General features: G+C 33.7%; 6 protein-coding genes and 2 long non-coding RNA genes across 8 annotated transcripts; 4 read left to right on the top strand and 4 right to left on the bottom strand.

Annotated features, from left to right (window-relative positions):
- Nucleotides 1-17539: 17539 nt before the first annotated feature.
- LOC133195214 (serine/threonine-protein kinase Nek4-like) lies at nucleotides 17540-23691 on the top strand. The gene is made up of 10 exons (XM_061331072.1): nucleotides 17540-17695; nucleotides 19551-19844; nucleotides 20353-20453; nucleotides 20633-20726; nucleotides 20920-21027; nucleotides 21805-21985; nucleotides 22408-22476; nucleotides 22577-22637; nucleotides 23188-23284; nucleotides 23521-23691. The coding sequence occupies exons 1-10, from the start codon at nucleotides 17564-17566 to the stop codon at nucleotides 23689-23691; spliced, it is 1308 nt and encodes a 435-aa protein (XP_061187056.1). The 5' UTR covers nucleotides 17540-17563.
- A 4412-nt stretch (nucleotides 23692-28103) lies between these two features.
- Nucleotides 28104-37353, top strand: LOC133195213 (serine/threonine-protein kinase Nek1-like). The gene is made up of 12 exons (XM_061331071.1): nucleotides 28104-28202; nucleotides 29298-29570; nucleotides 29699-29799; nucleotides 30163-30265; nucleotides 30355-30462; nucleotides 30684-30957; nucleotides 32266-32334; nucleotides 33580-33675; nucleotides 35821-35853; nucleotides 36001-36055; nucleotides 36278-36378; nucleotides 37153-37353. The coding sequence occupies exons 1-12, from the start codon at nucleotides 28104-28106 to the stop codon at nucleotides 37251-37253; spliced, it is 1413 nt and encodes a 470-aa protein (XP_061187055.1). The 3' UTR covers nucleotides 37254-37353.
- A 4495-nt stretch (nucleotides 37354-41848) lies between these two features.
- On the bottom strand, nucleotides 41849-54254 carry LOC133194743 (uncharacterized). The gene is made up of 14 exons (XM_061330648.1): nucleotides 54087-54254; nucleotides 53246-53506; nucleotides 52692-52792; nucleotides 52226-52322; nucleotides 51809-51916; nucleotides 51510-51644; nucleotides 50490-51113; nucleotides 50338-50389; nucleotides 49213-49292; nucleotides 48155-48249; nucleotides 47888-47955; nucleotides 43833-43890; nucleotides 43388-43472; nucleotides 41849-42857 (listed from the first exon to the last, which is right to left on the bottom strand). The coding sequence occupies exons 1-14, from the start codon at nucleotides 54180-54182 to the stop codon at nucleotides 42756-42758; spliced, it is 1962 nt and encodes a 653-aa protein (XP_061186632.1). The 5' UTR covers nucleotides 54183-54254; the 3' UTR covers nucleotides 41849-42755.
- A 145-nt stretch (nucleotides 54255-54399) lies between these two features.
- LOC133194742 (uncharacterized) lies at nucleotides 54400-61763 on the top strand. Its single transcript, XR_009722170.1, has 3 exons — nucleotides 54400-54563; nucleotides 60705-60784; nucleotides 61295-61763. It is a non-coding gene; the product is annotated as an uncharacterized LOC133194742 (long non-coding RNA).
- Nucleotides 61764-72848: 11085 nt separating this feature from the next.
- Nucleotides 72849-86511, top strand: LOC133194740 (uncharacterized). Its single transcript, XM_061330647.1, has 16 exons — nucleotides 72849-72987; nucleotides 74717-74746; nucleotides 74879-74908; nucleotides 75043-75072; nucleotides 76452-76511; nucleotides 77269-77328; nucleotides 77481-77546; nucleotides 77823-77876; nucleotides 78336-78383; nucleotides 79540-79581; nucleotides 79740-79775; nucleotides 82472-82510; nucleotides 82697-82726; nucleotides 83434-83559; nucleotides 85920-86099; nucleotides 86353-86511. Exons 1-16 carry the CDS (start codon nucleotides 72982-72984, stop codon nucleotides 86401-86403), a joined length of 888 nt encoding a protein of 295 aa, XP_061186631.1. The 5' UTR covers nucleotides 72849-72981; the 3' UTR covers nucleotides 86404-86511.
- A 1625-nt stretch (nucleotides 86512-88136) lies between these two features.
- On the bottom strand, nucleotides 88137-102824 carry LOC133195839 (uncharacterized). The gene is made up of 15 exons (XM_061331792.1): nucleotides 102640-102824; nucleotides 98609-98666; nucleotides 98345-98438; nucleotides 97693-97795; nucleotides 97506-97588; nucleotides 97287-97381; nucleotides 97125-97148; nucleotides 96072-96126; nucleotides 95746-95843; nucleotides 95540-95569; nucleotides 94107-94213; nucleotides 93843-93908; nucleotides 92565-92611; nucleotides 91950-92101; nucleotides 88137-88564 (listed from the first exon to the last, which is right to left on the bottom strand). The coding sequence occupies exons 2-15, from the start codon at nucleotides 98616-98618 to the stop codon at nucleotides 88347-88349; spliced, it is 1182 nt and encodes a 393-aa protein (XP_061187776.1). The 5' UTR covers nucleotides 98619-98666; nucleotides 102640-102824; the 3' UTR covers nucleotides 88137-88346.
- A 1965-nt stretch (nucleotides 102825-104789) lies between these two features.
- On the bottom strand, nucleotides 104790-110403 carry LOC133195837 (coadhesin-like). Its single transcript, XM_061331791.1, has 2 exons — nucleotides 110150-110403; nucleotides 104790-105109 (listed from the first exon to the last, which is right to left on the bottom strand). The coding sequence occupies exons 1-2, from the start codon at nucleotides 110373-110375 to the stop codon at nucleotides 104853-104855; spliced, it is 483 nt and encodes a 160-aa protein (XP_061187775.1). The 5' UTR covers nucleotides 110376-110403; the 3' UTR covers nucleotides 104790-104852.
- A 1352-nt stretch (nucleotides 110404-111755) lies between these two features.
- Nucleotides 111756-112660, bottom strand: LOC133195838 (uncharacterized). The gene is made up of 3 exons (XR_009722246.1): nucleotides 112572-112660; nucleotides 112193-112239; nucleotides 111756-112039 (listed from the first exon to the last, which is right to left on the bottom strand). It is a non-coding gene; the product is annotated as an uncharacterized LOC133195838 (long non-coding RNA).
- Nucleotides 112661-124430: the final 11770 nt, after the last annotated feature.

The following is a 124430-nucleotide window of genomic DNA, read 5'->3' as shown; positions in this document are numbered from 1 at the left end:
TTCCCGTGCTAATAGCCCCGATTCTCCCTCTATTTGTCCCGCCCCGCACGTGATTTTTTTTAACCGCGCCTATCGATGAACCAGTAGATTTATGTAGAAATAAAGTGTTTTTACAATTTGTAATTTTATCTCGGACAAAGACATTGGAAATGTAAATATATATAAATCAAGTTTAGTATACAATAATGTCTTAGCTTAGTATGAATGATTTTGGTATATTGGTATATCGCTTACCAAAAGAAAAGTATGATGGCAGATTTTTAACTTTTGCTGCCAATTTTTTTTTTTCGGAATGAATTGATTGAGATGACTTACCTGACCTCTATATTTAGTAAATTCCATTGTTTTACAGCATCGGGTACGAAGGAATTTCTAAAGAATTCTTTGAACATTATAATCTTCTTTATTACGAGTATCGTATGTGAATGCATGTTCACGCTTACTGGGGACAATTTATTGTAAATATTCATTACTCTTTCCGTGTGAATTTTGAACATAGTTGTCATTTTTTGCAATATATCACCTGGTTTTTAATGTTTCCCAACCAGTTTGCCAATGATGAAGTCCAGTAGAATCAGAATGATTCTTAACAAAGTAATTTTGTAGATGCCTCATCACAAGATATGAAAATTTACGAATTCCAATTTTTGTAAATTTTTAGTTAAATAAAATACATTTATTTATTTTGAAAAACGACCAACTCATGATTTAGCATTTTAAAAGACGTCGTACCAAACAAAAAAACACACAAGCCAAAAATAGCAGCTACATGTGCCAAAAGTAGCTTATACAACAACCATACTAGCATAGTTATCAGAAAACTTAAGATTGCATCAAAATGTGAGTTTTATGTAACATTATAAAAATAGTCAATCAATAGCTATTAGAATATAACTATTTAATAAATATACATTATTATAACAGTAACTTGATCCGAAGAGTCGTATCACGTCGAGTTGACAGGCGCGGATCATCAGATCAAACGAGACGCGAAGCGTCGAGTTTGATCTGATGATCCGCGCCTGTCAACGAGACGTGATACGGCTCTTCGGATCAAGTTACTGTTATAACGATAAATTTATTATATACCCTCCCTTACAACTAGCAAAATATAGTTTTAAAAAAACTTTTGAGATCAATTATATAAGATTTTTCCATTAAACAAAGCATTTTTCAAGGAACTTTTTGATGCGCATGAAAAATAACGTCATGTTTCTGTGTACTACGTCATCAGTTTCAGAGAGGGGTGATATGGATTCAGAAAACCACAGTGTGGTGATCCGGAAAGTCGGATCACACCGTCACGTGATTGTACGAAATCTAAAGTAAAATTGAGTGATACAGACTTGGGTATATAATATATCAGTTTTGAACATATATACATATATATAAATGTGAGTAGGTCTAATAAAATACATTAAGCAGGTATATTTAAAGTAGATAATAACTGTTTTGCTCTTCAAATGTGTTCAATTAACAAGAAACTCTACTGTATAAAAACATTTCAAACATTTACAATTTCATCTTAATCAAATATACTGATATTCCTGAATATTTAATTGACGTATGTTGCCTCATTTATGTAGACCAACATTTTCTCGATTCGTACTTTTAATACTAACAGCGAGAAAGGTTAACTGGGTTTCAAAAGTTTAAAGCTATGTTCCAATCAATAATCTTGAATTTTCAATTTACGTGTATTTGCGCCAACTAGCATCTGAAAGGTTCATAGAGTTCCGTATCATTATTCTGAAATAAAATCATGGTGTATTTTTTGTTAAATAGTGCCTATAAATGATGAAATAGTTCATAACCGCAAAAGCCTATATATATGAATATACACCAAGGGATGCCATTTATTGGAATCTCTTCCAATAACTTTTTTATATTGCATGTCAAACTTCTGATCCAATTGCATAATATTTTTCTTTATCTGTATTGTATATTTCATCATTGGTATTATATGATTAGCTCAATTGAATCAAAAGGTTTAAGTAAGCTTTCCTGATTGTCTTTTGTCCACCGTCTGTCTGTCCGTGTGTTAAACCTTTCACATTTCATTTTATTTCATAATCAGGAAAAGGAAAAAACGGGTTTGGATCATTTAAAAACCTTCTCTAGACCTATTGGCCAGAAAACTTTAAACTTTACCTGAAAGCTTTCAGTTTAAATTCAGGCTAGTTCACTACACACAATGGGGAATCATTTTACATGGAAATATTAAATACATGTATGTATCAAAATCTAAGTCATTTTGATATACAATTATCCTCAGATAAGGCAGATTCAAGTTTTAAATGGGAACATATAGCAAAAAATCTTTTTATAATATTCTCAAGAACAACAAGGCCGTGATAAGCAATAGAAATATGCAAGCATCCTAAAAGTGCAGTATTTTGTTCAAATCTTGACCCCAATAGGTAGATTGGCTCATATTAGGGAACAAAGTTTTACACCGGAATATTTTAATTTTTTCATGAAGAACAGCACGATCATGATTAGTCATATTAACATGCAAACATTCTCAAATATGCAGATTCCAGTTTGTTTAAATTGTGGCCCCGGGTTTAAAATTGAAATACCAGGAGGCATAAGTTTTACTTGAGAAAATATAGGGAACATATTTAAAAATATTTTCAAGAGCAGCAAGACAACTCATCATTTTATAACGGATTCAGATTTATTCAAACCATGGCATTGCGGTGTGGATGGGGTCACAATAAAGAATAAAATAATTGCACGGAATATGTGAGCAAAAAAAAAAAAAAAAAAAAGAAAAGAAAAAAAGGAAAAAAAACCCAACAAACAAATAAAGTTGGTAACTCAAAAAAAAAATAGTTGCTCAAATCATGGCTTATTGGATGCATGTATTCAAATTTCGACGAAGAAAGCTGTAGGATTTTTTTCTTCAAAAAATCAAGAGCAGCAAGGATATCCCATATTGATATGTTAGCATTCCCATTTCCCACGTCGTGTGGATTCAAGGTTGTTCAAACTATGGCCACTGGTGTTAGGATGATGCTCAGGTCAGGGAAATGCCCATATAAAAGAAAAACTCTTCAAATCTTCTCCAGAACAGGAAATTTAAGTAAGTCATATTGATATTAAGAATCCCTAGGTAGTGTGAAATCAAGTCTAGTTACATCATAACTTCTTATGATACAATATGTATACAACATAAATGGCCAATTAAAATAACAGAAGCGGAAAATCATTCAACTCCAATAGAAATTACACAAAACAGAGGACAAATGTAGAATACCTTTGGAAAATATTGATATTCCAACGGTTTTCATAGGTAGTGATTACAATTTATATTAACTGAACACAAATAATATGATGTACTATTGTGCTTTAATACAATAACAAGATGATATCGAGGACTTGTCAATCCCTATTTCAGTTACCATGCCTATACTGAGAGTAATATTGTCCTGCAAATCCCAAGGAAAGAGAGAAAATCTCCCAGTCCCTACTATTCTTCAACGCCAGTGACAAAAGAAATTCAGGAACCCCCCCCCCCCCCTCTTAATTATATTTACAAAAAGTCTTTCACAAAAAAAAAAAAATGATAAGTTATCTGACAATATTCTGATGTAATATATTTTTATATTTTAAATCAGTCTTTCAACAATACCTTTGTTTTTTAAAAAAAATTAAATCCATAAAAAAAACCGTCGCATTCAAAATTTGTCGTTGACTCCCGAAAATTGTTGGCCGTGTCCCAATTATGAGAAACTGAAAAATGACTTTTTGACAAAAGTAAAACTGTCAAGTATTCATTTTTCCATATATATATATATATATATATATATATATATATATATATATATATATATATATATATATAAGATATAGATAGATAGATCTAGATTGAATCACAGTTTTTTCCCCCACTCAGTCCTATAAGTGCGCAACAAATTGATGACTTTAAGGATATTATTAGTTTCTATTTCTGATAAAGGAAAAAAAACTTCAATCGATTTGTGGTGCTTTAAAAAAGTTAACTCTTTTCCAATTTCTCACATAAGCGGATATCCGTCTGAGATTCCCTGAAAAATAAAAAGATAAATACTTCAGGTACATGCACTTGATTTCATGAATCTAACTGTAAACTGAAATCAGATGACTATATGGAATAATAATGACATCATTTTCTTTTAAAAATGATTGCTTACGAAGGGGTATTATTAATAATGATTGCAATATTTGTTCTCCAGCATCTGCCTCTAGGATGGGTTCATTTAAAATCCTTGTATGGCTAACAAGATATTTCACAAGGTAGTGCTTCCTCAATTCAGTAGATGAATTATCAATCGTTACTAGATTAATCGAGCTGTTTTAACCCAATGATAATCATCTGTAACAAAGTTCAGAATCATCAACCGAAGCGTGAATGACCGTATATGTACACAGATGTGTTTTGCAAGTTTGGTCATGCAATGTCGGGCTAAGCAGTCATTTAGCAAACGATATATCATATATATCCGAATTAAAAAAAACACTTTTATTTCAGGATTGGTCAACAATTAACATAAAGAATTTGGGAATTAATCTGGTAGTCCGTCTGACAACATATCCAGAAAATAGAAGTAACTTTTACAATCAAAGAACACTAAGTCTATACAGTTAGAACATTAGCAAAATCATCCTCAGGAAAGTGTCATTCTTCACCATTCTTCACTCTCTCTTCCAACAACCAATATCAATGACAAGAAGCACCTGGTGACCAATTAAGAAGACATATAATAAAAACAAAATCTCATCTACATGACATGGCCAATAATATACAAAAACATCATTTAGCTTTTATTTAAATATATAAAAGGGATTCTATTACATACACACATTAGAAACAACATTCTTTAAGACCCCAAAACTCATATACATGTATGTAGTCAATATCAAAATTCAAAGACCACTTATCGCTCTCATATGACATATATATGTATGGTTAACCCCCAACAAAATGATATTGTAAACATTATATGTTAACTTTAGAGAGTGCAGTTATATGAAGTTGAATGATACTAATAATTCTTAGAATTAGCGAATGAATGCTTACTTACAGTCATATCTATTTATAAACACACGTTCTCTGAGACGCCTCAATCATCAGACATAAATAAAGGTTTTCAGATTAAACCAAATTGTCATCAAATTTCATAAAAAGGACTCTATAGCTTTGTAAGCGTGGCTGGGTAATAATAATACACCAAGAATTGGATAGTAAGAAAGATAATCGGAAAACAAGCCCAAACAATCAATCTTAACAGATTTACTGCTTTTCGAAAAAGGAGTTTTTTGCCAGCTTTCGTATCTACTCTAGGAGAGAGAAATAAATTGACTTATAATTCTGAAAGGATTAGTAAAGGAATAATCAAATGAAATGAAAATGTTACATATTAATCTCTCAAAATTCAAAGGTGTACACGTTTTTTCCTCTGAAACAAAATTAATCTTCTCTTGACAACTTTTTGATGTCTAAAACACTTATAGTCAAGGAAATCTAAATTACTTATAATTTCACATTTAGAAATTAAATCCTTTAAACAATTCAATTATTTTTCTTACAAAAAAGTAATGAATAGACCTATAAAAATTAAATGGAACGAGATGCCTTTCTTTGCAGTTTTTTTTTTAGTCCCATGACATATGAAATCGTCTTAAAATTTCAAATTTCTGTGAGGGTCACATAGCACAAAGACGTGATTGTTCTTATATGTACAATAACATGTAAGGAAGGCTTGAAGACTGACCCCAGTCATTAATTTCTAGAAAGTATACTGGTCAGCGTTTATCTAAAGAAATCTAGTACATGTTTATATATTGATAAATACCGTAATGATGCTCCTATAAAAATCAAAATTCCAAATGCAGAGATTGTTTTGGAAAGAAACGTGGTCCCTATGGTTGCTTTTTTGTAAGAAATAAATTTTTAAAAAAGAGTTTCAAATGCAGTTTTAGTCGATAAGGCAATAAATATCACTTGAACACTTGGTGACTGAATTTCTACTAAAAAGATGTAATTTTCTTGCTAGTCAATGCATTATGACGTCATGAATTGCGTCATTATCCACATATCCCGAATATTTCTTCAAAAATGGCCAAAATATGATGCTATTTTTCAATATTTCGTATACAGCACAACCTCCGATCCAAAATGTGCAAATATATTACGAAAGAACTGCTTATTAAGATTATAAAATATATTTTAATTTTTGGATCAAGGGGTGTGCTCATATTTTAATTCTTTGTTGAAGGTTCTCAAATTCACCTGTTTTCTGCAAAATTCAAGAACATCGCAATTTCACACAACCTGTTTTCGAGTACCTGGACTCTTTAGAGGAAACTTTTATATACAAACTGAAAGCGCCAAGTCTCTACTTTATATTGATGTTGAGAAAGGGACATAGTGTGTTAGTGGATAAATTGGTTTATCTATAGGGCCATTTTATGCATAAAGTGAACCTAGCTCTTTAATATCTATTTCAAGTAAAAAAAATTTCCTCGATAGTTCGTTTCCGTTTCCATAATGAAATAGGTTAAGGCAGCGATCAGTGATCTATCTCAAGAAACCTATAAACAATACAAATCTGTGAACAGAACATAAAAACACGGACCTCTGGAAATTCCAAAGGTGTGATCAGATGTCTAGGGAAAAAAAAGCATCCTCTGTCGACCGGTCATACCCGCCGTGGGCCCTATTGATCAGGTAGACGGAATAATCCATCATCAAATTTAGTATAAAAGGAAAGGCCTTACAATTGGTATAAAATACATGTATGTCAGTCAAAGTACGCCCCATTGATAGGTTGTATTTGCTAACAAAGTCATTATAACTACCGTAGAATCTACAAAATACTGACTTTATACGAGGTTGTTGAAATCCCTGTAACATCAACTGATTTATCTGTAGCCTGCCTCGTTTAAAAATTGATCGTACTCAAGGCATACTTTTGAGTATGGAATAAGTTGGAGACATAAACATCATACGCAGGTGATAGTGGAATATTACTACATAAATAAGGTGAAAAAGCTGAAATCATCTCATTTGTCATAAATCATGCATTATTTAAACACAGTTGAATCGTCTTACTAACAGGCTGTCATATCTTTTCTATTAATCGCAGACTCTCAGACCGATTTCTCTTTATACAAGAATGCTTTGGTTCAGGTCATAAATGAAGAACAAATTTCCAAATTCATTTGATGGCCTTACAAAGTAATTACTCAACAGGAAGTTGTTTTTTTTTTTGTCAGTACAATGCAATTTTTCTGGCATAATATTTTTACTAGTATGTATATCATGAAAGTAAAAACAAACGTGTCCCATCTTATACAGTTCATGAAACCTTTTTTTCTTATATGCCCAAACTGATTCTATACCATAGAGAAGTAATCTCTCTTATTTTGTATGACATTTTTAAGTATTGCATAATTGTTAGATGTTTGATATGTATGGTGGCATGTTTATGCCATTCACATAATTTTTTGTCAACATAAGATATCGCGTCAAGTCAAGATGGCTTTCTCGTCATGTCAAGATAACTTGCTGGTTTTGTCGAGATACACCAACTTCTATCTCGTGCAGGCAAGATAAGCTATCATATAGCTATCTTACCATAACGAGATAATTTATTATGCATCATGAATAAAATTGTTGCGTTAACAAATAATGTCTCTTCATAATTGCAGTGTGTAACTGTATATATATATATATATATATATATATATATATATATATATATATATATATATATATATATATATATATATATATATATATATATATATATATATATATATATATATATATATATATGACGTGTTACAGGTGCCTCAGTCATTTTCCAATGAAATACGCTGATCTCTTCTATCAAATTGATACTCTTAAGTATTGCAAGCATAATTTCAAAGGAATTCAGTTTGAACCAATGTATGTTCAAACCTTGTCTATGTTTTCAGTAAAATAGAATACAAGTGCGTGTAAACCAAACTAATGAGTTTTTACTTAATTACATATATTATCTGCAATTATTAATTCAATAGATTTGCTTTTCAATTAAATTAATGATTTTCTATTCTTAATTAGAGATCAATACTTGGCTATGATATAAATGAGTCCCCTATACATTAATTGTTTCACTTATGCCATGTCAATAACTCAGAAAAGACCGATTATCATAATAGTAATTTTGAACTAGATGCTGTCATAAGACAGTAATACTACCCGCGACGTAAGGATCAACTCCTTACTCCATGACTCTAGAGCAGACGTTCTAACCACTGCTCGATGCTCCACACAGGTGACTAGAACGGGGTAAAATAATCGGAAATGAAAATGGTTAGGGGCCTATAGGTGGAAAAGGGTCAAAGATCATTGGAATGCCACAATTATACAATGAGGCAAGTTCCTGGGGTCATTCCTCTCGTTCTATGGAACCGGAAACAATAAAATAGCTTTCATTAGAGCAAAAGCCCCTAAGTCATCTTTGTATTATTTCATTTCATTTCATTTTATTCAGGTACAAATATCACAGAATGTCATGATTACACACATTTAAAACATTACAGATTAGCCTACTAATAGAAAAAAAACCCAAACCAACAGACATTATCTCAGCACTATGCTACTTAATAAAGATCTAATTGAGCATATACATGTATATATATTAGTTACATGACATACAGATGATAGGTATTACCTAAGGATAGCCCATAAAAGCTTTTTTTAAAATCTTATTTCCAGTGGGGTCCTTAAATTACAAATATGTTAGTAACAAAAAAATTACATTAATATTAATAATGGAATTTAGGCAGGGTACTTGAATGAATATAGCATAATGCTTTGAAAAATGACATGTTTCTCATTACACATTTACCTTAAAAATTATCACAATAATGCTTATAAAACTAAAATAAAATTAAATAGAAATAAAATGATATATACATGTATTAAAAACATGGTTTAATCTTAATTGTTTAACTCTATCTTCCACTCTTAACATATTCAGAGAGTCTAAACACACTAAATAGGATATATGGGGTCATGACCCCCCAGAGGTCATTCCCAACCCCTAAAACTTCAAATGATCATATACACTGTATCTTGAAAATGGTTGAAAACTCTTCCCTTAACCATATATAATATTGTCCCTCGAGTCATTATGCATTTTAAATGGTATAAAGGTTATGACCCTTGAAGTCATCCTCACCCTGAAACTGGAAATGATCACAATATGACCTGCGTCAAAAGTGTGTTAGTGATAATCTGCTTGACATTTTATTCAGGAATCCCTTGGGTCAGTCCACCCTCCTAGAATTAGAAGATGAAAATCATTCAGAGACCATTATACTTTGTGTACATGTACATTTTTGTATTATTCACAGTTTATTTTATACCAAAACAAGTTATAAATAATCTGTATAAATAAACGAGCCTGGGGCTGGGAAGCTGGAAAAGGGGAAGGGGTTATGTCTGCATGGTCTTAAATGTTGAAAACTCCTAAAATTTGTGAATATTAACCCGGCCGTTTCCCACTTGTCATCATTATTTACTAATCTTCTCACAACATACATGTGTCTTTATTAAATCAATAGATCATAGACTTTTTTGGTCATATGCCTAGCTCTCCCTTGAATCAGGAATGGTGATATAAATATTTTAAGAATGATTAAGAATTAAAACAGGTCTTGCACAATCTCTTAAAATTGATTAAGCTCTGCAGTTGAATTAGCTATACTGGTATAGCTTGGTTTTGCTATTCAAAACACTTGATTTAGCTATTTAATCATACTTTTTTTTAATGTACATTTTTATCAATATTTTTTTACCTTGACCTTTCCTTTGACTTGACCTCACTTTTCTTAAATTTGTGTCAAAATTCATAAATGGGAATATACACTTCTCCAGAACCACTGGGCCAATTTCAAACAAACTTGCCATAAAGCATAATTGGGTAAAGGGGGTTCAAGTTTGTTCAAATGAAGGGCCACGCCCTTTTCCAAGGGGAGATAATAAGGAATTGGTGAAAATTTGGTGTCATCTTTTAAAAATCTTCTTCTCAAGAACCATTGGGCCAGAAAAGTTGAAACTTTTGTGAAACCTTTGTTACATAGTGTAGATTAAAATTTGTTCAAATCATGACCCCTGGGGGTAGGGTGGGGCCACAATGGGGGTCCAAGTTTTACATAGGAATATATAGGAAAATTCTTTAAAAATCTTCCTCTCAAGAACAACAAAGCCACAATTAGTCATATTGATATGGAATCATCCCCAGGTAGTGTAGATTCAAATTTGTTCAAATCATGACCCCCTGGGGGTAGGGTGGGGCCACAATAAGGGGTCAGTTTTACATAGGAATACATAGGAAAATTCTTTAAAAATCTTCTTCTCAAGAACAACAAAGCCACTTAGTCATATTGATATGGAATCATCCTTAGGTAGTGTAGATTCAATTTGTTCAAATCATTACCCCTGGGGTAGGGTGGGGCCACAATGGGGGATCAAAGTTTTACATAGGAATATATAGAAAAAATTTTTTAAATATCTTCCTCTCAAGAACAACAAAGCCACAATTAGTCATATTGATATGGAATCATCCCCAGGTAGTGTAGATTCAAATTTGTTCAAATCATGACCCCCTGGGGGTAGGGTGGGGCCACAATAAGGGGTCAAAGTTTTACATAGGAATACATAGGAAAATTCTTTAAAAATCTTCTTCTCAAGAACAACAAAGCCACTTAGTCATATTGATATGGAATCATCCTTAGGTAGTGTAGATTCAATTTGTTCAAATCATTACCCCTGGGGTAGGGTGGGGCCATAATGGGGGATCAAAGTTTTACATAGGAATATATAGAAAAAATTCTTTAAATATCTTCTTCTCAAGAACAACAAAGCTGCAATTAGTCATATTGATATGGAATCATCCTCAGGTAGTGTAGATTCAAATTTGTTCAAATCATGACCCCTGGGAGTAGGGTGGGGCTACAATGGGGAATCAAAGTTTTACATAGGAATATATAGGAAAAATCTTTAAAAATCTTTTCAAGAACAGGAAAGCCATGATTAATCATATTGATATGGAAGCATCCCCAAGTATTGTAGATTCAAGTTTGTTGAAGGCATCCTCCAGTAGTAGGTTGGGGCCATAATGGGGGATCAATAAGTTTTATGAAAGGAATTATATAGGAAATAAATCTTCTCAAGAAAAACAAAGCCATGATTAGTCATTTTGATATGGAAGTATCCTCAGGTAGTGTACAAACAAGTTTGTTCAAATCATGGACCCCCCCCCCCCCCCCAGGGTAGGGTTTCAAAGATATTTAAAATTCCATTTTAAAGAACAGCAAAACCATGATTGGTTATATGAATAAAGCAGCATCCTCAGAAGGTTTATATTCAATTTCATTCAAAACATGGCACCTGGGGGTAGGGTATGCCTAGAACAGGCAATCAAAGCTTTATATTTGAATATGTAGGAGAAGAAATCTGCTGATGAAGAACAGCAGAGCTATATTGACTCGGTGAGTGTTGTGGCCAATGGGCCTCTTGTGTAAAATGTAGGAGGAGTTCTGGGAACCAGGGTCTTTTTGTATAAAAAACGTCTTTTTTTTTACCCCCATTTGACCCCCAGGGTGAAAATGAAAATTCCGCAACCTTACTGCACATCTACATGACACCACCAACCATCTGTCAAAAGATGATTAGGCTACTGTGTAAAATGTAAGAGGAGTTCAGGGAACCAGGGGCTTTTTGCATAAAAAACGTCATTTTTCGACCCCCATTTGACCCCAAGGGTGAAAATGAAAATTCCGAAACCTTACTGCACATCTACATGACACCACCAACCATCTGTCAAAAGATGATTAGGCTACTGTGTAAAATGTAAGAGGAGTTCAGGGAACCAGGGGCTTTTTGCATAAAAAACGTCATTTTTTGACCCCCATTTGACCCCAAGGGTGAAAATGAAAATTCCGAAACCTTACTGCACATCTACATGACACCACCAACCAACTCCCAAAAGATGATTAGGCTACTATGTAAAATGTAAGAGGAGTTCAGGGAACCAGGGGCTTTATGCATAAAAAACGTCATTTTTCGACCCCCATTTGACCCCAAGGGTGAAAATGAAAATTCCGAAACCTTACTGCACATCTACATGACACCACCAACCAACTCCCAAAAGATGATTAGGCTACTGTGTAAAATGTAAGAGGAGTTCAGGGAACCAGGGGCTTTTTGCATAAAAAACATCATTTTTCGACCCCCATTTGACCCCCAGGGTGAAAATGAAAATTCCGAAACCTTACTGCACATCTACATGACACCACCAACCATCTCCCAAAAGATGATTAGGCTACTCTGTAAAATGTAAGAGTAGTTTGAGAAAGAAAAGTGTGACAGACGGACGGACGGACGGACGGACGGATGGACGGACGGACGGACGGACAGACATGAGTAACAACAATATACCCGAACTTTCTTTAGAAAGTGCGGGTATAATTAGGTAAATGGGTTATTTTGTTTCATATTTTAAGAAAAATATGTATGGAACGGTTTATAAGAAAATCTTTATCTCTAAAAATTATGTTCCTCTAGTAATTAAATCGATTCAATAACAGTGACGAATTTGAAGAATAATTTCAATAAAAGAGATCAGCATAATTTCACTGGAAAATGACTGAGACACCCATAACACGTCATCTGTAAATACATACGAGGGTTGTCCGTAAAGTTCGTGGACAAGCTAAGATTTAAATAAAATTTGTGTCAAAGATATTTATTATTAGCATATTTATAATCCTTTACTATATTTGAATTACAAAATGTAAAATTTTATTCAATTTCAAATGTATAATTACAATTATGACTTCATTATTAGACTTGGGATGGTGACCCGGAGCACGGCAAACTTTTAAATAAAAAGTTATTTAACAACTTAAGGTATGTCACTCGTGAAATTAGTTATATCAAGGATTTTTTGATAAATATATTTTAGATAAGTACTCATATAGCATGACTCAAAATCGTAAAGAAAATTGGGGGTCAGTGTGCATCTTACTGAGCAACGGTACAATTAACTTGACCTTTTTGCACTTAAATTTGTAACTCTTAGGTTAATCACTTTTATTATGTTAATCTTTATCATATTTTATCAGATGTAATCACGGCAATAAATATAATCTTATTTTACGTAAAATAGTTTGAATAATATTTATCATTGAACAAATCATGCAAATTAATGCGCATAAATTATTGTGTGATCTTTTTACACTTTAAAAGTATCTTATTTGGAGTATAAAAAATCTAAATAGGCAATAAAATAATTTCTTGTATCAAACTTTTTATTACTTTAGTGGTGATCGGTTGGGGGTATCGTGTAGTTTAAAATAATGAAAGTAAAAGTTGGGGTCAGTGATGTAAATTTTGAGATATTGGTCAAAATATGCGATTTTCAGGCAAAAAACAGTGTAAATTTTATCTTGACTTCTTTAATATATCTTCTTTTCTTGGCAAAGTCTGTTGATGAATGTGTCAAATTTGTTCTAAAAATATAAATTGAAACCTATATTTAATATCCCTAGCATATGTTAACGGAAAATATTCTCTGAGTAAAAGTATGTGGGTTTAAAGTTCCAAAATATTAAATTCAACAAATGTGTAGATTTTCTTCTAAATATCCTTCCATCACAAGAAATAGTCCCTCATAAATCTTGTTTCTTTATGAAATTGTGAGCAGTTTTTAAATTGAATGTTGTATAATTTGCGTTGTTTAATTCAAATATGTTATAAAAATTGAGTTATAATAAATAGTATTGAAGTTAGAGGTTCTGACTGTACTTTTCTTAAAAGCTGACGAGTGACATACCTTAATACATTTCATCTGTATTTTGTAAAATTACGCGAAAATTTGGATGACTTTCGCATTATGACGTTGACACAAGTTTTAGCATCAAATCTGCAAAATTTGAATGTTCAAAGTTTCGAAATGGCAGAGAAATCGAGGTTAAAATCTATCAAGACAAGATCGTCGTTGTTCAAAAAAGGGACGTTTTCGGAAAAGGTGGAGCATAGAGCAGTGATAAAAGTCTGTGTAGACATCGGAAAAACACCAACAGAGACCCTTAAATTCCTTAAACAGTCGGGAAAACATAGCAAAGTAGGCCGTTCTTTAGCGTTTAAGTGTCACAAACTATTTTCGGACGGAAGATATAGTTTATAGGATGACCTGCGAGAAGGAAGACCATCTTTCCGAGATTGCAGACTGTAAAAAATGAAGCTTAATTGTGACGTGATTAACAATGATCGGCGACTAATAGTTCTATTTCCATACATAAAGTCGTTTTTACGCGGACTGAGGTATTATGATTTTTAAGATCTTAGTCAGGAAGTGTTAAATATTATTTCACGTATGAAACCAGAACAGTTTGTGCACATTTTTGATGACTGGTTAAAGCGACATAAGAAATGCATTGGGTTAAACGTTGACTACGTTGAGAAAAGTTAAATGTTTTTTTAACTTTTGACGTCGGGTAACGTCATGGATTTTCATTTTAGTGCTCCGGGTATGAATGTGTGTCTTTTTGTATCTGATAAAAATATAGCTATTTGTGCTTTGTTTGTGATGAAAACTTGTATATTAATGAAATGAAACATGAATTTAATGAAAATAATAGTTTCATATATTTTATCAATGTTTGTCAGTAATTATCAAGGTTGTCCACGAACTTTACGGACAACCCTCGTACATACGTGTATGAGTATACAGTTATCGTGACGGCAATGAAGAGGCAGTACTTGTCAACGCAACAATTTTAGTCATGATACAAGATAAATTATCTCGCCAGGTCGAGGAAGGTATCACAACAAAATATGATAGCTTATTTTGACTAGACGAGATAGAAGTTTTTGTATCTCGACAAAACCAGCAAGTTATCTTGACTTGACGAGATAGTTTACTTGGCTCGACGCGATATCTTATGTTAACAAAAATTATCTGGAGGGCATAAATATGCCACCATAGATATGTTTTATTTTGTATTTATTTTTACATGGTTTGTATGATAAGTCTGCTATTTTTTAACTAAATCTAATGACCTTTTCTATTCCTCTGATGAGTGTTCTATCTTATCACTGACAAAGAAGTCATGTTTATCAGATAACATTTCTTCTGAACAAGGAATCCTATTTAATCATTCTCAGGACAGTAATAACGATAATTGGAAAAGCTCTATCAAAAGTCCCAAAGTGGATTTTCCTTCTTTCATGTGAAAAAGTTTCTTTCTCTACTATTTAATACGTTTAAAAATGATCAAATTAAGACCGATCGTGAAGAAAACATCTGATATGACACATTGTGCACTAAATGTCAAAAAGCTTACCGAAATGTGGATTTTGAAAAACATGTAATCGACTCTTAAATTTGCGGTCATGGTGACTTATAATTTAAAGCAAATGCTTTGATTAAACAGACAAATCTATAGATAAAGAAAGTCCCTGCTTGTTAATTTCATTCAATGTTTTGTCTTTCAGGTTCCAAAGAAACACTTATCTACATGTAACGTAGTAAGTATGATGAACATCAGAACTCATAATTTTAACTTAAGAGCCTGAAGTTTTAGTTTTATTCATTTTGACTTCTGAAAAAATGAATCTATACTCTACAAGAATCAACGTGTGTACTTTTATTCAAGTTGATTTTTGTGTTCCAGAAAATGCAATCTTATTCTCTTCACAAAAACACCATCAGTATTACTGATACAAAAGGTTTCTTAATTCGTCAGAGTCAATTATACATATTCTGGAGAAGTGAGCATAAAAAATATTCGTATTGTTTGTAAAATAATGTCTCCTATTACACTGAACCCTAAATAAAAAATTAACAGAAATTTCTTAGCTTTACATTGAACCCTGAATCAAACAAACGAAAAATTGAAAATTGTAAGTCTCAGCTTTACAATGAACCCTGAATCATACTTAACGGAAAAAATGGAAATTTATAAGTATTAGCTTTACACTGAACCCTGAATCAAACTTAAACAAAAAATTGAAATTTGTAAGTCTTAGCTTTACAATGAACCCTGAATCATACTTAAAGGAAAAATGGAAATTTGTAAATCTTAGCTTTTCCAATGAACCCTGAATCAAACTTAAACAAAAAATTGAAATTTGTAAGTCTTAGCTTTACAATGAACCCTGAATCATACTTAAAGGAAAAATGGAAATTTGTAAATCTTAGCTTTTCCAATGAACCTTGAATCATACTTAAACGAAAAATTGAAAATTGTAAGTCTTTGCTTTACGATGAACCTTGAATAATACTTAAACGGAAAAAAAATGAAATTTATAAGTCTGTCTTTATTTTTACTTCCCTGTCCAAGGGGATAAAATTCGAAGTATCTAGCATTCAAATCTTTCTAACATTGATTGATACATGAACAAGGAGGTTACGTTATTCAAATGTATAGTCAAAATGCTGTTTGTTTTAAATAGTCTTTTACAATGGAAAACAATGTTGGTAATAAAAGGTCAATAAGCCACAACTCTTACAGAGACACTGTCCAACGAAAGAAAACGCAAGATAACAGAAACTTGTTAAACATCTTACGCTTGTCAGAGCTTGTCACCGGACAATACGGACTTGGTTATTTACTTAACGAGACAATTTTTGGCACCTCATATGCCTTAGTTTATTCCTGCTGTTCTACCTAAAAATAGAAGTATGCTTTAAGAATATTGATTTCTGTCATGTAGTTTTATTTCTTTAGCAAACTTATTCAGGAAATGTCTAGAATGCATCATGTTGTGTGCTCTGTAATGTGTATTATATTTACAGCGTATTAGAAATTGGCATGATAGCAGAAACTGTTAAGGACAGACGATACGTTCCTCAATAATATATGAATTTTTCCAAGATTTTGTCATTGAAGTATTGCTACTTTAACATGTTTACTCGCAAAAAAATTGAGGTACCTTACTAGGCATTTGTGCACGATACCAGAGGATATTGTTTCCTATATAATCCTTTTGGGAAAAACTTAATATGCCAATATCACTCTTTTAAGTGTTTCGATTACTCTAAAGACAATAAGAAACCTGCTAAGAAATCAAAAGATAATTAAAATTAATTTTAAATATTTTTCATACATTACGAAGATTTGCAAAACAAATATTTGAGGAACGTATTGTCTGACCTTAATTTGAGAAAGAAAAACACATATTAAAAAGACATCATCAATCTTTTCATTAAGAACAAATACATTTTCATCTGTTGATCAAGGAGTTATCATACGAACTAAATCAATATGTTTTATGCCTTGTCATAGATAAAATTATATACTAATCAGAATTAATAGAATTTGCTTCTCTTTTCTAAACACGGAAGTTTAATATATTGGAACTGTGCCATTCTCGTACATAGAAAAGGTATTATCCGAAACACATGCGCAGTGCAAACCCATTCTCAGGTGGAATTTACTTTGTTTACTATATCTAATACTATAAGGAGACAAAGTTACTCCGTAAAATCAGAGTTCCTTAAATGTTTGATGCAGTATGGATAAAGAGGAGGGTAAAGCATACGGGGATTATAAGTTGGAGCAGCTGATAGGGAGGGGGACCTATGGATACGTGTATAAAGCCAGAAAGATTTTGAAAGAGGGCACCTCGACCACCACAATGCTCTCGGTAGGTTCCAAAAACTTGAGATCACTAAGTTTTAATATAGCTTAATGTCTGCTGTATATGAAAGCGTCAGCCTTTGAAACGGTTCTATTGCTATGTTAATAAATATCAATAAATGAATTGGAATAGTATTGGTGCTTCTGGGAAAGAATCATTGAAAATCTTTAAATCTCAAAGACAATGCTAAAAATAAAGTGGACTTTAAACATTTTTGTTTACAACGTCGTTTTAATTTTTCTATACAGTTGTATTATTACTAAAAGCACAAGCTACCACATGTCAGTGGTAAACACATAACTATTTCAGTCGGTAGTTCATGAAGTTCTAATTATCTGGCCATTGTTTTCCTTTTTTTTAAGTAGATATTACGGACATTAAGATTACAAAATTCAAGAACAAAATCTAAATAGCGCGATGAAATCATATTTTAACTAGATGTTAAAACTTTAGACTATGTGCTTTATTAAATTGCATCTGTCCTTTAAAAGTTCTTACCTCATGGAATCTTATCATTTAAATTCTTCCGGGATTATTTATTAAGCGTTTACGCAATGGTGCTTTTCATCTTAACATTTTAATCGCAAAATGAAGTAAAAATCAGTCATGTATGAGAAATAAACAGTATTTTTTGCACGTCGATATTGAAAATGAATGATGCAGTTTGTAAAAGAAAAACATGTATGTTCTATAGTTAAATGCATTAATGTATATTTACAATCCGAGGCATTGTGATGAAGATTTTATTGATTGTCAGGCATTAATATATCAATATCATTAAGAATGATTAAAAAAATTAAAAGAAAAATAAAATTCAAGACTTCCTCTGGGGTAGATTTTTTTTCTTTTGATTGCTGAAGCTTTTTAAATGCCTGCAATATACCTTAAGGGGCTGATAAATACAGATTTCACTAACCTGTACCCTTTAGTAACCAGCTTTTTCTTAAACTTTTACATGTCTCTGTGCTCCTTTAGGGACATTTTTGAAGAAAAAAAAGAGGGTAAATGAATGAAGATTAAACAATTTTACCATGATTACTCTAGTTGTGTACTTTTTGGGGGATATATGGAAGGTATTTCATTCTCCTAGTCTAAGGAGAAATATTCAAAGAATTATCCACTTTTCTAAAACTGTGACATGATATTAAGTCTCCTCCAAAGAAAAAAATTGTATCATCTGTCCTTAATTTTGTTTCTATTGTTCTTTCCGTGTATAAGTAAGATAACAACACATAAAATATAAAACAAGGTATATCTATTAAGTGAAACACTAATTGAAAATGAAAGTGTTTTATAAACATTTAATGCTGCTGATATTATTTATTTATTTTCAACTTTGAAAAAAAAATGATATAAAGATATACCAACTGTAGTCTGTCATTTGTAAGATTGACGGCAGACTGCCAAACTTTTCATGCATCTGCCTTCTTTATTTCGAAATAAATTATAAATATTTTTTCAGAGGACTTTATCAATTGATCAAATAGGCTTCCACTTAAGCTCCACTGAATACAGTAGAACTAAAAAAAATATTGATGACTCATTGGAATTCTATAGGGAAGACAATTTTCAAATTTTTTTTCTTCTGCACATGAGATGAATATTATATATAGAACTTGCTGCTTTTTGGATTCATTAGAAGGATGGATTGTCATTTTATAAAAAGTTCTGAAGTATGATTTGTTAAATGTATCTTTTATCAATTAAAAAAAAATGTTTCAGTGATTTTCTTAATAAATTGTAAAAATCCTCAAGTTGACCTAATCTGATAAGTATTACTAAGTATTTAATTAATTATATGTATTTTTGTTTATTATTTATTTATTTATCTCTATATATTTTTATTTATTTATTATTTGAGGATGAGACTTTCGCTGTAAAGCTGATTCACATCAAAGGCTCTAGTGATACAAGTAGACACTGGGAACTAGTAGAAAGGGAGGTAGAGGTTTTACAAAAGGCCGAGGAAAAGAAACACCCCAATATCGTATCCTTCAAGGATTACTTCAAACAAAACAGAATCCCCTGTGTTGTAATGGAATATTGTGGTGGTGGGACCTTGTATCAGAAAATAAGGGACCTAAAGAAGAAAGAAAAAGTAATCACGGAGGACGAATTTATATCTATACTGCAACAGATAGCCTTAGGTGTAGAGGTAAAAAGAATTTATACTGCAGCAGATAGTCTTAAGTGTAGAGGTAAAACTGATTTATATATATATATATTGCAACAAATAGCCTTAGGTGTAGAGGTAAGACTAATTTATATCTTTACTGCAACAGATAGCCTTAGGTGTAGAGGTAAAAAGAATTTATATCTATACTGCAACAAATAGCCTTAGGTGTAGAGGTAGAAAGAATTTATATATATACTGCAACAAATAGCCTTAGGTGTGGAGGTAAAAAGAATTTATATCTATACTGCAACAGATAGCTTTAGGTGTAGATGTAAAAAGATTTTATATATATACTGCAACAGATAGCCTTGGATGTAGAGGAAAGAGGAATTTATGTCTCAACAGATAGATCTAGGTGTATAAGTAAAACCAAACTTATTGACAAGGGAGATAAGATTTAAAAGTGTTTTAGACCTTAAATGTCATCCATTTAACTGAAGTACCTTAGTGTACTGCAAAATTTTCACACAGTTTTCATATATTTAAGGTTCTTCACGACCTAAATATTATACATCGTGATTTGAAAACAAAAAACATCATGTTGACTGAAGACGGCACTTGTAAAATAGCAGATTTTGGAGTTGCCAAGTAAGAATTTTATCTCTGCTTGTTTTAAAATCAATAAACTACTACCTAGTCCTGCTTTTTATGAAGAGTGTACCTTGTACATGTAAATCCCCCACCTAAACAGTGCAAATCCAATGCAGATTTCATTTTATTAAATTTTGTCAATGCAATTACATTTTTATTTTTGATTGCATATCAAGAATGATTGAAATCGCGGGGATTAACACAAAAGGAATTGGAACACCGTACTACATGTGTCCTGAAATAATACAAGGAAAGTCGTATGATCAAAAGGTAAAAGTTCTCAATTGTTGCGTTTGGTTTTGCACCAGCTTCCTATGGTATCATTTTCTGAGAGCTGTCCCGCTAAAGGGTGAAGCATTTTAAGATTTTACATTCACTTAATACTTCTGTTAAAAGGTAAAACTTATCACATGAAAACATTTTATTTTTCACCAAGTTTTAAAATACTTTTCGATGCCTCCAGGCAGATATATGGAGTCTGGGATGTACTTGCTATGAAATTGCCACAGGTTCATACGCCTTTGATGGGAAATCTGTCCAAGAGATCAACGCCGTGGTAAAGTCTGGAAAGGTATAGCACGACAGACTGTTTTAAGGCAATAATCTGGGATGATCAAGTGTATTACACCGTTTTGGAGACAATTGTTTGGGATGATAAAGCATGTTAGACCGTTTTTGAGACAATTGTTTGGGATGATAAAGCATGTTAGACCGTTTTTGAGACAATTGTTTGGGATGATAAAACATATAAGACCGTTTTTGCGATAATTGTTTGGGATGATAGAGCATGTTAGACCGTTTTTGAGACAAGTGTCTGGGAAGGAAGAGTTTTCTATCGTCAACTTCCCTTACTTACGTAGCAATATACTCTTATCACCTGCGTATGGGGTTTATGTCTCCCAGTTGATTCGATACCTCAGAGCATGCTTTACGTACCTACAATATCTAAAACGAGGCAAGCTATTGACTACATGTATTTGATGAAACAGGGATATCAACAGTCTCGTTTAAAGTCGTCATTTTGCAAGTTCTATGGTCGATAAATGACCTTGTCAGCAAATACAATTTATCATTAAGTTGAATGCCGACTGACGTTTTTCATACTAATTGTTAGGCCATTATTTACACAGTGAATTGTCTGCGTTTTTTTCCTGTTTGTCCGATATGACAAAAAGCACAAGGCGGGTGTGACCGGTCGACAGGAATGCTTACTTCCCCATGGCACTTGATCCCACCTCTGATGCTTTTCGAAGTCTATGTTTGCTCTGCTCCTGATTTGTATTGTTTCAATGGACTTTTGAGCTTGATTACTATCCATTATCTCCATATTCCATTTCTGTATATTCAGATACCAGAAACAACGAAAATCCAGTACAGTGACGAAATAAAGAACCTTATTGTACAGATGCTGAGTCATGACAGTGCAGCTCGTCCTACTATCAAAAGTATTCTCCACTTTATAAAAGACTACAAAGAGAAAGGGACAAAGCCTAAGAAAAAGAAAAACAAGAAGTCAAAGCGCCAAACAGGTAAGTACTAGACAGCATGAAAAAAATCTGGCTATTTAATGTACCTATAAAATTTGAATATTTATTTCAGAGTCATGGTAGAAGAAATACCAGGATGTTTTGCATATATTGACAAAATATGTTTTTAGAAAAAAATTCAAGCAGCATATACTGTCAAATAACTTATTTTTGTTGGTTCAATTTTTTGTGGATTGAGGAAGTAATTATTGTTTCGTGAGGATTTGATTTCGTGTAGAATTCTTATATGTTTGAATTTTAACTTCGTGGTGGATATGAATTCGTGGATCTCTTCATACCACGAAAACGACAAAAATTACACCCCTCCCGCGAAAATGAGTGATTTTATAGCATGTTGTGAGAAGATAAAAGAATGATTTCAATACAATATCTTATAACAATAAAAATAAAGATTTCTTCTTCAGAAGAAACAGACCATTTGCCATTAAAAGACTCAGGTGTAGAGGTGTCCAGTTCACTAGCATCCCGTCTCGGTAAAATATGCGTTAAAATATATTTCAAATTTTTAAAATTATACTTGCTTGATATATGAAGAAGTATTGTAAATAAGACATTGTTTCGCTCTGTTTTTAGATCCAAGAAAGGCCTCTGAAAGTAAGGAGTTTCTCGAAAAAGAATCTGCTAAATTACAGGCGTAAGTGTGACCATTTACATCTATTTTTTCTGCCCTTGACAAAAATAACTTTGATGATTTTTACATTATAAATTTATTTCAGTAAAAAAAATAACCCCAGGCAATTCTTTAAAAGCCTCAGGCAATTCAATAACAGCTCCAGACAATTCAATTTTATAATGACCCTGTGGAATTCTATGATAGCCCCTGCAATTCTATAATAGCCCCAGACAATTCTATAATAGTCCAAGGCAATTCTTTAATTAAGAGCCCCGACATTTTTAGAACGACATGACTGGGAAGAAAATTGAAATAATATACACAGATAACGCCACCGTATCTTGACACAACCAAAACATTGTGATTTTTTTCTTTTTTAATGTAATAAAATATGATATGTGAAGTAAATTTAGTTAGTTTGAAGATGCTAGTACATACACGTATCAACTGTTTACCGCCCGGCCTTCTTTGAGCAGAGTTGAAGATTTGATGCAGAAGAATAATCCAAATAACAAGCATTTTTATTTCAAATCTGGGTTGAGTTTACACTATTGGCATTGTGTATTTCTAGGACTCTAGTGATGGAAATCAGAAGTCACAAAGCTGCTGATATTGTTTCCTACATTAAGAGTCTACAGAAAAAAGAAACACCGGAGAAAGATTTCAGGGTATATTTGTCAAACGTTTGTCATTCTTTCATTTTTCCACAGTTGTAATTGTTCCGTTCCTTGTATTCATTATTCTGTATTTGAATTAAATCAAAATTCAGTTTCTTTTATAATCATGATTTTGTATGCGAAAAAAAATTTCTAAATTTATATCTGATGTATATGTAATTTATTTGTATATTGTAAGAATGGTCATGCTTCTTTATGAAATAATTTTGTTGTTTGTTTTTCTGAAGGAAAAAGTCATGAAACACATGGACAAAGACCTGTTTTATAAACTGTATCCTCTGATGCAAGCTATGAAGTGTATTGAGGACGGGCGTAGGGATCTACAAGAATTTAGATCATCAGGGGAATATTCAAGGGGTACCACAATACCGATCTCTACAGAGGATTTATCCGACTAAGAACTGGTCTAAATCACCTCTCTGGGCCAGTAACCTGACTATGAGAAGACTGTCAAAGAATCGACTTCACCTCCATGGGCCAGTACCCTGACAACAATTTACTATATTTATCTATTGTATTACTATGTGTCTTTCAAATTGTGATTTACTTTGATATTTTTTACATAAAACTCTGATTTACTTTTTTCTAAAACCTTTTCGAAGTTTCCAGTCAAAGATTATTTTGCAAACTTCTTAGCAAGATGGAAAAAAATATTCGAGAATACAAATACACTGTAATTATTACTTGTTAACAGTTGTTATAAGAAAAACAAAATGAGATTGACTATTGGAATACATAAAAATAACATTTTCAATGCCATAGTAATAAGAACCTTTATTATTTTAAACTATGATTTGCCTGAGTCACTGAAGTATTTTTTGTAAGGAGATGTTATTCACATACATCACCGCTATATTTATCTTTGGAATTTAACGATCATTTTTTTTTATACTGAGTATACATGAACATGTAACCACTCATATATTAATATTGCATTTCTTGTGATATATACCTCATAGAACTTTGTTTTAGACTGCATTATAAACATGTAAATTTGGTAAGAAAATTGTGCAATAGTATCTTTTATTAGAATATGATTTTACCAATGCTTCTTATCAATTTATTATTTCTGAAGAACTAGATGTTTTATTCAATACTCAGTCATGCATATAGGTGAGCAAGCTGTGATAACATAATTTTACTTGATTCAATTACAGTATGACCTAATAAAGCGTAAATGCTTAATTATCATATCTACTTTTAGTCTTACATGCACATAGTAGTCTTTTATTTTTCTTTTTGAAGGGAATTCTTCGTTGAATGTGATTTGATTATACAATAGACAAAAATGCTAAAGCATCACCATTGGAAATTAACTTTTCCATTTTTAAAAATAGTTTTAGACGTATCTTATATATAAATATACAGGGTGTGTCAACAAACATGTCCCAACTTTTTATGTCTATAGTTTTGCACAATAATAAAATATTTTCAAAATTATAACTGTATTTTATAGCACATTTTCCAGCAATGTAATTGTGATATAAACAATATAAAATAACGTCATATATTTTTTTGCTATTGAAGTTTAATTACATCATCAAAAATCAGGTTATCAGGATTTTTTCTCCAAAAATGGATCTATGGATGTTTTTGAACTAAACAATACAAACAGAAAAATCTCCAAAATCACCAATACTAGTACATAAGATTTTGAAAAAAGAAGTACTCATATGAAAACCATCTTTCTAGGAAACAGATTTTCAAATGATGTCAAAATATATGCCATACAGGACTTAAGAGACAAAATGAAGATGCTGACTAAAAAACATTGCAGTTTTTTCGAACACATAAAAAATGACGTTAAATTGAAAACTGCTGCTGATTTTCAAACTTTATAAATGCCTATTTAAAAAAATATAATTGATTTAGCATTACTTCAACTTTTATATTGATAAAATTGTTTGGTTATGTGGTTTTCATATTTGTAAAAAATTTCTTGCATTAATACTTTCTAACTTTATATTGAAACCACAAAGTCGGGACATGTTTGCTGAAACACCCTGTATTACAATGATTAAAAGTAAGATTTCAAATGCCCAAATTGGTAAATAAATAAACAACTGAATTGTAAGCATTTCATAGAAATACATGAAAATCGTACTCACGCGTTTTAAAAAGAGGAATAACTTTCCATTTTTTGTTTTGAATTTTCTTTTATATCAGCACTCATTAAAAACTCAGAAAAAAATTCATGACTGGATATGCAGCGTTTGACCATAGAAGAGCGTGGTAGGACAGCTGGTATGATGTCTGTATGGTGTTCTTTTGGAGATGTTTGCTTAAAAATAAAACGTTTTCAAAGACTGTTGTTTATTGAAAAGTACTTTGACTAGATTAAGGAATGTAAAAATGTCTTCCATAGATGACCACGACATTTAATAAAAACCACACGACTATACAAAACTGTACTGTAAAACAGTAGAAACCGGAAGTGTGATGGAGCGGCATGGATGTAAAAGCACTAAGTGACTTCTAGGTGACATATTAGACGTTTGAGAGATGGGGTCACCATCGTTTTTGCAACTTCTCTTACCACCAGCGGTAACCGACAATTTTATTTGAGCGCACAAAAGGTGTGGACTGTGCAATTGGCTTAGTTTGCGCGCAAGAGAGCCGTTTGAGGGTGTTGTGTTGAAAAAAAGACATCGGCAAATTCGACTGTAGAAAGCATGATGGCAATTTAAACAATTAATTGTGTCGATGAGGCCGATGTCGTATTTGCAGATGAATGATTAGAAATTTTGTCTAGAGTATATCCGTATGCTATCGTTGTCTGCGATTCCTCTGTTGTGGCATTATTTATGATTTTGATTTGTTTTTCGTTACCATTCCTTACAGTGATTAAAAAGAAAAAAAACCCTGATGCATGGGTACGTGTACATATTAATTAGGTAAGATGCTTAAGTTAACAAGTGATCTTTTCATTATTGTCATGCTAGCTATATTTTTTCCTACACAAATCATGAACTAAAGAGAAATAAAATTACTTACATTTTTACTTATGAACCTTGACCGAGTCTTCGCTTCCGTACAGAAGTTAAGGAGAATGAGAAATGAGTATAAATTATTATGTTTTAATCATTGTTGTTATCTTTCGTAGATATCAAGTCTAAAATTCACTTATCGCCAGTGGATTAATAAAACTGCTGTGATAACAACTTCAGGGATATGATCGCTGCTATAAAGATTCATATATTATAAAGTGCTTATTCCATCCCTATAACCTACATTACATTTGGCATGTCAAAATCACGAAAATGAGTAAACCAAGTTTTGCTTTTGATAGACTAGTATTTTGAGAACGTAAACTTAAGTCAAGGATATGTTTTAAACTATAGTTTTCCCTCAATGACACTAGATTCAACGATGTCAGAGTTTTAAAAAAAACTTCGCAAATTTAACACTCTTTGATTACACATTTAGAATAGTTTTCATTGAAATGAATATTGATATAAATATATATTCTTCTCTTGTAAACTAAACTTGTTTTGGTTTGCAGAAGTTTAAAATAGTTTGTTAATCGTAATATACCATTTATCAAATTTAATTTACATTTTCAATATTCTTGTTTATTAATGCTTCTTTGAAAAATCATTAATAATGCATGCACATTTTCTTCAGCAATTTTGAATGAGTGTAGCTTAAAGACCTATTTGGGAACAAGTAGTGCCTTATTTAACAGGTCGAGGAAACTATTTTCCGTGACGTCAGAATAAATTTACATGCTAAATGAGGCACCCAACGTGACTGGCAAACCGACCAATCAGCTAAATGAGTTGCATTATGGGTTACTACAAAATATACTACATGTAGGTTTCGAAAAGGCCAGTTTTTGAAATCGCTCTCGGAAAGACATGATGCATTTTTGCAAGCATTTTACACACTTAATATAATATGTACATCATTATCTACTAGTTCCACGCTCACATTTACATAAACATGTTTTACAACGGTAAAATTTGGGTTTTCTCCACTCCATTGTATAAGTCCGTTTGTTGACAATAGCCTGGCAGTTTTTCCCGTGCTGTACTATCAGTCAGTTTGAATTTCACGTGACTATTCCCTGGTCCAAAACAAATCGACTCTGAAGTGTACTCACGTATTGTCATTGTTTACCACGTCTACAACTTCGATATATATGCTACTCAATACACGTTCCATGATCAATGTACATGAGAATTAAAATACTGTACAGCAATAGATTTATGTTTTTTATAACTGCATTAACTTTTAATTTCAGTATAGTAAACAAATAACAAAGTAAGAACGAATAACACCAGTAGCATGGCAAATTTACGAATATCAAGTTATAAAAATTGGGTTCTTGTTTACTTGCGAAGACTTTGTGAGCGGTATTTCAACATTCTATTTAACTTGGAAAATTGACTTTGTTTGTTGATGTGAGCATGGAAAATCTTAATTAGTACCTATTCTTCGTGTTTTTCACAAAAACATTAAAAATAATTATTAGTTGACTTTCCCGCAGTCATTTGAAATCGCGTCCTAAATTTGCCTGACCCACGTGTTTGTAGTAAAAAATAAACATGTAGTAGACCATCGTGCTTTTCGGCTCATTCATTGGATTGGACGATTGCTCGCTGTAAGCACCTCTGTGCGCAATGACAACAATATCCATATATGGTAGATTCCTCGACCTGTTTAAAGAACCAGTCTATCAAGTTCGTTTCAAATCAACTTATTGATCGACACGGATATGGGGTATGGATTGCTGCCAAACAGGTGTAAAACGAGATTTTATTGTGAACAACAGCATTTATAGACGAAAACAACTGCTTTTGCAAATAAAATGTCGTCCTTAGACGATTATGATGTTCTTCAGGAAATAGGAAAAGGGACCTACGGTAAAGTTTACAAAGCTCGACTTAAAAGAGGAGATCGAAATGAGGCAAGTAATAAGCTATAACTGTATAATTTGTAAAGGACGTAAAGAAGCCGCCATTAACAGTTGTATATCTATGTAAACCGGAAGTTGTGTACAAATTCCCTTCAGATAAAAATAGAAAAAAAGTTTGTAAAGAGGCATTTTAAAAAAACCCACATGTGCCAATATTGACTTTTTTTTAAATTACAAAATCATTAATGTTCTTTTTAAATTATGCAGGTAAAAATAGCACAATAGTGGCCTCCGAAATTAACACTCGTAAATTAATTGTTGTCTTTATACTTTTTGATGGCGAATGTTCCAAATACCAGTGTAAAATATATGGATGTATTGGTGCATTATGTTTAATGATTCATTTGAAGATTTAAAGTTCTTTTCAGCAATCGTTTTGAGTTAGAGTTAGTCTCTCTTTTCTTATGGTATATATAATCAATGGTGAAAAATTGAATTCTTGTGTAAAGCTTGTAATAAAACACATTAATTATTATACTTTGATCATATCAATAATATTGAAGATGGTAACAGCTTGCTCTACATAGAAGATTGACATAAGTTAAGTGGAAATTTTAGTCATTGTAATTTAAATGAAATTTTTGAGATAAAAATTCTAAAACACACCGTAAAAGATAACAACAGAGTGAAGAATTTCCTCAAAATATTTGAATATTCATTCATTTCACTTGAATAAACGTTGGCTAATTTCTATGATTTTCCTTTTTTAATTGTAAATCAGTTTTTCGCAAACTCTACGTTCGTTATAATGAACTTATTTTTAAATACAACCTTTCGTTGGGTCGCGTCTGACATTTTTCATACCATTATTTCTATACTAAATTTAACTACGGAATACTCCGCCGTCTACCTCATCAATGCATGCATAGGGTGAGCTCACGGCTGGTGTGTCCAGTCGACAGGGGATGTTTACTCCTGCAAGGCACCTGACTCCACCTCTTGTGTTTCCAGGGGTCCGTGTTTTTGCCCTGTCCACGATTCGTTTTGTTAACAGGATTTATTAGATTATTTTCACCTTTTACTTATGTTTATTTCTTATCGAGCAACTTACATAAAATAACGAAAATTACTAATTATGCATTACAGATTTTTGCTATAAAGAAAATAGACTTCATCAAGGCAAATTCCAAAGAGCTGGAACAACTTAGGAGAGAAGAAGACATTTTAAAACTGTTATGTGACCAAAAGCATGAAAATATAGTACGATATATAGCATCTTTCAGTGTAGGCAGTGTTCTATATATAGTAACGGAGTATTGCTCAGGAGGTTCCTTATTCCATTACCTTTGTGAACGGAAAACTGGTCTGGAGGAGTACGAGTTTAAAATATACCTCGAACAGATATTAAATGGAGTAAAGGTATGCAGTCTTTCTGTGCTTGTATATTATTTTTGAGAAGAAACATGAATTAATTTTATTATTAAGTAAATGTAACGCCAAGACCAAATAGAACTCGCAAAGTAAGCTTTCTGGCACATCATTTTCAGTACCTTCATTCTAAAAAAATCACTCACCGAGATTTGAAAACAAAGAACATTCTTCTTACGTCAGATAGCAAGATAAAAATAGCAGACTTTGGAGTAGCCAAGTAAGTATATGACAGTCACAGAAACAACATACTCAGTATACTAGAAGTTTTACATTATTTAGAAAGAATTTAATTTGTTTTATCTGCAGATGTAGCTACGTAGAAAATTCCGCCTTGTCGAAGTAAATTACAAATAATTTATATCTAATATTGTGGTAATATTAATCAAACAGAAATTCTAGCACAAATATTCATATAGTAATGTGTGCGACAGAATATCTGCGCCATTCAACCGAAATTACTTTCATGTAATGTTCACTACAACTCCTTTGAGGATCTAATATTCCAACAATCACTAAAGTTACACAACATGGAACTGCTCTGCATTGAAAATGAGAAATATATTTCTTTTCATATTTTTAGAATAGTTGATACATGCAGCAAAGCTGCAAACACTGTCATGGTGGGGACACCACATTACATTGCTCCAGAGATGATGGGTGGAAAAGGTACATATGATGAAAAGGTACATGACTCATTTTATCCTCAGTATTTTATTGACAAAATAAATTAACATGTTAACTTTCAATTATCAAATGTATAAAATTACTGTAGATTGATATATGGGCCATCGGTTGCGACTGTTATGAAATGGGTACTTCAAATTACGCCTTTGACGGCAAAACTGCACAGGAACTGAAAGAAGCTGTGAGCAGAAATAAGGTAAGAAAAATCTTTTTGACATTTAAAGTTTTTGTTGATAACTTTGCTTCTGCGAAAGAATAAAAATTTTTTTTAAAAATTACGGAGAGTACGCATCAACAACATCAGCATCAACATTTACTCACAAATTAAAAACATATGCATACATTTACAGAATATACTTACTGCGTTTCCTTACTGATGGGAGTTTTTATGTATAATTCCAGTCTGATTTCTTACAGTTACCTAATATCAACAGTCTTCGATTTTGCGAAAACATTCAGAAAATGATAATTAGATTGCTTGCTCCGAATCCCTGTGATCGACCAGATGCTGAATTCCTGTTTAATGAAGTATCACGTCATCACTGCCAGAACATAGAACAACCATACAAACACCATAAAGAGACTCAAGTGTTTTGTCATTCTACAGCAATACCAGGACATGATGGAAAGAAAGTGTTTTTGAGTAGCCAAAGTTCTAATATATCAACAATTCCGCGAGGTATAAAAAATAGCTCTCAGATGCATGTTTAAGCATTTGCATTCATTTGCTTCCAATATATTAAGTCCTTCAATATTTTTTATTTAAATACAGTTTATATTCATTATATGAAATTATATTTTCAACATGACTCGCTTTTAGTCTTTTATTTTATACAATTTGATATCTTCTTCAGTAATTTGCAAATCTTCTTCAATTATACATTTTCTATTGCAGGGTGCAAATTCACATAAGAATAACACTTTCAAAAATAGCTAGATTGTGTGTTTCTTAATTAATATTTTGAATAGTCTAATATTAATAGTCTTACGGTTCTGTTTTATTTTCTTAATTTTCTACCAATTAGCAAAATTATTTATACCTTTGTGCAGCTAGACGCTTGTACAATATATATTGATGTTTTTAACCCTTTTGTTGTTTGCAAGGAGAAGGCAAAGAACCATCACAAAATACAGATTCTTTTGATGAAAAACAGAAAGGAGAAATGGTTTCTATTGAAGGTAGTTGTCTGTCCTTTGTTGCATCATTTGCAATTTGAATTAGAAATGACTGTTTCGAGCCCTCCAAATGCTTGATTTCAATCAAGTAATATTGGATTTTTTTTCTTCTCTCTCTCTCTAAATATATATTATATATATTGAATTCTAAATATTTAATTTGTTGGTTGTAGATAAAAACAAGTTGAAAATTGTAGCATAGTCTTTCCCTTTCATAAACAGATTCATAACAAGTGTTTTCTCATTCTGTACAATACCAGGGTATTAGTTTTTGAGTAGTCAAAGTTCTAATACCGGTATATCAACAAAATACCAAAGTATAAAAAAAAAAGTGTCACATGCATGTTTAAGCATTCAGTACTCGTATTCATTCATTTTGCTTCCAATACGTTAAGTCCTTTTATATTTTTGATATTACAGTCTATATTCATGATATGCAATTATATTTTAACATGACTTGCTTTTAATCATTTAGTTTTATACAAATTGATATTTTTTCAGTAATTTGCAAATCGTCTTCAGTAATATATGCATTTCTTATTGCAGGATACAAATTCACAAAAAAATAACACTTTCAAAAAATAGCTTGGTCTTGTTTCTTAATTAAAATCTTGAATAGTATTATAGTCTTACTATTTAACTTACAAAATACTCAGTCTACATATTTGATAAGATTCTCTTCACTTATACTTCTGTTTAATTTTCCTTATTTTCTCCTAATTGGCAATATTATTAAAATCATAGATACCTTTGTGCAGCTAGATGCTTTTGCATTACATGTGTATTGATTTTTTAAAACCCTTTTGTTGTTCGCAAGGAGAAGGCAAAGAACCAACACAAAATACAGATTCTTTTGATGAAAAACAGAAAGGAGAAATGATTTCTATTGAAGGTAGTTGTCTGTCGTTTGTTGCATCATTTGCAGTTTGAATTAGAAATGACTGTTTCGAGCCTTCCAAATACTTGAATTCATCAAAATTATATCGGATTTGTTCTTATTTCTTTGCTCTCTCTCTCTCTCTCTCTCTCTCTATATATATATATATATATATAATAGAGAGAGAGAAAGATAGAGAGAGTAAAATTGTAAATAGAGAGTTTGTTGTAGATAAAAAAGTCGAAAATTGTTGCTTAGTCTTTTCCTTTCATGAACAGACTCGTAACAAGTCTTTTCTCATTCTACAGCAATTCCAGGGTTTTAGTTTTTGAGTAGTTAAAGATATAATATATCAACAAAATACCAAAGTATAAAAAATTACTGTCATATGCATGTTTAAGCATTCAGTATGCATTCATTTTGCTACCTATATATTAAGTCCTTCAGTATTTTTGATATAACAGTCCATATTCATTAAATGCAATTATATTTTTAACATGACTTGCTTTTAGTCATTTAGTTGTGCAAACTGGTATTTTTTTTAAAGTAATTTGCAAATCGTCTTCAGTAAAATATGCATTTCTTATTGCAGGATACAAATTCACAAAAGAATAATACTTTCAAAAAATAGTTTGGTTGCTTGTTTTTTAAATGTTGAATAGTATAATAGTACGATTTAACTTACCAAATGATAGGTCTAGATAATAGATAAGATTCCTTTTACTAATACTTCTGTTTAATTTTCTTTATTTTCTCCTGATTAGTAATATTATTAAAATTATAGATACCTTTGCGCAGCTAGACGCTTTTACAATATATATTGATTTTTTAACCCTTTTGTTGTTTGTAAGAAGAAGGCAAAGAACCATCACAAAATACAGATTCTTTTGATGATAAACAGAAAGGAGAAATGGTTTCTATGGAAGATAGTTGTCTGTCGTTTGTTGCAACATTTGCAGTTTGAATGAGGAATAACTTTTTTGAACCTTCAAATATACTTGATTCGATCAAAATTAGAATGGATTTTTGTTTCATTCCTTTGCGCTCTCCGACTTTTTTTAAAATTCTAAATATTTAATTTGTTGGTTGTAGATAAAAACAAGTTGAAAATTGCGGCGTAGTCTTTTGCTTTGAACTGTAATTATAGAACCACATTTCTAATGAACAGGAGCCCTATTGTTATCACCATGTCAGTTTGTTAACAGAACAACTTTTAAACCAATAACTTTCTCAACACTAAGTTTAAAGTATGATTATTAGGTCCTATGCCATCAGCGTCAATATCGCCAAAAGGTGGAGAGCAAAACACGGATTCCTTTGATCAACTTAACAGAATGTCATCTTCTTCCCTCGAAGGTTTGATTTATTTATGTTGTCCAATCTTGAAAGCAATTAATGGTTTTAATAAATTACTCAGTAATGAGTCGCTGACTATCGGCATATAACTGGTATTGTCTGTTTTATTGAGTCACTAAAATGACCTCTGCTATCCGATTTTGTCTGTCGTCGTTCATCGTGCGTCGTGCGTAAACATTTGAATATTTTCAGCATCTTCTCTGAAACCGCTGAAACAATTTCAATTTCAACCAATTTTGGCTTATAACAACTATGGGTAATGGGGAACAAAAATTATGAATTTCATGTACCCTGACACCCCCCCCCCCGGGCCGGAGGGGTTGTGTGAAAAACACGAATACTAATGCAATCTTTAAAAATCTTTTTCTTTACTCTGGGACATCTAGCGGTCAAACTGTTGGCATAATTGTAACAAGCATTGAGCCTTCTCCCAACATTGTGAAATTCATGGCCCAGGGGTTCTGCAGGTGCTAGGGTGCTGCTATATGGATCACAGACTGAAAGTGCATTATTTCTTCTCTGCTCCTGGAAATAAATCAAACTAACTAAATACATGTACATATATATGATGAACAAGGGTGCCTTTTCCAAAATTATCAATTTTATGGTCCCTGAGTCAGGGGCTCTGACGTTACGGCGAGGCTCTATTGATTATATAATAAAAATGTGATTTTTTTTTTAAAACCTTCTCTGCTCCTGGGCATTTTTAAAACAAACTAAGTGCATGGTTATGATAAGCAAGGATGCCTCTTCCAAAATTGTGAAATTCATGACCCTAGTGTCGGGGTTCTGGTAAAGGGAGTGCTCTATTAATTGAATAGTGAAAAGCATAATTTCTTTTCTGCTCCTGGTTAAAAAGCAAAGTTATATTGAGCAAGGGTGTTTCTTACATTTTCTTTTTTAAAACTTGTGATCCCCATGTCTTCTGGTGTTAACCGGGGAAGGGGAGCTCTATTGTTAATATAGTGAACGTGTTAATTCTATGAAAATCTTCAACTAAGTGTATAGCTATGATAATAAAGGTACCGCCTCCAAATTTATGAATTTCATGACACCTGGGCCATGGGTTCTGGTGTAAGAGTATGGCTGTGTTGAATTTTGTAGCGAAAATGCATTATTTATTTGAAAGTCTTATCTACTCCTGGGCATATCAAAGGATTGATTGATTGATTATATGTTGTTTTACGTCCCTTTCGAGAATTTTTCACTCATATAGAGACGTCACCATATACCGTTGAAAGGTTTCAAATTTAAACCTTTACTCGGCACCCAGGGCCATTGAGCAGTGAGGGTTCTTTATCGTGCCAACGCCTACCGTGACAAGGGGCCTCGGGTTTCAAGGTCCCATCCGAAGGACCCGCAACCTTCACTTCAAAGTGCCGAGGGCTTGGCGAAGGAAAGTTGCTACCTATTTTTTTATCGACTTAGTTCAGTCGCGGCCGTGATTCAAACACGCGACCTTCTGATCACGGAGCGAGCGCTCTACCCATATCGGAGGAAAACAGAGTAAAAGTTTTATTAAACAAGGGTATTTTTACCAGATTTTTGAACATCTGGATCATTTGGTCAAGTGTTCTGGTCCTGGCCAGGGCTCTATTAATTTGTATTATACTGAGAGAGTATTGCCATTCAATTTTGATAATTAATCACTGTAATTAATGTGTTTGAAGGGTTAATAGAATAGGACAATTATGCAAGATTTTTATTGTATACTACAAAAAGTACTTTCATAGTTTTAATGATCAGGTAGAATTGTAAATAAGATATAAATAAAAATGAGTCAAAAATAACTTATCTTCTAAATATTCTTCAAAACTAAGAGAGGCCAATAAGACAGCGCTAAAATATAGTACAGCACTAATAGTTTGATAATAATCTACATGGTGATAGTGATAAATGGGGTACAGATTAGAAGTTTATTTAAGAGTTGTTACTGAATACTAATTATTTGATCCTGATTACTCTGTTTCTCTTGCTTTTGGGCAACAAAGCTTCATCTATCAGTTTACTTTATATTCTATGGAACCTCTAAATTGTTGTATTATACTCAGGTGACCGTTAAGGCCCTTGAGTCTCTTGTTTTTTGTTTATTTTTTTGTTTTTTTGTTTTATGTAATTTTTTTTTTTTTTTTTTTTTTTTTGCAGATTCGTTTAAGAGTACATCATCTAGTCGGAGTGGTAAACGTCTCTTATTATAATATCAATTAACTTTCGAAAAAAGATGTCAATAATAACTTTACCAAGACTTGAATTTAATGTCCATAACATCAATGACAATTAAGAAAAACCATACAAATTCAAACTCGCACATGTGTATTTTTGTAGACTCTCAAGATGATATCACCTCTCTGTATGAAAAATCGGTGCATAGATTTGACAAGTATGAAAATATTTTCTTTCTACATTTTCTTCCTATTTTTTTCTTCTTTCATTTTCAGGTTAAGTATAAGGCCGTAAAGGAAGGAGACCAAATACTTTTTTTTATGTTATGATATTAAAACCATTGAAAAATGTTGTATATACACAAAACCATCATTCATTCTTGTTATATTGACAACAATACTTGCAGGGATAAGATATTTTAGTTTTGATTTTGTTGTAGAAAACTATGCGACACATTACGCAATGCTGGAGGCCGAGATATCTACCGCAAACTTGGACAATTAATAATGGAGGAGTCTTATAGTGTGGACTTTGAAGTAAGTGTCAGATGTTTTTTACATATACTTTTGAAATCTGTTCTTATTATGACACCCTCTTATCAACAGATTTCCTATGTCAGAAATTCAATAACAGTTCAAATGTTCCCAAGGTAGGATATAAAGCAAGAAATCCGTCGCATTAATTATTTTTATACATATTCTATGGACACATGTACATTTATTGTACATGAAAATGTGCATCTCAACTGGACCAAGCAACTTTAAAAAATAATTTACATGCGATTTGTCAAGTTTCAATATCTGTACATTCATTATGAAACATATGTTGCAATATGCTAGCGCCTATGTAGACAACAGACGACGTCGTACGACCCACAACAGTTGAATCATTCCATCATAATTGTACGTCAATAAAGATGACTAAAGAAAGGTTTAAAAACGGTTTCTAGTAGAAGGTCTAATACCTATCCGTAAAACAGCCTGTAAAACATATGAATATGTTCATAGATTCGTATTTTCTGAAGGTTTTTTTTTTAAAAAGAAATAACATTGTTTGTTATCTTCACCTTTTTCATTTCCTAACAAATCTGGAAAGTATAATTTAATTATGCTGAATTTATAGAAAGCAAGACTACGATTTTGACTACAAATTACAATAATCAGGGTAAAACGTAGGAAATGTACGTGTAAGGACATAAAGAGTAAGATATTTAATCCTTTAGTTTTTCCATAATATTCCTCTCATTATATGAAAAACCCCCATTTTTTTAATTTGATTTAATTATCATTTTTTAAAATTCATTTCAGGAAAAAGTCAGCAGATTGCTTGGAGAAAGATTTGCTGCTTTACAGACTTTGGTGATCACGTTGAAAAATTTAGAGGATGGACTGAAAATATACTCTAAGAGCAATTAACTGTACAACTCTGGCATTCCTTCAAGAAGATAAAGATCCTTTGCATATAGGTTTTGAAAAATAATGCGAAGAAAATCACACTGCAGCAGAGCTTGTCTGAACACGGGCACAGAAAGAATTAAATAAATATTTAAAAAAATCATACAAAGAGAGCATGGTGCTTTGGAATTTTACTCCGATGTGAACTTTACAATTCCACTCAGCCACAACCAGAGAACGATTACAACATAAACTTAAAATCAATAGAAGTCAAAGAATTTGCAGACTGAGGTGAAAATAAGAATATAAAAATGACAAAAACCAACCTGAGCGTGAACTCTGAGGCGGAAATAAATATTCGAAAATCCTAAAAATGAAAAAAAAAAAACTATCCTTATAAGATATCTAAGGAAACATTCTGTAAGAAAATGAATTTAATTGAACAATTGATGATTTCCAAGTTTTTTGCATAGTTACATACTGAAAGCTTTTTCATGACTTTTCGCTGAAGACAATAAAAAAAACAGTAGACACTATGACACATGTAAATCTTAGAAAAATTCACAATTTATGTTTACATGTATCTCTTCATAACACAGTTACGGTCCACAGAAAACAGGACATCATTTACATCAAACAAACAAGTGACAGAAATGACTGTCATGGTGCTGCAATGCACAAAGTCTATAAGCCATGAATACTACGTACAGTAAAATGTAGTTTAACAATAGCAAACTTAAGTTTACATAGTAAACTATGGTTTATCACAGTGAATTTTAGTTTACAATAGTTAACCAAGTTCACTATTTTTAACTGAAATAAATACTGTTCACTGTGGGAGATCAAAATCCTAGTTTTGCTATTGAAAATTATATTATTAAGTTTTTTTAATAGTACATCAAAGTAATGAGAATTTACTTGTATATCCAATTACTTTTCCCAAAGATATCATGATTGATATGGACTGTGAGAGATACTAATCATCTAACTCTCATACAGTTTTTAATTAAAGTTTAAAAGTAATTCAGTTTCATTGTAAGATACCAAAGTAACATCGTATTGAAGAACTACTTATTATCTGTAGTCATTTTCTGTTAGGAAAAAGCTCACATATGCTGCATTGCTCTAAATCCATGGCAAATGAATATCCAATGTAAAACTTTCATACATGAAGCCAAAAGTTATTAAAACAGTAATTTTAATCGGATACCAAGCAAATCAACAGATTTGAATGAACAATATATATTATGTGGATGTGATTCTGATTTGAAACACTGGTTATTTGTTATTTTGTAGAATACTATAGTAATAGATATGGATCTAAATTATACCAATGTTCAATATTGTATTTTTGGAATATACACTATAGTTAGGGATATGACTGTATAAGTACTAGTTCTAGCTCTGCAGTTGTTCGTTTATAAAAGCCTGTATAGTGAAGTCGTAAGACTGATTGCTTATGGCCACGGTCTATCCCTTCGGTCTTGCTTTGATTTATATTAATTTTGTTATTTATATTTTCTACATAATATTGCAGCAATTGTGGCAAGCTTGTAGCAAATTAGCAGGATCGTAACATGCTCGCAGTATTGCAGGAATCTTTAAGACACCCTGAGCTTAAATAAATATTTCAAAGATCTTTATATCTAAGAACTTTAAAAACACTTATAACCCTATCCTAGCTATATAGATTGGGGTAGACGAGGTATTTGCATGACCTGAACAGGGGTAGGGAGTTACATAAGAATATGAAAAGGTGCAATCTGGCTGTTTTCTTGAAGGATTTTAAAGCTTTTCCTTGTACTTCTATATTCTTTTAAACACTGTTGATTTTGGAATAACATCATGAATCTACTTGTATACTCCGAGGGTGCAAAGATGGTACCATTCAGCCCCCTCCCCCTTAACCCCCCCCTCAATTTTATCTCTCCTTTCTTGACCTCTTTCTCCCTTCAAATCCAATTCACGTGTACCATATAAAAATGTTTGAATTTTAATTCATCACTTTAATAAAAATAATTAAAATATGATAAAAATTTTCTATGCACGCAAGTTTCTTGTTGGCTGTTAAATAAGTTCCCTTTCCTTTATTGTGACAATTTGATGCAATACATCTGAGTAAGTATGAAAACCTGCACTTTTTAAGAGTTAGGATTGCACCCTTTTACAACAACGTGCTTAATTTATATAATTAGAGATATGCTTTCTAGGTATACTAAACTTTGCCAAAAATCGTCTTGCAAAACATTGGTCTAGATCCACTGCAATCATAGCTGTAGGGGATAACTTTCTGATGAATCTTTTGATTCGTTGTTCCTGAACAGTTTTCACATATCAATTACATTGCAATATGAAATCTTATTTCTGACGTGTTTTATATCAGATAATGGAACCTTTCACACATGACAACATTGCGTTACCTGTTTATGTAAAGGCCCTTTCACAATTGGCGCACGAGCACTTTACAACACTTTGCGATCGGAATGTTTTAGCTTCGCACGAGCTCTCGCATACGTTGCACGATGTCTCGCATTCGCTGCATGCGTTTTAGTGGTCGCATCAAGTCTCCTCAAAATAGTGGACATGCACACTGAATGCGATCCAAATTATCGCAATGCAGCGCACGAACATTAGTACGAACGTCTTACAACGTTTTGTGTACTCGCAAGAGTGATGCACGATTTTTAAAGGTCTTAAGATGAATCGCAGATGTCTATGCGTGTGTTTTACGAATATGAGACTGTTGCTCAACGTGTCTCATGTAATCTTGCAACGTTTTACTATCATTGCATAACTTTTCAGCCTCAATTTGTCATGCTTTGCCACTAGTATATATAAAGTGTATAAGCATCTTCTCTCGCATTCAACTATATCAACTGAAGAGCTTCGGAAACGGCCAGTTTATATACCCCCTCTGACTCGCACGAGCATCCGTACCATGGAACGCATGAGCGCACGAGCTCCGCACCTCCAATCGCATTGGCGCAAGTTCAATCGTCCAATTACCTGATCGCTCGCACGATCCTTTCGCATTATCTTACAACACTCGCTTTCATTGTACAACAGTCGCATATAGACGCAAGATATATCGCAAGATTTAATGCACAACGGTCGCTTTAGATCGTGCGAATTTCGTACGAATACTTTTTTATATGCGATTTTTTGGCAACAGTTTACGATCCAAATCAAAAATTTTCTGTCGCACGAATATTTTGTCGCTTCTGCTCGTGCGCCAATTGTGAAAGGGCCTTAAAACATACAGTGTCATGTACATGCAAAGGCCATCAACTGATTTGGAAACTATAAGTAAACATCAAAATTTGAAGTCAAATTCAGTATTGAAACTCATTAATACATGTAGATTCTAAATATCCAGTCATTTTAAAGAAGGATTACTTTTTCACCAATAAATCTACAACAACAATCAAGCATTAATTTTCTGTATTGACCTGAGTACAATCTGATTTCAATGGCTGATTTAACCTTTAATTACTTTTCTTTCGAACTTCCTACAAACATTCAATTCGTTATTCCTGCAAAGTAAAATATGCTGAGTTCCTACTTATTGGCATCAATCCCACAGCAATTGCTGCAAATGTATGCAGCGGTAGAACGCTCGCTCCGTGATCGGAAGGTCGTGTGTTCGTATCACGGCCGCGACTAAGTCGATAAAAATAGGTAGCAACTGTTTCTTCACCAAGCGCTCGGCATTTTGATGAAAGTTGTGGGTCTTTCGAATGAGACCTTACAAACCGAGGCCCCGTGTCACGGTAACGATACGATAAAGAACCCTCACTGCTCAATGGCCCTGAGTGCCGGGTAAAGGTCTAAATTTGAAGCCCTTCATCGGTATATGGTAAAGTCTCTGTGAGTGAAAAAATATCGAATGGGACGTAAAAAAACACATAGGTCTAATCAATCAATAAATCAAATGTTTGAAGCAAATTTGCAACTAGAAGCAAACATTGTGAACAATACGGTATTCTTATGGCTTATTGCTAACTTGCAGCAGACTATAACAGACAAAACAGTTTGGTAAAAGATTCTAGGTGCCCTCACAATAAGGTGTCTTGAGGATATTTAACATTTTGTGGTTGGATATGGAATTCACGAGAGAGACAAAGTATTATTGATACTGAATGAAAGGACATGTTTGCAAGCATACTTCATTATCAAGGTACTTTTGATTACGATTTAAGGGAATGGGGTACAATTTTGGGAAGGTAGAGTTGGTAATAATTTGTTATAGATCCTCTTAATCTTTTAATTACATGTAACTATAGTAACACTTATTTATGACCAAGAGTTGCATGGCATAGGAATAAAAATTAACAAAAAATTCATAAAAAGACTTTTACTTTGATAGTATATAAAGTTAATCACATGTCCATTATAATAAAGACCATCTACATAACCGCCAGAAATGTTATTTTTGGCACAGACTGTGTACATCAGAAGCATATGCTGCATGAAAAATGATTTAAACATTTCACAAAAGACAATAAAAAATCTGGAGAAAAAAATTGAAAATCATAAGCTTGAAAATTCATGTTTAAAAAAAGAACAGAATTTAAATTTAAAAATGAAAATATTAATGTTTATATACATGATTATACACATTTCATAAAAGAAAACAGGTAATCAAATGTGTATTAATTTTATAATACATGTACATGCAATTTATAAGTCCTGCTGATATTTTACCCATGATCTGTAAACATCTAACAGATACAAAGTTAAGATAATTGGTCCATCAGTATAACAATTCTTATGCTTCATGTAAGTGCACCATTTTACATGACCGTACAGCAGTTATAAAAGTGAAACAAACTTAGTTTTGGATATACTGTAAATATACATAAATTAGCACACAAATAATGCAATTGTCCTCTTCAACTGGTTAGCCAAATATAAATTAGCATACTACAGTTTTTAGAAAGATGTGTATTTGTTTTAATCATGTATAGTAGCATGAAGGACACTACAATATGATGAAGGCTAAAATAAGTAAGTTTACATTACTGTATCTTGTAAAATAAGAAGGTCTATAGCCAATAAACAATATGGATTAGCTAGATAGATATAGTATTCTTTCATTACCTTACTATTTATTGAAAGTTGATCATACAACCATGAAGTATTATTTCTACAAACCGGCAGTTCAAGATCATTCATAATCTAATAGAATTTTTGAGTTACACATTTACACAAATTGTCAAAAGTAAATCTGGTAATGGATTACACGTGTACATGTATTAAAATGATTGTCAATGTCAGCGAATGCTCTCAGAATATTGTAACAAAGTGAGCATATTTAAGAAAATTTTATACAAAAATATTAAGACAGTAAATGTTTCCAATTTGAAGAATGTTGATAAAAAATATATATATAGTTATAAACACTTTTAAAAAAATAACTCACTTATGGAAATATTCATTAAATAAAAAATCGTTTTTGCATAAACTGATAAATACAGATAAGATAAGGAGACCCTCTGTAATCTGAGCTTGATGACATCACCTCTAACTTGTGGCTTGAGATCTGATCTCTAGCATACGGAGGTAGGAAAGTTGTTCCCTGTATTTTTTATACATGGTAGGTCCAAGAATTTCGGTCAATAGTGCCTAAATATGTAAAAAAAAAAAAAAAAAAAAAAAAAAAAACTCTACCTTTAAAATATCAATATATGTAAATCAAGAACTTGCCTAATTTGTACATGCATCAGGGTTGTCCCTAAGACCCAAAGACCAGGGAATTTCCCTGCCTATAATGAATAATCCCCCAGTTGTTCTGGTACATGTATTCCCCCCTTGTTAGGGGAGGAACCCCAGACCCCCCTCTACTTTTTTAAAGTCCCCTGCTATTTTAATTCTTAGGGACAACTCTGATGCATGGTTAGAGCTATTTGTTAAATTGTAGTCTGTATGTACATGTATGTCAACCTTAAATTTCAAGACAGGTTTTTATAAATACTACCTTTTCTCAACCTGTCAATTCAATAATGAAACACTTGTATTTCCTAAGGGTATGGATTTTTCACAAACCTAGCATGTAAGTGTACATTATATACTGAACTGCTTTACAAGTGAAGACTTTTATGCTAGGAATCTGTCTTAAATATTTGGTTATATGACTTCCAGAGAGAATATGTTACCTTGACTAGTTCTTCATCCTGCATATTGGCCATGACATCATAACATTTCTGAAGATTGTCTCTGCCTATAGCATTAGCCACCTCACTGTAATAAAATGAAATATAAACTTACATTGACGTTATTGTACATGTTTCTTGTACATGTAAACACTTTGCATTAAGCACAATTTGACTTTTAAAAATATTTTGAGATCTTTGAATGAACAAGAAAAGCCAACACAGAAAAGAAGAAAATGAATAAGAAATTATTTTAAATTTTTCTATTCTAAATATTTGAGGAATCACGTATTACAAGTGATGCAACAACTATGAAGGAATTTGTAACTGAAAATAGGGATAAAATACATAATTACATGTATTGGGGAAATACACTAGGGGAGCCTGTAATTTTAACTCAAATCAAGTCATGAAAGTTTGTTTTGTGGTACTCTGAGATCATTTTTACCTTTGAACTTTGCTGATTTCTAGTACAACTGATTCAGTTTCCATGCTTCCTATCATGGCTGAAAATAAAAAAAAAAATTAAATCATGTAAATATCTGTCTGTATTGGCAAACATATCCTTTGTACATCAGCTGTAAACAGTACAGGTATGTTCTGAATGGAAAGTTTCCTTGCTTCAGTTGCTTGCTGTATTTAGCATATATACATATAAAAGTAGAAATATCTTAACGGCTAGGTTAATAATTCTGGAAATTATTAGCAAAAGATTAAAGACTCCATCATGTAATATTAAACAACCCCACAACCCATAATTGATTGTTGTAATTTGCTTTCACATTTTATTTTTTAAGATTTAGAAGTCATCTACTACTTTTAAAATGCATTTTAGATAAGGACGCTGTTATAAAAATATTTTTCTATTTATTTTAATAGTGAACATGAATGCAACACAGCATACTTGTACATTTTACAACAGACACATCCAATAATTGTCCCCTTTTTCTGATTTTCCAAGTGCCCAGGGTGTTTAATAGGATTATTATGGTATTTACAATTCTCTGCAATAATTAAGTCATACATTTTGTGCAAAGGGGGGGGGGGGGGTGGAGGAGAAGGGGCAAAATAAGTAAACACAAATACATTGCAACTGTAAATGCAGGTGAAATGAGCATATAGGTACAGCAGAGGATAAAATACTGGTACAGTGTATTAAAAGATTACAGGTCCATGGACCTTGAAGGTCACCTAAGTATCATGAAAATTTCAGTATAGTCTCTAAGCCATTAGCTCTGACATATGTTATACAAATGTTTCTTGTGTTTTGCTATCATATATAAATTACATGTATACCCAAATGAATCTTTTTTTCTAGGGATTTTAGCCTTATTAAAATGATCACGTTATGTGTATAATTTGATTATTATATAAGTACATTTTTACATCATAAGGGTTGGCAAACTTCTGAAGGTAAAAACGTACAAATGAACGTGTAGATGAACTGTGTTTTTGATATATCATTTTTTCTATATTATTATTTCAATTTTAACCTTGGGCTTGAACCCTGAATGCAGCGCAGTAACAGAAATAATAATCTATAAAGGTTATAATTGTCATTGTAATTATGTAAATGATTTGACAGAAAGAGTTCAGTAGTAAAAAGGATTTTCAAAGATAAAATAAAATTTGCAATACATGAATAATTTAGTCCAACCATGATGCACGAATCTGTACCCAGGCTTTCTGAATTTCACTTTTTTGTAGGCAACAGTCTGCCTGTGATAATGAAGCACTGATATCAATTTTCAACTAAATAGCTGTGTTAAGCTCACAGTCATGGTAGAGAGGGGGCTTGTTGCTCCTGCTAAATATTTAAAGAAAAGAAGACTTTTAAAATTTTGCATGTTTCTAGCTGGATGAGTCACACAACTTTTTCTTCTCTTTGACCAATAAGTATAATGTATATTTTATAAATCTGGTTGATATTGCTTCAGCTTCAGTGTACATCATATAGAAAAAGCTGAAAATGGTGAAAAGTTTTGAGAAACATATGGCACTGAGTGATGGATCAGAACAGAAAGCAATAGATAAACTCCAGTCATTCAGATGGATTAAAACTAATAGATAGGTATATGTCTGAAATGAAAATCTCTTGATTCTTGGCATGCAGGAAAAGGATTGGATGTGTACCTTTTATTTACAGTGTATATACACTTGAAATCAAGTTCTGTGGATTTGTGCTTAGTTTGACAGTACATGTATAGAAACACAGCAGTAAGATAAAACAGCCCGAATTAAAACTTACATAAGGTAACCAAGTTGTTATGGTCTGGTAAAAAAAAAAAAGAACAATGATTCAGACAAATTTACAGTCTGGAGAAATGTTTCTACATTTTTTTAACACATTTTCTTTGCTTAAGGATGTATTCTGCTGATTATGCTGAGGTATCAGCCATTTTAATGGAACTCCTCTGGTTTTATCCCTCAAAAAATGCATAATTTTTTGGCCCACTAACCCCCAATTATCTATTTGTATTTTGATTCTTTGTACTTTTGACAGTCTCTTAAAAAATATTAAGAAAAGTTTAGTTCCAGATCATTGAACTGAAAAGTTTAAAGCAAGTTATATCAGCAGAATTCATCCTTAGTCCTTGCTTACGTACGGTAGCTTTTTGAGAGGTACTTCTCTGAAGTTCTCTCAGGATAATGGTGCTTTACATTCATTTAACCATGTCTTAACTTCTATATTGTTATTTAAGGACCATTTTTTTAGTCTCTTTTTGGACAAATCTCAGGAAAAAGCAAAAACTCAAGATCAGATACTTATGAATAATATGTATGGAAGTTTCAATTTTGATTAAGGGATTCTTAATCAAGTATAAAATTCAAATAAAATTCTGTTTTTCTTCTTAATTTTTTTAATTTTTGATAGGCACTATTTTTCAATTTAAGTATTTAATTTTGCTTTTAAGATTTAACACAAAACACTGAGGCTAGCCCATCTGCTGAATCTAAATATTTTACTTACTATTAATGTTAAAAACATTTTCTGTAAAAAAAGAGAAAAAAAAAAAAGAAATAAAACTCCTCAGAAATGAGAAAATCTGAGAATTTTCTCTCATTATTCTCCTTAGTGTCACCTTGCTTTGTGTATGATAAAATCAAAATCAGGCCAAGTTTGGATTCAGTCATTACAATCCATCACAAATATAACTTACTTCTGATTTTTTATATCGGTTGACAGACAAAATTTGGCCTTTAATTATGTTCCTATACACTTATGGTAAAAAAACATAATAAACAAGAACTTAAAAGAGCTAGGTTCACTTTATGCATATAATGGCCCTGTAGATATACCGATTTATTGACTAACACTTTATGTTCCATTTTAAACATCAAGATAAAGTAGAGACTTAGTGCTTTGATTTCCTATTAAAAAATTTCTCCTTAAAGCCAAGGCCTTAGAAAATAGGCTTCATGGAATTGCAATGTTCTTGAATTTTAGGGAAAACAAGTTTATTTGAGTACTCTCACAGAAGAGAAATAATATGAGCGCATCCTCTGATCTAAAAAATAAAACATGTTTTGTAATCCTCAGAAATAGTTCTATCATTTAATAGTTGCACATTTTAGATCAGAGATTGCGCTCTATATTAAGTATCAAAAAATAGCTTTAAAAATTGGCTGTTTTTGTAGAATTTTTCAGGATATGAGGAAAATGACGCATTTCATGACGTCATAATGCATTGACTAGTCAGAAAATTACATCATTTTTGGTAGATACGCAGTCACCAAAGATCTAAATGATATTTAATGCATTGTCAACTAAAACCAAGCAGTTTCAGTTTTTCTGAAATTCACAGGGCCAAAAAACGCCCTAAGTGAACCTTGTTCTTTGCTTTATTTTACAGTACCACTTTTTAAACGTGTTTACTTAAACATGTGTTGCTTTAAATCTACACTGAGCATACCGAATGTACTGAATACATAGATTGCAAATTCTCTGTGTGTATATTTCTTATTTACTAACTACAATTGAACTTTTTTTTCTCAAACACTGACATCTCAAATACCAGGGAAATGTCAAAGTGATTTGGCAATCCTAAACACTTTTTCTTTATGTTTTTTAACCTCCTTATCTTGAATTCTCAGATATGTTGAAGTTCAATCCCATTTGAGTTCAACATAACGAGGTTTAACTGTAATTTACTGTAGTCATATTTTGATTTCATCACAAACATTTTTTCTAAGATAGTCTTCATAAATCAAAATGACAACAGTTTTTCTCGAAGAGTTCTGAATTGAAAAAATTGACTACAAGCAAAAAATGCAAAGCTAAAAATTCCAGTCTATTTTTAAAGTTTATACATACAGTGTAATACACTTAGACTGAAGTGCCAGGATGACCAATTTTGACTTATAAACCTAATTCATTATATCCATTAAGTTTATTATAGGTTATAAAACCACAAGAATTGTATGAATTCATCATAAGCGTATTTGTTGTAACCATGTTGTACTGTACCTGTATAAGGCTAAAAATATCTAAAAATATCTTACCTACAATTCCCTTGATACTCTCTGATGTCTTCTTGTTTTCAAATGGCACATATTTTTCTTTCACTGTGCTACAATGTATAAAACATGCCTTGCAATAGAAACAGTATAATAACCCAGACTTATGGTTATAACACACTTCATTCCTCAGTTTGTTCTGGAACCAACACTGTCTGTTATTACTGTAACAATTTACAGGAAACACTTTTTTCGACATCATGTAACTTTTACATATTAATTCAATATATGTACATGAAATAAAATCCCTACTTTTCATCTCGTTCATCACTGCTATTGGATATGCCTCTGTTGAAGGTCACTTGTTGACCTCTTGTAAAGAGTCTGACTGAACTTTCACCTTTAACCTGTAAGTAATAGATGTACATATTTAAATGAAAGGAATTCTTCAAATACATAAATCAGGCAAAACAGCGGAGATCGTAATATTTTGAGATGAGGTTTTGAGTTATATGAAATTGAGCAAACTGTTAAAATTTAAATAACAAGGAGTCTGTGAGCCAATGCTCACTAGTAATACCTCCACTTTGATGTGAATATACATTCTGAGGTGAATGTACACAAGTTCAGTTATGGACAGACACAAGGATGAACAAGAAGTTGACATCAGATTCATACAAAAATGATTCCCACTATATTGCAGGCCTAAAGAAAAGGTGTGCTAAAATTTCAAGCATCTGCAATCAGTAGTTGCTGAGAAAACTGTTATGTATGGTATGGACAGACACATAGATAAAAAGGAAGTTGACATCAGATTCATACAAAAATTAATCCCACCATATGGCATGCCTAAACAAAGAGTGTGCTAAAATTTCAAATATCTGCCATGAGTAGTTGCTGAGAAAACTGCGATGAAAATTTATGCATGGTACAGACAGATGCACGGATAAACAGGAAGTTGACATCGGATTCATACAAAAATGAATTCCTCCATATGACATCCCTAAACAAAGAGAGTGCTAAAATTTCAAGCATCTGCAATCAGTAGTTGCTGAGAAAACTGCGACCAAAATTTGTTATGTATGGTACGGACAGACGCACGGTTAAACAAGAAGTTGACATCAGATTTGTACAAAAATTAATCCCACCATATATGGCACGCCTAAACAAAAAGTGTGCTAAAATTTCAAGCATCTGCCATGAGTAGTTGCTGAGAAAACTGCGACGAAAATTTGTTATGTGTGGTACAGACAGACGCACGGACAGACAGACAAGGGTAAAACAGTATACCCCCCTCTCCTTCGGAGTGGGGGTATAAAAAGTATGCTACAGTAAACTGAGTCTAGATGAAATATTGTGGGGGATCTTACATTTTGTGAGATGGGGGATGTCTCCCCTGATGTCATCCCTACCCCTGTGTCACTACCACTGCTTTCTATCCTCTTCTTCTCTGGAATATTTAACCATGAAAAATACAATTAAAACAAATAATCAATTATAAAGCTAGACTTTTTTCTTCTTTTATCCTTTATATACCCTGACATATCATATCAGATGAGATTCAAAAAGATTGCAAATAAGAATTTAAGATCAAGCTTTAATTTTTCTCAATGATAGTATAAATTTTTGTAGAATTATGAGTATTTGGCCATTTGTCTTTAATTTTTTCACCATTTTTTCTTGGAAATTAACTAGTAAAATTAACAGATCCCTTATAACTAAGATATCAATGCAACAAATGTTACTAAAACTAGTGTTACAATTAATTCATATTTGGCACAATATGATTTCCAAAGCAAAAACTACTCATCTTAATTCTCTGAAAATGACAAAAAACTTGAAAAACTTTCTCATATATGAACCTTATATATAAGACATCTGTTTTCCCTAATATTAAAGTTCAAAACTCATTTCATAATAGGCATCATCATATAGCTGTTATCTAAGCATTGAATTATTATTTTTTGAAAGATGTAGTTTCACAACTGCAATGGTGTGTGCAAACAAATTGAGTAACATGCGTTATTGCATTATGAAAACTTTTTTGCGCACACCGTTGCAGTTATGAGACTACAACTTTCAAAAAAATATAATTCAGTGCTTATATTTACATTTTTAACTCTTGTCTTGTCTACAAATGTGATTTATATTTCAAAATCCCTGTATTATCTTTCGGTAAGTTAGAGCCATTGCAAAAGCAACGTTCAATGTGAGAGTGAATTTTGAATTTTGCTTATGATGTTTCAATTTCATGGCACTCAACATTTGTGATGTCAAAATAAAAATCATACTTTAACCTTTTGACCTCCCCGTTTGTATTATGGTGTTTTGAATACCTTACCTTTCCACACACTTTATAAGCAAAATAAATGTGGAAAATATTTGGACATGTGCTTTGTATTGCCGAACTGCCTTTTGAAAGTGCCAGATAAACATCATACAAAGATTGTCTCCGTGTATAAAGTCACAGAAATGTATATAAAATGTTTAGTTACCGTTTGCTATTTTGGAGAGAATCTTTTTCTTTTTTCTGGTCTTCTGAGTACCCTGTCAATAAAGATTTCAGTATGAATTAGTATTTCATGTATTTCATTCACTCTAAACATGTCTGTGTTGGATGAGTATAATTATTAAACTGCTCTCTTACTTTTGTATCAGACAGAGATTCTTGTGAACTAGTTCCTGCCTCCTTCCCCCTTACAGGAAAAGGTGTCCCGTTATACTGGAACGGGGTTAACTGGTCCCTCATTCCTTGCACCATTAACTTGGCTGCCTTATCTGGATCAACAGTCATTTTCTCTACATGTTCTTTAACATCAAAAACATCATCCTCCATATTTGATTTATGCGACCCTGAATCTCCATTCTGATGAACTCTGTCATTTGTCCTTTGAACTCTGTCAATAATTAGTGTACTGTCTTCATCATCACTCAGCAAGTATCTGATTGGATCATCCTCACCCTCCTCTACACTGTTACTATGATTACTGCATGTACTCGTTGCTGTATCTTCTCTGTGCTGTTTCACAGGGCCCAACTTTAGTTTTTTCATCTTCTCCATTGTTCGACTGACACTTTTTCTCTGATTTTCTCTGCGATGTGTGTCAATCTGTCGTTTGATTGCTAGCCATGCGTGGGACATTGTCTGATATTTCTGGGCAGCCAATTGTCTCCGTCTCTCCCTGGCTGAGTGTGTTTTGCTCTGCCCCTCCTTCACCTTTGGTTGATCTCTTCTTTTCTGTCTGTCTGGAGAGTTACTTTTATGGATTGGCTGCAGGAAAAAACACACATATAAAATGGTTACAATGTGTCATATAAGGAACTCTTTTTATATTTTTCCATAGACCAATCCACATTTTGCAAAAGTTGTGTCCCTTTGCGGGTCAACAAAAAGGTCAAAAGGGAAAGAAATGATATTTCTCCTCTTTATGCTTCCAAACATTTGGGTGTGTTCCAATAAATACACTGTTATTTTTTTTCTTTTGATGTATGAGTAGCCCCATCCTGGGGCAATCAAGAGGCACAGATTTTTCCAGTCAGTTGACAAAGTTACAAACCAGAAAACTACAAAAGTTATTCTGAGGATTCTATGGGTTTTCCCCCAAAGATGGCAATCAAGGGACATAACTTTTGAGAAGTGTGGATTCAACTATTGATATCATCTTACTTCTGCTAGCCTCTTTTTGATGTACACATTATTAACAATATCTTTGGCACTGGGTCTACAGTCTGGTTCTTCATCCAACATGGAATACACAATGGACTTCAGACTCTCGCTGTACTGACTGGGAAATGGCGGTCTCTGAAATCATCATGTTTTTCATGTATGATCTGCTACCAAATCTGATATTGCATTGATTCAAGAGTAAATAGCATGCATGAACTTATGGATTAGCAATAAAACATTACAATCTATTACATGAAATTTATTTACATTACATAACTTCCTGGTCAAGAAAATCTTACCTCATCACTGCAGACCTTCTTACAGAGAGCAAACAAGCTGTCATTTCCAAAGGCTTTCTGCAAGGCTACCATTTCATAACAACAACATCCAAAGCTCCATATATCAGACTATAAAAATCAAAGTAGCAAATAAATAAAACAAACCCTATAACTTTTAGTAACACTGAACATGTTCAGGCCTTCTTGCTCAGGAGATTTATAGGGAGCAACCAACCCCCCATCCCACCCCACCCCAAATACTTCAACTATGAACCACACCCACCACTGCCATCACCCCTTGAAAAAAAGATATATTATCCTGGATCTGCTCCTGATGATGTAACTCATTTGTTCAATTTTCATGAGAAGTTGTATATTTCTATGGAATTATAAAAGATTTACTCATAACTTACAAAACTTAACCAAGCTAGTACTTACTTTGTGGTTATAGGGTAAATGTTTGAATAATTCTGGACTCATGTATGCAGGTGTCCCGACAAAACTCTCTGCTTTACTTTGATTCAGTTCAAGTAACCTATTGATCAACAATGCTTTAGTAAAAAGAAACAATTATGAGGTACATGTACATGTTCTTTGAACCATTTTTTTTTTGTTTTGGTAAATTTGTGAATGACTTGTCATCATCAAAAGTCATTGTATAATTTTTAAAAATCTTGATTAACAAATTTTTATATTAAAAGTGAAACCCTGAATAAATTTACAAAATAAGTAATCTAATGAGGTTAAGCTATACATGTATAGTTCTAAGTAGTATCCTTTGAAAAACCTATTTTAAATCTCAATATCAAGAAATTATGACCAAATTCACAAAATAAGTAATGAGATAAGGCTGTCTATATACATGTACATTCTGAGTACCTGTAATAACCTTTAGAATACCTACTTTGCAATGCCTAAGTCTCCCAACTTCAAAGAAAGGTCACTCATCAGAAAAATATTCTTGGCTTTCAGATCTCTGTGGAGAATCTTCTGTCCATGAAGGTACTAATAAACAAACCGCATCCAAACTTAACTTATAACAACTACAAACATGATACCGGTATGTCCTATTTATATGTGTGAGTAAAGGAATTCTAAGTTAATGTAACAATTAAGTATGCAAAAATTACTTTTGCCATTGCATGTAAGGACAATGCTTGTTTACTTCAAATTTATGTACAAGAAAATTTAATTCACACTACTGCTTTGCACAGAATTCAATTGTCTAATATAACTATAGTAATAGCAAAAAAATTTGTTGAAAGAGAGAACAAGTCCTGCTTGTAAAGCTTGTGATTCCACTAATTTTTCAAAAAGATGAAAAGAATTTATTGTGATCCATTGAACTACTTACAAATGAATCATCTTAAAAAATTTGAATTCATGATTCTCTAACACACATTCAATTTAAAGAAGAACCTCACAATCACATGATGATTTTTGCTACACTGAGTGTACCTGTAGTCCTGATGCTATTTGGTAAATCCAATGACAGATTCGAACCTCGGGCAAGCTTTTCCCATTTCTGTTCCTTAAATACACCTCAAGGTCACCCCCATCACAGTACTCGGTTACTATATTTAGGCACTCATCATCTTCAAATGATTCAATGTAGTTCAGGATGTATTCGTTTCGGACTTTGGACAGAAGTTCTGCCTCCCTCAGGGCTTGTGTCCGCTCAGACTCTTGGCCCTGAAAGTTGATTCTCTTCACCGCATACTGCAAAGAGAGAACATTGTCACGGGTTCATTTAATTTGCACCCAATATCCTTAATTAATTACTTCATAGTCCACATTTTATGCAATAACTTTTTCTTAAAAAAAATAAGAGGACAAATTAAGTTCATACACACTGTTTCAAAAACCTTTAGATCCATACATTGCTCTAGACATGATAAACAATGAGATACATGTACATGTAGATGTAACATGCATTTTGTAATTGTGAATTTTGCATAAAATTAGGGTTCTGAGCTTTCTAAACAAAGTTTGAAAAGTATAAAGAGAATAATAACTAGATATTTAAAGCTTTTTTTATATATTCTGCTAAGTTTTGAAAGAAATAAGGAGACATTGGTTTCAGCAAACATTGGAACACGGATAATACAGAATGGGGGAAATCCCTTGCAAACCCAGGCATCAGATGACGTGGCAAATTATGAGCACATTATAAAATCAGATATAAAGAAATCATGTTTCTAGAGGATAATGATATGATTAGCATTTGGGGACTGTCAATCGAAAAGTCAAAAGATCTTCAAAATCGGAAATTCCCGCTGATAACTGATCTGCTGATTACCCTCCGATTCTCCTTGTCCTTTATCAGGTACACAATGCCAAAAGATCCGTTGCCAAGAATTGCTTCAAACTCTAAAACTACCTCCTCCTCCTCCATATTAACATGTTTAACTCTTTATCCTTTCCGGGGTTTAGTTTTGACATGTTGACATTTTGCACATGGGTGAATGGCTTCGGGAAAATCTATAAGCCCGTTATCTGAAACAACCGGAAGCCCGTGAAGTCAAGTACACAAAAAATGCATACGTCATTTTTACTTTCGCTTTTAACTTGCAGCCGAGCTATCGACAATCATTCATTTGAAGGTGATCAGGCTATGTGTAAATATCTTCAATGGCAGAATCGGTAACAGGGTTTAGATTAGAAAGTAGAGACGAAAAGTGTATACGAGGTTGGGTTTTGTCAGAGGAAATCCTTCAGCAATTCATTGAACAGTTGAAGTACTTTCAATCAGCACGGGATGTCAATATGTGTCGTGGTAAGTATAAGATTTGTTTTAAAAGATTAGTATTTTTCCGGACGGAAATGTTAATTTTATGAAATATGCCCATATCTTCGAAACATGTAATCTATTTAATAGACTAACTTATAGTAAGTTACATGTTATCAATAAATGACATTTTCATATTAGATCTATTTAAACTTTCTAAGCCCGTTGCAAATTTACGAATTATTTTCTTTTAAGAAAATTAATTACGGAGAGGAAATATAGACTTTAAAAAGTTCTATGGAAAGTTTTTAACTTTAAAAACTAATTTATAATTCAGTTTTAAAAAAAGAGACCTTTATTTAAAAAATTAAACAGACATAAAAAATGCACATATTATTTTTTCAGAAATTCATATCCAGATAAGGGGGATGTATCATATTCTATCAGAAAGATAGATTCCTTATTTCCAAATCAGGGCCCGTTCAGGCATCACAAACAACAAGCATTCATGATTATACATGTACAATTACATGTACAAACAGCACAGACTAATTTTATGTATACTAAATAATATAAACTCAGAGAAAAAAAGGGGAAGGGTTGAGAGTCACCCAAAAAATTCTTGAAATCACCTACTGATTTCCAAGAAAATAGTTCATATTGCCCTATGTATGCATGACATTGTTCAAACCAGAAATATGACAATCTTGTTATATCAAGATCAAGTACTGAGTAAGAGGCCCGTGATTTCAATGAAACCGTATATAAAACTGAGTCTGAGGCCCGTAACTTCACCAACTCCCTATACATGTATAGAACTGAGTCTGAGGAACGTGACTTCACCGACACCCTATATAGAACTGAGTCTGAGGCCCGTGACGTACTTCACCGACACCTTATATAGAACTGTGTCTAAGGCCCGTGACTTCACCGACACCCTATATAGAACTGAGTCTGAGGCCCGTGACATCACCGACACCCTATATAGAACTGAGTATGAGGCCCGTGACTACACCAACACCCTATATAGAAGTATAATAGAACTGAGTCTGAGGCCCGTGACTTCAACGACACCCTATATAGAACTGAGTCTGAGGCCCGTGACTTCACCGACACCCTATATAGAACTGAGTCTGAGGTCTGTGACATCACCGACACCCTATATAAAACTGAGTATGAGGCCCGTGACTTCACCGACACCCTATATAGAAGTATAATAGAACTGAGTATGAGGCCCGTGACTTCAACGAAACCCCATATAGTACTGAATCTGAGGCCCGTGACTTCACTGACACCCTATATAGAACTCAGTATGAGGCCCTTGACTTCACGGACACCCTATAGAGTACTGAATCTGAGGCCTGTGACTTCACTGACACCCTATATAGAACTCAGTATGAGGCCCTTGACTTCAAGGACACCCTATAGAGTACTGAGTCTGAGGCCGTGACTTCATCGACACCCCATATAGTATTGAGTCTGAGGCCCGTGACTTCACCAACATCCTATATAAAACTCAGTATGAGGCCCGTGACTTCACCGACACCCTATATAGAACTGAGTATGAGGCCCGTGACTTCACCGACACCCTATATAGAAGTATAATAGAACTGAGTCTGAGGCCTGTGACTTCAACGACACCCTATATAGAACTGAGTCTGAGACCCATGACTTCACCGAAACCCTATATAGAACTGAGTCTGAGACCCGTGACTTCACTGACACCCTATATAGAACTGAGTCTGAGACCCATGACTTCACCGAAACCCTATATAGAACTGAGTCTGAGACCCATGACTTCACCGACACCTTATATAGAACTGAGTCTGAGGCCCATGACTTCACCGACACCCTATATAGAACTGAGTCTAAGGCCCGTGACTTCAATGCCACCCTATATAGAACTGAGTCTGAGGCCCGTGACGTACTTCACCGACACCTTATATAGAACTGAGTCTAAGGCCCGTGACTTCACCGATACCCTATATAGAACTGAGACTGAGGCCCGTGACATCACCGACACCCTATATAGAACTGAGTCTGAGGCCCGTGACTTCACCTACACCCTATATAGAAGTATAATAGAACTGAGTCTGAGGCCCGTGACTTCAACGACACCCTATATAGAACTGAGTCTGAGACCCATGACTTCACCGAAACCCTATATAGAACTGAGTCTGAGACCCCTGACTTCACTGACACCCTATATAGTAATGAGTATGAGGCCCATAACTTCATCGACAACCCATATAGTATTGAGTATGAGGCCCATGACTTCAATGACACCCTATATAGAACTGAGTCTGAGGCCCGTGACTTCACCGACACCCTATATAGAACTGAGTCTGAGACCCGTGACTTCACCGACACCCTATATAGAACTGAGTCTGAGACCCATGACTTCACCGACACCCTATATAGAACTGAGTATGAGGCCCGTGACTTCACCGACACCCTATATAGAAGTATAATAGAACTGAGTCTGAGGCCTGTGACTTCAACGACACCCTATATAGAACTGAGTCTGAGACCCATGACTTCACCGAAACCCTATATAGAACTGAGTCTGAGACCCGTGACTTCACTGACACCCTATATAGAACTGAGTCTGAGACCCATGACTTCACCGAAACCCTATATAGAACTGAGTCTGAGACCCATGACTTCACCGACACCTTATATAGAACTGAGTCTGAGGCCCATGACTTCACCGACACCCTATATAGAACTGAGTCTAAGGCCCGTGACTTCAATGCCACCCTATATAGAACTGAGTCTGAGGCCCGTGACGTACTTCACCGACACCTTATATAGAACTGAGTCTAAGGCCCGTGACTTCACCGATACCCTATATAGAACTGAGACTGAGGCCCGTGACATCACCGACACCCTATATAGAACTGAGTCTGAGGCCCGTGACTTCACCTACACCCTATATAGAAGTATAATAGAACTGAGTCTGAGGCCCGTGACTTCAACGACACCCTATATAGAACTGAGTCTGAGACCCATGACTTCACCGAAACCCTATATAGAACTGAGTCTGAGACCCCTGACTTCACTGACACCCTATATAGTAATGAGTATGAGGCCCATAACTTCATCGACAACCCATATAGTATTGAGTATGAGGCCCATGACTTCAATGACACCCTATATAGAACTGAGTCTGAGGCCCGTGACTTCACCGACACCCTATATAGAACTGAGTCTGAGACCCGTGACTTCACCGACACCCTATATAGAACTGAGTCTGAGACCCATGACTTCACCGACACCCTATATAGAACTCAGTATGAGGCCCGTGACTTCACCGACACCCTATATAGAAGTATAATAGAACTGAGTCTGAGGCCCGTGACTTCAACGACACCCTATATAGAACTGAGTCTGAGGCCCGTGACTTCACTGACATCGTATATAGAACTGAGTATGAGGCCCGTGACTTCAACGACACCCTATATAGAACTGAGTCTGAGACCCATGACTTCACCGAAACCCTATATAGAACTGAGTCTGAGACCCCTGACTTCACTGACACCCTATATAGTAATGAGTATGAGGCCCATAACTTCATCGACAACCCATATAGTATTGAGTATGAGGCCCATGACTTCACCGACACTCTATATAGAACTGAGTCTGAGGCCCGTGACTTCACCGAAACCCTATATAGAACTGAGTCTGAGGCCCGTGACTTCACCGACACCTTATATAGAACTGAGTCTGAGGCCCGTGACTTCACCGACACCTTATATAGAACTGAGTCTGAGGCCCATGACTTCACCGACACCTTATATAGAACTGAGTCTGAGGCCCATGACTTCACTGACACCCTATATAGAAATGAGTCTGAGGCCCGTGACTTCAATGACACCCTATATAGAACTGAGTCTGAGGCCCGTGACTTCACCGACACCCTATATAGAACTGAGTCTGAGACCCGTGACTTCACCGACACCCTATATAGAACTGAGTCTGAGGCCCATGACTTCACCGACACCCTATATAGAACTCAGTATGAGGCCCGTAACTTCATCGACACCCCATATAGAACTGAGTCTGAGGCCCGTGACTTCACCGACACCCTATATAGAACTGAGTATGAGGCCCGTGACTTCACCGACACCCCATATAGTACTGAATCTGAGGCCCGTGACTTCACCGACACCCTATATAGAACTGAGTCTGAGACCCGTGACTTCACAGACACCCTATATAGTACTGTGTATGAGGCCCGTGACTTCATGGACACCCCATATAGTATTAAGTCTGAGGCCCATGACTTCACCGACACCCTATATAGAACTGAGTCTGAGGCCCATGACTTCAATGACACCCTATATAGAACTGAGTCTGAGGCCCATGACTTCACCGACACCCTATATAGAACTCAGTATGAGGCCCGTAACTTCATCGACACCCCATATAGAACTGAGTCTGAGGCCCGTGACTTCACCGACACCCTATATAGAACTGAGTATGAGGCCCGTGACTTCATCAACACCCCATATAGTACTGAATCTGAGGCCCGTGACTTCACTGACACCCTATATAGAACTCAGTATGAGGCCCTTGACTTCACGGACACCCTATAGAGTACTGAGTCTGAGGCCGTGACTTCATCGACACCCCATATAGAACTGAGTCTGAGGCCCGTGACTTCACCGACACCCTATATAGAACTGAGTCTGAGGCCCGTGACTTCACCGACACCCTATATAGAACTGAGTCTGAGGCCCGTGACTTCACCGACACCTTAAATAGAACTGAGTCTGAGGCCCATGACTTCACCGACACCCTACATAGAACTGAGTCTGAGGCCCTATATAGTAATGAGTATGAGGCCCATGACTTCATCGACAACCCATATAGTATTGAGTATGAGGCCCATGACTTCACCGACACCCTATATAGAACTGAGTCTGAGACCTATGACTTCACCGACACCTTATATAGAACTGAGTCTGAGGCTCATGACTTCACCGACACCCTATATAGAACTGAGTCTGAGGCCTGTGACTTCAGCAACACCCTATATAGTACTGAGTCTGAGCCTCTTGGCTTAACTGACACCCTATAGAACCACTATGGACAGTCAAAGTTGTGCATAATTAGGAATATTTAGGAAAAATCTTCTCAAGAACAGCAAAGCCATGATGAGTCATATTTTTATGGAAGCATCCTCAGATAGTGTAAATTCAAGTTTGTTGAAATCAGGACCCCCGGGGGTAGGGTGGGGCCACTATGGACTATCAAAGTTTTACATAGAAATATATAGGAAACATCTTTAAAAATCTTCTTCTCAAGAACAGCAAAGCCCTGATTGATCATATTTATGTGGAAGCATCCTCAGGTAGTGTAGATTCTATTTTGTTCAAATCATGACCACCGTGGGTAGGGTGGGGCCACAATGGAGGATCAAAGTCTTAAATAGAAATATATAGAGGAAAATATCTACTTCTGAAGAACTGTAAAGTCATGATTAGTCATTTTGATATGGAAGCATCATCAGGTAGTGTAGATTCAAGTTTGTTAAAATGCTGACCCCCGGGGATAGAGTTGGGCCATAATGGGGGATCGTAAATTTTACATAGGAACATATAGGAAAATATCTTCTCAAGAACTGAAAATCATGTTTAGTGATTTTGATATGAAAGCATCCTTAGGTAGTGTAAATTCAATTTTGTTCAAATGATAACCCCTGGGGGTAGGGTGGGGCCCAATGGGGGGTCAAAAGTTTTACATAAGAACATATAGAAAAAATATTTCTTCTCAAGAACAGAAAAGCTATGTTTAGTGATATTGATATGGAAGCATCCTCAGGTACTGTAGATTTAAGTTTGTTCAAATGTTGACCCCTGGGATAGGGAGGAGCCACAATGGGGGATCAAATTTTTACAAAGGAATATATGGGAAAAATATTTTAAAATCTTTTCAAGTACAACAAGCCATTTGTTATATTGATATGACATCAGGTAGTTAAAAATTCAAGCCCCCCGTAATCTTTTCAATACTGAACTGATTTGTGCTTTTGCCTAGCCAGTGTGCTCAGGTGAGCAATGTGGCCCATGGGCCTCTTGTTTTTTTGGTCATGGGGGCCTTGATTTTGCATTAGAAAGAAAGAGGAATCCTTCATTTAGGAGTATTTAACGAGTTTTCTAATACAGTATTTCAACACCTTTTCAGGTCAATATATACCAGATACCACACTTGTACAGTTCTGGAGAATAACATACTAATGAGAAGCTGTTGAGAGAATATCCAGTGTAAGTGTTTCTTTTTCTTTATTTGTCTATCACCATCCCCCTGGGTAAAGAATATGGTAGTTATTGGGGTCTGTTTGTCCTATCATGAGCCAGAATTATGTAATCTCCAGCAGCTTGATTTTGTAATATTAGTTTAAAACTCAGCATTGGTATTTCTTATCACTAGTAGATGACTTAAAGTGCTTTTTGTGCAAAAATGAAAGTTCATTCTCAAAGAATTAATATTGAAAGTAAGTTCATTAATGATTGTCATATTGGAAATATATGTTGGGTCCACAATTGGTGATCAAAGCCACATGGGAATAATGAAAAAAATCTGCTGATGAAGAATAGCAATGCCATACTGACTCAGGTGAGAGTTTGGCCCATGGGCCTGTAAGTTATAATGTTAACAATGTAATTATTCAGGACTGTCAATTTGAAAAAAAAATGCAGACAAATTTATTTATACCAGATATTTAATTTAATTTAATATTTACATGTATTACACATTTTTATAAACATTTTCAGTTTAGGCATGCACATCTTAAATCAATGTCTTAATGAAGAAGGCCATATATTCCTTTGTCTGTGTTTGGGAACTGGAATGCCAATTAATAGAAGAGGCAGAGAAAAGATCAGTCAACAAACAGAAATGTCTATGAAGAAGGCCAAAAGAAAACAAAACAATTGAAATGCATACATGTATTGCATGCTGGTATTACTGTATAAGTACTAATTATCTGCAATCTTAATGTCACATTTAATGCATTGCTGATGCATGTAGTTACAATAAACATAACTGGTGTTATATTTGAAATTTAAGAATTTGTTTAATTGTTACCATATGTGCAAGTTAAAGTGAATTCTATTTAACTATAAATTTTAAAGAATTTAAATGACAATTAATCGGTAATCATTTCTTATATATTTTTGGGTCACCTGAGTTACTCAGGTGACCTATTGCTATCTCTTTTCGTCCGTCGCTGTGCGGCGTGTCATCCATCAGTCGTAAACTTTTGAACATTTTCAGCTTCTTCTCTGGAACCAGTGAACCAATTTCAACCAATTTTGGCATATAGCATTTATGGATGAAGGGGAACAAAAATTGTGAAATTTGTGGCTCCTGCCCCCCTGGGGCCTGAGGGGTGGAGCCAAAACCATCAAAATTAATGCAATCTTTAAAAATCTTCTTTACTCCTGGGTATTATTTAAACAAATTAAATACATAGTTATGATAAGCAAGGTTGCCTCTTCCAAAATCGTGAAATTCATGGCCCCTGGATCAGGGGTTCTGGTGTTAGGGTGGGGCTCTATTGATTATAAAGTGAAAATGTTTTAATTTTTTAAAGATCTTCTTCTCTACACCTGGGTATTATTTAAACAAACTAAGTACATTGTTATGATAAGCAAGGATGCCTCTTCCAAAATTGTGAAATTCATGGCCCCAGGGACAGGGGTTCTGGTGCTAGGGCGGGGCTATATAGATCCTATAGTGAAAGTGCATTATTTCTTTGAAAATCTTCTTCTCTGCCCCTGTGTATTATTTAAACAAACTAAGTACATTGTTATGATACGCAAGGATGCCTCTTCCAAAATTGTGAATTTCATGACCCCAGGTTCAAGGGTTCTGGTGAGGGGGGGGGGGGCTTCAATTGATTATAAAGTGAAAAAGCAAGAGTGCTTCTTCCAGATTAATGAATTTCGTGACCCCAGTGGGTCAGATGTGCTGGTGTAAGGGTGGGGCTGTTGATAATATAGTGAAAATGCATTAATTCTATTAAATAATCCTGTTTTGCTACTTAATGATAAACAGATAAGCAAAGTGATTAGGTATACATATGGTCCCAGGGTCAGAGGCTCTGGTGTTTGGTGTTTCTCGGGGGGGGGGGGGGGGGGGGGGGGGGCTCTATTGATAATTTAGTGAATCTGTAGTAAAATTGCATTATTTCTTTAAAAATCTTCTCCGCACCTAGGCATATCTGAGGCAAACAGAGTAAAGTTTTTATAAAGAAGGGTATTTTTACCAGATTTTTGAACATCTGGACCATTTGGTTAAATGTTCTGGTCCTGGCCAGGGCTCTATTAATTTGCATTCTACTGAGAGGAGTTATTCCCTTTTGCCATTTACTTTTGATAATTAATCACTGTAAATAATGTACTTGAAAGGTAAATAGTATAAGAGAATTATGCAAGAATTTTTATTGTCTCAAAAAGTACTTTCATAGTTTTAATGATCAGGTTGTAAGTAGTAGATAAATAAAAATGAGTCAAAAATAACCTGTCTTATTAAATGTTCATCAAAGACCAAGAGAGGCCAATGTAAGAGATATCAACAAGGGATTAAAATAGTTCAGAAGCATTGATAATTTGTTAATATACTGTATATGGTGATAGTGATAAATGGGGAACAGATTAGGACCTAATTTATGAACTGTTAATGAAAAGTAAGACTAATTATTTTGTTTATCCTGATCACCCTATTTTTCTTGCTTTTGGGCAACAAAGCTTTACCTTTCAGTTCATTTTATACTCGATGCATCCTTTAAATTGTTGTATTACACTCAGGTGACCGTTAAGGCCCTTGGGCCTCTTGTTTTTTTAATAATGGCTAATTTTATTATACATAGATGAACATGATGAAATTGCATTGTTGTACATTTAAAACAAAGTAAATGACTACAAACTGACAAAAAAGTGTGAATTTGTGTGTACATTTGTTCACTATTGTAATGAATATTTCTGCTCTGATAATGTGGATTGTTATGTTTATTTCATGGAATACAGTGTAAATGAAGTCACAGGCATATTTCTTAGTACTAGTACTATATATGTAGGGATGTCAATGAAGTCACGGGCCTCAAACTTAGTGGAAAATAGGGTGTCGGTGAAGTCACAGGCCTCAGACTCAGTTCTACATAGGGTGTTGGTGAAATCATGGGCCTCATACTCAGTACTCTGTCGGTGAAGTCACGGGCCACAGACTCAGTTCTATATAGGGTGTCGGTGAAGTCACGGGCCTCAGACTCAATACTGTATAGGGTGTTGGTGAAGTCACGGGCATCATACTCAGTTCTATATAGGGTGTCGGTGAAGTCACGGGCCTCATACTCAGCTCTATATAGGGTGTTGGTGAAGTCACGGGCCTCATACTCAGCTCTATTTAGGGTGTTGGTGAAGTCACGGGCCTCATACTTAGTTCTTTATAGGGTGTCGATGAAGTCACGGGCCTCAGACTCAATAATATATAGGGTGTTGGTGAAGTCACGGGCCTCATACTCAGCTCTATATAGGGTGTCGGTGAAGTCACAGGCCACAGACTCAGTTCTATATAGGGTGTCGATGAAGTCACGGGCCTCAGACTCAATACTATATAGGGTGTTGGTGAAGTCACGGGCATCATACTCAGTTCTATATAGGGTGTCGGTGAAGTCACGGGCCTCATACTCAGCTCTATATAGGGTGTTGGTGAAGTCACGGGCCTCATACTCAGCTCTATTTAGGGTGTTGGTGAAGTCACGGGCCTCATACTTAGTTCTTTATAGGGTGTCGATGAAGTCACGGGCCTCAGACTCAATAATATATAGGGTGTTGGTGAAGTCACGGGCCTCATACTCAGCTCTATATAGGGTGTCGGTGAAGTCACGGGCCTCATACTCAGTTCCTTATAGGGTGTCGATGAAGTCACGGGCCTCAGACTCAATACTATATAGGGTGTTGGTGAAGTCACGGGCATCATACTCAGTTCTATATAGGGTGTTGGTGAAGTCACGGGCCTCATACTCAGCTCTATATAGGGTGTTGGTGAAGTCACGGGCCTCATACTCAGCTCTATTTAGGGTGTTGGTGAAGTCACGGGCCTCATACTTAGTTCTTTATAGGGTGTCGATGAAGTCACGGGCCTCAGACTCAATAATATATAGGGTGTTGGTGAAGTCACGGGCCTCATACTCAGCTCTATATAGGGTGTCGGTGAAGTCACGGGCCTCATACTCAGTTCCTTATAGGGTGTCGATGAAGTCACGGGCCTCAGACTCAATACTATATAGGGTGTTGGTGAAGTAACGGGCATCATACTCAGTTCTATATAGGGTGTTGGTGAAGTCACGGGCCTCATACTCAGCTCTATATAGGGTGTTGGTGAAGTCACGGGCCTCATACTCAGCTCTATTTAGGGTGTTGGTGAAGTCACGGGCCTCATACTTAGTTCTTTATAGGGTGTCGATGAAGTCACGGGCCTCAGACTCAATAATATATAGGGTGTTGGTGAAGTCACGGGCCTCATACTCAGCTCTATATAGGGTGTCGGTGAAGTCACGGGCCTCATACTCAGTTCCTTATAGGGTGTCGATGAAGTCACGGGCCTCAGACTCAATACTATATAGGGTGTTGGTGAAGTAACGGGCATCATACTCAGTTCTATATAGGGTGTTGGTGAAGTCACGGGCCTCATACTCAGCTCTATATAGGGTGTTGGTGAAGTCACGGGCCTCATACTCAGCTCTATTTAGGGTGTTGGTGAAGTCACGGGCATCATACTTAGTTCTTTATAGGGTGTCGATGAAGTCACGGGCCTCAGACTCAATAATATATAGGGTGTTGGTGAAGTCACGGGCCTCATACTCAGCTCTATATAGGGTGTCGGTGAAGTCACGGGCCTCATACTCAGTTCCTTATAGGGTGTCGATGAAGTCACGGGCCTCAGACTCAATACTATATAGGGTGTTGGTGAAGTCACGGGCATCATACTCAGTTCTATATAGGGTGTTGGTGAAGTCACGGGCCTCATACTCAGTTCTATATAGGGTGTTGGTGAAGTCACGGGCCTCATACTCAGCTCTATTTAGGGTGTCGGTGAAGTCACGGGCCTCAGACTCAATACTATATAGGGTGTTGGTGAAGTCACGGGCATCATACTCAGTTCTATATAGGGTGTCGGTGAAGTCACGGGCCTCATACTCAGCTCTATATAGGGTGTTGGTGAAGCCATGGGCCTCATACTCAGCTCTATTTAGGGTGTCGGTGAAGTCACGGGCCTCAGACTCAATACTATATAGGGTGTTGGTGAAGTCACGGGCATCATACTCAGTTCTATATAGGGTGTCGGTGAAGTCACGGGCCTCTGACTCAATACTATATAGGGTGTTGGTGAAGTCACGGGCCTCAGACTCAATACTATATAGGGTGTTGATGAAGCCATGGGCCTCATACTCAGCTCTATTTAGGGTGTTGGTGAAGTCACGGGCCTCATACTTAGTTCTTTATAGGGTGTCGATGAAGTCACGGGCCTCAGATTCAATACTATATAGGGTGTTGGTGAAGTCACGGGCATCATACTCAGCTCTATATAGGGTGTCGGTGAAGTCACGGGCCTCATACTCAGCTCTATATAGGGTGTTGGTGAAGTCACGGGCCTCATATGTAGTTCTTTATAGGGTGTCGGTGAAGTCACAGGCCTCAGACTCGATACTATATAGGGTGTTGGTGAAGTCACGGGCCTCAGACTCAATACTAAAAAGGGTGTCGGTGAAGTCACGGGCCTCATACTCAGCTCTACATAGGTTGTCGGTGAAGTCACGAGCCTCATACTCAGCTCTATATAGGGTGTCAGTGAAGCCATGGGCCTCATACTCAGCTCTATTTAGGGTGTCAGTGAAGTCACGGGCCTCAGACTCAATACTATATAGGGTGTTGGTGAAGTCACGGGCATCATACTCAGTTCTATATAGGGTGTCGGTGAAGTCACGGGCCTCTGACTCAATACTATATAGGGTGTCGGTGAAGTCACGGGCCTCTGATTCAATACTATATAGGGTGTTGGTGAAGTCACGGGCCTCATACTTAGTTCTTTATAGGGTGTCGATGAATTCACGGGCTGTATATCCATAATTTCGTTAGCTCTAGACCTTAGAAAATTGGGTTTACTATAAATATATACGTTCTTTATTTTTGCGAATGTCAAAATTCATTAAATTCATAAAAAAGACAGTAAGTTAGGCTAATGTTTTGACTGTTTATCAATACGTTAAGAAGGTACACATAAACGGCTTACGTATCAAAATGTGTGTTTACAATCGAAATCACGGGCTTCCCAACATTGAGTTCACGGGCTTATAGACTCTCCCAATGGCTTCCTCGAGATTGTAAACAAATTGATCGACGTCAGTGAGGTGTTTGGAATTTTTGCGTTGTCTAAGATCAAAAATCTTTGGATAGGACAAACTGTTTTGAGAAGGATTTGATGATTTTTTCTACGCACATAAAATTGATTTTAAAAATTTCCAAATTTTAATTTGGCCTTTTGAAGGTTCTTGCATATTTTAAAATATTCCATATGATGTACCTTTGGAACTGTATTCTTTAGATTAAGCTTTTTTATCCATTTCTGTTAATAATATGTTAAACACTGTTAAATGTTTTAACCATTTATGTACAGCTTTTAGATCCGAAATATCACGAAAACGGAATCTGTTTAACTGATTGAATTGCAGGCTCGTAGGAAGTAATTTCAGTTTGGGGGGGGGGGGGCACAACCATACATCTTCAGAATTTCAGTTTGGGGGCACTATCAACTTCCAAAATAAATTCCTTGATAAGCAACCAAAAAAAAAGGTCATCAGACGTTATATATTATTGAACGGGCACAAGCATTTCGTAGCTATTGGTAAATTTTGGTAAATTAATTGTACAAGATCTAGAATGTGCAAAATGATAACTGGTTTTGAATTGATGTATATCTTTTTAACCGCTATTGTAAGATTTTACGATAATAGTAATTCACAGACCTAAAACACTACAACTTATAAAATATATTTTTCTAATTTTTTTTAAGAGAGCTGTGATAAATATACGTAGTTATTAAGTCACCTATAGAACAGTTTCATCCCCTACCCACGTGTGAGAGAGAAGAAAGATAGAGGGGTAGGAGAGAGATAGAGATGTAGAGAGATATGAAACAGATACCAAAAGCATGGTATAACAAATGATCGCAAAAATTATGGCAGACCACGTGTGACATCAGCAGCAAGGGGTCGCTTCAGTGGTTTGCGTAATTTTCATCAATGTTTTACATTGACGTCGTCTACAATATTACATGTAGCTAACCCTGAAGTGCACAGAATATCTGTGTTTGCGATTGAATACGGGCTGCTGGAATTGTCACCAGAGGACTTATTCATGTCATTGTTCTGACCCCACAACACTACAAATATCGAATTCAAAGGTCTCAGACCAACAGAATATGGCCACAGCAACAACACTGAACAGTTTGGTTTAGATACTAGACCAAATTATTTACTGCAAAGCCTGATGAAAGAGTAAGCGTGCATAAGCTTTGTAATGAACGTAACGTTTAAAAAAAACTTCGGAGGTTGATAGGTTAGGTGGTGCTAGTGCAACAGTATTATATACGTAGGACTGATTTGGATCATAATCAAAGGACTTTGACGGAAAACTGTACTCTCACAATGTCCTACCTGCACATGCAGCATCCTGGAGCCGTATTTTAATCTGACATATATGCCTCGTTTGAAAAGGGCATTCCTTCAAAGCCACATGATCCTTTCAAAGTGATACTTTTTAATTATGAATTATCATTTATTACATTTTCAACAGTGAAATACTGTGATTTATTTGTTGAATAAAAGTGATATTCTCTCACAGTGTGAAAGAATACCAGAAATGATATTCTCTCACAGTGTGAAAGGATATCAAAGTAAGTAAAAAATAATTTCTGGCCTGTCATAAGATAGAGATAGTAACTAAGCATCTTGATAGAGCTAAAACTGCAAATTTCTTCCTAAATATATTGCTAAAATCCATGCTATGTAATGTTTTCAATCTGACACACAACTTCTAAACTATGACGTCAAGCCTATGACACTGTGTTAAGAAAAGACCGAGGCAAAGGGAAAATCAAAGAAAATGTAATAAACAGAAAATTCAATGTTTTGTAGATGAATATGGAATTTATTTCACTCGTGAGACAGGATTTTTTGATATTTTCACTCGTGCTTCGCAGTCGTGAAAATATCAAAAAATCCTGTCCCACTCGTGAAATAAATTCCATATTCATCTACAAAACATTGAATATCCTCTATATATGTATAATTATGAAATGATCCCCTTTCCGGTGTCATGTGTATGTATGGAAAGCCACAGGGGACCCCCAAGTCATGTTCTATATATTCATAGTAATTCAATCTTGGGCGGTCATGTTTACAATCCCGGCCAAGTCATGATCGGCCACACGGGACTCCCAAGTCATGTTCTATATATTCATAGTAATTCAATCTTGGGCGGTCATGTTCTATATATTCATAGTAATTCAATCTTGGGCGGTCATGTTCTATATATTCATAGTAATTCAATCTTGGGCGGTCATGTTTACAATCTCGGCCAAGTCATGATCGGCCACACGGGACTCCCAAGTCATGTTCTATATATTCATAGTAAATCAATCTTGGGCGGTCATGTTCTATATATTCATAGTAATTCAATCTTGGGCGGTCATGTTCTATACATTCATAGTAATTCAATCTTGGGCGGTCATGTTCTATATATTCATAGTAATTCAATCTTGGGCGGTCATGTTCTATATATTCATAGTGATTCAATCTTGGGCGGTCATGTTCTATATATTCATAGTAATTCAATCGGTCATGTTATGATTGCAACTCTGACCAAGTCAGGTTTGGTTTGATAGCATAACATGGCCTTCTTATCTTTGCCAGTCATGATTTGACAACCCTGGCTTAGTCAAGATATATCCCATGTTTTACATCTTGACTAGGCCATGATTTTCTATCCCAAGATTGCATTGGCCAAGATACATTACTTCCAAACGCAGTCAAGATTTACTTCCCAAGATTTTATAGGACCGAGATTCGGCCAAGATAGCATTGCGCCAAGATACATTACTTCCAAACGCAGTCAAGATTCACTTCCCAAGATTTCAAAAGACAAAGACTAATTTCCCAAGATTTCAAAAGATCAGGATTTACTTCCGAAGATTTGAAAATATGATTATATCTAGATAACTTGTTACCGTCGTATTACAATATAGGCCTACATAACTGCAATCAGGAATCGTTGTTCGATGTAAGTACACAATGAATAATTTTCTTTTATTTTATTTAGATTGTTTTCCTTTCTCATTAAAACTGTAGCGGGTCTCAATCTATTGACGAGTGAAACTGAAACCCTCACGAAGCAGTAAATGTCATTTCTGAACTTGATTTCTTTTAGATTTTTTAATTATTCCTACAGCTTTATTAACATATAACTGATAATCATTTATTGTAATTGTTTTCATTTTTCCATAAATGGAAGCAATTATATTAACGAGGAAACTCAAGTAAATTTATCTCAATAGTAGGATAGTACGGATCCTTTAAAATTAGAAGAACCTGAAGTAGGTTTTTGAAAATACATTTGTGCAATTTTGCATTTAAAGGAAGAAAAAAAACCCCCAAGAAATTGCAAGGTTGTTTACTATGTAGTTTTAAAATAACAACACAGAACACAGATAGTTGCATGAAACATTGCAGCTTTTAGGCACTTTTAAGCAAAGCATGCATTTATATTGTTTGAGTAAATGGGAGTCCGGTCAAGTCGTACACAGACCAACTCATATACAGGTCAACTCGTATACAAAAATTTCCGAATAAACAACGTATACAAAAATTCCCGGTATGCTAAAGAGTCAACTCGTATACAAAAATTTCATATGCATATATAATCAAATACAATTTATGTCAAATATTAAACATGATAATTAATATATATATATAACGTTAACAAATATTCTTACAACAGATGATATCATTTAAGAAAAGATTAAGTAATATAATATTTTACAGCAAAAGATGACTTTCATTGTCTAAAACAGTGATAAGTATCCATTTTCTGTAAATAGGCTAACAATACGAGTTGACCTGTATACGAGTTGGTCTGTGTACGACTTGACTGTAAATCAGTAAATGTATACCAGTCCACCTTGTGTGTGATAAGGCATCGATAAGTATGATTACTTCACATTGTGTTGAATTATTAACAATCAATTATCATAGTAGTATAATTAGGTAGGTAAATAAAGCTATGTAGGTAATTAAAGGTACCTAGCAATATCTAGTGATTGTACTGGATCTGGTATTATAAGCATTGATTGTCATTATATTATGACCTCTTTTTATATACAGTTCATTATATATTTTCTTTTTTAGAATTATGTTTTGCATTGAATGTGGGGTGGTTTTAGGCCCCACAAACAAGTTTTGTGGTTCATGTGGCGCCCCAGTCTGTGTCAAAAGGAAAGGTAATAACGATAGTGTAGTATTATGCTAGAGATGCATTATACTGTAGGTCAATGAAAAATAAAGTACATATTAGATAATATACTAGTCTTGTACATAACCCACTTTGTAACTTATTGTTAATTAATGTATATTGCAGTAACAACAGAACCTGACACAGCCAAACCAGGGCCATCAAAATGTAAGTTTGATATTAAATAAATACTACTGAAACTTACATATATCGGTTTTAATATGGTCAAAGGAATACTGCAGATGTACATGAGATACAAAAGTACAATGTGCTAAAATACTAATTATAAATAAATATATGCATAGCCTTGTAAATATTTTCAAATTGGTGACCTTTTATTAATTTTCAAAGTATGTGTTTGAATAGCTTACCTATAGATATTTTGATATGCTACTTTGTTTATACTTAATACAGCTTTTGATGAGTCAGCAAAAGGATGCTTCTCGCCAAATGGTAAGTACAGATGATATCCGTGTATGATTCAAAATTACAAAACTTTTTTCTTGGAAGAATAATTATTTAGAAATTGTATTTGTTTAATGACAGCACATTTTACATATATATGTTTTACTTAAAGAAAGAGAAGAATTCATTTAAATTATATATTATATTAGCAGGTAAAATCTATCATGACTATCCTTTTTCTTTAGGAAGTCCATCTTTGCATAAGAAGAGAGAAGGTACAGTAAATTATATTTTATTGGTAAATTATGAGATAAAAGTCACATTATGATGCCAGTGCTGTATGTTCATAAACAATGCAAATTTTTATTAGAGAAAATCTGGAGACATATAGAGTACATCTGAATAATTAAATGATTTCTAAAAGAACTATGTAGATGCTAAGTTTAGACTCTTGCCTTCAGTTTCCATTTTAAGCTCACCTGAACCGAAGGTTCAAGTCAGCTTTTCTGATCACCTGTTGTCCATCAGTCATTTATTCGTCAGTATGTGAACTTTCCATATTTTTTAAAATCTTCTCATGTTGTCCTCAACCTAAGTCGTACTACATACGGTAAATCAAAGATGCAATAAAGGGCAATGTTCTATTTTTTCTTCTTCAGAGGTACAGTCCAAACTTGACTTTTTAAAGGCCAAGTTTTTGGATAGTAAGAAAAAAATGTCCAGCAAAAGATTAGGTGGACACACTAAATCTTCAGGGTTGGAGGTAAGAAATTAGGCATCATTGAATCCAGCTTAAATGTGTGTAGTTATTTATGAACTATTTTGTCTTTGTTTGATCAGATATTTATAATAGGCTATCAATACTGTATGTAGGAAACAAAATATGTTTAAAAGGTGTAATGCACAACACTGGTCCTTCAGACCAATGGTATATATTTATCTTCAGGTCAATTTTGGTGTATAGTTGATCAGAGCTGAATCCCGTCAATTTTAATCTTACTCCATGGAACATTTTTGCAAAGGCTGGATAAAATATAAAATGTGCTGATTTCATGCACGAAGGCCTCCATTTTTAACTATTTAGTAATCATAGCATATTTCTTTTTTACATGTATACTGTGCATGATTGTTCTATTAAAAAGGGGATATTTTATTTATTTTTAATTACCTGGTAATTGAAATGCACTAACTACTAATCTTTTAATTACATTAACAGATTTTGGAAGTCCGTTTTTTGGACAACCGTGGAAAGAGGCTGCAGAGGGTGATAAATGGCAGCTCGTCATTATTACTGGAAGTGGAATCTTCCAGTGCCGTCCCGGAGTGGATGGCTCTCTTAAGTGCAAAGTTCAAGACACAGATTCCTATGGAAGCGATGGTATTTAAAGAGCACAAATTCATTGCACTCAAAGATACGACAAGCGTAGAAGATTTAAAGAACCTATCGAAGGGAAAGAGGAAACATTTTGGTTTTTTTGTTCAAGTGCATGCCTGTAAGTAATTGTAATTGATTTCTATAAGAAAAGAACAATGTGTTAAATACATGTGTGTGGGTGGGTGGGTGTGCGTGTGTGTTATGATATATAATTCTTCAGTGTGTGATATTACGTATGATAGTGCAGGGATTTGCTTGAAAGTAATTGTGCTTTTTGAAATATATGCATGTTTTAAGTTACGGTATAATGTTGCACATTATAAAATTAATGCTGTGTAATACATTATACATTAGTTGAAGTCATTATAATGCTGTTATAAACTGAATTACAGCTCGGAAAAAAATTGTTAACAATCTTATCACAGTAAGGATAATTTTGTACTGTTGGTTACATATAAAGTTAAATTGCTTTTGTTCAGGATTTGATTTTTTTCCCTTTATATTTTTTTTATATATTCATTACCAACCAAGTTCATATCCGGGTTAAATGGTTAACATTGCTGTTTACATGTATTTCTTAAATGAACCAGAATCAGCTACTTTTTAATACAAAGATAAGTTCTTGTAATTTTGCAGTTACTGTGAAGATAACAAGTAATTGTTATAGTTGACAGGAATCATGAAGCTACAGATTGATTTATATATATTTTACAATACTAAATTGTTAGAACATTTATAAAAAAAATTAGTGCCGCAGAATCATGAAAACAATTTGAAAATGGCTCTTGATTAAAGAAAATATGCAAGAAAAGCTTAAATGAGTTTGATAAACCATAAAGAAAAAGTATAGAAAATAAATTAGGAAGGAATGACTGACAAACCACGATAAAGAATATAGAATCTTTCCTGCTATCCCCTTTTAACTCTGCAATTCCATGGATGTACCTTTGATCATGATGATTAGTCCCAAATGTAATTAAGAAACAGAAGATATTTAAAGCAGGTATGCAGGATAAGCAAACCTAGAAGCAAATGAAAAAAGTTCCAAATTAACAATTTCATTTCTACTGACTTTCTTTATTTGTTTGGAAGTACTATTTGCATGAATTAAGATTTTTATTTAAAGTTTGGATTGTTTGCAAATGTAGAAAATGTGGAAATGAAAAGCTGTGCAAAAGAAAAATAGTTTTTTTTTTTTTAAACCAATCTTGACACAGAGTAATAAAAAAAAAAGGGTCAATGAAAGTGAAAACAAATACTAAAAGTACCTTGTGAAGAGGGAAATCACCTTGTTAGGACACATCTGCTGAAGTCATGTAAAAGTTTTAATGAATGATGAATATATATATGTGAAAAAAAAAAATATAAGACTGTTCATACCAGCTGTTCAATTCCACATACTATGAAAGTTCTATTGATTCTTCCATGATACATTCTTTAGCGAAACTGCTAATTTTTTTAGCAGCAAAACAGAACAATTTATATGTATCTCTGAAAAATTCAATTAGAGATCGTCTATTATAGTGTGTATTGTATACCTTCTTTTGCAAAGTGTGATTGAAACTGAAAAATCAAAAGTGTGAAACAATTAAGTAACACCCTTTCAATGAGAAACTAGCAAATACACTGTAGTAACTGTTTCATCATAAATTGTATTTATGTTACAAAGGATTGAATTTCAGAGTGATTATCTGATCAATTTTATAGCACATTTGATATTAAAGATCTTTCAATTACTTAATCGTTAAATATGTTCTGTTAAACTTAATTATCATTAAACCTTGTAAAGTTTTACATACCTATAATATAATTGTTATATACTTAAGGGTTATCTTTGTATTTTAAAGGAGAAGACCACTTCAGCCAATGAATCCCCAGTAAGTACTCTTTAATTGTAAAAATAGAAAAATTGCAAAGTTTCACCAGATGAAAAACATTTGAAAGAAATTATTACAAGGGTAATGTACATTATAAAAATGGCCAATTAAGATAATGTTTGTATTTTAAAGGAGAAGACCACTTCAGCAAATGAATCTCCAGTAAGTACAAATAGGATAAATAGGAAATAACAGAATTTTATTGGATGAAAAACATTTGAAATGAAATTGTTACCCATGTTTTGTAAGTACATATAAATTGAAATGCTCATTAAGGTAATCTTTTTATTCTAAAGGAGAAGACCACCTCAGCCAAAGAATCTCTGGTATGTACAACAACTCAAGTGAATTTTTCTGGGCAAATTTTGTCTCTTATTAGTCTTCGCCATTGATGTGGTAAATTTTTCACATTTTATCTTTTCCACAACCACCAGGTCAATTTCAACAAACTTGGCAGAAAGCATTCTTTAGGGAAGGGCTTTCAAGTTTGTTTGAATGAAGGACATTATGTCCCTTTCCAAGGGGAAATAATTAGGAATGTGTATTGGGGTGTTTTAAAAATCTGTTTTTACAAGAGCCAAAAATACTTAAATCATTTATATACCGGAAAGTTAAATAAATGAATTGTTTAAAGTTTAAGTTACCGGTAAGTTTGTTTTAAATCATGACCCCCAGGGGTCAGGAATGGGCTTTACATGGGATCAAAGTTGTTGAAAATAATCATTTACATTTCCATTATTATTTTCTGTAATACATATTTTATTTTCATAAAAATTGGACAAGGCATTTTTATTATCTCCTTGGAAGAAGGGAGAACATATTGCTCTGCTGCTGTTCGTCTGTCTGTAGGTCGATCTACCAACAGTGACTGTTCATTTACTTTGCAGAGGTTGTACATACGGAAATTTGATATACATGTACTAATATCTAAGTCGAGTTTGATTTTGGGTACAAATGAGCAATTTTTGAAAGAGTTATGCCCCTTTGGACTTAAAAATATTCCAATTACATGTATTTGCTGTTTCCTTTCATTTTCTTTGCAGAGGTCTTTAAGGGAGGGGGCATTAGTCTTTTGCCAACATCTCACCAATATAGGATGAAATAAAAAATGCCACATGATAATCTATATGTCTATTCATTTGGTGGTTTGAAATGGCAAATTGAATTGTTATTTTTTTCTAATGCGCAATATAACTTGTCTTAGTGGGGGAGAGGGAGTCATTAGATATGCAAACATTAACATTAAACCATATTTGCTATGACCTTTTACAGAATTTACAGTTAAAGTTCCAAGGTTATAGCATATCTTTTTGTGATGACATTGTCCTTAGCATGTTTCTTTCCCCTCTGGTTAATGCCAATCTGGTTCACATTAATTCACCTGAAAGAATGGATCATTACTCCGAATCATTATCATGTCACACTCAAAGGTTGCCTTTAATGAATGTTTGATGCCATATCTCAATATATGGCTTCATATAATAGGAAACAACAAGATTATAAAACCAAGAGCTATCATTGTATCCAAGAAATACTTGAGCAATATGTTAATATTATTTAAATCTGATTATTGTCAGCCACCAAGTCAGTTTATTGATGATCTAGATGCCAGTTCAAAAATGTACAATTTTCTTGATTTATTTAAATGTTATTAATTTATCATATCTAGAAAAGCTAGGTTGATTATGCTTTTGATTTTTAACAGAAGCAGAAACGTCACGATATCATACTGTCTGATTCTTCAGAGGACGAGTTGGAAGAGCCTGTGAGTTTGACTTGTAATATTTTGTGCAAGGACATGTTTTATAGATAGAATGTTTCATCTATATGCAAGTATATTTTATTCCATTCATGCCTTTATTAATCAATCATTGACTTCTTGATTGGTTTAATAAAATTGTAATTTTTTTTAAGAACCACATTTTTCAGTTGCAGGTTTGTAGCTCCCGGTCTGGAAAAATTTTGGATGCATGACCTTGGGGCTTTAGTGCCTCAATTGAAAAATTGTGTATTTATTGTGCACAAAATGTGCCTAGTTTTGGACTGATTTATATGAAAAATCTTTGAAAAAAAATAGTACCAGTAAATTCTTCATGCAATTTACTACCCATATTGTCTCTTTACTTGCCTCAGACTTTCTCCAGAATACGCAAACCGACCTCGTAAAATGAAGTATGTTAGATTCACATCTAGATTGGCTCTCTGAGGAATATACCGGTACATGTATATAATTGTGATGCAAAAGGGCCTTAAAGCCTTTGTCAGTTTTGATTGCCATTTGTGATGTATTGGTTTAACAGTTTCTAGCATTTTTGCAGTCTTTATTAATTGGCCTTTTGGGTTTGATTTGATGTTGAGTTCCTATATTTTTACATTAATATAGGTACATGTAGCATCTGTTAATAATGATGAAATGCAAATGCTCCATTCTCATTCCAAGGTAACAAAGTGTTACCTTGGAATTATTATCAATTTATCACATCAAGAAAAACTAGGTTGATTATGCTTTTGATTTTTAACAGAAGCAGAGAAGTCTGGATATCATACTGTCTGATTCTTCAGAGGACGAGTTTGAAGAGCCTGTGAGTTTCACTTATAATATTTTGTGCAAGGATTTGTTTTATATTAGATAGAATGTTTCATCTATATACAAGTATATTTTAATTCCATTCATGCTTTTATCAATCAATTATTGACTTCTTGATTGATTTAATAAAATTGTTATTTTTTTAAGAAAAGAAAAAAGAAGACAGAAAATTTGCCACAGACTAGTACACCTGAAAGAAAACGATCTAAATGGGTAAATTAATAATTTCCATAAAACCACATTTTTATACAGCCTATTAAAACCATTGCGTTTTATGTTTAAGTGATGTTATGACAAGAGGTTAGACTTTCAGAGGCGCATAAGCATGAAAATGTTAATGCATAATTTTAAAGCCTCTAAACCTTTGTCAGTTTTTATAACCATTAGTGATGTTTTGCTTAAACAGTTTATAGTTTTTTTGCAGTCTTTATTAGTTGACCTTTTGGGTTTGATTTGATGTTGAGTTCCTATATTTTTACATTAATATAGGTACATGTAGCATCTGACACTGAAGATATGCCAACGCTCCATTCCCACTCCATGGTAACAAAGTGTTTATATCATTATTCAAGTTCAATTAAACAATTACATTCTACATACATGTAGGTTTTGCTTGAGTTTGTTTTATTGATATTTTCATCATTTATTTGTTTTTATAACTCCACAAACAAAGTTTGGGGGGTGGTAAATATAGGAATTGCCATATCTGTCTGTCTATCTGTCTGTCTGTCTGTCTACATGTATATTGGAAACCGTGTCTAGTCCATATATTTCTTATGGAGAAACATTGAATGTTCTTACTTCACACAAAGATTGCTTATGATCTGAGGGTGTTCCTGATCATGATTTGACCTATTGTCATTTGGGCATGTTCAATGTCATCGAAAGAAAAAAGCTCATGATTTGTGTCTGCGTTATACCTCTCTTGTGGAGAAACATTGGATGTTCCTACTTTATCTAAAGATTCAGTGACTCTAGTTAAATACTTTTTTTGGTTTACAGAAAAAGAAAAAAGGTGTCTGCAGTACAGCCAGTCCTCAAGAATCTCCAGTAAGATTATAATAACAATGAATTTCTGTTGTTTTAAACAATAATCATAGAAGTTTTACCAAGATTTTTTGTTTGATAAAAACCAAGCAAACAGAAATTTTACATGTAAATGTTGACATTTACCAAATAATATTTACTCACAATACCAATCCATTATGCCAGAAGAAACTATTTTGACAATTTTAGCTCACCTGGGTCAAAGGCTTGAGTGAGCTTTTCTGATCAAAATTTGTCTGTTGTCTGTCATCGTCAAAGTTGTAAACAGTTTTAATTTTCATCTTCTTCCCCAGAACCAAACTTGGTACAAGGTATCATTAGGTGAGGGGGATTCAAGTTTGTTAAAAGTGAAGAGCCACACCCTCTCTCAAGGGGAGATAATTAGGAATTTTTGAAAATTTATTTGGGGGGGGGGGGTTCAAAAATTTTCTTCTCATAAAACATTTGGCCATGAGCCATACGTGGAAGCACCCCCAGGTAGTGTAGATTCAAATTGTTAAATTCATGGTCCCCATTGGTAGGGTGCGTCAAATTTTTACATAAAAATATATGATGATTGAAAAATCTTCAGAAAATATTTTCTTTAAAACTTATAGGTCAGAAATGCTGTTACTTGTGTGAAAGCATTCCCAGGTAGTGTTGAGTTCAAGTTGAGTCCGCAATGGAGGGTCAAAATTTTACGTAGAAAAAAAATCTTTCAAAATCATTTCTTTAAAACTAATGTGATACTACAATGAAATCATTTTGATCCAGTAGGGGCTATATGTTGAACATAAAAATATCTAGAGTGAAATGTCTTTTACTTCATTGTCCAGATTTATGTTTGACTCCATAAAGCTGATTATATAATGGCTTTTGTTGCTCAGGTGAGCGATGTGGCCAGTGGACATCTTGTTCAGTGGGAGGGGTGTATGGTGCCTTGAGCAATTTAAACTTAATGTATACAATCCCTGGATCAAGTTTAAATGTTATGTAGCCAAACAAACCACTAATGTTTGGATAATACAAATAAATAAATGTTAATATATGAAATTTTTCGCTGTCTTTTAGATTTAAAGTTGTTCATATTCACTCTTATCTGGAAAAGCATGCTATATGTTTAAATTCATATACCTGTAAAAGAAGACAGATAATGGATTTACCTATTCCGATTTTGCAGATTAAGAATGACAGTTCAGATCTGCCAGACATTCCTGTAACGGTATGTGTGACATTATGAATGTACATTTCATCTTTCAAAGTCAAGAGTCTCTGATTCGATCCACACTTATGTATAGCGAAGCAAGTCAGAAGCTTATGCTTATTTATGAAACATTAATATTCACATGTTAAATTTTGTCCCTTACTTTACCATTAAAGGACACAGATGAAGGCAAATGTACAGATGAGAATAAGGTAGTTATTTTTTTTAATTTTTAGCTCACCGAGACGAAGTCGGGGGGAGCTTATGCTATACCCCTGGCGTCGGCATCAGCGTCCGGACCTGGTTAAAGTTTTTGTTGCAGGTCCAGTATCTAAGTTATTACTTGTCCTATCTTCACCAAACTTGCATGGATGATGCATCTGGACCTACTTATGGACTTGAAAGACTTGGATGCTGAATCTGGGCCATGAATTTCAGATGCTGGAGGAGGTTAAGGTTTTTGGAGCAGGTTAAAATTTTTGGTGCAGGTGCCCTTTGATAGCAATTTCTAAGTTACTACTGGTCCTAACTTCACCAAACTTGCATGGATGGTGCGTCTTATGACACTGATGCACCAGACAGGCTTGAATGCTGAATCTGAGCCATAGGTTTCGGATGCTGGAGGAGGTTAAGGTTTTTGGAGCTGGTTAAAGTTTTGGGAGCAGGTGCCCTCTGATGATTATATCTTAGTTATTACTGGTCCTAACTTCACCAAACTTGCATGGATGATGCGTCTTATGATACTGATGCACATGACAGGCATGAATGCTGAATCTGAGCCATAGGTTTCGGATGCTGGATGAGGTTTTGTTTTTTGGAACAGGTCACATGTTTTATAGGTAATAGTACTGTACTATTTCAAACTTGCATAGTTGATTTAACTATAATATAAACTAGTTCTAATTGTAACGGGGACCGTTACAGATGTTCCCCAAGCGCTCCCCAACTCCCTTTTTGTGCCAATTTCCTTTAAAACTTTTTTTTTAAGATGCTCAGTTATCGCAGGATTTCATAAAAAAAAATTTAAAAGCTACAATGATATTTTTTGTCATTAAACGCATTGCACGCAAACGCACGTGCATACACATGCAAGGTGATCATTGCATGTTGTCTAAACTATTAACATATCTTTATATTCTATAATATAGCTAAGAATCAATAAAAAGTCATAAAAATATAAATGTTACCGTTTTTCAAATACATTGTTCATTTTTCGCATTGCACTTGCGCAAATACATGCAAGCACGCCCTTGCATTCAATCTTGATAGTAGTATCATGTAGGAATTCATTATTTCTATTCATATTCTAAATTTCATCCTGTTCTGTTGAGAAACAACAAAGTTATAGGCATCTAAAGCTTCAGCCAATCAGATTGCAGCACACGTAAATTAACATGCTTTTATGATAATTCTTATATTTCATGCTGTAGATCTTCATAATGTATGACTATGTTCAAAATTTCAAAGGATTATGACGTAAAACAAGAAAGATATTGAGAATTTAGTTTCAGCCAATCAGAGCGAAGCACACGTGCATGCGCGTAAGATCTTGCTATTTTGACCACGTCATCTTGTTGATACTACTAATATATCCATACATTGTGAGTTTCAAAACATTTCATCAAAAAGGTTACAAACAGTAATCTGGAGATGTTTTTTTTATTTTCAACATTGGAATATCGCAAATGAAAATGGTGTCGTCAAACAGCCTTCAATGTCTTATCTATTCAAATCCCGACTATATAATAAAACAGTTATGGACTCTTTTGGTGTTGAATATGGTTTGTTATTCACCAGAAAAATATCCATATTGACCTCAGCTTCGCCTCAGTCAATATGAATATTTTTTTTGGTGAATAACAAACCATATTCAACACCAAAAGAGTCCATAATTGTATAATATCACATGATATTGTATCATATGATATGATACAATGTTGTATCAAATTATATTGTATCAATTGATACAATATCATATAATGTATCAAATATGATATAATATCATACTATATTATACAATTTAATATCATATGTTACAATATTGTGATGTATTATGTGATATGATATTGTATCATATAATACTATATTGTATCATAAATAATGATATAAATTGTATAATGTGATCAAATACAATAATGTATACAATAGGATACAATGTCATATCATATGTTACAATATCATATTGGATCATTATTTATAACAGTATTATATTGTATAATATGATATAAATTGTATCATAGGATGCAATATCATATTTTATATTATTGTATTGATAAACATTGAATCTTATAATACTATAAAATGAACATATGGTTATCATGCAATTTTTTAACATATGACAATACGATATTGTGTCAAAACAGTATCCATGAATATCCAAGATCATTAACAATGATTTTTATATAATATGATAAAGTTGGTCTCAAAAAAGTGATGCTTCCCCTTCATAAAGGTGATGCCTCGTCTCGGTGAGCTTTGTAATCTGTGATTACCTATGTTTAAACTTTATAAAGGTACATGTGTACTTAATTCAAGGTGTTTTACATGAATGGTAGAAATGTGGGTGTTACTTTTCACTGCTTCTCCAAATTATCGTAAGACAGTCGGTGTTAATTTTAGATTAGGTAAAGGTATGATCAAGCATGACAGTGTCACCTGAATAAACAACCCATTACTCTGGTCCCGTGTCTAACGCCTGGGGCCATTTAAATGACCTAGTAGGTGTTAATTAGGTGCCTGTACACAGCCACTTCAAGGTATCAATAGTAAAAAACAATAGATTATGAATAACAGGACCCTAGACTCATTTCGAGCGATCAAGAACTTTGAGCCATCAAGAGTTTCCTGTATATGATTCCATAAAGCTTTCAAAATTTAGAATACACATAATGTTTATCTATTTATACAGAGAGATGATGATGATGAGATTATGAAAGAATTTGAGGAGGTTTGTATTTTCTCTTCCTCTCCGATTTTCCCTCTGTATTCTCTTTCTAATGCTAGCTTGTTCTCTCTCTCTCTTTCTCTTTCTCTCAGCTACTGACCTTAGCCTGTGTGGTGTCCAGAAAAACAATATAAGCTCCACATCTTTCCCTGCTTGCTTTATTTTGATATTTTCCCTGAATTATTACAGATGATGCAACAGAAGCAGGAAAGGCAGTTGGTAAGCATAATTGACATAGGTTTGTACTGTGTGTGTCCAGCTCGTAAGAATTAAAATACAAAGTTTATACTGTTACTGTGCTAGTAGTAAATCAAGTTTCCATGCATTTGTGCAAACTATAAACTAGTAATTAGATATGGTGTGATATTTCAGTTGTCAAGCAATTTTTTTATGATCATAATGATATCAATTGAAAAGTATTGTAAAATATGTTCAAGATTCATTTTTGAATTAAGTCTGTTTTTGATAAAAATAATGAAACTAATTAAAAGGAAAAAACTTGATCTTCTGAATCAAGACAACATGATAAAATGATCATCCCTCTATCCTGGAAAACAGTAAAGATCACAATAATTAGGTGCTATTCATGGAAGAAACTTGACATGTGAAATACAGAAGTTTATATCTTCTAGAAAATTGCAGGCATTTCTCAAATGCTTTTCTAGTATTTGTCAATGTTGGTTGGCTTTTCTTTCAAATGTCTTAATATGTACAAGGTTTTGAAAATTAATTTTTGATTATCCAAGCAGAAGAATCAGTGGAGCTGTCAAACTGTAATGGATAATTAATTTTCATTTATTTCAATTCTAAATGTTTATAAAATTTAATTATGGTAAAAATATCCCCCCCCCTCAAAAAAAAAGAAGAAATTATAAATGTTTTATGTTGGACTTATTTCAAACTAAACTATAGATTTCTTTTTGAAGTTCGCACAGAGTTCATTCCTATACTTTCCAACCAAAGATGAGCCCCAGGTTCAACTCTGCGTTGTGTACGAGAGCCATGGGGGTCTTGCAATTAACAGGCCATTCAAACTGAATGATACAGTAAAGGTATGTCAAATAGAATGGAGGGGGTTCAAGCTAATACACATCACACTTTTTAACATGATGGGCTGAAGATCCACATATGGAATCTTTAAGTTTGACAGGTACGCAAATTGTTATCATCAGTGTAAGAAGAAAAAGTTTTATATTAATTTACAAAATAAATACCAGAGAATATATATGGTTTTTAATTTTCACTTTCATACACATTGATGAGCAATGCCTGTGAATAATGAAGAGTTTAATAAGTTCATATAATTAATTAAAGCGTAACACTGTTCGTAAATAGGTATTGACAGCCGTATATCTATTTCATCGCCACTATCTCTACAGCCCAAATATAAGCCGCAGACCTCTTACAGTTTTAAGTATTTTGCTGTAGAGGTCTCACCTGTGTGGATGTACCACTTGCCTCGCTGTGTTACTTGGTCGCGATGAAATTATCAAATGTTATGCTAAATGGATAAACTCAGGTGACCTATTGCTATCTGTTTTCGTCCGTCGTCGTGTGTTAACATTTGAACATTTTTAGCTTCTTCTCTGAAACCACTGAACCAATTTCAACCAAATTTGGCATATAGCATGTATGGGTGAAGGGGAACAAAAATTGTGAATTTCACGGTCCCTGTCCCCCTGGGGCCTGGGAAGTTGGTCAAAAACCACTAAAATTAGTGCAATCTTTAAAAATCTTCTTCTTTACTCCTGGACATCAAGTAGTTAAACTGTTGGTATGATCGTAATCAGCATTGAGTTCTCTACCAAAATTGTGAAATTATGGCCCCAGGGTCAGGGGTTCTTGTGCTAGGGCGGGGCTAAACAGGTTATATAGTGAAAATGCATTATTTCTTTGAAATTCTTCTTTTCTGTTTGTGAGCATTAAATAAACTAACCAAGTGCAAAGGTAAGTTGAAAATGACCGCCTTTTCCAAAATTGTGAATTTCATGGCCCCAGGGTCAGGGGTTCTAGTGCTAGGGTGGGGCTATATAGATTATATAGTGAAAATGCATAAATTCTTTGAAAATCTTCTTCTTTGCTCCTGAGTACTAAATAAACTAACCACATAATTACATAAGTACTTAATTATGTTGAATAAAGCTACCTCTTCAAAAATTGTGAATTTCATGGCCCCTGGGTTGGGGATTCTGGCGTTAGGGTGAGGCTTTATTGAATATATAGTGAAAATGCATAAATTCTTTAAAACTCTTCTTTTCTGCACCTGAGCATTTAACCAATAAACTATGTACATAGTTATGAGGAGGAAGAATGCCTCTTTGAGATTTGTGAATTTCAGGGTCCCTGGGTTAGAGATTCTTGTGTTAGGGGGTGGGGGGGTGGGGGGCTCTGATGTTTATATAGTGAAAATGCTTGAATTCTTTGAAAATCTTTTCCTTTGTTATTTGGTATAACGCCAATGATCTTAGTATATATTTATGAAAAAACTGCTTCTTCCAAAAATGATTAATTTCCTGTCCCCTGGGGCAGAGGTACTGTGGGGTGGGGGGGGGGGGTAACATAGTCTGAAATAATTTAATGCTTTGAAGTTTGCACTTTGGTATTAATCAACAGCATGATGAAATAAAATTTTTAAAAATTTCCAAAATTTCGAAAGATGTGGCCCCAGGGTCAGTGGTTCCTGTGGGATGGGGAGCTCAACTATGGACCCGCCCTAACATAAGAAGCCCTGACCCAGGGGCCATGAAATTCACTAAAAGTGGAAATGCATTTTCTCTTTGTTGCTCTGATCTACCTCTGGGTTTTAAGTAACCAAAATTAGCATGCTGAGTGTATAATTATGATAAGCAATGGTGCCTCTTTCAAAATTGTAAATTTCATGGCCTCTAGTTTAAGACATGAATCAAATTCAATTGTTGGAAAGTTGTTGCATGATACTCAGGTGACCTATAAGGCCCATGGGCCTCTTGTTATGAAATTATTGGGCTATAGGCTTCAAAATGTAATGTTATCACAGACAAAGAGAGTTGAAAGTGTAAATATTTAGAAATAGAATATGTACATAGAAAAGAAATAAATGCATAAAATCCAAAGACCACGAAAGGAAAACTACACATCAAAACTACACGTCGAGTTTCATGTGTGCAATTGGGTGTAACTTAATTGAATGGTTTATATAACTGTGTGATGGTGCCCATTTACGAGTAGGGTTCAGCTTTAAATTGCCCTTTCAATAAATCTTATAGGTATAATCCCTGTTTGCCCTCAATAGATTTGATGATTTGGATTTAAATTTTTAACTTACTTGCAAGGTTAATTGTATTATAATGAGTAATTAATGCAGTGCAAATCAACACAAAGTACAACGAGTCGTGCAAGTTATTATTAAGTAATTATTTTATATTCTTTTCAGAGCGTTTTCAGCTGGATATGCGTGGAGGTCGATCCTGAAATTCTCCCCCCCGTTTTCCACTTGGAGTGTCGCACACCCACCAACTGCCCTAACCCCAGTTGCCCGCACATTTATGAACTAAAAAACAACTTCAAAGTGAAAGTGGGGGACTTGCCAAATATATTATACCTGCGTGAAGGGGTAGGTATTTCAGAAACCATCATTAATTGACAATGCCCACTAAGAATTGACAATGCCCACTAAGAAAATGCATTTTATACTTGCATATACATTGCTATCACAAAGTAAGGTTCTTTATCATTTTGTAATGAAAAGTTGAACACAAGCAAGAATTGCTTTTGCATGAACAGACATAAATTAAGTCTCATAAAAGAATTGATACAAAATTTGAATGAAATAACATGAGGAAATTTATTCTTCTCTTTTTTTTTAGTATTTTGCCACAGAAGAAACTTTCACTGGATTTGGGGATGTTCTCATGTAACAAGAGAATATAAATTTGTAGCAGTTTTTTTTTTCTTTTCCCCATCACATTTGTATAGAGTACCATTTTTCATTATTGAGCATTTGATATCATTATGAGCAGAGATTTTTTTTCCATAGACAGCAATATGGCTGCTTTGTATCAACCATTAATAGAGCGAAAAAAAAAACAGAAAATATTATCAATGCATGGATTTGGAAATGTTTGGAATGATCCTGTACAATTTAATAAACATAAGAAATAACACAATATTCATTTTCTTCTTTATTATATCTTATTATTATATCAGTGATCAACTGTTTATCCTCAAATTGAATGTAAAAAGTGGGTATCTTGACAGAGGAACTATTAAAAATGAATCAAGGTCAGATATAACCAATGTACTATTATTTTTGTTCTCCATCGCCCCAAAGGGAATTTTTCACTAAATCCACTTTAATGTGGATAAAAGTACACGATCAAAATACACCTTTTTAGAATTTTAAAATGGTACCTATTTGACCAAAAAGAGTCTTTAAAATATTTTTGGAAAAGTCAAAATTATAAAAGCCCCAGCAGTATTGGAACTCGTGACATGAAAGATTTGTAGACAAACCGATTGTTATATACCGTTTGGTAACAATTATGGGTAAGGAATGATTCATAAAATTATACTTGATTCTTCTGGTATATTTTGATCAGAACAATATCCAAAATATGGAGGCATCCCATTACACCTTAACTTTTTTTTTATTTTGATACTGAAATTTTGACCTTTACAGAGTATCAGTTCACTAATCCTAGTTTCAGAATCTGATTCATTCAAGTATTAATCACTTTCAAATATCGTTAATCCAACATCTATTTATATTATTATATTGCTTAATCTAGGTTGAAGGACTTACAGTAAAACTCAAATACAGCTTTTTTTTTATTATAAATTCATACTTCATTAAAGCAAGTTTTATGAATGCATTGGTAAGTTAAGTAGATGTATTGAAATAACCAACCAAAATCACTTATACATGGTGCTTCACTGTAATCATGTTGTACTTGGTTAGAACGTGAGTTTTTGGCCAAAAAGTTTCGTTTGAAATTCAGTCAAGTTGAACATCAACTTCATTACTATCAAGCGGCATGGTCTCGCTTATGGTCAAATTTGATATTTCTGCTTTCATTTTTAACAATGCTTTAAAATGCATTTCTAATTATAAACCAACTTTGAGCGTCAGTTACAGATATGAGCAAGATACAGATCTCAAATTTTTCTGTCATGTAAACAAGGCTCCCGTCATGTTTTTGTTTCCATTTGGTCAAAATAGTGAAAAAAGATCTTTTTCAAACTGATTTTTCTTTCTTCTGATTAGTTTTGAACATAAACAAGTAGTTTCTAGCATTTGTCGGATTCATTTTAGGTCTAAACCTGGAAAATTCAAAATGTAAACAAAAACATAACTCGAGATTTGTTTACATAACAAAGAATTGTGTGCTATGTATCTCACTTACAACTTGACGACCGATGTTCAAATTTTGGTTGAGCATTAGAAATGCCTTACTTAAGTATTTACATTATAACTTTTTAAGCACTCTTCAGTAGTGTCACATTGTCAACAAGTTGTGAAATTGTTATCTGGGAGGCATAGTAGTAAGTTGCAGGACTCTTTAAATTTGCATTCACTGGTTAAACTCCCAAGTAATATAAAGAACATTAAAAGAACTACTGGATAATATAAATTAAAATTCAATACATTGATATTTTTTTTATTGTTTTTTTTTTTTTCATTTGTACATGTTTTACAATTCCCATCCCATATAATATGTTTCCTGATGATGTACAATGTACATGTACTTGATGTGTACAAACAGATGTTCATAATTAAACATACACAACCCAGAATTTATAGAATATATTATTAATTATAAGAATAGGATATAAAATACCCGAAAAAAAAAAAGCAAAAAAATTAATGATATATTTGGTGTTCCAATACATCTTTGAGTGCAATATACATAGTTCTGGCTTCTAATATTGTTGAAGGACGGTAATAGTCTGAGATGATGTCAAAAGCTTCCTTAATGTCATCATCCAAGTCATTTTGAAAGCAGCATTGAGATTTCAGAAAATGAAACCGCTCATCATTAACATCGATATAATGAAGATAATTTTGGCACTGTGGATTGCCTGAAATAAAAAATGAAATAAAACATCATACACAATTAACTAAACATGTTTTTCAGTTTTCAATATAAAATTCCTTTGGAAAAATTCTTACATTTTCATAGGAAAATACTTTGTATATATTAAATCATTTGTGACCTTGTTGTTCTTAAACGATGTGTTTCATAGGACATAGGTAAACAATTGCAATTTTTTTCTCTTATAAAAGTATTACACAGCGAAACAAGTCATTTTCTTGTGGGTTAAGCATCTTTCAAAGTCAAGACTTTCTGATCCGCTCCGCTCTACATAAACCCTTGACCGAATAGGCAGTGTTTGGCTGGGTTAGAAACCTCGCACGCTGGTTGGTGTCATACAAGTTTGCATGATCCAATAAGAAACGTGGTTTCAATAATGATGTTAATTGTGCATTGATCAATGTTGAATCATTGTCAAATAAATTTGAGACGAACTGCCTATTCAATCAAGGGTTTATGTAGAGAGGAGCAGATCAGGCTTCGGGGCCACCAACGCTGAGATTTTCTCAAATCTGAGATTTCTCAGAAAATTTGAGTTTTTCTCACCGAACTGTGCCACCAAATAAATATTTTCTCAAACTCAGACTTATCTTTTGAGTTTTTTCTCAAATCTGAGATTTTTCTCAAACGTGCGTGCCACCAAAGTTTTTTCCGACTCAGCTGAGAAAAAAATCTGAGATTTCTCAGAAAATCTTGAGATTGGTACATAGTAGTCTCAAACAAAATCTTACAGAATTGTTTTATGGAAAAATGGTCGCAAATGTTATGACAGTGCACACTTTAATCCATGAATACCTGAAATTAACGTGCAAGCACGAAAAGCATGTCAATTTCTTCCAAAACTAGATCATCCTGTGATATGCCATGTTTACGAAAGGGGGGGGGGGGGGGGGGGGGTCTTACACACATGTAAAAAAAATCTTATGATATTGTTCATGCATTGAAACAATGCACTGGAAACCTTACAAGAAAAAAGAAAGAAAATAAAAAAAACAAAAAAAGAAAGATTAATAGAAATATTCTAGTTGCACAATATACGTCAAAACATGTATAATATCTTCATTCATACAGGAATTAATTTATTCAATTAATTAAATTCGTCTATTTGCTATTTGCGGCATGGTAAATACTAAATAACAATTTTCTTGTATATCAGAAAAGGACATATGACTGGATAAAATATTAAACCTCCCCGACCCCTTCTTTGTTCTTTCTCCGGTAGATTTAATTTTTTTTTATTTGTACAAATTGTCTATTTGTAAATTATACGAAAATATTAATTCATGTACAAATATTTCTATGCTTTCGAAATAATTTATAAATCACCATTTCTAAATCACTGATGATAACAGTCTTTCTAATTTGGTTCTTATTTAAATCTATAAAATTCTTTATTGAGAATTAATTATGATCTACTTAATAATACTCACAATACATCGCACACAAAAATCCTTGATCGTTCATATTATTTATAAGAATAAGCCTGACTTATGACCATTCGAAAGTACATGTATTAATCACTACAAGTATAATCTTTTTTTTTTCTTTTGAAAAAAAAAAATCAAAAAACAAAAAAAAAAAAACCCCGACCATTTACATTTTGAAATTTAAAAAAAAAAGCATGGTCCTTTGTTTCAAATATTACATGAACATGCCATGAAACTTTTATTTACAATATGACAATAGGAATTAATCAGTTAATCGTCACTTGATAAGCGTATGTGAGATTGATTTTGTCTTCCAGTGTAATATATCTAAAAAGAAGAATATTTTTTTCTGACATTTTCTTACAGGGATCGTGGAAAATGCATGCGATATTTTATTTAACCTCGTCCATAAACATGTCCGTATAGTTAAGGTTTTCTTTCTTCGGGGGAAGGGGATGGAACTGAAATTATCTGATAATTAAACACTCGTATCGAAATTTTCTTGATAAATTGGGATCATGTAAAACCAAGCATACTTGTATGCTACCCGCCTCACGACATGTTTTCTGTCGCAACTCATGCACAAATTTTACGAAACTCCCAAAAATTATGATGCAAGAAAATTAGCTATATATCGAGCATTTGATCGGCTAGAAAAAAATCAGTGTTTAGGCATATTTCTTAACGCCGAATTGGCAGTATTGAAATTATTATTTCGGCTGTAAAATTTATTTCCTTTGATGAAAAAAAATGATTTAAAAAAAAATTCTAAATAGGGACAAAAAGTCCCTTTACCTAAAATATTTTTGCTATGGAGAATAAAATTTAAAAGATACGTATCTGACATTTTACAAAATAAAATTGAAGAAAGAAAAATGTGTGATCCGCCTATCTACTTTCTGTAATCTTTAGACAAGTAACGTCACAATGGCGGAAGTGACGCCTCGGTGTATATTTTTGTGTGTTTAAATGTCGACAGACGAACCAAGACTATAAAGTTCGGATATTTTTGTGTTATGCTTCTGTAGGGATATTTTTACGGGGACTCGGTGAATATTCATTGTCGCAAAGATCGTAATGGAATCATTTGCGTGAATGGCTCGAAACAGCAAATAAAAGACAAAGAAGGTAGAGAATGTGTTTTTTCGTGATTACATACGCCAAAATATTGCAACAACTAACTGAAAGGTAAATTAAATCATTCATTCAACAAATTCGTGCATTAATAGAAAAAAGGTCGCATATAACAACGAGAATAAGTCTAAGATTTTTCTCAAATCTCAGCTTACCTGAGACGAATCTCAGAAATGTTGGTGGCACGGTGTTTTAAGATAATCTCAGCTGAGGCAGAAATCTAAGATTTGAGGTTGAGATTTGAGCTGAGATTTTTATATGTTGGTGGCCCCGAAGCCAGAAACTCTTGACTTGGAAAGATGGGGTTAAGAGGTTATACATGTATATACATGTATGTCAACATATTAAATGATCTTTTAAAAAGAGACTTTAAATTTCATGCATTTTTAATTCCAACAAATTTTTAACTAAAAGATACTCTGACAGAGGCCAAAATTTTAAGTTTATTTAATTGTTACTATAGATATATACATGTACATGCTACTTTAACACAAGAGGAATGGGGAAATGTCTGGTATAAAGCTTTTTTTGTAACACAGTTCCTTGTAAGCAACTTATGATGAAATTTCTTGATTTTAAGTTCATTTATACCCAATTTTCTATGAGAAAAAATATCAGTTAACAAATGGACAAAAGTCTGTTGACCCAGCATTGTAGTCTTTAACAGTGTCCACAAGAGTTACATATAAAAAAATGAATCTAAAGAACTTTCAAATACAAACCTATTTTTACTTTCAGCAAAAAAAAAATATGTGAACCGAAATTTGATCACTTTGTAAATGATTCCAGAATCAAAACAAGTAAACTGACCTAACATTTCAGGAACATGATAAAGGAGCTCAGGTATCCCAGGAACAATATCACCTGATTTTTGTTTCCTGATTCTGTGGTTATTCCAGGCAAATTTCACTTCTTCCAATTCTTCTCTGATAATCTGCATGTAGCAGTACTGAACTAAAGTTCTGAAATGAAACTTGATATTAGTTTCTTGGCTTCAAACATGGATCTGATTGGTTCATTAGCTTTTGATACTTTTGATATTGAATTTAAACCACACATATTTGTGTGATATACTGACAAACCGGTAGCAACTGACAAAGCAAAGACAACAGAAAATATAAACAACAAGAGGCCTTGACAGTCACTTGAGTCCCATAACCCTTAGATTGACATGTCCGAGTCTCATGTTTGCATTTTCAGCTTCATTTTGAGTTCTAAACCCTTATCTTAGAGTCCTATGACTGTTACCTTGCCTTTATTATTTTAGATTCATTCACATGGGGGAGTAGTTCAAGAGTCCGAGGAATTTTGAATTGTCTATACCTTTATAGCTACAGAGGCCAATTTTTTTTTTTTATTCTATTAATGATTGAATAGTTAGCCTATTTAATCTGTTGGTTATTTCTAAGTAAAAAGCAAACTTACATATGAAGATCATCACCAATTGTAAAATGACCATCTTTTTCTAATTCCTGAAAACCATAAGAAAAATAAATAGAAAAGCAGAACAATATTGCCTAAACTTGAATACCCATCTTAAACCATTTTTTTTACCCAATCCTTTGTTTATTTTTAGCTTTTATATTTAGTATATATTATCCAGTATGATATACATCTACTCCATTTTTCAGAATCAGGAATCAAAACAAGATATCTGTGAGCCAATGCTCACTAGTAATACCACCGCTCTAATGTGAATATACAAAATAAGCAAAGTGGACTTAAACAGGAAGTTGACCTCCAAAAAATGTGTACAAAAATATATCCAAGTGTGTAGAATTCCTAAACAAATAGTGTGTTAAAATTTTAAGCACCTGCAATGAATAGTTGCTGAGAAAATACGACAAAAATTTTTGTTACGGACAGACAGACAGACAGACAGACACACAAGGGTAAAACAGTATACCCCCTTCTCCTTCAGAGCGGGGGCATAATTAATGCATTTTATCATATTAATAACTGGTAACCACAAATCACATCAGATATGATCAGAACATACACTATAACAAATTTCACTGCACTACATTAAAAATCATATTCTTCACAATCTAAAAGTTAATTCTTGATCATCCGAACTACATAGGAAAAAGGTTCATAAAACTAAACCTTGACCGTCAACCTCCTCCACACCCCTGGAAAAATTTCTGCATCTAAGTCGGTCAATGCATTCTTTGTTTTTGTTGGCTTAATCATTTCATCAAATGATATTGTAATTTAAGTCATATCAAAAGTTGGCACAACATTCCCACCCTCCATATCCAGATTATCACAGTGTTAATATATGCAGTCCATCTTTTACATCCTTAAATATTGTTAAATAAGAAATGCTCTCCCCAATAAAGAATGAGATGGTGTTGCTTAGTAGAAGAGTGAATGAATATGAAATTTTTACAGCACAGCTATATAAACCTCCTGCATATCCATTAAGTGAACAACAGAAAGTTCTATGCAACACTGGTTTTATTGTTCAAAGTTAAGAAATATATTTATCAGCATTGTCAACAGGTTAACTTGATTGTGTCCATTCTTAAAACAATGAAGGTAATGTTTTAAGTTGGATATTAGCCTCAAGCTGTCCATTCTGTGAGAGAAAGAAGTAATCTCGGCCCTACAGGCCTTGATCAGTTTTCTCTCACAGAATGAACAGTGTTCGGCTTATGTACTTTACTTAAAGGATGGAAAAAATACTTGTATTTTTCTAACCTTAAAATGATGAATCCATTGATCTGTGCATTTTCTTCTCAAAATTCCCCACCATCTCTCTATCCTCTTCAATAAAAAACATTAAAATTTAGAAGCTATGTTGCAGATTTAATATACAGTCATTCAGTCAAAATTCAAAGTGAAAGGGCAGTGCTTTTAAATCAGTCAATAACCACTAATATTGGGATGGGTTTGAACAACTTCACATATGACACAATGACACGACCTGTGGTAAATTAGCTAATAGTTAATAATAAACATTACTTGATTATGAGTGGATTTTCCATAGAGGAAGGATTTCTTGCTGAAGCAGTCATCATCATCTTCTCTCAAGAAGTTTTGAATGGCAGCTACTGTCCCATTCTCTGTTCCTTAAAAAATATGTGGGTATTTCAAACAGGGATATAAAGAAACAAAAAGGTAGTTTACACATAAAATCAATAAAAAGAATTCTAGGGTACAAAAAAATTACCCTCAAAAGATGAAGGCAGAAATCTCACAATAAAATTAGTTTCAAAAGCATGTTATCTTCTATAATGGGTAATCAATTTCACCCAAGCTCAACTATTATTTAATTTTTTTAAAGTTGAAGTATCAAGACCAGAGAATAACAAATCATTAGTTTATAAACTAGACATAATTGAGATAGTCGTCTCAAAAGGACTGGATAAAAAAATGGACATAAGGATGAAAAGTTTTTCAGAGAATTTGCTTTCACCTTAGAAATATTTTCAGTTGGCATAGAACTTTTAATTCAATCTCATTAATCACACAACCTTGACCACAGGCAACCAGTGGTTGCAGTATAACTTAGATTAAGATTTAAGAAGGTATGCTCCTGACCAGAGTTTTTTTTTGTTTTTTTGACATACTGTAAACCAACTTTTATTCGCGTGCAAGAAATTTTCGCAAAGTTTGCGAGACCCTCGTCATCGCGAATATTTCCCGCCGCGAACCGGTCATTATGGTCTATGTGTTTATTAACAAGAGAACCTAAATAGGCGTGATCGCGAAAATTAATCGTCGCGAACTAGTTAACCCCTGGTAAATCACGAAATAAAGTCGTCGCGAATAAAAGTTGGTTTACAGTAATTCTAATAGGATATTCACATCTGACCTTGAAAGGTTCAAGGTTAATGCACACCCTTTAACTTAACAAGATGCCCACAGGTCTTGATGGTCACCCAAGTACCACAGCTCTTAGATTGATATGTCAGTCTTGTGTTTTCATTTAAAGCTTCATGTTGAAGTCTAAATTCTAATCTGAGACTCTCATGTTACCCCACTTTTATTATTCGTTGTTTAAAAAACACTTTTTTTTTAATGAAAATGTTGATGGGGTGGGAGTGGAGGATTGTACCTGTTTGACAGCAGCCCACCCATAATTTTCACCATTTTAATAACAGGACTTTTCTTTTGGAAAACTCATTTAAAAATTGCAGGTTCACATATTCAAATGGTTTTCAAAAAATGCACAAATTGTCATACTATTCTATGCAGTAGGAAAAAAATCTATAGGGTGGGGGACAAATTTGTCCTTAGAGACGGACTGGATGATTCCAGCATACCTCCTTTAGATTTATTTGCAGGGGTATCTATGTTATTACTAGCCTGACAAATCAATAACATGATTTATTCCTCTCTCTCTCTTTTTTTTTTTTTAAAAATCACACTGTATGGTTTTAAAAAAAACTGACCTGCATCTCCTCGAATAATATGTGGAAATCCTACAAATCAGTATTCAATATGTATAAACATCAACATTAATAGATGCAAAAGGTAAAAAAATATTACAAAAAACAAGCCATCTTGCTTTAACTCCAGAAATCAAATGAGATATTGTCTTCAATATATTCATTTAACAAACCAACTCTTCCAAATCTTTGCACTGAATTACATGTACCTTTAACATTCTCCAAAGTCTTCAAAAAGTACCCTGCAATCTTTTTGGGGTTTTTATTGCTGACACCAGCTTCCACCCAAAGCACATAGCGGGAAAACCTAAAATTACAATGGAACATGTAAGATTTGTAAGCTTTTGCATTACCATATTCACCTCTGGGTGGAGAGAGTGCACTAGTAAAGTAACTTGCCCAACGTAACCGCAATAGTGACAGATTAGACTCGAACCCGGGGCTAAATCTGTCAACGCTATCAAATGCGCCTACATCTCTAGGGACATAGTAAAAAGTATAATTAATAAATTCCCAACATTTTATGTTTACCTACCCATCAATGCATCCACTGATATATATCCCAAAAGGGCTCAATTTATCATACTGATCTACAATTATTAAAAAAGATACTAAATATCATACAGTTTTTAATTTAAAAATCTATATACACCATAAATGATTCATTCTGCTGTTTACTGGCATTCATTGATCAGCAGACTTCACCAATGTATTTGAAATATACGTACATTGCAATGACTGGTTTCAAAGCATAGAAACTAAATATATTTATATATTTACATTACACGTGTATATGTTGCTCATGTGCCACAGTACTATACATGTATCATAATGCATGAAAATAAAATACTAAAATGAATTAAATTTGATTTAACAACTTTAATAACAGTGATTCATTTTGAAAATTGTCTTCACGAGTCCAAAGGCCCCCTTTTTAACCATAATTATGAGTCCCAAGCCGAAAACAACAAGTCCATATTTATTTTACATAGAACATGAATATCAAACAAGCTATGCTTATCTAAACTAAAATTTTAAATGACCATACTAAGAGACAGGCAAAGTGCTGTCACTGGGACCCTTCAGAGTTTCGCCTGTTTCTTTATCGCCTGTATCAATAGCCATTTATTGCACGTTCTGGATCAGCGTTCCTTTTAGCATGAACCTCTTTGTTGTTATTAACTGCCACTTGTCTACTTTTTCATAAACCCTGGTTAATATATCCTGGATCCAGAGTAATTTTATCCGTTTTATTCGGTAGCATCATGATCAACATCAACACGGTAATGTCATGTATCATTGGATCTCATTGGTTAATTACTAAGTGTTGACCTATGAGATTTCTGCTTTTGTAGTGTGTTTTAATTCGGAATATTTCGGGCATCTAGTTTGTAGGTTAAGAAAGGAACTTCTTAGCGAAAAAATGGGCATGTGTATTTTTAAAATGGGATGCACAAACAGTGAAATTATGTGTAATGAGCAAATTTTGTGTATATTTTATGCAGGACGCACCACGTCAAAATGAATCACTGGCTAAAAAGTTTTAAAAAAAATCCATTTGCAATTTGTCATAAAAATGCTAACTTACCTATATGCCAAAGCCAATTGGGACCTGTTAAATTGCAATGACAAGGATTCAACAAAATATTATCTTATTAATCCAAATGTAGTACATGTATTGAACAAAAATTATAAACCATAACTTTTTGCACATGTAACTCTACATTCAAGGTAAATAATTATGAAAAACCTTTACTAAGGTACTGTCTTCGTTTCAGTTTGTTTCCCTTTCTGAGGGACACGCCGACAGGGTCTAGTGTTCTCATGATTTGCCTCACCAATTCTCTATCAAAAAAGTAAAAATTAATACATTTTTTCCACATTCTCTGTGTACCTGCAACTGTGTGTAACCAAGGAGAAATATTCTTAGTGTTAACTATATAATGATAGTTAAAAAAGTCTACTTTACCTTCGAACATTGCACCCATGGATTGTTTTCAATCTGAAAAACATGTCAGATATACTTCGATCTGGTTTTATTTTCACTTCATTCTGAAAGTAAAAATAACACACAAACACATTATGCATGCATTTTTATTTATATATTCTCTCTCCCTCCACACACAGGCACGTATGTGTGTGTACATTGAATTTACCTTTATAAGATCCAATACTTCAGCAAAATCTGTCAGGTTTCTATTTCCTCTTCTGTAATTTAAATTTAATCTTGGCATTACTTTTCTCTTCAGATATTGGAAACTGGAAGAAAATAGAATTTTAAAGTATTTTATTCCTTTCAGTGAATAAAAAATGTATTTTTATTAAAATTACTTAGCCTTAATTAGCATGTCATTGACATACCAACACACCTTTATTTTAGAAGGTTAGTGGTAGCAGCAGCATTGCACAGTGCATATTCAATACAAAAGCACGAGGAAAGAGATGCAACTACTCTGGTATTTAATATTCAAACATGCAGCATCATTTTTCGAAGTGGAGAAGAAAAAAGGGGATGGCGGTAGTCTCCTTATATTTTGAATTTGATTTCAATATACAATTCCTTCACTTTCTTTTAAGCTGTTCAAACAATGTTGGAGGAAGGAGGGGGTGGGTAGCTTCTAGCTATAAAATCTAATTTCTATTGAATAAATTTTAAGAAAAGGTTGGTTGATAACTCTGTTCTTTTTATATGTATGCTTGAAGAATGGGTGGGGTTGATGTTGTTTTTGTAGTTATTTAAGAAATTGTTATTTTTCCTTCTTTTTAATCAAATTACATGTAGCTATATATACATGTACACACACATACCTATAGTTTTGACCATGTCTTATTTTCAGTAAAAAGTGAATTTCCTTGTGAGATAAACCTCTTCTGTGGTAACTTCTAATGATGTCTTTTAAATCTACAAAAATATACAACAAGCATTTATTTACTAGTCTGTCATAATGATAATGATCATAAAAATACAATATTTTTATACCAGTGAAACCGGTAGGGTACTAATAAGGTGATTGCTTAATTGGCATCAGCAAATACTTGCAGTGCCCAAGTTACAAAATGAATATTACTTACTTTCATCCATATTTCTCAATCTGTGTCCTCATTTATGGTGCACATACCAAATTAAACCCTGAAAATATAACCTATACCTCTCACAAAAAGTCAAGCAACAAACTCATTTTTATTCTTTTTAAAGGAAAAATTACTTGTAATTGAAGGTATAGCAACAAAACCATCTATTACAAGTTATTTCTCCCTTAAAAACATACCTATGAGATAGTTGCTTGACTTTTTGTGAGGAGTAGTTTTACACATGCTATTCAATCAAAACTTTATTGATCAAAGAATTCTTAAAACTCATGTAATACTACATACATCAAATAAGGCAAAATGGCAGAACACCAAGGGTGCGTTTGATGACATACCTCAAATATAATAATCATTATAAATTTGATCAGAAGTTGTTAGTTCTTTTGTAAAACATTGCTTGGATATTAGCCCAATTCAATGTTACAATACTGTGTGCCAATTGTGAATATTACCTCTCAATACCTAAGCAGCTTTCTAAAAAAACTCTTATAGTTAAATCTAATCTATTTTCTTAATCAACGTTTGTCATAATAATGTAATTCATACACTTTTTAAACACATCATCGTTTCATAGTATCATTCTTTTTTGCTTACATTTAATTTGGCTCAGTTCCATATTCAAATAACTTTTACCATTAACAATGAGCTATGAATAGATTTTGAGAAAATTCTGCGAAAGAACAAACCCGATTTGTATATAAAAAAAAATCCCGTCCAGTTTCACCAAAAAAGGGACTTATGAAATAAAATAAGAGTTTTACATTTATTATCTTTTATGCAGTACAAGTACATAACGTCTGACAAACTGAATACATTTCAAGCTCTAATAGTATTTCATATACATGATATATTTGTTTTTTATGAGTCACACACAATATCTGTATTCTGTTATCACTATAAATCTAATCACATATGCAGTAAAATGCTTGTCCATTAGACCAATATATTAATACAATGTAACCATAGCAATGACAAATGATATATTTGATGCATTTAAATTAATAAATGCATTGCAATTGGTTCAGCAAATAAAAAATTACCATAGTCAATTTGAAAATATATGCATAAATGAAGTTTAACAAATTAACTTTGTTATTAATAGAAGATTTAAGATAATCCAAGGAATTCAAATTGAAAGCTATTTTCCAAACAATTTATAAAGTTTAATAACTTTAAACGTGTAAAATGTCTGTCAGCAAAAATTTAAATTTAGCACAAAATTAAACCTTTAATTTGACCTCTTCTTGTATTTGTTTTGCTACCTACACTGTCAAAAAACTTAACTTCAGCCTTTGTATTCCTGTCAATCATTGTTTTTACACACTCTACACCATCCACCCCAAAAAAGACATTACTTCCACTAACATTTGCAACAATGGTATAAATTTTTTCTTTTTTTATCTCTACAACATTTGGAAAAATTACAGGAAAATCAAAAACATCTCCAAGTTCCTCTCGTATTTTTAATTTAACAATACAGTCTTCTGAAAAAAGGGTAATTTCAACACACAATGAACAGTTTTTGGCACCAAAGAGAATAACTCCTGATAATCTAACATCTGAGTTTACAGAAAAAGCTAGTCGGTCACCATAAATGGCATCATATTCCCATGTACTATCCGGACTATGGAAAAAAAACCTATTCACTACACGGTCATTTAAAGAAATACACTTTCTTGGACGATATGTATTGTGATCAATCTCATCTTTCTGTGTAGATAAAGAGGTCATATATAACATGATTTTCAAAGCATAATCACTTTCTATAACATTTTTGTAAACAATATTTTCTATGAAAAAATCAATAGACATTCTTCCAAATCTAATGTGAGGAACAAGTGTATTCCAACAAACAGGTTCAGCTCTATTTTCAGATTTCATCCACATAGCAACAAATTTGAAGAGTTTTTCTTCATGAATGCACATTGAGTCTCTTTTGATTAAAAGAATTAACAGATCTTTATGAAATGTACAAAACAAGTCTGCATTTTCTCTGATAGACATAATGTTTTCTAAATAATTGTCAATAAATGACAATGCAGATGACAAAACATTTTCTATGCTAAATGTAAAAGCCATATTCAGGATGGAAAAAACATTTTCAGATGATATTGAACAGAGCAAAAACTCTTCACACTTCTTTCTTAAATCAGAAACGATGTAGAAATCTGCAATTTGTAGAATGTCCTGTACATTTTCCATTGACAGATCAATATCTGTTTGGTAAAGAAACTTAATCATCGACCGTGTAAGGCCTGCAGAAAAATCACTGCAATTTACTTCATGGTTCCCTTTTCCACTGTTCCAATTTCCATTTAATCGAGTATGAAAGTATTGACAACCAATGACCAACACTAATGAATGTGCACACATGAAAGTTCCATCAGCTAGTGTGATACGTACGTCACAATGTTCTTCATTTTCAAACGCCCTCACAATTTTCTGCCCAAGTTTTGCCATTCTGATAAAATTAGTCAAGTTAACATATCATTTAGTTCCGACTTTTACCCCTTTCCAACTGCAACCACATTGGTTACATTGGTTAATCAACTCTTATGTATTTAAGTCAGGTTACAGTGGTTGCTGGAAACTTAGGTTAAGAAATACATGTAAATATAGGTACTAAGGGTTAAAATTAGGTCAGTGCTGGGAATTGAGTAAATTGGGTTTGGATTAATTAGAGTTTAAGGTTAGTTATGGTTTTGCTTAGTGTTTGGGATTTGGGAGAAGGGTTAGGTTGGGTTTATAATTAGTTAGGATTTGGGGTCAGGGTAAGGGTTGGGATTTAGATTAAGGTTAGTTGGGATTGGGATAAAGGTTAGTTGATTTTGGGATAAAGGTTAAGTTTGTATTGGGATAAAGGTTAGTTAGGGTGGAAATAAACGTTAGGGATTACTGTTAGTTAGGATGTGGGTTAGTTAGTGTTTTAGATTAGGGAAAGGGGTTAGGTTGGGAATATGGTTAATTAAGATTAATTGGTTCATTGGGGCTAGGGTAAGGATTGTAACCAATGTAACCGAATGACACTCTGCAAATCAGTTAAATTACATCCATTATGTATATTACAAAATAGTTATAATAGAAAATATACTATATGTGTCGCCATTAAATCAGATACAACTAACCCAATCACAGGTACTTGGGTCGTGGTTTATAATATAAATATGTATGAGGGTTCATACATATTTATTTTATAAACCACGACCCAAGTACCTGTGAACCCAATGCTACATTTTGTCACAAGAAATAAATAAAGCTGTAACATAAAGCTATAGCCATGGTAACTAAATAAAACAATATTACTGATCTAACACTTGTTTGTCATCTCTGTTACTAGTATTATTGTCAACATGAAAATGAGTTGTATAGATTTAAGTTTTGTAACATGATTAAATAAAGCCATTAAGTAATGTTGGGCCAAATAAAACAAAAATTTAGTCTTACTTCATGTTATCTTATTTATCAGAAAACAGTCTTGTTAGTTAATGGTTAAAAACGAAATGGGGTTAAAGTCAGGACTAGCAATGAATTTATTACAGGTAGAGGGCAAAGTCCTTACCAAATGGTCCATGATGGAGAAATTCTCCCTATTTTGACAACTATTTAAATGTCACCAGGTTTATTAAGTATGCCACTTTTAACAAACCAAAGAAATAGATGGGTGGATCTAACTGTGCATGTTTCAAATGAGTAACTCTATATCGAAGAATTACACAAATAATCATTATTATACTTTCATGTTAAATACTAAACTTAAACACACAATACTAATATTTCATAAAATATGAAGTGAAATGTATAATAAATGCATGTTTCTGCATTATCTAAACTGTAAATATTAATCTTGTGAGAATTAATTTTTTTCTGTTTCTAATGTCAAAGAAAGCGGCAAAAAGAGTAAAACATGAAATGCATACGGTCTTTCTTTGATTAAACAGATATATTTTTATCCATATTTTTCAAATAATAGCTATATATTCGTGACATACAACAAAAAAAAAATAAATCCCTACCTGTATGTGGGTCTCGACCCGTGGCCAAGCAAGCATATGATTATTGCCGCGCTTCTGCATCCTAAAAATTCTTGGCCGATTCTTGATCTTTTGAAATCTTGGGAAATTAGTCTTTGTCTTTTGAAATCTTGGGAAGTGAATCTTGACTGCGTTTGGAAGTAATGTATCTTGGCGCAATGCTATCTTGGCCGAATTAGGAGTGAAACGGTTCACCGCGGTATCGATGCACCGCGGTATTTTTTCTCGGTTTGATACACGGTGCAAAATCTCAAATTTTCGGTTCGGTTCATTTTTCGGTCGGGATCGTTATTCAGTCGGGTTTGGCATAAGGTATAACACGTTACTCAGTATAAATAAGTATAGAAAACGTAAATTTTTGATGACTGATAGCTTGTAAAATAATTTTTGACAGTCAAATAATTTTAATCAATTTCTTCTAGTCAATTTGCAAATAAAATTCGTAAAATATGTGACTAGATTTAGAAAAAGAAAGCATAAAACAACGTAGAATTTGTTTCCTTCTATCAAAATGTATCGTATCGAAAATAACCGAACCGAGACAAAATTATACAATACGTATCGAACCGTGAAGGAGGTGTATCGTTTCACCCCTAGGCCGAATCTCGGTCCTATAAAATCTTGGGAAGTAAATCTTGACTGCGTTTGGAAGTAATGTATCTTGGCCAATGCAATCTTGGGATAGAAAATCATGGCCTAGTCAAGATGTAAAACATGGGATATATCTTGACTAAGCCAGGGTTGTCAAATCATGACCGGCAAAGATAAGAAGGCCATGTTATGCTATCAAACCAAACCTGACTTGGTCAGAGTTGCAATCATAACATGACCGATTGAATTACTATGAATATATAGAACATGACCGCCCAAGATTGAATTACTATGAATATATAGAACATGACTGCCCAAGATTGAATTACTATGAATGTATAGAACATGACCGCCCAAGATTGAATTACTATGAATATATAGAACATGACCGCCCAAGATTGAATTACTATGAATATATAGAACATGACTTGGGAGTCCCGTGTGGCCGATCATGACTTGGCCGGGATTGTAAACATGACCGCCCAAGATTGAATTACTATGAATATATAGAACATGACTTGGGGGTCCCCTGTGGCTTTCCATAGTATTGCTTATGACGAGGTCTTCCACTGCATACCATTAACTTTTACCCTTTTATCTTGACCTTACAGTTTGACCCACTTTTAGAAAACATTAACCTTGACCATAATGTTGAATGGTTGGTGCTTGGGCTTTCATATTTACCAGGTATCTCCTTGACACAAGTCCTTTATACTTTGGGTACATGTAACATCAAGTTTGAACTCTTGACCTTGGCGTTTGACTTGCATTTGAGAAAATTTAACCTTCGTCATAAGCTGCCATATGGGGGGCATCAGTGTTTCACAAACACATCTTGTTTTAGATTATGTTAATAAGGGATCATTACAAAATGAGGCAAAATTCTTCTGTCCATAATTTCTAAAATGTAAATATACTAAATATTAAACAAACCCCCAAAGCTTCGATACTTACCTACCTAGGCAATCATTAAAAACAGTATGCAGCACCAAGTCATACAATATACACGGAAGTAATATTATTTATTTGGAAAAACTGATATGGATGGTTAAACTTTTTTTTTTACTATAGCTCAACAAATTGTGTTCGTAGGATGCCTTGAGAAATGTTATCAGATTATTTTAAATACTAGTACTCAATGCTCACTAACGCTTGACACTTTCATATACTAGAAATATTACAGGTTCGAAATCCATATATTAGGCACCTGTAACCTACCCATTAGCATGTTTCATATACATGTTTAAATTTAAATAATTGGTGTATTTGAATACGTTACAGAGGGATCGTTTTTCGTGCCAACGAAAAAGAATGTAGATACATTTAGCTTTAAATCCGTTAAAGAACCCATTAACCCTTCTTAAAACCCCTACACACGACGAATCAAGTGACTACTTTAATATATTGATATCCCTTCAACAAATGATGTTTCTGTTGAATCATTTCTAAGTAGGAAAATGGCTATTTTAGATGAACAATAAAATACAGATTGATCTTACGTCTGACTACATGTATTTGTGATTGAACATAATGACAAACAATTTTTAAATAAACAGGATAAATTTTAATCTGATCAATTCTGGAGATATTTTCATGTACAAGATCTATTCCTCTGATTGATTCTCGTTTTTGGTGCTCCATTCCGCCATTGGTGTGGTTGATTCCCTATCATCAGGCGTTTCCGTGATCGTACTACCAATGGTGACTTGATTGGGTTGGGAATCACCAGATGTTTGATTTGTATTGCTGATGACAGTTTCATTCCCAGAACCAGAACTGTCAAACTCATTTTCTTGTGATGCAAAACTATCATTTTCCGTCTCGTTTGTGGGATGGACAGTTTCATTTCCAACGGATGAAACTATTGATAAAAAAATTGATACATGGCCGTCTTGACAAAACAAACAAGAGGCCCAAGGGCCTTAACGGTCACCTGAGTATAATACAACAACTTAGAGGATCCATAGAACATAAAATAAACTGACAGATGAGGCTTTGTTGCCCAAAAGCAAGAGAAATAGGATGATCAGGATCAATGAAATAATTAGTCTAATATCTAGTAACAACTCATAAATTAAGTTCTAATCTGTCCCCAATTTATCAATATCACCTTGCAGACTATTAACAAACTATTAATGCTTCTGTATCACTTTTAACCCCAAATTGTAATTTCTCACATTGGCCTCTTTTGGTTTTTTAAGAACATTTAAAAAAAAAAATTTTTGTCTCATTTTTTTATTATTCCATTATTTATAAGTTTATCTGATCATTAAAACTATGAAAGTACTTTTTGTATTATACAATAAAATATTTTGCATAATTCTCTTATTCTATTAACTTTTTAAATACATTATTTACAATGATTAATTATCAAAAGTGAATTGCAAAGGGGAATAACTTCTCTCAGTAGAATACAAATTAATAGAGCCATGGCCCACAGGCACTTGGGGTCTGGACCCCCCCCCCCCTTCCATTTTTTTTTCTTTTGAAATATGGGGTCGAGTCACCTTTTTCCTATTTTTGTATTCTAATATGCACTATATGTTATCAATAATGTAACTCTTTTGTCTCTATATGCTGTTTTTAAATATACCGTTTTCGACTGATAAATAAAAAGAGAGAAGGCTTGCAACTCTTTTCTCATCGTCTGCCTCACCTCGCTTAAACTTCGCCTGATTATTTATCGAAAGAATAAGAAAACATGGAATATGCATACATCAATAAATTCGTTATACATTCTTCTTCCTTTTCCTATTTTCATTTAATTTTTATGTGCCCCCGATCTGTAAATATTTCGATTAAATCAACCGCATCTAGGGTAAATTTTGTTGATGTGCAATAGCTGGGACGGAAGTGTCCGGTATTTTCGGGCGTCATCATTAAGTGTAATGTTATTCGGAACATTAAATGAAAGAGGGAAAAATTCCCGAATTTTCTCTTCATAATATATGTAACGGTAAGTTCTGTGAATAACAAGATAACTCCAACTAGCAGATTCTAATGGATGAAGATTAACATTTAACATACGACTTAGACAACCAAATTTCTCAATATTTTTATTACAAAGCTTGGAATTTTATTTAATACAGAACATTTGTAAAGTTAGAGTTACCGTTCTTGCACTTCCGTCCCAGCTGGTGCACATCAACAAAATTTACCCTAGATGCGGTTGATTTAATCGAAATATTTACAAATCGGGGGCACATAAAAATTAAATGAAAATAGGAAAAGGAAGAAGAATGTATAACGAATTTATTGATGCATGCATATTCCATGTTTTCTTATTCTTTCGATAAATAATCAGGCGAAGTTTAAGCGAGGTGAGGCAGACGATGAGAAAAGAGTTGCAAGCCTTCTCTCTTTTTATGTATCAGTCGAAAACGGTATATTTAAAAACAGCATATAGAGACAAAAGAGTTACATTATTGATAACATATAGTGCATATTAGAATACAAAAATAGGAAAAAGGTGACTCGATCCCATATTTCAAAAGAAAAAAAAATGGAAAATGGGGGGGGGGGGGGTCCACACCCCAAGTGCCTGTGCCCTGGCCAGTACCAGAACACTTGACCAAATGGTCCAGATGTTTAAAAATCTGGTATAAATATTCTTGCTTATTAAAACTTTTACTTTGTTTGCCTTTGATATGCCAAGGAACAGAGAACATTTTCAAAGAAATAATGCATTTTCACTACATGTATCATTACTACAGAATCAACACAGCCCTACCCTAACACCAAAACCCATGACCCAGGGTCATGAATTTCACAAATTTGGAAGAGGTATCCTCATCACAAATTTGGAAGAGGTACCCCCCCCCCCCCATGAGAAACACAAAGGGGACCACAAAGTTTTTAAAATTTTTTGAGAAGCACCCTTATTCATCATATCTATGCATTTTGTTTACCTGCTCAACACTAAGGATTAGACAGGATTATTTAACAGAATAAATGCATTTCACTACATAATTAATAGAGCTGGGGTCATGAATTTCACAATTTTGGTAGAAGGCTCATTGTTTATTACAATCATGCCAACAGTTTGACTGCTTGATGTCCAGGAGTAAAGAAGAAGATTTTTAAAGATTGCATTAATTTTGGTGCTTTTAGCCCCACCCTCAGGCCCCAGGGGGACAGGGACCCTGAAATTCACAATTTTTGTTTCCCTTCACCCATAGATGCTATATGCCAAAATTGGTTGAAATTGGTTATGCGGTTAAAGAGAAGAAGCTGAAAATGTTCAAATGTTAACGAACGACGAACGCCGACGGACAAAAACGGATAGCAATAGGTCACCTGAGTGAATCAGGTGACCTAAAAAACTTCTGATAGAACGAATTTTTATGAGCTCACCTGAGCAAAAGGCTCAAGTGAGTATTTTCCTGATCGAAATTTGACCGTTGTCTGTTGTTGTCGTTGTTGTAAACTTTTCAAATATCCATCTTCTCCAGAATCACTGCGTTAATTTCGACCAAAATTGGTACAAGGTATTCTTGGGTGAGAGGAGTTCAAATACTGTGAAATCACTAATTTTCGTGGGTGTTTAAATTTCGTTGCTCTAGAGGGATGAAGAGACCCACGAATTCATGTCCACCACGAAATGTAAAATGTTATATAGTTACGTAACTACTCAACAATTCTTCATCCACGAAATCAACCCCCACGAATGAATACTGTTTCCTCAAACCACGAAAATTTGACTCCTCGAAAATAAGTGATTTTACAATACTCGTATTAAATTGAAAAGTCATGTCCCTTTCCAAGGGGCGATATTTAAGAAAAGGCAAAATTAGGTTTGGGTCATTTTAAAATCTTCCCAAGAACCACTGGGCTAGAAAATATGAAACTTAATATATGAAAGCTTACTGAAATAGTGTAGATTCAAGTTTGTTCAAATCATGAACCTCCGGGGTAGGGTGAAGCCACAGTAAGGAATTAAACTTCTACACGGGAATATATGCGAATAAATCTTAAGAACGACAGGAACATGATTATTCAGCTTAAGGGTACTTAACACAAATAAAAATTTGATGCATGGATTGCTAAATATTTTTTGACTGATTTTGATTTGAAATGACATAAATAATTAATCCCTAAAATGTAAAGAAATCGTAAGTTTTCTTTGGTGCTTAGATATGAGACTTTATGTCGCTTTCTATATATTTCTATACAAAATTGTGCACTTTTTTAACCTTATACAAAATCTTATAAAATTCTCCAACTATACCTGGTAAACATTATTCAGGTAACCAATTTAAATATAAATCTATGAGAAATATTGCTGAATTTTGAAGAAAAAAAGTTTGTTTGTGGTATTTATCCTTAATATGCAAGCATCCTAAGGTAGTGCAGATTCAAATTTGTACAAATCATGGCCTTTGAGGGTAGATTGAAGCCACAGTAAGGATGTTTAGCATAGGATTGCAATGTATATGGGGAAAACCTTCTCAAAACACCTGGGCAGTGATTAGTAGTGTTGATATGCAAGCATCCTCAAGCAGATTCAAGTTTGATAAAATCCTGGCCCATTGGGTCGGGGTTGGAGAGTGGGGGCGGGGTGGTAGGGTTGGGTCATGTAACAGATCAAAGTTTTACATGGGAATATATGGGAATAAATCTCCTCAAGCGCAATGATAAGTGGGCTACATATAAATACTTTTTACACATCGTGGCTCTAGGGTAGGGTGAACCACAATAGGAGATCAAAGTTTTCATGAGTATATTGAAAAAAATCTTTAAAAATCTTATTCTCGGGAACAGTGGGGCCATGCTTATACAAGCATTCTTAGATAGTGTACTTTAAATTTTATTCAACTCATGGTGCCTGAGGGATAAAGTGAGTCCACAAAAACGAATCAATTTTTATGGAGAAATCTTCTCAAGAACAGCAAAGCCATAATTAGTCAAATTAATCTGCAAGCATCCACAGGAAATTCAGATTCAAATTTTGTGGCATCGGGGTAGAATGAGACCACAATGTATAAGGGAACAATTTTTACATGGGGATATAAAGGAAAACACATTTAAATATTATTTAAGGAATGAATTTAAAGTTTTACTTTATAACGTGGGTTGGACAGTGACGTAGGCAACACAGGTTATACGATATAAACTTTTTTTCAGCCGTTCAAATAGTCGTTACGACCACATAAAATTATATATAATATTATTCTTTTCAAGAACAGCAAACACATAATTTTTCACATTAATAAGCAAGAAGCCTCGGCAAGTGCAGATTCAAGTTTGTTTAAACGGGATCCAAGTTTTACATGGAAGCATCCTCATGTATTGCATGTCCAAATTAATGTAAATGTAGCTTCAGATAGTCCAGATTCAATTATATTCAAACCATGGCCCTGAGAGGGGGGAGGGTAGGGACACAGAAGGGATCAAAGTTTTACATGGGAAGTTTGGTTAAAAAAATCTTTAAAAAATCTCCTCAAGAACAGCAAAGCCATGTTAGCCATATTTATACTGAAGCATCCCCATATTGTGTGAATTCAAGTTGACTTAAGTCATTATCCTTTTGGGCTAGACTAGTGCCACGATATTGGGAGGGGGGGGGGTTAAAATTTTGATGGGGAAAAACGAGAAAATTGGGTCAATTGATTCAGGTGAGCATTGTGACCTATGGGACTCTTGTTTTACACAGCAATTGATTTTTTAACCCTATTGTAAAATTACATCTGCTCTCATTTATATTCCTGAAGTACTCTTACCTTGATAGCATTTAATGGTTTATTTTTACAATGATAAAGAGCATTAAATCGGTTCTCTCTTTATTGCTTATTTATAGTCTTCAAGCTGACTTCAATTCAAAATTGAATAAAAACTGTTTGAATTCTCTGATAAAAAAATAAATATATTAAGTATTCTTTTCTCTGTATAAATAAATTAATACCTGCACAAGGACTTGTATTGCACGGCGTTGTGTGCGACAACACAGAATTCCCGGAACAACTTCGTCCGCCATGTTGTGGTTTGGGGTTGTTGCATTCTCTGTATCTGTACCTTGTTTTGTCACCACCCCCGCAAGTCACTGTACACTCCTTAAATTTACTCCAGGGACCGTAGCTACTCCATCCACCGTTCACTATAATCCAGTTCATATTAATAATTAATTTCATTTTTTTTCAATTCATTATTTCTTTCCTAATGATATGTCATTTTTTTCTATTCATCCACTGAATTTGATATGAACGATTTTTATAGATTAGTATCACAATTACACATATACGATACAAGCGAATTTTCACCATCGCTACAGTATATAATATATTATGATAATATTTTTGGAAGTTTAATAAAATAAACAAATTCAGAAAATAGTGGTCCTCCGCTTTTGGGGTTTTATTGGTGGGACTACAATGCTTTATGGCATATTGTATCTGTCTTGTCTGTCCATCATACAAAAAAAAGCGTTCAGCTTGTGAAGTAATATGTTCTTGTGCAAAGATACGGCCAATATTAAAGTTAATGAAAACTACATCAAACTGTAAGGTCAATATCACAAGGTCAAACACATAAGTTATTTAGATGGTCTTGCCACAGATAATACAAATGTAAAAGTATGAAAGCGCAATCTCTTCAGGTGCAAAAGCTATGGTAAAGGTTAATTTTTTTGCAAAGTAGATCATTAAGTCAAAATTCAGTGTACATTCTGAAATGTCTTGTCACAGGCAATGCACATACAAAAATTTTAAAATTATCACCAACGTTAATTTTTTTTTGAAAAGTAGGTCAAATCAAGTTTCAATGTCAAGTTCATTAGGTAAAAATTTTGGTACATTTTGAAGGTCACTACAAATGAAATATGAAAAACCTCTCTTCTCTCAATCAAGAGATACTACCAATGTTACTTTTTTAAAAAAAGAAAGTCAAATTCCAAGGGTAAGGTCATTAGGTCATGGTACATTCGGAATGATCATATCACGGGTTATGCGCATATGAGATATGAAAGCTAATCTCTCATTCAAAAGTCATCCTAATGATATTTAAATGGGTTGAACTTCAAGTTCAATAGGTCAAAATTCATGGTTTACTCGGAAAAATTTTGTAACATGTGATGCGCATATGAAATACAAAAGCCATATCTTCTTTCATTCAAAAATTAAAGTTCTTGTGACTGACAGACTTTTGGGCCGACAGACGAAATTAGATGTGATTAAATGTCCCCGCGCTTTTGCAAAAGCGGGGGGGGGGGGGATAAAGAATAATAAAATGACACCTGCCTGAACAATACTCAATTATAGTGCATTTCTCATTGCGTTGTCTAGAACCGTCACCCTGACACTCCTGTCCACCTGACCGAGGCGCCGGGTTGTTACAGAAGCGCTTACTGATCTTTGTACGTATCCCCTCTCCACAAGTCGTGCTACATGCCCCCCATTTGCCCCAAGACTGCCACGTGCCCCAATTGCCATTCACTAGTGTTTGAATGAAAGTCAACACATATTACTTGTACATAGTGGATAAAAAAAACCCTTAAAGGATTTCTGTGTAAATAATTGAATCACCGTCTGGTTGCTATGATTGTATGTAATATTTTATGGTCACATTCTTCATGGTGTACACTTTCTTACCAAGAACACATTCTTACCTGGACACTCCTTTGTATTACAGAGTTCCGTGTCTTTCTTTGTATTTTTTCCAGAACAACCTGTACCACCATTTTTGGGGTCTGGGTTGTTACAGTGTCGCACACTATACCGGACTCTTATTGCATTTCCACATGTCTGGTCACATGACCCCCAGCTTCCCCAAGTCTGCCATGGACTCCAGGCACCATTTACTAACAAAATGGTAAACAGAAATTGATTTTTCAACCATTAAAGATAATGCATGTAAGTATAAAGTAGCAAATCAAAATATTTGCTCAATGAAACTCCACAGTATATATCAACATACTCAGTTCCTGTAAACCAAGACACTATTTTTGAGTTACCTTTACACTTTCGTGAACACAAGCTCTGGTGCGCTGTTCTACTGTATCTAGAGTTGAAAAAAATTCCTCAGTTGTGTTCAAATTATCAGAGTATTTATATCTTAATTTCTACTTTTCAGTTACACTCTAAATTTGCAAGTTAAAGTCAGAATCATTTTGAATGAAATTGCAATCATTATATTATTTATGTGCAAATATAATAATCATGTGTGAAAAATACGAGTACCACAACTTATAAACATGTTTACTTTGTTTGTTTTGAACATATTTTATTGTCAACCAAAAGGATCAGAAACAAGTTCTAAAAACTTACTAGTTCCTCTCCTTAATATAACACATAATAATAATTGTCATGCAAAAAATATCAAAAACACTTTACTTTGTTCTGAAACATCTTTGCTAGTGCCAAAACCCGCACGGAACTGTGTAGGAGTATTTCACACTAGAATACCTCGTACAGGAGTAGTGTTCCACCCCACTGTGGATATTGCAACTGTTACAATAAAAACAAAAGGCTCATGGACAACAATGCTCACCTGAGACTTAAGGCGTTGCTACAAAAGAGTTTTTTTTTTTTCTACTAGTATATTTAAAATTTGACCTCCTATTGTGGCCCTACCTTTTTCCTTGGCAGTGGCTTGACCAAAACAATATCTGCGCTACATTTGAATGCCTTGGTTGTTTATCAATATGACTAAATCCTATTCCTACTTTTCATCTCAAAATTTTTATAAATTTTATATGATGAATCTTAAATGTTGACGACTTTTCAAGGCCCTAATCTAGCTAATGGGGACGATGACTTGAACAAAATTTGATTTTTTTTAAAAACATTACACGAGAATGGTTGTCAATCAATATGACTTACTGTAGGTCTATTGTTCTTGATAAGATTTTGAAAGATTTTTCCTTAATATAAATGTCAAACATTGCCTCCTTCCTGCTGCGGCCTCATCGAAACCCCACGGACCATGATTCGAACAAAATCTACATGGAAATGTTTGAATATTTAATGTGACTAATTATAGCCCTTTAAAAGAATTTTAAAAGAACTTTTCCTTTTATAATCATTAAAACAAACTTCGATTCCATATTATAATGATCCCAAAATATCCCCAATGCTATGATTAAAAACAAAACTTCATCTAAATTTTCACTACATGGCATTTATATTTGTTAATTAATATGACTTATTCTAGTTTTTTCGTCCTTGTGAACAAGAATTTAAACTTTTTTCTGCTCAATTTTAACGTAGATATTTAGTGATCCCACCTTAGCCTCGGCAGCTATGATTTGAACAAATTGAATTTTCACTGGTGGATGTTTGGTATATTAACACGAGAAATGTCTTTCATAGTCCTCGTGATTTTGAAAAGAATATTTTACACTCAAGAAGGGAAGCTTTGTCTTTTAAAGTCTAGTGGTTTTTAGGAAATGACATTTTTTCAAAATCTTATACATGAGAAGAAGAAAACACTTCGTTAATCGTTACTTCCATTCATATGTCGAATCGATATATCCCAGTGAACTTGAAATAAAAGATACCACAGAGTCTGACACATGTGTTTCATCATATTTGGATATTTTACTTTAAAAAAGACGTTAATGGTCATCTAACAATCAAGCTTTATAATAAATTGATGACTTCAACTTTTCAATCGTCATCTTTCCTTACTTGTGTAGCAATATACCCTATCACCTGCAAATGGGGTTAATGTCTCTCAGTTGATTCGATACGCAAAAGCATGCTCAGCGTATGAACAATTTCTAAAACTAGGCAAGCTACTGACGAACAAGTTGATGAAACAAGAATATCAACAGTCTCGTTTAAAGTCATCATTTCACAAGTTCTACGGTCGATACAATGACCTTGTCGGCAAATACAATCTTTCATTAAATCAAATGCTGACGTTTTTCATCCTAATTGTTAGGCCATAATTTACACACTGAATTGTCTACGGATATTTCCGTTTTTTTCCCCGATCATGACAAGAAGCACACGGCAAGTGTGACCAGTCGGCAGGGGATGTGTACTCCTCCAATGCACCTGATCCCATCTCTGATGTTTTAGAGGTCTGTTTTTGCTCTGTTCCTGATTTGTATTGTTTGAATGGACTTTTGAGCTTGAATACTGTTCGTTATCTCTGTAGTATTTAATCCAAATTTCTTTATTAAGTGACGAATTTCCTTGGTAAGAGGTTGTTTTCTGCAAAGTATAGTTAAGATATGACAGTGGTTCCGGAGAAAAACATGAGAAATGAAACGTTAAGAGATAGACGGGGTGATAGGCAGGTAGACACACGAACAAGAAAACCTCTTTTGATCTTTTCGCTGGAATGAGTTAAACTATGTATTACTTCAAAGGTACATGTGCATGTAGACTGAATTATCAAAACAAAAGTTCCTTGAAGAAGTTAGGAATAAAGGGAACATGCTACTTTATTACAGACCGACGAAGCTGTATAAGTATATGTACATTGGTACTGCGGACACCCTTGTTTCTACGCAAACAGAATCGCTAGATTTTTCAATGTTTTGAAAATTTACTCGGTTCTTTAATAAATCATTTACATAACATTGTGATTTCTCTTCATGATTTCCATAAAAAAAATCTAAATTTATGTCCTTCAACCCTTGAGGAGTATTATTGCAAAGCTTTTAGCTAAATGAGGAAACAAGCTCTAAGTCTTGATTGACAGTTGTTCAATTTCGATGCGTTTTCAAGAATGAAATAAATACTCCGTAATTAGTTGGAATATTTGAAAGTTATTATTGTAGTTGTTATTATTATTACGTTAACATCATCATCATTAATTACATCAAAATATGTCATAAACACGTGCAAAAAAGCCAAACAAAACCATAAAAAAAATTGTTTTACCTTCCCTCAACATAAACCTGACAGCCGAAAGTTACCAAGATGAACAACAGCTTCATATCACAGATGACGGTTATATCAAATCTGGCAATGTATACGTGTACAGGCAGTTTATAAAGACATCGACCGGACGTTTTAAATTTCTCATGACTTTATAAACATACCCAAATGCAATTCAAAATAGTTGAGAAGTAGTTATCTGTAAATTTACAATATCCTTTGTCAATTCCATATTGCGTTAATGCGTTTATTGTTAGACTATCAAGAGTCTGCTAAAAACTTGCAACACCATATATTTTCCATTATGAAAGTGTTTGTAAATTACAAGCTTTCATTTACATCTGTTACATTTGATGTTTTAAATTTTGGGCTGTTTTAAGCGCAACTCTTAATTTTCTATTTCAAAAAGAAAGGTTTTTGCAGTAAGATATTTTTATATAATATTTTTTTTTATTGAAACCTCATCTATAGAACTGTCACAGTCAAACCCCCCTCTTTCCTTTTTTAAGGATATTTGTATCCTTAGTACAAATATCATTTCTGCATGAACTTTCAGTAAGGCGTGACAATTTTGGCGATACATAATTAGCGTCTCTCAAATGGTGACCTAGATTCTCATTGGTTAAGAAATTAATTAACATTAGCAACTTAAGATAGTTGTTAACAAACAATGAGATGACATAAGCCACACCTCTTTACTGTAAGAAACAATGTATTGGTTCCTTGCGTCACTCGTTGACGTCTGAACCATTTTTATCCCTTTTGTATTTCACCCGTGAATGAAAAGCTGTGTAAATTTCGGTAAATTTTGATGAGCTAATCAGGCAACCAATGAGAATCTACGTCACTATTTGAGAGACGCTAATTATGTATAGCCGAGAATATCACGCCTTACTGAAAGTTAAAGCAGAAATGATATTTGTACTATTTGATAATCTTAATATCGAGATTTGTTTACACGATTAACATTTTATGCTCGTACGTATAAGAACGGCCTTACACTTATTTTAGAGATATCTAATACTATCAACTAATATTATCTGCTGTGAAGGAGAAACGTTAGACGTATTGTGCTACACCATATACTCAAAGAACTTTGAATTTAAAGTCTCAAAACTTTTCAAACATTAATAGCATCAAAACACATGACTTTTCTACGCTTTATCCATATTTTACAATTCTTCACGAGAAATCAAGGAGCGGACTTTTTAACATCATAGACAACTGCTTCCTTCATATAAAAAATCGTAAATTTTCATATCTTGTAATTAGGGATGTCAAAATATTTATTTTCCTTAGTCGATTATTCGATTGTATTATTCGAACGATAGTCGAATATTCGGAATATTTTCTGAAAAAAAAAATTATTTCAAACTTCACTGGTACATGACGTATTTATAACTCAAAAACCGTTTTACTAAACTTTATTTTAAAAAATAACATCAAAATTACTGCAACGCAACGCGTGGATAGCATGGTTATATGAAATAAATTAAGAAACCTAATTCTGCAAAATGTATGATTTCCCGTCAATCGAATTCATATATCGGTCTGTACATGCAGTCAGTTTTTATTTTAGTAAGCATTAAAAATGTCCTTAAACAGTTTAAAATGTAAGCAAATTGTTTTATTGATTATCGACAAAACATGACACAGCTATGGTTTGTTCCCTGCAATTCAATCTTAAAATAACAAAAGATAATTGGTACACGGTATAAGATCAAGTCCAACTAATAATTTTACAAACAAAGCCCAGTATATTGGTGGGTAATTTATTACAAAAACAACACAGGCAGTTACTTACAAATGATTATCGCAGTGGTGAAGCACTTGTTATTACTGTACTTTCTATACATACATGTACATGGAAAATAAAACATTTTTTGTTGAGGAAAAGTATCTTATCGACTGTCTCCGAGGAAAGACGGTTTCTCAATTTTTGATGAAAATTCCATCTCGTTATCACTCTCTTTTTGAATTTATTTAATAATAATAATATTCGAATGTCGTTTCATTATTCGATCGTCGGTCCATTCGACTGATAGTCGAATAGTCGACTATTCGTTGACATCCCTACTTGTAATTAGTCATCTACAAAATTACTTTGTTAAAATCATTCTGATTCTACACACAAGTACTCTGAAGCTGATATTAAAAAGATGCTAAAGTTCCACATTAATAATACATGTATCTATGTAGTCTTTGGAGACAAGGTCTTCCAACAATCTTATAGAAATTCGATGGGCACTAATTTTGCTCCTTTATTAGCCGACCTGTTTTTATATTCCCATGAGGCAGAATTAATTCAAAACTTCAACACGAGAAGAACAAGATGCCTTGGTGAAACACTGATGAACCCGTATGACAGCTTTTGACAAAGGTTGAAGTTTCTCAAATGCAAGTCAAACTCCAAGGTCAAGGGATGAAAAATGTTTTTACCCAAAGAAAGGACTTCTCAATGAATATACCTGTGAAATAGGAAATCCCAATCACTAACCATTAACAAATTATGGCCAAGGTTAAAGTTTTTAAAAAGTGGGTCAAACTTAAAGGTCAAGGTCAAAAATATTTATATCCATTGAAAGGTCTTATAACAATGAATACAAATGTGAAGCATGAAAGCCCTAGCATCAACTGTTCAAAAGTTTTGGCCAAGGTTAAAGTTGGGTACATTCTTGCAAAATTGGGTCAAACTCCAAGGTCAAAAGGTTAAATATCTTTGCACCCAAAGAAAGGTCTTGTCACAGGGAATACACATGTAATATATGAGAGTCATAGCTCCAGCCAATCAAAAGTTATGGGCAATGTTAAAGTTTTTGTGGACAAACAGACATACAGACAAATAGACGGACGGACAGGGAAAAAACTATACACATGTACCCCCGAATCTTCGATAACGGGGGCATACAAAAGCACTTGCTGCGGCATTTAGCTCAATATTCAGATATGTTTACGACGTTTTATCACTTTACAATCATTACTTTCATGATAGATGGACTCTATATCCCGATGAACTCGAAATAAAGCACACTACATTTGTTTCATATTTGGATATTTTAATGATTATGGTCAACTAATAACTAAACTGTTTGACAAACAGGATGACTAGTTTTTCCATCGTCAACTTCCCTTATTTATGCAATAATAATAAAATATCACTTGCATATGGAGTTTTTGTCTCCCCAACTGATTCGATACGCAAGAGCATGTTCTGAAAACTGTACTGTACTGACAAAGAAGTTGATGTTACAAGGATTTCAACACCCCATTTAACGTCAGCTTTTTGCAAATTCTACAGTCGTCATGATGACCTTGTTTGTAAACCCAGTCTATCCTTGGGTCGTATTTTAACTGACATGTTAGGTCATTCTCTTAAGTTTGACTATGGAGTACTCCGTATACCTGATAAATACATATGGATTACGGAGAGTCTGGCCGGTCGACGGGGAAGCTTACTCCTCCTAGGCACCTGATTCCACCTCTGGTGTTTTCAGGGGTCCGTAATTTGGCAACTTATAGAAAAACTTTAGGCGCCATCATGGCGACTAAATTAGTTGCCCATAAGAGCCCTTCCATGTAAAAAATTTGACAACTTCCGTTGAAAATTATTTGAGTTATCGTGTCACAACAAAAGTGTTGACAGACAGACGGACGATCAGCTGGACAAAGTGATTCATGAAGAGTAATATATGTTATGTTAGTCAATGATAGTCGTCACGTGATGTATATGCGGGCAATATGGTACCTTCTAAAGCATAACTACATGTACATATATGTAGTTTACAGATTTTCATAGACTTTTATTAAAACTCAAGTGGCTTCACCATTATAAAGAGGACTTGGTTTTTGTAATGTTTGTAAAAATATACAATGCATATCACACAGTCTCCTGTGCAAATTAAAAAAAAGAGATAAATGTAGGAATTAAACAATAACATTATCCTCTTGTCTGCATTATAATACTCTACCTGATAAAACGTGTACAGAGGGAAAACCTGGAGGTTATTTCTGTTAAAACATCGCTTGATGACTATCAATATACTTAGATCTACATGGAATGCCACTGCTGGCTGTCTAATGATACTTTCCTCCTCACTTCTCCTCCTTCCCCTCTCTCCTCCTCCCTCTCTCTCCTTCCTCTCTCTCCCCTCTCCCTATTTTGAGAATTTCCAGCAAGAGCAATGAAAATGCGTGCTTTCAGTCATTTTGAGGAAATATTGGTATCACATCGGGAAAAAAAAGAAGGATTTTTTCCCTGGAATATTAGTGCAATACTTATGAGCTTAAAAGCTACAAACCCTTGAAAAGCAAAATTATTGTCAAATGTTTATTAAAGATGCAATTTTTGATTTCTGTTAAGAGGGCTCAAAATCAACTTCCGGCAATGGAATGAAAATCATTCAACCGGCAACTGATTTGGCAAAGTTGAAGCTGTCATAACTTTTTAAGTACAAAGTTTTAAACTGTATATATATAATTTTCCCCTAAAAGTAGGATGTTGCGTTTCTTTTGCGTTTCAGTATATATTTCATGGGTATTTTAAAAAAAAATAAAATCGATGAGGGATGGGGGCATTGAAAATTTAAAACGAAGCGTTAAATAGGTCGATAAAAAAAATGACCTGACAATTCGTGGGTACATACAGGGGCCACACCATGGTAAAAGATTGAACGTATTTATAAAGACTTACTTTTTGTAATTATTTCTTAAAAAGACACAAGCACACAATCTGACTGATATTTATATATTCTACAGATGAACGCCGAGATTATATGACATTTCTTTACTCCTCTGTTTAGTTGTTAGAGTTTGTTGTCTTTCCTGTTTTTTCTGGGATAGCTGTTGTCGTTTCTGACGTAGTTGTTGTCATACTTGACGTGGACACTTCGACATTAATTTTGTTTTCTCCTCAGAATTATTAATGTTTTTCTAGGATTGTCACTTGCAGATGTCTGGTTTTTATTGACGTTGACCGAATCGTTCCCAGAGTCAGAAGTATCTAAAAAAGTATCGTGTCAGAGCTTCCGTTTTCAGTTTTGTTTGATAATTAACTATTTCTGTAATAGATGAGACAGTATTGTCCAATTTATCTGCAGAATATACAGGTAAAAGTAGAAAATGTGAAAATAACGAACAGTAATCAAGCTTAAAATTAATTGCAAAAGTGTAAATCATGTTTTCATTGCTCAGTATTATTTCTTCTACATACAACTGTATTTCCAATTTCATTTTGAAAAACATGACGAAAAGATTAACATAGGCTTCGTAATGTTCAGAGGGTTGGGGAGGGGTTTCAAAAGGTGAACAAGTAAGAGTAACTTTATGCCCTAGCCCCACTCTTTTGGTCGGAATAGTAAATACATGCATGTACATCCTGAAAATATAGGTTATTTAAATGAAATGGCATTAATTTGCTTGACAATGGTAATCTCCATTAAGCTGGAAGATACAATTCTATGACTGTGTCCCTTTTGGTAAAGAAACAATGTGAAATATAGTAACTCGTAAATGCTAGTAATGTGTTATTGTTAAGTACATGTACCTTTTTTTGTCAAAAATTTTGTCGCCGTCGCCAGACTGGGGCACATGTTTACTCGCGCCCCACCCATTTTTTAATGAGTTTGTGATTTAGGGTTGTTATATTCTCTGTGTAACGTGTCTTTCCATCACAGTCACACGTCTTCGTACAGTGACTGAATGTACTTCAGAGACCGAAGTTACTCCAGCCACCGTCCACTGTTTACATAAAATAATGAATGTCAGAAAATAGCAATATCAGCTGAAAAATCCTTTGCTTTGGGTTTAGAAGTACGGGGACCACAAGAGGCCAAAAGAAGATATGAGAGCGCAACAAACAAACAAAAAATCCTGGGAAATTATTTATCCACTGGAAGAATTTTCGCATTCCTCAGCATTTATGTGCACTTTTTATGTACAGATTTAATAATGATGCTTCCTACTTTCCACTAAAAACAATATTTTTCTCTTCTCTCAGAAAAGCCTTGTGAATGAACACTCAAGTTTTTCTTTGACGGATTTCTTGCATCAATGATATCGATCTAGATCTATAACCTTGAAAATCTTTCCCAATCCATGTCATGCAATCTTTGACCTTGGAAATTTTAACATTTTTTTGTAATATAAAGATTCTGAAGCAATGATTCTTTTTCTTTAAGAAGACATCATCCGGAGAGAAAAATGTAACCAACGACTGGGAGATAATAAAATCCAATGCCTAATGTGCATTGGATTCTAACTACCCCCTCTAATATCAACTTAGATAAAACATGATGTCCGTAAACTATATTAAATTTTGTTTGCATAGTAATTACCGTAAATCAAATTAAAGGTATATTTTTCGAGAATAAAAACTAACAAAAAACATTGAAATACTGTATTCTAGAGAGAGAGAGAGAGCGCGCGTTGATGGCCACAATTAACTGATCTAACTTACTGGATCAATATTTGAAAAACCGTCATAAGTTAAGTATTTAATCAAAACTTGATTTCAGTGATAAAGAAGAAATAACTTGTTACAAATTATTACAAAACGAAATGTGCATGATTATACTTTTCGTCAATCCCCGATCTCATAATTAAAATTTTTGAGCCTCATGACATCTCGGGGCAATTATTATCAAATACATTTTATATTTCTTTTTTCAGCTAACACTGATTCTATGCCCTTGACTCCAGTCGTTGCTGTGGGAACTATTTTTCGAGCGCTCGTGCTTGTTAACCAATGTCACGGAACCAGTCAATAAAAAATAATCTTGAGAATATTTAGAAAATGTTATCACATATACATATCATGCATATTAGAAAGAAAATGTTTTGAAAAAAAAAATCTTTTTAGTGTTTTAGTAATTGAATTTTGAAAAAAAAACCTTTGAGAGTATACACAGAAAAGCTTATGGAAGATCTTAAGGTATTATGGAATACCGTCAAGGATAGTAGAACTGATTAAAGCTTTTTACTTGGAGTTTAATTGCTCTATTGGCAGCTCATCAGATGCATGCTTCATAGTAAAATCTGGCGTAAGGCTGGGTTGTGTGATGTCAGCTCTCCTTTTTATATTAGCAATAGACTGGGTATGAAATCAACCCTTAGTGGAGAAAACACATGAATAAGATGGACTCTTTTTACCAGTCTTGAAGACCTAGACTACGCAGATAACTTGGCCCTACTGTCACATCTAGAAAAGAATATGTAAAGTAAAACATCAAAATTAAAGAGTAATACAGAAAAAATTGGACTGAAGATCAATATAAAAAAACTGAAGTTATGTCATTAAATACCAAACAACCAGCAAGAATACAGGTAGGTGGAAATAACCTGAGCAACACAACAACATTTTCCTATCTTGGCAGCATAGTAACATCAGATGGGGGTGCGTACAAAGATATAAAGGCCAGACTAAGTAAAGCTAGGGGTGCCTTCATCAGCCTCAACAGCATCTGGAAAACAAATCACATAAGTAGAAGGAAGAAAACCAGTCAACAACATCACCAAATTAGCCCTTAGAAGGACACCAGAAGGGAAGAGGAAACCTGGTCGGCCAAAGAACAGCTGGCGAAGGACTGTGGAAAAGGAGATGAGAGAGCACAAACTAACTTGGGGAGAAGTGGGGAAAAAAATGCTCAAGATAGAGAGAAGTGGAAAAATCTAGTCCTTGCCCTATGTGCCCACGGGCATAACAAGGACTAGGTAGGTAGATAGTAATTGAATTAAGGTTCATAAACCCTCTGCTCATTCATATAAAATGCTGCTTTAACTAATGATTTTCCAAAAGAAATATGTAAAAACAATTATAGCATAGCTTGCGGGGCAAAAGTGGACAAAAAAGACACTATAACCTGGCAAATTTATGAAGGAATAATAGATATTTATGTCATTAAGATTTATCTCTCTTATCAGAGTATCGATGAACCTTAAGCACGTTGAATAAAATGAATAAATACAGGAACCCTTTAAGCAAACAAAGTTATTGTGGTCCGTACGGAATCAACTGTGATCGGTCAAAGCCGATCGCAAAAATCATTGATTTAAATGGGCATGGGAATATCGGTATAAAATTTGAATAATCTTTAGATCGTGATTATATTTGAACTGTTATATCACTTTGTTTGTCTGTATGTGTAATGCCTGAATGATATTAGGGAATCCAAGTCCTTAAACAGCCCTTAGCAGAGCACATCTCAGCTGACTCTGTCAGTTTCTAGTCACTTCTTTTATCCTTGATGAAAATAGAAATTCCCAAGGCAACATGTCAAAGAACCCGAGGTTCTGTATACACAACAGGCATCAAAAATAAAGTTACTGACATTGTAAGAAGGAAATCAATCAATAAAATGATGAATATGTTATTGCTCAAATATGTGCAGTAAAGGAAGTGCACATACTTGCACTGTATGTTTTGACGTTTTACTAAAGCTGCTAGAAGTTTGCGCTTTAATCAATAAATCTGGAGTTTTTAATACAATCTTTACCGTTTGTTTAAAATAGTGGGCCTATACATAAGGGCGAAAAGCAAAAGTTTTACCAAAAAAGAAGGGGGTGGAGGAAATGTAGTTCTGCTCTTTCAGTAACTGAAATTTCAAAGAATGAAAAAAAATTGTTTTTTTTCCTCCTATACAACTTTCAACAACTGTTAGTAGAAACCACTAGGATATACGGGTAATGGGGTTGTTCTTTTGTTCCAAAAAATCAATTCTCTGCGCTTTGCTCTTTCGCGGGCTTCACGTTATCAATTATTGCATAATCTAGCACCATGAAGTCATCGTCATCGCAATAGTCGATGCACGATGATGCGATAGTAAAGTACGTGGCCCTATCTGGATTCCATACTATGTAGACAGAACTTTATCGAGTTTTTTCTCTCCTCACATCATAAAACGTCATTTCGATTTTTTTTTTTATAAATATTTTGATTAATATTAGTAAGAGTGTCAATTTAACTCGGACAGACCCATTAAATGATAATTTTATTGAGATTAATCCTGAATGGTATTTCTCATGATTCCACTTGCTGATTCTGCCATGGTTGATTCCTTATCCTAATGTGTTAGAGATCTTGACTGTTTTGCAGATTGCTGGATGTTTGACTTGTTTGCACAATTATGTCGAAGTCGGATCTGGCGAACATCCAGTCGCCTGTTACCATTTTTCTTTGAAATTGACCAGAAAAGTTATAATACTCATTTTTATAAGCTTTAAACTTAACCTTTTTTTATGAAGAGATTTTTTTTTACCTTTCTTTGATTTAAAAATTGTATTGATATCGACAATGTTTCTTTTTATATCGATTGGTACAAAATTGTAAAATGCCATCTGCGATTGAAGTGCCAGTCAATAAAGTTT

Source organism: Saccostrea echinata, unplaced genomic scaffold (genome assembly GCF_033153115.1).
Source record: "Saccostrea echinata isolate AGI-Se365-2 ecotype Australia unplaced genomic scaffold, CSIRO_AGI_Sech_v1 ptg000029l, whole genome shotgun sequence".
Taxonomy (NCBI): domain Eukaryota; kingdom Metazoa; phylum Mollusca; class Bivalvia; order Ostreida; family Ostreidae; genus Saccostrea; species Saccostrea echinata.
The sequence above is the reverse complement of the archived record's forward strand: the minus strand, read 5'-3'. Positions and strand labels throughout refer to the sequence as shown.

Bases quoted from the DNA above. Each gene is read 5' to 3' on its own strand.
- LOC133195837 (XM_061331791.1), bottom strand. From the start codon at position 110,375: ATGAAATTAATTATTAATATGAACTGGATTATAGTGAACGGTGGATGG. The intron at 105,110-110,149 runs GTATTAATTTAT...TTTTATCAATAG, and splicing joins CAATACAAGTCCTTGTGCAG to TTTCATCCGTTGGAAATGAA.
- LOC133195214 (XM_061331072.1), top strand. From the start codon at position 17,564: ATGGATAAAGAGGAGGGTAAAGCATACGGGGATTATAAGTTGGAGCAG. The intron at 17,696-19,550 runs GTAGGTTCCAAA...TTATTATTTGAG, and splicing joins CGACCACCACAATGCTCTCG to GATGAGACTTTCGCTGTAAA. The intron at 21,028-21,804 runs GTATAGCACGAC...CTGTATATTCAG, and splicing joins CCGTGGTAAAGTCTGGAAAG to ATACCAGAAACAACGAAAAT.
- LOC133195839 (XM_061331792.1), bottom strand. The intron at 97,149-97,286 runs GTTTTTCATAAT...GCAATTTAACAG, and splicing joins AAGACAGTACCTTAGTAAAG to GTCCCAATTGGCTTTGGCAT. The intron at 92,102-92,564 runs GTAAGTTTGCTT...GTTTCATTTCAG, and splicing joins ATTGGTGATGATCTTCATAT to AACTTTAGTTCAGTACTGCT.
- LOC133194740 (XM_061330647.1), top strand. The intron at 75,073-76,451 runs GTATGTACAACA...GATTTTTAACAG, and splicing joins CCTCAGCCAAAGAATCTCTG to AAGCAGAAACGTCACGATAT. The intron at 76,512-77,268 runs GTGAGTTTGACT...GATTTTTAACAG, and splicing joins AGGACGAGTTGGAAGAGCCT to AAGCAGAGAAGTCTGGATAT.
- LOC133195213 (XM_061331071.1), top strand. From the start codon at position 28,104: ATGTCGTCCTTAGACGATTATGATGTTCTTCAGGAAATAGGAAAAGGG. The intron at 33,676-35,820 runs GTTTGATTTATT...TTTTTTTTGCAG, and splicing joins GTCATCTTCTTCCCTCGAAG to ATTCGTTTAAGAGTACATCA. The intron at 35,854-36,000 runs GTAAACGTCTCT...GTATTTTTGTAG, and splicing joins TACATCATCTAGTCGGAGTG to ACTCTCAAGATGATATCACC.
- LOC133194743 (XM_061330648.1), bottom strand. From the start codon at position 54,182: ATGGAGGAGGAGGAGGTAGTTTTAGAGTTTGAAGCAATTCTTGGCAAC. The intron at 53,507-54,086 runs GTAATCAGCAGA...CTCTCTTTGCAG, and splicing joins AGGACAAGGAGAATCGGAGG to TATGCGGTGAAGAGAATCAA. The intron at 43,891-47,887 runs GTAAGATATTTT...TTTTATTTTCAG, and splicing joins GAGTATCAAGGGAATTGTAG to CCATGATAGGAAGCATGGAA.